The sequence below is a fragment of the Arvicola amphibius genome, chromosome 11 (assembly GCF_903992535.2).
Source record: "Arvicola amphibius chromosome 11, mArvAmp1.2, whole genome shotgun sequence".
Classification (NCBI taxonomy): domain Eukaryota; kingdom Metazoa; phylum Chordata; class Mammalia; order Rodentia; family Cricetidae; genus Arvicola; species Arvicola amphibius.
In genome coordinates, this window is record NC_052057.2 from 109,267,202 (window position 1) to 109,411,380 (window position 144,179).

Here is a 144,179-nt window from a genome sequence, read left to right on the forward strand (position 1 = left end):
AGAGAGAGAGAGAGAGAGAGAGAGAGAGAGAGAGAGAGAGAATTAGCTGTGTGTCTTTGTTCTGATGCTGTGAAGAGACACCATGACCAAGGCAACTCATTTTTAAAAAGGCATTTAATTGGGGCCTGGCTTACAGTTTTAGAGGGTTAGTTCCTTACTATCACGGCAGCAGGCATGGCGGGCATGGTGCCGGAGAATTTGAGCACTACATCCTGATCCACAGGCTGAAGGAAGAGAGAGGGGGAGATACCAGGCCGAGCGTGGGCTTTTGAAAACTTCAAAGTCCGCTTCCAGGGACAGACTTCTTCCAACAAGGCCACCTCTTAATCCTTCTAATCTTACCAAAGAATCGCATTCCCCCAGCAACTAAGCGTTCAAAGATATGAACCTATGGGAGCCATTCTTATTCCAACTACCACAGTGTGAGCATACTTCAAATCTGAAAACGCGACTATTAATAGACACTTCCCACCTTGGGACAAAAATACTTGTATTTGGCTCATTTGGAATTGATTTGAAATGACATAATTGAAGTTTATAGAGAGCTAAAATCCACGTTGACACTAAAAATTTTAATGGCGTTCCCTCTGAGTATTTAACACTGTCTATCAAATATTAACAGAGTACAGACCAATCCCTAATTGCTAGATTCCAAATATAGTTGCTAACAAGTTGCCAATCATAACTGTTGCTATAGAGTCAGTCACATGGGATATACTTGTCACGGTAAATCTTCACCATCAACTTGACTGGATTTAGACTCACCATGGAAACACACCTCTGACTGAGTGCATGAGGCTGTTTTCCAGAAGGGTTTAACTGAGGTGAGAATATGGACAGCGCCGTTGGCTCAAATAAAGAGAAAACAAATTTGGCAACACGTTCCTTTCTCTATGCTGATTGCGGATACAGAGTGGCTAGCGCTTTTTTCACCAAGCCTCCCCAACCGTGCAGGCTGTATGCCCTAGAACTGTAAGCCCAGATAAACCCTTGCTCTCACGTTGCTGCCTGCAGGTATTTGGCCACAGCAACAAATAAATTAATGCATTTAGAAATTGTTATCTGAATTTCAAATTTAATGGAGCATCTGCTCCCCCAATCCCATCTCCCCTTCCCCTGGAGGCATTTGCAAGATCTTGAGCTGTTTTTTTGATTGTCACAGTTTGCTACCAACACCTATTGTGGACAGTACAGGGATACTGCTAAATATTTTACATCCTTCAGGCAAGTAATTATTTTTTCCCAAGATATAAATAAGCTGAGAAACAGGAAACTAAAAGGCCATCGACTTTCAGGGTTCCTGGGAGACAAGCCAGCACACGGAATTGTCTAAGTTCATCTTCAGTTTGGGGAAAGGAGGGCGGCATCCAGGCCTGGAGACGGGATGCCCAGAGCCCGTAATTCCTACTGCCGCGAATGAAGTCCCGAGGCCAAGAAGGTGGCGTGTATTCCTGCGTGTGGGCTGTACCGCATCGCACGAGGCGGCTAGGCGCGACTCCTACAGACTTCTGCCTCCACCTCAGAACAGACCCAGCATCTTGCTGCCAAGGCTCCGCAGCCCACCGGAAGCGGCCCGAAGCGGCTAAGGCGTCCTTCTCACCTAGCAACGTCCGGGGAAAGGAAGTGGCTGCGGCGCCACGCCCCCTGCGCCTGCGCACAAGCGCGGCCTGCTGACGTGGACCGGGCCGCTGGGCTGAGCCCAGCGCTGTGGAGACCGGGGGCCGCTGCGGTGGAAGAGCGGCGAGCGAGGCGGGCGGAGTGGGATGGCGGCGCGGCTGGCTGCGCGCGGGGCACCGGGGACTGCCGGCCGGTGCCCATGGCTGCTGCTGCTGGCGCTGCTGCTGCTGGCGCCGCTGCTGGCGCGGCCCGCCGAGGCCCTGGTGGAGGGGCTGTACTGCGGCACCCGTGACTGCTACGAGGTGCTGGGCGTGAGCCGCTCCGCCAGCAAGGCGGAGATCGCGCGAGCCTACCGCCAGCTGGCCCGGCGCTACCACCCCGACCGCTACCGGCCCGAGCCGGGCGACGGCCCCGGGGGCGCGCCGCCGAGCGCCGAGGCTTTCCTGCTGGTGGCCACCGCCTATGAGACGCTCAAGGTGAGGCTCGCGGGCGCGGATGGGGTGACCGGGAATTTGGGTCTCCTACCTGGGTGGCCAGGTCCTCCACGACCCCGGCACCGGGCGGCCGCCTCCTGGATCTCTCGGAGGTCCGCGTTTCCCCCACGTGGCCGCGAGAAAGAGCCACCTCGGCCCATGGCCACCCCCTCGAGTCTTGGAGGACAGCCAGTTCTCTTTTTGGGCGGTTGTTATGCAAAGCTTTGCACTTACTTTATTTTTGGTGTAGAAGCATTCTGATAATTCGGAGCATGCTTGGAAAGCGAGGATTGTTAGTGCTAGGGTCTGGGATAGGACAGAGGAAAGGAAAGATACGGAATACTGAGCTGATCCGTGCCAATTTGATAGGACAGAAGTTTGGCTTCTAGGATGATGTCGATGATGACATTTAGCTTAGGTCCAAAGAACTAGAAAAAAAACCACAAAAACCAGTGAACTCTCAGTCCAAAGTCTGGACGTTTGACTCTTGGCTCTGACACTCCCGAGTGACCTTGGATAGCTGTTTCTTTATATCCGTTTAATAGACTTGGGGCAGAAGATTGAAAACTATTAGTAGGGATTGATTTTGATGTGTTTAGTGATTTAACAAGGTTTTATTGTGTTCTGCGGGTGTAGGGAGAGTTAGCCTGACACCTTTTTCTTCTGTTACCGTAATATATGTAAGAAATTACCTGTTCGAAGTCATGCTTGATGGAGGTGTTACTGTTTCAAGAGCCCCGTCATCAGAATAAACAGCCATTGTAGTGTATTTCTTAGGGTTTTTTTTTGGGGGGGGGGCAGTCTTTTCTGTCTGCTTTTAATGACTGCTTTCAGTAGCTGTGCTATCATTTAAGGATGGATTCGCCCTCCAGATTAGCTTTACAGAGCTGAAAATACGGTCAGGTTCCTTTTCCTTCAGGCCATTTTGAAATTTGGAGCTATGAAGAGCGTGTGCCTCACTTGCGAAGTTTTCACTGGCCAGTGAGATTACAGTTTTTACTGGCACCTGGCTGAGGTATTATGTGTGAGAAGTTGGCAAAGTGCTGACATACAGGGTTTAGTCCCGGTATTGGAGCAAAGAATGAGAGCAGACTCCAGAGAAACCAGAAAGAACGTGCCCCACGCACAACAGCCCAGCACCTGAAGACCCAAGCTGTTTGCTGAGGAAAAGTGACAGTCAGCCTGTGCAGTGATGTTTTGAAGGCTGCTTGGGTGGGCACAAGGGACCCTGCTGAGAGAGCTTCCTGGAGAGAGCAGTGCTGGCAGCTGTTTCCTCTCCTGGATTTTGTGGGGCTGGAGGTGGGTGGGTAGGCTTGGTGTGGGAATGGTGATCATGTTCTTAGGAACTTTAAAAACAAGTACCAGGACTAACGTGTAGAAGTAGTGACAGCAGATAGCATTCTTACTGGGAGGACCCCAGAACTCAAAATAGTGTTGCCTTTTTCTTGGAGAGACTGTTTCAGAGGCCTTATCTGCTTGTTCCATGTGATTGTTTCTAAACCTTTAGATCCCTAAAGTTTAGAATTGATTTATCAGTAAATAAAAAGCTAGGTAAATAATGTGTCCACTCAATAACAAGGGATTTTAGGCAGTTAAAAACTAGTGTGCTAAGTGGGTGTAGTGGCATGAGCCTTTAACCCCAGCACTCAGGAGGCAAAGACAGAGTTTGAGGCAGCTGGTCGATAAAGCAAGTTCCAGGACAGCTGGAGCTATGTGGGGAAACCCTGTGTCAAAAACACAGACTGACAGACAGACACATACATACATACATACATACATACATACATACATACATACAGTCGGAGCTATATGGGGCAACCCTGTGTCAAAAATACAAATAAACACGGGGAAACCTTGTCTCAAAAACACAGATAGACAGATAGATCGATAGATAGATAGATAGGTAGATAGATAGATAGATAGATAGATAGATAGATAGATAGATAGATAAGATAGATAGATAGATGTAGAGAAATGGATGGATGGATGGATAGATGGATGATAGTAAAATTAAAAGCCAAACAAACAACTTAGTGTGTCTAGAGTAACATTTTACTTGATTCTGAGGTATGTTTATAGTAGCTCCAAACACCTCCCAACAGGGACTAGAAAGAGAGTGGCGCTTGTGGGGAAGGGACCAGGGGAGTTCTGCACCCACTACCAAGCTGCACTGCTGATGAGAACAAGCAGGACTCTGAAAAGTTCTATTTGGAGTTTAGGGGTGAATAAAGGTTTAGCTTCTTAATAGAGCTTGGTAGGATCTGCTCTGCTCATTGTATTGCCTTCACCTGGAAATGGAATTTTAATTGCTGTGCTATTGAAGACAACTAAGTGGCCTGATTTGTTTTTCTCTCATAACGGAGATCTGAGAAAGTTGCCTGAGAATACTTTTTCTGGGTAATGCAAAGATTTAATGAAGGATGCCATCCAATTTTGGAGGGCCAGCTTGAAGCAATGGCGGTATAATCAGTGTTCTGTTTGTATTATAGTCTTAGTCTGGACCAAGGATTTGGGAGGGAGAAGAGATCTGTGAATTTTGCAGAGAACTGATCAGGTTGGGTGGCAGGAGAGCATGAGTTGCAGAGGCTCTGGGATGGAAATGACACCGGAGCCGAGCCCTGAATGTTGATAATAGGTGCATCTTCAGTATGGGGTCGGGATTTGTATAAGGCATCAGTGGATTGTCATTCTGGGGTTGTTTTGCTCATATTAATGTCCTTTTGAGACAAGGTGGGGTGTTTTGGGGGGTATTTTGTTTGCTTATTTTAAGATGGTGGTATTTAAAAAATAAGTATGGTAACAGGATTTAAATACAGCTAATGAGACAAGACGGTAAGACACTTGGTCATTACTAATTTAGCAACAAAAGATTCTGCCTATGCATATAGACTGTGAGAAAACCCAAGAAAAGGATGGGTAGTGGAGGGCAAAGGCTGTGCCCAGGTGCTTATGCAAAGTTATACTTAGTTCTTGCTAGCAAGTAATTTACGATTTGGGTCACACCGTGACTTTAGACTGGTATGATTTCACACGGTGCTGTATGGTTAAGCTAATGCAGAGGTGTTTTGATTATTTAACTATTGGGCCTTGAGGGAAATCATAGGCTTTGGAAGGAAGCAGACTCACTGGCTGAGTCTGCCCAGAATCTCCTGAGGTGGAACACTCTACTCTGACCATGTGGCCTTATGTGGCTATAGCACTTATCACACTACACTGTAAATTTAAGTAGTTCTTCTCTTTGCCACTAAGCCTTGCCCCGTTTTTATTATCTGTGTATCCGTAGGACCTAGCACAATGTCTGGCACATCAGATACTGAATATTAATTAAGCTCACATTTGGAGGCGATTGAGGTAGAATGGAAATTGGAAGTGAGTTTCTGGCATTTGCCGTGGTTCTGTGCAGCCTGCTCTGCTGTCTCACTCCAGCGGTGGTTTTAGAGTGCTGCGTGTGGGTCATTGCAGTGGGACGGCTGTGAATGAAACGCTCCTGCAGGAGAGAGATTGTACTGTCTACTTTAGTGTCTTGATGGTTTTAAAATGAGAGCAAAAATAACTTATGAATGTAGGTAAAAATGAGATGAAATACAGAAAGCACAGAGTAAGCAGATGCAGACACAGCAAGAAAAGATTGAATTAGAAAAATTATGATTGGTAAGAAATGAAAGAGTAGATTTTGACATTTCACAAGATCACAAGAACATAGAAAAGGTCATAGGAATATTGCTGGCATAAAGGTTGTCTGATAAGTTAAAGAGTGTGTAAGGAAATTAGATCTGTCTTGCAAGCAAGGCTTCCCAGAGAAGAACAATGCTTGTTTCTCTTTTTGTCAGTTACTGAGATGGCAGGATCCCTAGTACTTAAAGAGAATTTGGCAAAAAGAGGACTTTGCATTCCCTGGCCTGTGTTATAACTTAACTTGCTGTTGTTTCTTAGCTGTTTTCTTACCCGTTTCGTATACTCTGACATCAGGTGCTAGGGAGGGGATTAGGAGAGGAAGATAATGGAAAGTACAACTTTCTCTCCTTAGTTTTTGTTTTGTTTTTAAACTAAAAATTGAATTTTGTATATGCTAGGCAGGCACTGACCTATATGCCCAACCTACCTTCCTTTTTTTTTTTTTTTTTTTTTTTTGAGACAGGGTCTTACAATGTAGCTCTGACTATCCTGGAACTCACTATGTAGATCAGACTGGCCTTGAACAAACAGTGTCTCCTGAGCACTGGGATTAAAGAGCTATACCACTGTGCTGGTCTAGACCTTTTATTTATTTGTTTATTTTGGTTTGGTTGGTTTTGGACAGGGTCTTAGATAGCCCTGGCTGGCTGGCTTCAAATGCTCTTGGGCTGAGGATGATCTTGAATTCTATTCTTTTACTCTGCCTCCAAGGGTTGGGTATAGGCTTGTTCACCACACATACCCATCTCTGTTTTTCAACCTTAATTCTACTGCAGTTCTCATCTAAGTTACTCAGGTTGACCTTGAACTCACTGTATATCAGCCAGTTCTTGAACTTTATGGTCAGTCCTCATTAGCCTTCCAAGTAGCTGGGATTACAGGTTTGAGCTCACAGGGTCAGGTTGACTTTAAGCTTTTATTAAAACCAGAGAGACAGATACTTATTGTTTGGTCATGAATTACTTAATTTATATACTACAGTTCATATTTCAGTGTGAAAATGAAGCAACTATTCTTGGGGGATTAGCAACAAATAAATGTCCTCTCGGAGCTCGATCTGGAGGAAAGCCGCACGGCTGGCGGTGCAGAGGCATTTCTGATAGAGCAGAAGTTCTAAGCAGTCAGGTACTGTATTTTTTCCAGACACTCTTTGTTTTAAGGAGAAGTTGATGGCACTTTTTAACATTCCAGATCTTTTCAGCCATGAAGATTTTAATCAGCTGTTCTTGGTAAGTGGGTACAATTAACTGTCCGTGCCCATGGTTTCTGCATTCAGGGATTCAGGCAAATTTAGATGGAAAATATCTGGAGGGGGAAAATGTCTGGAGTTGTAGCTCAGTTGGTAGAGAGCCTACTTAGCGTGCATGAGGCCCTGGGTTTGATCGCTAGTCCAGCAAGTACTTTGTGTGGTACAGCAGTTCAAGGTCTTCCTTGGCTACACAAGAACTTTCAAACTAGCCTGTGCTACCTGGGACCCTGCCTCAAAAAAAAAAAAAGTGCTTGTATTGCACGTGCTTTTTCTTTGTTTTCTAGACAGTATAGTGTGATGATTATTGCTTAGCATTTCCATTGTATTAGGTATTACTAAAGGAGGATATAGGTAAAATATAAATGTTGTGTTATTTTATATAAGGGGTTGGACATCCCAGGATTTAAGTATCTACTTTGGTCCTGGAATCACCCCTTCCCCAGTCATACTGAAGTATGACTATCATGAAAATAGGCAAATTATCCATCACAGTTATGATGGTAATAAACAGCCACATTACATAAACCTAGAGATCAGTGGTCCTAACCCTCCTAATGCTTGATCCTTTAATACTGTTCTCATATTATAGTGGCTGCCAACCATAAAATGATTTCATCGTTATTTCATAACTGTAATTTTGCTACTGTTAGCAGTGTAAATATCTGCTAAGTAGGATATCTTACATGCAACCCCAGTGGGGTCTTGACCCCCAAGTTGAAAACTGCTGCTATAGATCATAGACTGAATGTGGTTTTAATTTCATGTCTACTCTGATTGAGCATGACTACCTGCAATACTTGTAAGGATTCTGAGGCCTTTTCTGTGATTAGCTGCAAGGTGTGATGTGGTTGATTTTTCCCATGCGTTCAGAGTGGTATGGTAGCGCTCCTACCTCATTTACTTTCAGTTATGAAACCACAATAAAACTTTTTTTTTCTGATCTCTGAATTTGGGTTGTTATTGCTCATCTAAGGCTGATTTTTATAACATATGCTTAATTCTGATGCTGTGATTACCTAGTATATGATATGTCAGCAGCTAATCAGAGCATTTGATCAACCCCAAACTCCTAATGTGATATAATTTAGTAAAAAACCGACTAGTTGACACACTAACCCCCATTGCTTGGTCTTGAATGCAGGATCTCATACACACTAGATGAGTACTCTACCACTGATCTCCATTCCTAGCCCTAGCAGTTGACACTTTAACTTAGCTCCTGCAGATCTATCATAAGGAAGTTCTGAGAAATCAGAGTGCAGACATCTTTCCTAAGTTGCTTTGTAAACTTTTTGTAGATCTGTTTCTAGTTTGGAAGCGTGTAGAATACGCGGGAAGGAAGCTACTTCAGAGGACTCAGTTTGGGATTAGATGGTTATGAGTGACCTGTTCCCCTTTCCCCATTTGAGATAGTCCTGGCTACTCTCAGACTCATGATGTAGCTGGAGAGGATGGCCTTGAACGCGATCTCCTGCTTCTAGCTCAGAAGTCCTAGTATTCTAGTGCTGCACTACTAAGCCTGTTCTTCAGTGATGTGATGGTTGTGTGCGTGGTGTTTGTGTGTTGCACTTTACCCATTGAGTCACCTCCACAGGCCCCATCCCTAGTTTCTGTGCACTGCTAGGGATCAAACCCTGTGTTTTGAGCATTCTAGGCAAGCACTCTAACAACTGAACCATGCTCTCAACTCAACTCTTAAGTTTTTTTTAAATGTCTGAACTTTATATTTTGAATAGTTAAAACATGTTTTGAGATAGAAAAATAACACAATCTTGTTTGTTGCAGCTCAAGGAAAAGATGAGTTAGGGAGGGCAGAGGGTGTGAAGGAATAGGAGCCTGCAGGCATAGGACTTGTGTGACCAGGACATTTTTTACAGAAGCAGCTCCTCTGATCTGTGACCCACTTACCAGCCTGGAGCCGCTAGCACAGCACACTGTGGGATCAAAGGACTGGGGTTAACTGTCCAGCTTCTCTGTTTCCACTGCACAAGGCTCGGATCTTCTGACCCTTGGCTTGTGACTTTTACTGTTAGGGAAAATATCCTCCAGGAATTGGGCATTATTTAGGTGTCTCTTTGTATGTTTGAAATTAGAAAGTATATTTACAGCAGAGACTAGCTCAGTCTTAAGCTCCTAATTTCTTGTGATGCTAATTAATCTCTTTTGCCTCACTCCCCTTTTAAAGAGAGAGTCTTGCAAAGTTTTCTATGGCTGGCTTCAAATCTGTAATTCTCCAGTCTCAGTCTCCGGAGTAGCTGGGATTGTGGATGCTGCTACTGCTCTGCTCTTTCTAGCTAATTTTTTTCCTGTTGCTGCTTAGTTTTTTAAATTTGTTTTTATTATTATTATTATTATTATTATTATTATTATTATTAATTATTTTGTGGCGCTGGAGAGTAAACTGAAGATTTTGATCATGCTAGGCAAGGACTCTACCTGGAAACTACTTCCTTGTAAGCTTTGAAGTCTTTTCTTCATCCTTATGCTATACTTTTCCTTAGGCTGCTGTCTTTATGCAGTCTTTTCTATTTTCTAAAGTCTTTGATGTGTGTGTGTGTGTGTGTGTGTGTGTGTGAGAGAGAGAGAGAGAGAGAGAGAGAGAGAGAGAGAGAGAGAGAGAGAGAGAGACTTTGGTCTAAATGACTAAGAAAACCAATGTGATAATGACAGTTCATTCAAAGGAGAAAAGTTGTTGCCTGTTCCCAGTCTGATAGGGTTGCTGAAGTGCTGATAAGGTAGTAACAGTTACATTCCACTGGATGCCTTCTGCCTTACTATGAGCACAAATCGTTGGTTTTACTCCTGGGTAACTTTCTCAAGTTACAAAGCACATATCTTGAATAGTAGTGGATAATCCTTGGAGGCTCCAGAGCGTGCAAACATAGCCAGTAATTTTTGTCCTTCCCATTTTCCTCTGCTCACCAGACTTGCTTCCTCATCCTTCATGCTTACATAAGTCACATATTATACATAATTAGTAACTTCAGTATCATGTTCAGTATCTCCTTTGATTCTTTTTGTTTGTTTGGTTTTTTGAGACAGGGTCTCTAGTCAAAGCCCTGGCTGTTCTGAAATTCACTATGTAGTCCAGGCTGGCCTCACACTTACAGAGATCGACCTGCCTCTGCTTCCTGAGTGCTGGGATTACAGATGTATGCCATCACGCCTGAGTGCCTTTGATTGTTGTATATCCTTTTAATTACCAAGTCCTCCATTGTAAGAGTACTTTCTCACCAGGACCGCTAGGCCACAAATAATGACACAGAAACTTATTAATTACGAATGCTCAGCCTTAGCTTAGGCTTGTTTTTAACTAGTTCTGATAACTTAACCCATATTTTTTAATTTACGTTCTGGCACGTGGCTCATTACCTCATCTCTGTACTGCCCATCCTGCTTCCTCTACATCAGGCTGGCAACCCTGCCTTTCTTTTTCCTGGAGTTCTTTCTCTCTGCCTGGAAGTCCCACCTATACTTCCTGCCTAGCTATTGACCATTCAGCTTTTTATTAACCAACTACAAGTACACCAGTACATCTTCACAGTGTCAAATATCCCACAACATTTCCCTATTTTTGTCTAAATAAAAAGGAAAGGTTTTAAGTCTGGTACAGTAAAATTATATACAATAATAACAATATCAAGTAAGAATTGCATTCACAAAGTCCAATATTTGTCAAATACTCCATTATCTACCCTTTCTTGGTGAGTCCAAAGTTTTGTACCTATCTAGTCTTCAACTCTATCAGAGACCCAAGAGGGATATAATATTACCTGAGTAAACAGGAAATACAGAGCAAACAACTTCTAAAACTATAGAACCGACAGAGACATCTGGCTGCCTGGACAGTCACCTGAGATTCCCCTGTAACATTGGGGCATCCATCTTTGGCCTACAGGCTTAGAATATCTGATAAACTTTTCTGTGAAGCCAGAATTTTGAAGGACTGTCCTACCTTGTCTTGGCAAAGTTTAATAGTCGCCCCTTTCTGGGGGTCCTGCTTGTCCAGTTGAACAGCATACTCTCAGCAGTCACGGCAAAGGCAGTTTCTTTGCCCACTGACTTAACTTTGCTACAAAGAAAGCAAACTCCATATGGAGGTTCTTCAATGCCCATCATCCTTTTTTTAAGTAGATTGGTGCCAGGAGCAGATGTGTCTCACTGTCATGAAAAGCTTTAGGTTATTAAAACATCTTATGTGTCATACTCTTTAAGTCTCTGAAGTATTTGAAGACTACTTATCTATCTAAAATATATCACTGTTTAATTTTGAAAACATACCTGACTACAAGTTTGATTACTATAGATGACTACTAACTTGTACTTAATTATATATTACATTTTTAAGTGAGCTGCATAGGTATAATACCTTAAACAGGAATAGAAACATATATGCAGTATAATGAGAATAATCTTAAATTTGTATAAATACAGAAAAAATCCATACCAATATTTTAAAATTTATTTTACATATGAATGCTTTATCTGCATGTACAACTTTTTGCCAGAAGAGGGCACCAGATCTCATTACAGATAGTTGTGAGCCACCATGTGGTTGCTGGGAAATGAACTCAGGATCTCTGGAAGAGCAGCCAGTGCTTCCAACCACTAAGCCATCTCTTCAGTCCCCCAATATAAAATATTTGAGACTAGTAGTTACACTTTTAGTTTGGTTCAGTAATTACCCATTTATCCTATCATTTCTATAATCCCCCCCTTTTTTTTTTCCAGAAATTCCTGAATCCAACCTACCGTGTTTAGTTTTTTTCCTGACCATGACCAGTAACAACCTGCAACCAACCCTAAACATAATGGCAAATATTCATAACCCACTGAGTGACCCAAAACCACCCACCCCAACTCTTGGAAATGTGGACATCGTGTTCTGTAGATTGCTGCCTGTTGTCTGGATCGTGTTCTATAGATTGCTGCCTGTTGTCTGGGGCAGTGGCATATTCAGGGGATCCTGAGAAAATCGTGATGATGATCCAGCCCTAGGAGAGCTAGCTTTATTATTTTTGTTTAGTCACTGTGTGATGGGGAAGTGTAGAACTTAATCTGAAGTTCTGACTGGAGTAGTCTGAGACTGAGCATCTCAGCCAGTAACTGTAAAGTTGTTCTGGGTGTAGATTTTTGAGGAACCTCTAACAGAGGCACCCTGAGAGGCTAGATTGTCCTCATTAGTGTCTGATCCTTTTTTTTCTCTGAAAACACCCAAACATTTAAAGGTAATATACTTATCTGTAAATGCACAAGTATGGAATGTGTGGTGTGCATAAGTCAGCTAAAGATGTTATTTTTTTGTTCTATATGTGAGGAGGTAAGAGGCATCTGTCAACTTTATAAGTCCATTTGTCTGCATATCCAACCTGTAATATAATACATGATGAGGGCTCTGTAATTAACATGATTTATCATATCTCATCCAGTCTCAGCTGTTTCCATGCAGAGGGATCAGCAGCACGTCATTTGTCCTGTAGTCTTTCCTGGCTTCCTTCCCCCGTCTGTAGCCAAGATCCTCAGAGAGTCTCCCCAGGTCAAATCTGATCTCTATTAATTTTGAAGGAATCCATAGGTTTTCATTTCCTGTGGAAACAAAAGCGCAATCTCTCCCCTAACTCAACATACTTCCCAACTTCCGTTCTGAAGCCAAGACATCCCTGAAATATATAGACTGACTTAATTCAGCACTCCCTTCCATAATCCAGTGTCTCTCAACAGCTGTCTTTCTCTGTTCATTAGCATTTTAAAAATTCAAAATTAACCAAACACTATTAAGGTCTAAACTCCCTGTCTTGTAATATTTTCTGCCCTTATGTGGCTAATTATTTTTATTACTTTACTCTTTCTTTAAAAACTGCACTGTTATTTTTAAACTACTTACTTTTTTCTGTGACTTTATACTCATTTCCTTTTATTTCTTTAGCCCCTAAGCACAGTTTTAAATACAATGTAACCTGTTCAGAGGTTCTTTCTCCCTCTTCCTCCCTTCTCCCCCTCCCCATTTCCTTCCTTTCTGTTTCTTTTGTATTTTTTTGCCCATTTGTTGCATTCCCTGACCTTTTGAGCCAAACTACCTATCCTCTACCATGACAGGATAGGCTCCTCCACGGTTGGTTGTGTCCCCCTTGGTTCCATGAAAGCCTAGCTTCATGCTGGCTGGTACCAGCCCTGGAACTGCATTTTCCCGTTGCAGCTCTGGGAATTTGTAGTATCTGCCTGTGGCAGGTATTTACACCCAGTATTACGAGCCTAATCAAGAGACTGTGAGCTCCAGGAAGCAGCTTGCTTGGACCTTTTGTTTTTCTCTTGCTTGCTTACTTGCTTGCTTGCTTTCTCAGCCCTTATGTGGATACATTTAGTTGGACATTAGGCACCAAAAATATCAGTACTTTCTCACTGGGACCACCAGCTCACAAATAATGACATGGAGACTTATTAATTATGAATGCTTGGCCTTCACTTTGGCTTGTTCCTAACTAGTTCTTATAACTTAAATTAACCCATCTGTTTAAATTTGTGTTTTGGCCTGTGGCTCCTTACCTCATCTTCACACTGCCCATCCTGCTTCCTCTGTGTCTGACTGGTGACTCTGCCTTTGTTCTTCCCCGAGTTCTCTCTGCCCAGAAGCCCTGCCTATACCTCCTGTCTAGCTATTGGCCATTCAGCCTTTTATTACATCAATACAGCAATACATTTTTACACAGTGTACACGTATCTCACAACACTCCATATTCCATTTAATCACTAAAAGCTATTACTCATTGATCTTTTTTTATCTTTGCTTTTTTCAAAATAATACAACAAAAATGTCTTCAAAATAAACATTACACTTAATGCAGTTGTCCTCAAACTTTGAAGCTTTTCACTTTTGAACATCAGAGACAGTAATACTAACTGTGACAAAGCATGTAAGATCGCTCTGTAGACCAGGCTGACCTCAGACTCACAGAGAGCCACTGCCTCTGCTCCCGAGAGCTGGGATTAAAAGTGTGCACCACCACGCCTGCCACATATAAGACTCTTCACTCAGTATTACTTTTCTGTACTTTTTCTATTGCTTTCCAATTGTCCCCGTTACTTAAGCTGAGTCTCTTCTGCTATTCAGTGCTTCTGTACCTTAACACTCGGTTCTAATGCTTGTACCAAGGCCCAGCATTTCCTTCTTGCTTTCTAAGACCCAGCCCTCTTTTCACTGCATCTCTTCTGTGAGCCCCATTGCCATGGCCAGGGCAAAGTTAGCACATGAAGTCGTGTTTGTTGTCTGCTCGCTTCTTCTGGAAAGGAGGCTCTTGTTGCTAGGACCTTGTCTTACTGTTCTCACCTCCCCTGTGTTCAACATGGGGCTCATTGCTTGTGTTCTTACTTGATGAATAGAAAAAGAGGAAGATTTAAAAAAAAAAAATAAATAAAAAAAAAAAAGAAAAAGAGGAAGATTTTAAAAACTGAGGTGATAGGTACACATTGATACTGTTAGCTGAGACACAGAAGAGCAAACCTGCTTTTGAACTTATTTCAACAATTCATTGGAGATATTTATGGTTCATTTAAAAAATGTTCAGGACATAGTTGAAAGGAGGAGGAGCCAGGGAAAGTAAACATGTCACAGGGCATAGATAGTTGGATCATGGGCCTTGAGAAGTTAGTTCACATAAGTTGCACTTGTGATTACTATCGGTCAGGGAACAAGAAAGAACAAAGAACTGATAGCAGTTAATTTTCTTTAATGTAATGACCTGGAGAAAAATGTGAAGGAACAGGTTTTATTTTTGAAACATCATCATTTGTGTGTGTGTGTGTGTGTGCGCGCGCGCGTGTGTGTATGTGTGTGTGCGCGTGTGTGTATGTGTGTGTGTGCGTGCGTGTGTGTGTGCGCGTGTGCGTGTGTGTGTGTTAATAAGATTAATACGTATTTTTAAGAATGAGCAAAATATGATTACATTTTCACATAGTCTTGATTTCTGGCCTTTACTGTCAGAAAATGGTTTCCTTATTCTGCATAATAGAACGTTTTGATGTAAAATTGGCTGCAATATTTTATATTGCAATTCATGTTTGTTGAAAGTAAAAAATGCATAGTAATTTTAAGCCAAGGACATAATGTTTTTGTTCGGGGAGGGGGTGGTCATTTTCACAAGAGAAGCAAGGGCTGCTTTGCGTGTGGGTTTCCTTTGTTCACTTTTGATCTAGATATTGGTGGTTGTGTTCCAGTCCTTCTGCATATGCCCAAGAGGATTGGGAATGGATGGACACCAGCAGAAGCGCCATTTACTCCTGTAGGAATTAGAAACAAGGAGTATATTGCCCTGCTTGTCGAGGCTCAGGACAGAGAGGAAGAAACAAGTAAAAAGGTTTTGATTTTGGAAAGAAGTTGGAATCTCCTGACCCTGGGACCTTAAGATGCACAATATTGCTGAAAGGAAAAGTACCTACCTTATTGAAAGGTAAGACATTAAACTATTCAAGCTGATTTAGCCACATTAGCATATTTTCATAAGCTGTAAATTCAAGCAGCCATTTCTGTTGCGCTGAGGTTTTGTGACATAATCACTCATCCAGCCTTGCTGGTGAGCTGCAGACCTGTGTGGCTGGAGAGAGATGTGTAAGGAGAAGAAACTCTTAAGACATTTCACATCATTTTGAAGTGACATACTGACTGCCAGGCACTGAGCTAGGCCCTGGGAGCATAGAGGTTAATGAAAACCCTACTACCCACCGTCTAAGAAATTCTCCTTCAAGGACCAGAAAACAGTGACGGTTATGATGTGATAAGTGCTATAATAAACAGGCACTAAGTGTGGTGTGAGTGTTCCAGGGTAAGGGATCGCAGTGCAGGGGTGGTAGAGTCGCTAGCACACTCAAGGGCCTGCGTTCAGTCCCCATCACCACAAAAAGGTGTTTGAAGCAGTAGGATTCATGACTCATAAGGTTAGAAGAAGGGAATATGCTTCAAATTAGGGTTATATAAGAAAATGGATTGCACTGTCTGTGCGAGGAATGGTGAGGTATTGCTAGGCAGGTAGGTCTGGGCCAGTGTGGGGTCTTGTTGCATGCCCAGGAAATATAAACTGACTGTGGGGAAGCATCCCAGATCAAATGAAAAGCCTGTGAGCTCTGTTCTAAGATGTTTTAGAAGGGAAAACACTATTACAGTAATAATACACCTTAGTTCTCTCATATGGCCCTTAAAAGGAAGATAGCCGTTCTTATTCTGTCTTTGGCTACATATTCTTGGTGTCTGTATGTCTTAAACTTTGTAGATTACTAAAGAATAGGATCTCAGCTGGGCGGTGGTGGCGCACACCTTTAATCCCAGCACCCAGGAGGCAGAGGCAGGCAGATCTCTGTGAGTTTAAGGCCAGTCTGGTCTACAAGAGCTAGTTCTAGGACAGGTTCCAAAGCCACAGAGAAACCCTGTCCTGACAAACCAAAAAAAAAAAAAAAACATAGGATCTTGACCTTAGTCTGTTGAGAGAACTCCTTTTCCACTTTGTACCAACTTTGATTATCTTTTAAATTTCATGAATGCTTCAGCTCAAAAGTTGTTTTCATTTTATAGAGGAAAAAAAGGTTTTACAGTAAAAATTCAGTAAATGAATAAATGCTATAACAAGGAGGTGGCCAACTTTTTTTGCTCTCTAAAAACCAAAATAGGCACATACATTTGTGGTGTCTCTTAGAAAAAGAAACGATCCTAAGAGAAGTCAGATTTGACCCTGTGACCTCGTAGAGTATTGTAGCGTATTAGAAAGCTCTGAACAGCTCTAGGGTTCTCTGAGGAGAGGCAGATAGTAGGGTGGAGCTTTAGCCACCACCCTCTTAGCGCAGTTGAGTACCTGACATCATAGATCCAGAAACTGAGAAGATGGTGACCCTGGGGGAAGGTCTGGACAGATCCTTGAGCAGGAATAGCACCTGTGTTCATAGAACGCGACCTCACTAAGAGAAGGGGAGAGAGAAGACTGAACAGGCACATAAGGTGTCAGTGCCCTCAACTAGGGAGCAGCAGAGAAGCTGGACAAAGGGCTCTGTGGGGGCTGGTGGTAGAGGGTGGTAGGAGTCTGACTTGAGTGTGGCATTTAATTCAGAATTATATACAGTCTGGTTGGAGCAAAAAGAATCTGTTTGAATACATTTCAGTAGGTTGGAAGCTTGGGTTAAAGCTAAGTTTCAGGCCTTATGAGGACATTTCTATAAAACTAGCCACCAGGACCAAAAGCGTGGTGGAAGAAGAGGGAAATTCTAAAAGGATATCTTAAAGTACTGAGACACCCCTGGAAATGTGGGCTGGAGGTGTGGGTGTCAGTGTCCAGAACTGCCTGTGTCTGCTGTAAAGATGGACTTCTAGGTCAGAAGCTCTGGGGTGTGATGGTGGCTTGATAAGGAGTGTGGATTCGTGGCGTCGAGACGCCGTGAGAAAACCCCTTCATGACAAAAGAGAACATAGAAGGAGTGGGTTTGAAGACGGCATCAGCCCGAGCCCACACCTGCTTATAGAACAGTCAGTTCTTCAGCCCTCCACACAGTCTGTCTACAGTGTTTAGAGAGACTTCCAGCTAACTGAATGCTGACTTTCAGATGCTAGTGAGACTTTCACCGAGCATTCTTTCTAAAGTTCAGTTTTTAATGGAAAATACATGACAATTTTAATAAACATAGGAAAGAGTTTATCATTAGCCAGCTTTTTATTTTAACTATAAGAAGGTACAAGTTGAAGGACTCAAGGCAGCAAGCTCTAAACAGACCTTGTAGCATCCACCCACAGTGACAGGCACTGGGTTGGATTTTGAAATGTCTGTTACTCAGAAGGTGCAGCTTGATAAATGTTGATTGGTTTAAATTAGAAGGTCATCCTCTTAGGTTGTTGTTATTTCTGCAATGCTTTCTATTGCACGTCATCTAAAGATCAAAGATTTTGTCTTGGTCTTAGTGTACCATTTTCATAAGATGGAACAAGTTGAAAAATAGATTTCTTTCATCTTTTGAGATAAAAACTATCATATATACTCCAATAGCTCCTAGGTAGCCCAATAAAATATTGGCATTTATCCGTTAGAAGCTGATCACATAAAAAGATGAACGAGACTTTTGAGAAATGCTGATTATGGTGGAGAGATGCTGGGGGAGGGACAGAGAAGTGCCCGCTGGTGTAAGCATGGTGACCTGAGTTAAGATCCTGAGCCCGCGTGCAGAGGGGTGTGGTGCTGTCCCTCCTGGAAGCTTGTAAGCCACCGAGCTGGGTGTGCACAGCAGTGCACAGGGAGAGTCCCCTACTCAAACGAGGTGGACAGTGAAGGCTGGCATCTGACACTGTCCTCTGCCCTCTACACTTGCTCTGTGGCACTGACATGCCTGTATTCACACACACAGATGTGTGTGCATGCACACCCACACATCTAAACAACTGAAATATAGAACATTCCCCAAAACTTTCACAAGTCTTTGGACAGAATTTATATTAATAAGAAAGGTAGGTTTACTCATCCATGAAGTGGGCTCTGTCAGTGTGTACAACAGTAAAGTACTGCCCTTCAGTAGCCTGTGACCGCACAGTGAATGTCATCTGATATTCAGATCAGCCATGGAAAAGACTAGCACAGGTAGTATTTCTTTTTACAAAGAAAGAGAATGAAGCTCAGAGGAGCTTAGTATTTTGCCCAGGTCACAAAGCTAGACTTTGATCTTTGTCTTGAGCTTAGTGATGTCTCAGTGTTCTTCGGTATGATTAGGCTTAGACTGGCTTCATTTGCCTTTTGCTGTCTTAATCATTGCTTTCAACAGCAATTTCAAAACCTTCCTAGACAAAGCTGGATCCTGATTGTGACTATAAAGGAGATAAACCCTGTTTCCTCTCAGTGGTCTTGAGTAGGTATCAGAATGAAGTTCCAGGAACTTCATCAGGAGCAGCATTAGCTAAAGGTTAGCAATTTTCCAAGTGCTGGGTTTTCCAAGAATACTGAAAATACTAAGGAGTTTAGGGAGTGTTTTTATTCTGCCTTTGTACCTAATGTAAAAGTCCTGAGAACAAAGATGTATACATGCCTTTAAGGTATTGGGAAGTTTTTTGATTTGATATTTTATTTGCATCTTTCATAATTCTGAAATTCTCAGTTAACTGATTATAAACTGAAGCTCTTAGTGAAATGTGTCTGAAGTAGAATATCCCTCACTTCACAGGATGAAGAGACACGGAGAGACTATGACTACATGCTGGATCACCCAGAAGAATACTATAGCCATTACTACCACTACTACAGCAGGCGCCTAGCCCCAAAAGTGGATGTTAGGGTGGTGATTTTGGTCACCGTGTGTGCCATTTCAATGTTTCAGGTGTGTATTCATATGTACATATATATTTTATAAATTTTTCTTCCAGTTGTATAATATATATACAAATATATATTATAGGTAGAACATACATACCCTCCTCCCCAGACCCCTAGCATTGGAATCTTTGTCGTCAAGGAGTCTAAGAAACTAGTGGCTATTCTACCAGTCGCCTTTCTACTGCTGTGATAAAGTACCATGACAGAAACAACTCAGAGGAGGAAGAATTAAGCCAGGCGGTGGTGGCACACATCTTTAATCCCATCACTGTGGAGGCAGAGGCAGGTGGATCTCTGTGAGTTTGAGGCCAGCCCGATCTACAGAATGAATTCCAGGACATCCAGGGCTACGCAGAGAAACTATCTCCCAAAACAAAAAACAACAAAAAAAAAATTTTACAGTTCCAGAAAGAGTCCATAATGGCGAGGAAGGGCACAGAGGCAGGTAGCAGGTAGCCTGAGGAGGGAGCCGATCACATTTCATCATGCTGCTGTAAGAAATCCTGCAGCCAGTGGTTACCCACCCACTGGGGCGTGGCCTCATAGTATTTATGCTGCTGTAGAGCATGTGTTCAGCCTCTTTTTCCAACTGCGGGATTCAGTTTCTGTTCTTTGTTCCAGCAGAGTATTCTGATTTGTGAGTCTACCCCTGAATAAATAGTCGTCTATTTCTCAGTTCTGAGCTACTGTGGGATTTCTTTTAAGCGTCCATCTTCATCATGCAGAAAGTAGAGGGAGCAAACTGGAAGTGGAGCAAGGCTGTAAACTCTCAGAGCCCACCCCAGGGCTGCATTTCTTCTAGCAAGGCCACCACACCCCAGACACCTGAGTTACAGGGGACAATTCTCATTCAAACCACATAAATGTCATTGCATAGCTACAAACCCTTTCAACCCTATTTTTTCTCATCTCCCTCTGAATAGTATTTGGTTCCACACAGCCAGACGATATGTATTTTCAAAGGACTTTTCAGTGATTTCCCATAAACTTGGAAAAGTTAAGAACACCCTTCCTGTGACCTAATAAGGCTGGCATTCCATAGGCTGATGCCAGCAGTGCTTGCCTTCTTTGGCAATCCCAAATACCCCACAGAGTTCTGCATGCCCAGAAGGGGCTGCTGCTCAGCTGGAAAACCAGTGGCTCAGATTCAAAGCGCTGCACGAGCTCCATGTGTGGTTTTAAAACACCACAGGGGTCTAAGTTCAGCTTGGAGTGACAGCTTCCCTGTTATTCTTAAACTGTTCTTCTCATGTGCTCATTTAGTAATGATTAGGAAGAAACCGGCAAGTCTGAGAATGACTTCTCTCTTCTTTAAATGTTTTATTTTGTGTATATTGATGTTTGCCTGGTGCTTGCCAAGATCGACATGTGTCCCTAACCCTGAGCCATCTCTCCAGTCCTGAAAATTGCTTCTCTAGCAACGATATTCAGTTTAAATAACAAAACATTCTTATTAAATGCTGAGATGGTATATTTCAGCTTCCTAGCATTTGTAGAAGTGTTGCCCTCCTCCTCTCTTCCGTTTCTGGTGGTTCCAGGATGTTACTAGTGTAGCACCTGAGCATGGGTGTGCTGTACGAGCAGCACAGCCTTTTCTGAGAGTTAAACCCTCTGAGGTTGAGCATATTTATGAACTATGGGAATTTTCTATAACCAAATGAGTAGAATTCAAATACACTTGAGTCTTTGTGTTCTGAATATGGTAAGCATTCCTGTAGGACATGTAGATATTCAGGAAAGAGATAAAAAGCAATAATGTGGCCTGAGGTTACAGCCTGTGAGGGTTGAAAACGAATGTCTTATTAGCTGTTCCTCTGGTGAGCAAAGGGCAGGGGAGGTGTGTTGCTTATAAAGGAAGGTCTTTGAGCTCAGTGTTGTTAACTGTTTTTTTGAGATAGATTCTTTCTATATGGCCCTGGGTGATCTCCAACTTAGATCCTTCAGCCTCCCCCAGCCAAGTGCTATGGCTGCAGGCCTGAGTTGCCACACTTGGCTGAGACCCTTAGTTTTAGTTAGCTGGGTTTTTTGGGGGAAATGACAGTCACAAGGATTACTGCTATTGCTTTCTTTTTGGTGATTTGCTAGTAAAATGACTTATTTTTATTTTATGTTCTAGTATTTCAGCTGGTGGAATAGCTATAATAAAGCAATCAGCTACCTAGCCACAGTACCCAAATACCGCATCCAGGCAACAGAGATTGCCAAGGAGCAGGGGCTGCTCAAAAAAGCCAAAGAAAAGGGGAAAAACAAGAAGTCCAAAGAAGAAATCCGTGACGAGGAGGAGAGCATCATAAAGAACATTATAAAAAGTAAGATAGACATAAAGGGGGGCTACCAGAAACCCCAAGTACGTGACCTCCTCCTGTTCCAAGTCATCCTCGCTCCTTTTCACCTGTGCTCGTACATAGCTTGGTACTGCCGGTGGGTCTATAACTTCAACATCAAAGGCAGAGAGTATGGGGAGGAGGAGAGGCTCTACCTCATACGCAAGTCTATGAAGATGTCCCAGTCTCAGTTCGACAGCCTGGAGGACCACCAGAAAGAGACGTTTCTTAAGCGGGAGCTGTGGATAAAGGAGAATTACGAGGTGAGTGATGGCTGCGGCCAGCGACAGTGGTGTAGGTCCTCGGGGGTGAGGAGTCCAGTGAGGAATGGAGGTCCTGCTTTACTAGAAAGTGTGACTGTACGTTACAGTGGGACGATGGGTTTTCACTTTAGAGTATCTAATCTAATCAGCTAGTCTTAGCAAAAGTTAAGAGTAGTCTAGCTTGTCAAACTGCAGTGGACTGATGTACATAGGCTGTCTAGCTGGCTTTCTGTTGTTTGCACTAATTAAATTTGTTCCTTTCCAAAACAGCAAGACAGAAAAAAAATGTTGGAATAATTGTTTATTTCAAAATTATTGAGCATAGACTCTTCTGAACAGTACTAGTAAATTTTGGACTGTTATTTGCTTTTTATTTAAGTCAGCTTACTGTACTGCCTTTAAAGCTGGGGCATTTTATCAAACGTTAATTTCCACTGTTGTCAGCTCCAGAAATTACTCAAATGTGGTCAGCAGTCTAGTCACAGTGCTGAAGGCTCCAGCAATCGCATTGTTCCAGGTTCTGATACAATTACTTGGCTAATATAATGAAAATAACTATACATTGAGCACAGTGAAACATTCTTCAGAGATTTAAGATATGTTTGATGTTACATTGTTTTGTAGTCAACTTCATTTTGTTCTAAATAGATCTTTATTGAAAGTAAAATTACTAGGAGTTGTCAGATGTTTGACAAGTAAATATATTCCTGTGTGTAAACCCCCTAAAAATAGGAGATAATATACTATTTTTTTAGCTTTCAAAACTCCTTGAGGGAATGGAGAGGCTCCGTGGGTGAAGCCCTTGCCACACATGCGTGACTACTTTCTAGGGTTCCCAGAAACCACATGAAAACCTGAGCTTGCTGGAGACAGGTGGATCCCTGATGCTCACTGGCCAGTGAGCCAACCAAATCTGTGAGCTCTGGTTCAGGGGGAGACGAAAAGACAGTCTCCTTCAGCCCTGAGCCTCTGCATTTTATATACATGTGCACACCCATATTTACAAACACACACAGGTGTGCGCACACACACTAACACCGCCATCCACGCACACATGCACAGATTTTTGAAAGGTTTTTGCTTTAAATCCTGTCTTTTTAGATTCCTGTATTGAGCTGAATTATATTGCGTGAGGTTTTCTTAGTCATTTTATTATTTGGAAACTAAAAATTAATGTGGCTGTAAAACTGACTGTAAGAAATTGCTCATTTAGTTTTGGTTGACTAAAGCTTAAAGAAATACTAGAAATTCTTGTTCATAACCTGTATGATTTATGCAACTTTTTTGTGACTTTAAATAAAATACTAATTATCTTTGAAAAGTAGATGTAAATTCAATTTCGAGGCAAATGTATACATAAAGCCACTTTGTTCCTTGGTTAAGTAAAAAATTTGAAGGGAAAAAAGTACTAATTCAAGCCAGGTCAAGCATGGTGTTGTATACCTCTCTTAATCCTATATGTCAGAAAGACAGAGGCAGGAGGATTGTGAATGCAAAGTTAGTCTGAATTACTTAGCAAGTCACAGGCCACCAGAGCTACATTGCAAGAGTCCATCACAGACACCAAACAGAGAAGCTGTAGTTCTTGTACAGTTCATTGTTCTGACATTGGATGTTAAAGTACTTTAGTATTTGAGTCAGTCTCCAGAAGGCAAATTGGCACATTCACCTAAAGTTATATTGGAAAACTAGACACTCCATCACAGCAACATGGGTTTCTCTCTGACTTTATGATTGATTAAAGTCATTTATATTGTTTATGCTCATAGGTCTACAAGCAGGAACAAGATGAAGAATTAAAGAAAAAATTGGCGAATGACCCTCGATGGAAGCGGTACCGGAGATGGATGAAGAACGAAGGGCCTGGACGGCTGACGTTTGTGGATGACTGAGGATTAATGGGATGCTGCTGTCCCAGACTTAACTGCGACACTGTTCTCATGGCAGTTGTTCGAGAGGTGCCTGCTGCTCTGAGCAGTAACTGCAGTTCACGAGGATATGATCAAACAGAATGATGTAGAAATCTCAACTTTCCCATAAAACTTTATACAGAAGACATTTATGATGGTTCAATTTTTATAATCTATTTGTGGATTTTGTTAAAAAAGATTTGACATGGGGATTTATTAGTTGCCATTTAAAATTTTTATATGTTTAGTTAAATTTGACATGAAATTTATTAGATACCATTTAAAACTTCTGTGTGAAGTGTTTCTTCTTCAAGGGTGTTTCCTTATGTTTTCATAATGCTACATTTTTCTGCTTTCCTGGTCTATACTTTTACAAAACAACAACAAAGAAATTACAACAGCATTTGATGATGTTATTGTGTCTTTCTGGACACACATTTCTTCAGGAGAGCCATTCAGTGTCATCCTGTCGTTACTGTAGTCCTTACAGGTTGAGTATGCTCACAGTAATCTCTAGGAGAGTCTAGAATCTCTGCGGTCCCCCACCAACTCTACTCTCGATAAGATCAGAAACTCTCCAGGAGAGTGACCACCGTCATGTCCTTGTGGGATGTGCTTGATTACAGTCTCATTATTGGACTGTTTTCTCAAACATTTCTGCAGAAGGGACCTTGTGAAAAGGTCTTTTGTACTACCACCTTGCTGCTTGCTTGCTTGCTTCCTTAATTATGAATTACTTGTGTGGTGAAAATGTAATGCACATGGGGTTATTTACATGAAACCAGAAAGAAGATAAGCATGGCTATGTGCCATTCTCTCTGCCGCTAGAGTATAAATGTTTTTATACATGTGGAAGTGAAAGTAAATGACAGAATTGACTGAGTCAAACCTGATACTATATCAAAGTATTGCATATATTTATATGCAGTACTCCTGTTAAAGGTTTACCTTACTGCTTCATATTAATAAAATGGATGTGATATATCATGCTGCCTGGTAGGCTATTTAAAGATTAACATTGCTTTTCCAACATATAATTTTAAAAGATTAATGTAATATAGTAGATATGCAGGATTTATTTCGAAGACAAGTAAATTAGAGTAGCTCAGTTGGTAAATAACAGACAGTGGGGACTGACTTTAGTGTCCCCTGACACCTGCCAATCTTATGTAAAAATGCCAGGCGCAGTGGCATCCTCAAACAAGAACCTGTCTCAAAAGACAAGGTGGACAGCACCTGAAAATGAAAGTCCAGCTTGTCGTCCGCACACTTAGGCATCTGCACACACACATGCACACTAGCACACAAGCTCAGTCCACATAAATGACAAATACAGAGTGCCATTCTTGCCAACAGCGAAAAGACTTGAGACCAGTTACTTTAATGTGAATGAATTTCAGTTGCTAATTGCAAAAAGAATTTGGTCAGGCTGTCAGTAGGGCTCTTTGCAGCTCTGGGATTCTGAAATGATATTATTATTTAGAATTCTGTGAATTTTAGTTGTAAATATTTTATGCATCGATTCTTCTTTAAGGTTGTGGAGAATCATAGCATACACCGCTGGTTATCATCTGTGGACAGATTTGTGTCATAAGGACCAGAAAGACCTACAAGTACTAGTGTACCTCAGCATTGCCCAAGGTCTCTGATTGCCTGTGTTTCTCCAGTTTCATTTCTGTTGCTGTGACAAAAGTATCACAAAGGAGGAAAAGGTTTATCTGGCTTACAATTCCAGGTCAGTCAGTCATTTTGGGGAAAGGCTGAAACACAAACAGCTATTTATTTCATACCCACCTTGTCAAGAGCAAGGAGACAATGGGTATAGCTTTGCCTCTAAATTGTTCAGCATTTCCTTGCTAAGGAATGGTGCTACCTAAGCTGGCTGGGTCTTCTCCATCACTAACCAATCAAGGTAATCCTCCAGACATGTCCACAGGCCAACCTCATTGAGGCTCTGTTTCCAGTTAACTTTAGGTTGTATCACATTGATAATAAAAACTAATGAGCACACCTATTTATAAGGAAAATGGGAAGAAAGATGTTCAGCAAATGAAAACTGTACCCTTGGATGTTCTTTCGTCTGTTTTTTATTTCTGTATTTGTAGAATTGTCCACGGAAGGCTGCTCATATGGGAGTTGGGGCACAGTCGTTTCATGAGTCAAGGTGGACTCTTCAGAAAGATGGAGGGTTTCCCTTTCCTCAGTTCACTGGGCTTTAGCATCTCAGAATGAAGGAAAGGCCATTGCTTGCTGCAGTAACCATACACTTCACTGTACTCTGCCTGTCTTCCACCAAATCTCTCCGTTTTAGAAACATTTAGAGACAACTAGAGGGCCTTACAACTTCATTAGTTTAGGGGTGTGGGTTGCCTGTTGGAGCATAGCTATTTATTGCTGCCTGTCCATCAGTTCATGTAACTGAAGTCTGCAAAATTGCCCTTTGGGTTCTATTCATATAAATATCTTCATAGCAGATCTGCTATTAGCTGTTTCTTCATTGGTGCATTTCTTATGGATTCTTCAAGTTCTATAAATAGATAAATCCTACCATCATGGATCAGTAGGATCAGCATAGTAAAATGGCCGTTCTATCAGCTACAGATTATAAGCAGTCACCTTTGATTCCCCATCAAAATTCTAATGCAATTCTTCACAGACCTTGAAAGAATAATACTCAACTTCATATGGAAAAAAAAACAAACAAACTCAGGATAGCTACAACAATCCTGACAATAAAAACTTCAGAGATATCACCATCCTTGATTTCAAGCTGTACTACAGAACTATAGTCATACAACCTGAGTAGGATCAGCATAAAAACGGACATGTCAATCAATGGAATGGATTGAACACCCAGATATAAATCCACACACCTATGGACACCAGTCTTTGATAAAGAAACCACAAAGGCAAAATGGAAAAAAAGAAAGCATCTTCAACAAATGGTGCTGGTCTAACATGTCTGCATGTAGAAGACTGCAAATAGACCCATGTCTGTGACCTTGTACAAAACTCAAGTCCAAGTGGGCCAAGACCTCAACCTAAATCCAGATACATTGAATCTGATAGGAGAGTGGGGAATAGCCTTGAACACATCGACACAGGAGACAACTCTCTGAACTGAACACTTGATAGTGCAGGCACTAAGATCAACAATACACAGGCCCACTCAATAGGACAAAACGGCAGCCTGTAGAATGGGAAAAGATTTTCACCAACCCTAATATCCAAAATATATGAAGAACTCAAGAAACTAAACATAAATTAATCCAATTAAAAAATGGACAGCTGGGTGCCGTGGTGCACGTATTTAATCCCAGCTCTGTGGAGGCAGAGGCAGGTGGATCTCATGAGTTTGAGGCCAGCCTTTGCGCAGCAAGTTCCAGGACAGCTTGAACTGTTACACAGAGAGACCCTGTCTTTAAAAAGGGGAGGGGGCTACAAAAAAATTGTCTGCGCAGCAAGTTCCAGGACAGCTTGGACTGTTACACAGAGAAACCCTGTCTTTAAAAAGGGGAGGGGGCTACAAATCTAAACAGTTATCAATAGAAGAATCTCAAATGGCTGAGAAATACTGAAAGAAATGTTCAGTATCCATAACAAATCAAAACTACTTAGAGATCCCATCTTATACCTGTCAGAATGGCTATGATCAGAACCACAGGTGACTGCTCATGCTGATGAGATGTGGAGTGATTCTTCAGAAAACGGACTTGATCTCTATTAAGACCCAGCTCTACCACTCTTGGGCACATAACCAAAGGATGCTTCATTATACCTTGCTCAACTATGTTCATAGCAGCTTTATACATAATAGCAAGAAGCTGGAAACAACCTAGATGTCCCTCAACCAACAAACAGATAAAGAAAATGTGGTACATTCACACAATGAAGTATTACTCAGCTTTTAAAAAATATAACATCATGGAATTTATAGGCAAATGGATGGAATCAGAAAGTCTAGTGAAGTAACCCAACCCAGAAGACAAACAGTATGTACTCAGTGTGTACTCATAAGTGGATGTTAGCTGTTATGCAACGGATAACCTTACTACAATCGACAGACCTGGAGAGGCTAGGTAACGAGGAGGGCTCTGCAGGGGACACATGGGTCTCCCAGGGAAGGGGAAATAAAATAGATAATGAAATAGATTTTGCAGGTGGGATAGGAATAGGCGGGATCCCGTTGGGGGCGAGGGAGTGGAGCAAAAGTACAAGAAGAAATTACTGGAACTGTAGGGCGTTGGGGTGTTGTGAAGTGGAAACCTAGTGCAGTAGGAACTCCCAGGATTCTGGTGAGCATGCATAATTTACAGGGGTCTGGAGCAGAGAGGACTTGCGCATGAGACACACTGTGGCTATTTTTAAAGCATCCATAGTTAATCAACTTCAACCAGCACCTTAGTTTGTAAAGGTTTTGGATATCTTCACCAGTTGTATGGTCTCCGGTCAGTTTAATGCGATGTTTCTGTAGATTCCTCCTTGTTTGGCTAGGGAATGGGGAAATGTTATTTGGCACTTATTTTTTTATTGGTAGAACGGTAAAGAACAGCAAAGATGGATGGTCAAAAGACTGTAGATATTGGTAAGTATTTTTGAATCCCCGGTAGTGGGTTTCTCTGCCAGTGAAATAAGTCAATCAGGCTGAGTTAAAAGTCCAGGGTCAATGAGCAAAGCATTTCTGGGTGATCTCAGGAAATGGGGAGAAATTGTTAAGTATTTTTTTTAAAACAAATATCTCCACCAAATGCACATAATCCCAATCAGACCAAATCAGACTGAATTAAAAGATACCCAGGCTTAATGGATGGTAATACTCTTGGGTGGCCCCGGGAAAACATGGAGAGGGGAAGAGGGGAAAGGGGAGACCATGTGTTCATTCTCTGGGGTGCAGTTTAAATAGTCTGTGGGAGTGGTCTTGACCTTCCGTGGGGAGGGGTTACAGTTTGGCGGGCTTTTTTGACCCTCCCTGGGAAGAGGTCACTTTTCGGAGGGCTTTCTTGGAAGTGGAGTTTGGACTGAGGCAAATCCCAGGGGATGAAGCTTATGCCAGGAGCTAGGGTGAAGTCCCCAGCTAAATAAACAAGAATGCAACTTGCATAATAATTGTGGCATAAAAACAGGCGCGCATCTTTCATTAAGAAAATCCTTAGTTCACGTCATAAGACAGAAAAGTTTAAATGTTCACTTTTTTTTTTAACTGAAAGATGATTTCTGAGCGTTGTGGTGCACGCTTTTAATCCCAGCACTCGGAAGGCAGAGGCAGGTGGATCTCTGTGAGTTCGAGACCAGCCTCGTCTACAGAGCAAAGTTCCAGGACAGCCAGGGCCACACAGAGAAACTTTTTCTTGGCAAAAAGAAGAAAAACAGTTTTCTAACCCATATTGTTTTTGAACTCAGTTTTTATCATCATGAAAAATGAAATAAAAGCCCAGGAAGGCCATGACTGATCCTGGGTACGGTGGAGATGGTTTATCGTGCAGGTGCGGAAGAACATAGCCAGAGGCAGGGATATGGGGGAGTCCAGAGTGGACATGACCAGACTGCGCAGGGCCATGCGGGAGAGGGGAAGAGGAAGGGAAAGAGGGGACCCAATCCAGCAGCCAGGGGCCAAAGGTACAAAAAGGGGCGGGTAACCAAATGTCTGGATTATATAGGCAAGAGCCTCTGGGGGAAGGGCAGCCCAGCCCCTGCTGGAGAGTCAGGGTAGCGGACAGGGGAGGGTGTGCCAGTCGTACCCAGGGGTAACAGTTAGGGACTGAGGGGATATTGGGAGAACCTGCAGTCAGGTCAACTTTGATATGTTAAATAGATACCTCAGCCATTTGCCCCAGGTTTGTAACTTAACACTTAGTCACCCAGTAAGCAGTTACTCCTGCCTCAGCCAATAAAGTCACGGGATCACATGCTCGTGCCCCCAGGCTCGGCATAAATATTGATACTCTATAAATATTGATACTCTTTTTTTTTTTTCAGCTTTTATTTTTTTATTTATTTTTTTTTCACATTTAAAAATTTCCATCTCCTTCCCTCCTCCTCCCCCTTCCCTCCCCTCCTCCTCCCCCTTCCCTCCCCCCCTTCTCCCCCTTCCCTCCCCTCCCCTCCACCCACACCTCCCCTCCCTCCCCCTCAAGGCCAAGGAGCCATCAGAGTTCCCCACTCCATGCCAAGACCAAGGTCCTCCCAACTCCCCCCCGAATATTGATACTCTTTATAAATATTGATACTCTTTGACCCCTCAGTTCTTCTTTCAGCATGCTGTGAAGGAAGTAGGGGAGAAGGCACAAGTTGGATACTTAGCGTGGCATGGGACATCAACTATCACTAGGATATTTCATAAGTTATGATCCGGTTGTGCAATGCTAAGAACAATTGCCTTAAGGACTTTAAATTAAAAATTGTTTAGACTATCTTTTATCACTTTTCCTTTTACAATATCTCAATTTTTCTTTGGAAAAACCACTTTCCACTCTGTGGTTATTTAACTGGGTATCTTAGTTTCGGATGCTTCTGGAAAACAGAGCCTAAGATGGAGGTTTGCATGCTGGAGTTTACTGGGACCAGACCTTCCAATTATTCCTTGTTATGGAATCCGATAAATGGGAACTGAACCGAGGGAGAAGCTGACCTGCTATGCGGCAGGCTGTAAAGACCTCGGGTGACCCCAGAAGGAATTCCAGAGTTGGGGTGATTAATCCAGCTGCCTCAATTTGAGGGGGTTGAGAGTGGAGGGGAAATCTCACTGAATGGAGACTGGCTATTGGGTGAGATTTTTGTATGACCTTCTCCTAGATGGCTATTAGGTCCAGTGAGGGAGGACTCAGCAGCCAGGAAATTAAATACTTCAGAAACAAATCCTTTTTAAATAGCAAATGATTTAAGGCAGTGGTTCTCAACCTGTGGGTCGCGACCCCATGGCAACCATTTATCTCCAAAACTACTTACATTACGTTCATAACAGTAGCAAAATGGCAGTTATGAAGGAGCAACAAAAACAATTTCATGATTGGTGGGGTCACCATATGAAGAACTGTATGAAAGGGCCGCAGCATTAGAAAGGCAGAGAAGCACCAGTTCAAAGGAAGGCTGAGGCTCTCTCTATACAAGTCAGGGAGACCCATTTGGGGAATTCTACCCACCTCCCCCGTTATCCAGAAGAAAAGAGGGGTTTTGGTTCTGAGTTGTCTAGGAAGGGTTAAAAGACAACATGGATGTTCTTCACTGTAGAGCTGAGTCTAGTCACAGTGAAGCTCATGAGCCCAACACGCAGCAGAGCCAGGAGACGAGGAATTGAGCCTTGAAGGTATTTTAAGGTAATTAGACCCACTGCTTTAAAAGTCTCTGGGCTTTTAAGGTTAGCAAGACCATGGATAATTGCCTCCCCCCGCCCTCCGCCCCCCGCCGTTAGTTTAGTGTGTACTGACAGATACCATGGTGTACAAGAATGGCGGTATAGACATAAATAAGTGTAAAAAGACAAGACGAAACCAAAACCTCAGGTTAACCCCAGTTTTGTAAAACAAATGTGCACACTAAAAAAAGAAACTCAGGACAAGACTGGAAGCAACGTCACCGTTGGGGATGAGAGGGCTGGTGTAATTTTATTCGGTCTGTTTCAAAGATGCCAGGCTGGGATTTTCTGCCCTAACTAGCAGGACTTCCTTGAACTTGCGTTCTCAGGGAAACCCTACCGTGCCCATCCCTGCGCAACGCAGGCGCCACTAGGGTTTGCTCTGAGGCTGCGGCGACTCAGCTCGCGACCCCAGCGCCGAGGACAGCGGGGCGGGCACGGCGGTTTCCCCGCCCCGGGGCGACACCCAGCTCGGCCGCGGTTCCGCCCAGCCGGGCCCGCCGCGCGCAGCCTTCGTCGCCATGTCCGCCGGGGCTAGCGTGAGCGCCCTGCAGCGCTTGGTGGAGCAGCTCAAGCTGGAGGCCGGTGTGGAGAGGATCAAGGTGAGCGTGGCAGCCGGAGCCCGGTGCCAGCCCCGCCGCCCGGGGAGCGGCTCGCAGGACGCCGCAGCCCGGCCCAAGTGGCGGCTGCCGGGCCGGGCGCGCGCCGGGGCCTCGGGGTCTCGCGAGCCGCGCGTGGATGCGGGGTGGCTCCGGGCGCGACCCCCGGGGCAGCGCCGGAGGCCCAGGGGTGCTCCCTGCCATGCAGCCAGTCTGAGGGCCCCGTGGGCGTGTCCACACCGGGCCGGTGACACGCTGGCGGCCTGGGCTCTGCCTGATCCGCGGCCTCCGGAGGATGCTGTTTAGGGATAGGGAGGGAGGTCCCTAAAAGGGCGAATGAGAGTGAGAGGGAAGAAGGATGCTCAAACTGGGGAGGTCGGGAGGGAGAGTTTGCGGAAATGAGTTCCATTTTGGATCTGTGGATTTTTATGGAGCTATCCAGGAGAGATTTAGCCGCGTGGACAGAAGCCCACAGCACAAGGCCCAAAGAAGTCATTAAGATATATGAGTATGAAATAGACAAAGAACAGAATTTGTAGCGTGCCACCAGAAACAATTCAAAAGATTGCCCAGAGAAGACGAGGGAAGGATTAAAAAAAAAAAAAAAAAAAAAGCCAGAGGCATGGTTCAGTGGTTGTGCACTGGCTGCTGTTCTGGAGTGCCCGGGCTCAGTTCCCAGCACGCACACAGCAGCTCATAACCATCTAGAAATACAGTTTCAGGGGGCCTGATGCCCTCTTCTGGCCTCCTCAGGCGCCAGGCACATGCGTGATGCACAGATAGACAGACATGCAGTCAAAACATCTGTAAGACTAGGGGTTGAGGGTAAGTGGAGGGGATGGGAGGAGGGAAGGGAGTGGGAACTGGGATTGGTATGTAAAATGAAAAAAAAATAGTTTCATTTCTTTAAAAAAAATAAAAGGAATTTAAAGAATCCATAAGATAAAATAGAAATGGAGGCTCCTGAACACAGCAGTGTTTCCTCAGGTGGCTGGGAGTGTGATTGGCAGCTGATGTGATGTGTAGTGTGGATAGGAACGGAAGAACCGGCTTGGTAGTCAGTTTCTGCGGTAGCGTAGCAACTCAGCTTGGTGCTACACCTGGGAATAGGGGATTTGGGTGGATACAGTAAACAAACTAACTAGCCAAAATGATTTCACATAACCAGGTTTACAAGGTAAGGGACAAGCTTGAACTTTACAAGAGGCCAAGCAGGTTAAAAAAAATCTAGTTTTAAAGAGGAAATATATACATTATTTCAAAACTAGAAGGGGCTTAGGAGTTGATAGGAAAGATTCGTTTATTTAGTCACTGTTTGTTTTGCCAAGGAACGCAAGGTAACTGTAGAGGGTTTGGGGTGGCGTCTTCCAGGACAGGAGGGAAGGGAAGCTGTGTGTAGAGTGCCTCTGATTATGGTTTACAGCATGCAAGACTGCTGGCAGTCTTGTGAAACAGGAAGCTGAGTTTCCTTCTAGGCCGGTGGAACGGGAACTAGCCAAGGGTAGTGGAAGTGCTGGCCACAGTGGCTCACTGACCTGAGAATAGCAGGTCTGTAACTTGTGGTTCCGTTTCCATCACTGGCATCTGACGACCAAGGATTCTGAGAGCAGAAAGCAAATGGAGGTTGATTCAGAAGGTGGGTTTAGTAAGAGGTATGCCGGAAAGTAGGGGTGGGGTCAGAAGCCAAGGAACTTGAGGGTCTGGCTGGAAAAGGCTGAACCCAGACTGCAGAGGGGGCGAGCGGAGCCCGCCTTCTAGTGATGGTGACGACACAAGGAGCAGCGACACCTAGTGGTCATTGTGCAGTCAATGCTAGAGGAAGCAAAGGCACCTTAGATGGTTGAAGTTGTGATCCCTCACCTCCCAAAGCCGAGCAGTTACTGGTGTTGGGTGGGGCTGCTATCGGCAGAGAAGGTTGTTTGGGGAGAGAACATAGGGGGCTAAAACTAGAGTTGTTCAGAGTGTTCGGTATCATTGGGCCTCGGACCTGGAAGGAAAACTGAACCAAATGCCCACTTTGCTTGTGGACATTCTCGGGGGAAAGAGACTTTGATCTACTCTTGTGTTCTTCGCACGCGTAGACACACTGTAAGGCAGACGTCAGTCTTCTAGCGTCTGGAAAGCCTGCTGTCTCAAGGGCTCCTCTGGAGCGGCCTCTGAGAAGTCGCTGAGTCAGATAACCCAGGTAGGACAACCCAACCTCCATGGCAGGGGACAGCTTACAGGGCTTGGGGTTTGTCTTCTGTCCCTTTACCCTACTGAGAGGTGTTCTCTTCTCTTAGCTTGTTTTCTCTGAGCATCCCTTTTATGTGAGGGTCTGGTTAGTCCCTTTTCTCCAGGGATCTTGGGAGAGAGTCTCCTACCTACCACATACATACACAGTTCACCTGTTTCCCTGAAACACAGTAAGCAGGACATGATTTGTTCTGCATTTCTTTGAAAATCAATAACTTACATAAAGCCATTAGTTCCAGTTATAATTAATGTAAAAACATCGGAGCTTCTGTTGATGAAAAAATTAGCTTAAATGTTAGTCTGGTTACATTGTATTTTATATACTAACAATTAAAATTTTTAGCACTAAGACCAAATCCCTAAGGCAGGTCAGAAGCGTGGTAGCAACTGTAAGCATAGGGCAAACAGCTGTAACAGAGTGTATTAGTCTGCTTCCTGTGGCCAGACGCCAAGCACCACATACAGAGTAACATAACGAAACACTTTTATTTCAACTTACGGTTCTAGAGGGTCCGAGGTCTAAAGGGGTTGACCTGGCTGGTGGCTTTTAGCTGGTCACTTCCCAAGGCAGCACAGGGTTTTTCATGATGGGAGGCAGGGGACATGCATGCCTATGTCTGCCCCTCGGTCCTCTGTCAGATAGAGCCTCCAGTTTTTAGTCACGGGGGTTCCACCCTGATGACTTTATCTTATCCCAGTTTCCTCCCAAAGATGAGCCTTGAGGCGAACGCAATACGTAATGGTTTAAGTTTCTATCCTCTTGTAGATGGAGAGATGGCTCAGTGGGTAAGAACACTGGCTGTTCTTCCAGAGGTCCTGAGTTCAATTCCCAGCACCCACATGGTGGCTCACAACCATCTATTACTGTAGTCTCCTGGGATCTGATGTCCTCCTCTGGTGTGCAGCTGTACGTGCGAGCAAAACACCCATGCGCGTAAAATACATAAACAAGCCTCCACCCTTCATAGTGAAAATTACATTTCAACATATAAGCTCTTGGAGGACATACTCAAACCATGGCTAAAACGTAACAGCCCGTTTATTTATTTATTATTATAATTATCATCAGTAGTACTATTATTAATCTTATGCATTGTGCTAGGGGCCAACTCCAGAGCCTCGCTTGTGCTAGGCGAGCGTCCCATCACTGAGACCCACCCTCAGCCCCAGAGACCTCATTCTTAACCAGGAGGCTGTATTTTCTGAAAAGCACAGTACAAACTGGACACAGCTCCAGCCTTGCTCACACGGCCAACTCCGATTGTCAGCACAGGTTGTAAGTCGTCGACATCTGTACAGGGAGCTTGGGAATGAGCCATTTCCTTACCAGTCCAGACTTGAACCCGGAATTCTAACTGCATCGGAGTTGCAGCTTTTCCTTTGTTAAAGCAAAACACATGTGCCTAGGACTCCACATAGACTGCAGTCTTTCCCAGGATTGAGGGACTGAAACCAGCAGAGCCGTGGATGATGATGATGGCGTCCCGCCGCCTCGGGCTGCCTGGTGCCCGCCACTGGGCCTGGTGTGAGCATGGTGTTCCCTGTGTTTTGTCGCAGGTCTCGCAGGCAGCCGCGGAGCTCCAGCAGTACTGCATGCAGAATGCCTGCAAGGATGCCCTGCTGCTCGGCGTGCCAGCTGGGAGCAATCCCTTCCGGGAGCCCAGGTCCTGTGCTTTACTCTGAAGACTGGTGAGTTACCGTGTGCTGTGCCAAATCGGGGCCATAACATTGTCAGGGAGCTTCCCAAAGTATTTGGGCGACAGGAGTTAAACAAACAAACCAACCAACCTGTTAAAATGCTAGACTTTGTCTGATGGGTGATTCTGGTCTGTAGTTTCCCTGCACATGGAGGAGGTCTAGCTAAGAGAAGCCCTGTTCTCCTTGGCACCATTTGTGACATGCTGTTGCCTTATAGACATGAGCTCTTTAACTGAGCTGATGTAGTATTTATTGACTTTCATTCCCTCTTTGCCCTTACAGCATCCCAGAGTTGTGATTTACTATCTGGTGTTTCCAACTCACTTGCATCTCCTGGGACTAAGTGATTAAACAGAGGGGCTGACTTTGTCTGCCTTGGGCTGTGGTTTCCTCCTTTGATTTTCGTAACTGTGCGTTCGTGCATGCGTGCATGTCTGTATGTGTATGGGGCTAAAGGAGTTTTAACAGGTTTATTCATTAGAGTGGCATGTTATAAGTTTGACTGTTTTGCATTGAGGTCTTATATTTCCACATTTTTAAAAACATTTTATTGATTTGCGGTATTAGAAGCTTACCAAGAGCCACCTGCGTAAGAAATCAGCACTTTCCCCACTAGAACTGGTGATACTAAGTGGGGAAAAGGAAAAAAGTGAGAGAAGGGGGCTGGTGGGTCCAGAGACTGAAACAGGAACAGGAGCCCTCAAAGGCATTTTTAGAAACAGGAATTCACAGTAAGAAACAGACACAAACCTGACCAAGAATGAGACCCGGGGTGCAACAGGAAACAACTCAGAGTTGGAATAAAAAACCAAAACTATCTACAACCCAAACCTCTAGATTTTAACCCCGATATTTCCCCCTGACGCACCCCCATCAGATTCAGAATAAAATGTGGGTCAAACAGTTTCAGAACTGCTCACCCTGGAGGCCAGCGGTGGGGAAATACTACTTTGTTTAGGTCCTGTCGACATGGATAGGGGGCATGTCAAAGGAGGGCTTATGCAAGGTCCGTTTTCAAATGATTGCAGAATCCCGGGCTTTCTCAGTGAGTGGATCTTGAAATGACCGACCTCAGCCTCTGGTGCTCCGAGGAAGGGCAGTTCTACCCATGGTCCTCAACAAACCCAGTGGTTCCCTTATTACCCGCTGCAGACCGTAGTGCTGCTTCAATATAAGACTTGAATTTAAAACCGTTTTAAGAGTGCAGAACCTGTCCGTTCTCGAGAACATGCAGGACCGACGGGGCACTGCTAATGTGCGCATGCTCAGGTAGTGTCCTCCGTACTTCTTCACCTTAGCTGCTTCCTATCAAGAGGAAGCTCTTGCCAAAGCGCGTGCCTTTATATTTCCTGGTATGCCTCGCAGTCTCCGACTTTTCCTGCCTACCAACCTAAAAACTTTCTAAAGAAATGAAAGCTGGGCAAGTTGAAGGCCAACCTGGCTAACTCAGCAAGACTGTCCCAAAATAAATAAATGGTTGGGAGTGCAGCTCAGCTGCTTGGCGTGCGCAAGGCCCGCCATCTCCCTACATTTCCTTTTTTTTTTTTTTTTTAAAGATGATCTTCCTACATTTCCCCCCTTTTTTTAAGATGACACGAACATAGATTATTAGTCTTGTATTTAGATTTTGTATTTAGACAACAAATGATCATCTTTTTCACATACTTGTAAAAGGAAATTGTTTATATTGAATCAGGAACTGATTCTGCGGTCAGGCACAATTTCCGTAGTAAAGGGGGCGAGCGGTGCGTGGGACTGCTGAGTTTACTCTCTTGCACCGACACCGTGCGCCTTCTTTCACAAAGCACCGCCGGGCGTGCTGTTTGTCCAAGAATGTGGTTTGCATGTTTTGTTGTATTCATGTATTATTTTCTACCTTGTGAATATTAGGTGTCCTCTGAAATGATGGTGAGCCTCACTAACGTGAAAACTGACCACTCTCTCCTACAGGCAAGGAGTTCTGGGAAGCACACGGGGAAGGATGACCACCCACGTCCCAAGAAGACAGTTTCCACAGCCAAATCCCATTCTCTGTTGCCTGGTCCTAGAGCCAAACTCTACAGAAATCCATTTTTGTAACCCTCACCTCCAAATTTACTGAGCTGCATCTTTCCTTCATAGAACCCGCGCAGCTCTGCCTGGGATATGGGCATGTTTTACTTGCTGGGGGTTTACATTTTAGGAGGGAGACATTTTGTTTTCAAAAACTGAGATTTGTAATTTTCCTAACATTTTTATACTCTAATAAAATTTGTTCATAAGAATTTACTGTTACTAAATGAAGACAAAGTATAAAATTGGGAATAATTGATATATTGATTTTTTTTAAAAAAAAGGAGAACATTTTCATTTCTCAAATATGGTCTTACTTTGACAGTAAACTTGGGAGATGCTCTTTAGCTAACTGAAAGAATTGATATAGCATTAGGTTGCCCATCCTGGGTGAGGCTGGTTAGGTCTTTCCTTACTTCCTTTAGTTTACAATTTATAATTGTTTTTGTAGCTCTTAAAAATGTGCTTATGCCTTTAAAAACACTTAAATGTGGCCTACATTCAGAACACTGAAACTGGTTAAAAACAAAATGTGAAAATATTATAACCTACAAGAATTAATGTCACAAGTACTTTGTTTGGGTGATGTGCCTTTGGTTTAATTGGGGACACTTTCGAAGGAAAGTCTGTGTTTGTAATAATCTTTGAAGAACTTGGAAATAAAGTTTTTGCCGAATTCATCGTTTTCCATGAGAACTGTATTCTGTGTTTGCTTTTGTCTTTCGGGATTCCATGGATTTCTGTTCGCTGCTGAGAGGGAGTGCTGCATGCAGGGGGTGGAATGTGGCTTTGAAATCCTCTAGAATATCTCCAGAAGTAGATGTTAGCATAACATGGAAAACAAGCCTCAATTACGAGCCACAGCTGCTCCCTGGACTAGCTCTGCCTGGCACTCACCCATGAATAAGTAAGTGGAAAAACAAGAACCCTGGTTGGATTGCAGTCAAGAGGATGGAAGCCGTTAGCTGAGCCTCCCTTAATTCGCAGATATCAGCGAATTGGATTATGTAGTAATCATAATTTGGGTATCTTTTTGATGCTTCTATTATCTGCTTAGTCTTGTCTGAAATTTTATACTATTTCTTTCTTCAATCTCTTCTTTCCTAATAGCATTATAAATATTCCACTCTCCATCTCGATTAATAAGAATTTTAATAAGTCTTCCAAATTTCCCATTAAAAACAAAATTCTCTTTGGACCCACTTTTCCCTTCTTCAACACTCCATGAGATAGTTGAGAGAAACTACAGACACTGTACAGGTACAAATGTCCCGAATGTAGGCAAATCAGATCCAGCAGTATATTAAGAGAGGATGCCCCGCAGAAGGAGCTGGTTTAGCATAAGGGAATCTGCAGTGGGTAAGTCATTACGAGAGTGTAGAGAAGGGACCCTGGGCCAGGAAGTTAACCCGAGGAAATCCAGCCCTTGCTCTCAATTTCTCTCAGACATGGAGGATGACAGCCGCCTTAATGGGTTAGTGAGACCGCCGGGGAAGCTGCTGAATTAAACAATACGATTTTTAAAAATTGAAAATGAATTATGAAAACTGAAACCGATTTGTATGTAAACTAAAAAACAAATGAATGCTGAACTCCACTAAATATCTTAGGGGGGAATTAGATATACTCATATTAATTTTAACTTAAATATCAGTTATATTAATGAGGAATTATATTAATACACACCCTGCCGTGGAACTATCTGCACTCTAGGAACTGTACTCAGATGGATTTTGATTTTATTGTTGTTATGGTAATCTTCCATTAGGATGTTTGCATCGATCAAAACGGTTCTGTAATTTTCTTTTTTGCAGTGTTAGATTTTGATTATTTTTGATTATTTTGATAATATTTGAATATTATATTGATTACAAAACAATGTAGAAATGTTTTTCTAATGTTATAGAAAAGTTTACGTAACATTATTTGCTCATTAAAAATAAGCTCTAGAGGGGCTGGAGAGATGGCTCAGGGGTTAAGAGCATTGCCTGCTCTTCCAAAGGTCCTGAGTTCAATTCCCAGCAACCACATGGTGGCTCACAACCATCTGTAATGATGTCTGGTGCCCTCTTCTGGCCTTCAGGCGTACACACAGACAGAATATTGTATACATAATAAATAAATATAAAAAAAATAAGCTCTAGAGCCGGACAGTGGTGGCACACGCCTTTAATCCCAGCACTCGGGAGGCAGAAGCAGGCAGATCTATGAGTTTAAGGCCAGTCTGATCTACAGAGCGAGTTCCAGGACAGCCAGGGCCACACAGAGAAACCCGGTCTTTAAAAACAAACAAAAAGCTACAGAAAAATGGGTTAGGAGTTTAACACTAAAAGATTTAATCAGTGACCAAAATACAGGAGTCTAGATCTAAGCAAAGTGAAAACACTTTTATATACCTAAGCTGGGTAAGGAGAATACATTATTACATAAGGCTTCATCTTGAAAAAAAAAAAAAAAGACTGATATCAGCTCTGGCCTTGCGGGCCCTTGGGCAGCCCATGCTGATTCTAACGCTTTCTGTGTGAGGAAAAGAACAGGAAAGAGACAGGAAAGCAAAAAAATAAAAAATTGGAGGTTACAGACAGAAACGGTAGGAAAGTGGGAGGAAAAGGCGAGGACGCAGGGCTGCTCACCAAAGAACCTCTGTGAGTTCACTGCGCCTTTGGGACCGTGGGTCAAGCCTCAGCCCAGGCTTCGTGCCTTCCTACCAAGCACGGTTTAGTGGGTGCAACGCTCCTCAGCCTTTCTCCCCCTTTGAGACAAGCTTTTTCCTGTATGCCAGGGTTGGTATCAAACTAGCTCTGTCGACAAGGATCATAATCTCTTTTTGGCTTTGGCGTGCTCAGTTTATGAACCGCTGGGAACCGAACCCAGAGCGTAGTGAACACCAGCCAGTTACCGTACCCACGGAGCCACTTCCTGGAACCTCACGATAGTTTCTTGTTAACAAAATCATGCATCAGAAGATGTGGAGCTCATGCTTGCTCAAGTCTTCCCCTTCTGTATAAAATCATTTTGAGCAAACTGGAATTGTCCGTTTTCATTGTCATGGACCACTCTGTCAGAGCACACTTAATCCTTCATAATCACTTCAAGGTCTTTTATACTCTGAATTGTTTGCTTTGCCTTTTCTCTTGGTAGCAAACTGTCTATAATTCTTACCTACTACAAGTTGTACTTACAATAGATTTCATGTTATATTTATATTTATTTAATATGAATTCTTAGTAATGTAATTCCTGAGTCAAATATAGTCATTTTACAGCTTACTAGCAGGTGCCTAAACTGGGCTCTAAAAGGTTGAACAGACAATGTAGGAGAGTAGTCTCCTCTGACATGCTGACCCTGGGTATCGGGTAGGAGAGTAGTCTCCTCTGACGAGCTGACCCTGGGTGTCGGATTCTCAACATTCTGTCACTATAAATAAAGGTAAATACAGTGGTTTCTGTAATAGACAACACATTCTGTATGGCACACGATGAAACTGCTTATCCTACATGTTTACAAGTTAGTCTTGTTCTGAGAATTGGCTGTTCAGATATTTTACTTATCCTCTTAGGTGTCTTTTCTTCCCGTTTGAAGGGACGCTTTGTACACTAAGAACGGGAACGTTTCCACAGTTTAGGCTGCAAACATCTCCTTTAACTCCTCTGTCTCTAATGTGTTCGGGGAAATGACATGGGGCTCCTCTGGCTTCGGTTTTGCCCTTGTCTGTGGTGTGATCCTCACTTCTTGCCTCAAACTGTAGCTCATTGGGAAGAGCACTGGAGTGTGGTCCTAGCACCACTACTAGGTGGCTCACAAACACTGGCAACTAAGGCTCCGGGGCTCTGATGCCCTCTTGGATTCTGCAGGCACTGCACTCAGTATGCACATAACAATACTCAGATATACACAATTTAAATAATAAGACAAAATAAATCTTAACAAAGACCGTGTTGGGAACTTAGGATAGCTCTGGCCTCCACACATATGTGCATATTAGTGAAAAACCAAATCTGAAAAGACAAAATGCTTGTGAAGTACAAATACATCTGAATAGTTTTGGGGTCTTATGTTTATTAAGCTAATTGATAAATCAGACAATCAGATTTAGATGCAAGTTACAGGACAAAATATATATTATGAAAATTGAATATATGATAGAACACTGCAGACATATAAAATGATGGCTTTTTATGCATAATCAAACCTAAATAATTCTGTTCCTGGATTATCATAAAGTGGACTCTAGTGTGTGGCACTGTCCTTTCTGTTCTTCATAAAAACCTCAGCCGAGTTTGCCCGTCCATTCTTCCAGGGACTTTTTCGTACATGAGACGTCGTTTTTTGGGTTGTGGTACTTGTGAGTACATTAAGCCTGTCAAAAGAAGGAAAAAGGAAACCACTTTATTGGGATAAGTAACTATGAAAAATGGTTGTTCTTTTGATAATAAACCATGAATGCCCTGTCGCTAATAGCTCTGTGTTTAAGATCAGTACACACATAGATCATGCGAGTTATTCATTATCCCCAGATTCCATTATCCTTTTCTGTGACGCTATACAATCTCTAAAGTCTTTCCTGGTTCTGATATTTTGAAATAAAACCATTGGAAATAGCTCAGGAAGCAACTCAGCAGGATTTCTAATTTCGGGAAGTTTCTAACACATCTTCATAGATTAGAGTAAGTTCGAGGATTACTCAGATTGACTTTGAACTCACACAATGCTCTGTTCTCCCGCTCTGTACACCATAGAAACTATTCATATCGCAATCAATATGCTCACATTAGCTGTTCAGCTTTCATTTCAACATCTTTATTTAAAAATTTAATTTCTGCATGTGAACTGTGTGTGTGTGTGTGTGTGTGCGCGCGCGCACACTGAGGTCAGAGGACGACTTACTGGCATCAGCACCCTATCACCATTTAGGACCCAGGGCTGAACTGAGACCAGCAGCCTTGGTGGCAGGTGCTTCCATCTGCTGAGCCTTCTCTCCAGCGCCACAGTATTACAGAAATTAATTAATAATTACAGTATTACAGAAATAAAAGCACAATCACTGAGAAAATAAAAGTGTCCTTTCTAAAAGTGTTCAGACAAGTCGAAAACATCCATCAGAGTGAAGCTGATGGGGCTCCTACGTAGTAGAATTAAACAATTCATAGAAAATGGCTCTAGCATCATGTGTGTGGGTGTGCGTGTGTTACACATGTGTGCATGTGGAGGCTAGAGGGCAAACTCCGGTCTTCCTCCTCCTCAGGTACCATCCATCCTTATATACAGAATTTCTTCCTGGCTTACAGCTTGCCAAATAGGCTGGCTAGCAGCAAGCCCATGGGTCCACCTGTCTCTGCCTCCCACGCCATGGCCTCAGTGCCGGGTTTTTGAGTGTGGGTTCTGGGTGCTGAACGTAGGTCCTCATGCTTGCACAGTAGGCACCTGAGTGACTGAGCTGTCACCACCCCTGATAGTAGCCAAGTCAATATTTGTACCTGACAGTCTGATTCCTGTTTAATCCTGACATCTGCTTTACTTAGATTTACTATTTTTATTTTAGATTTCCCTTTTCCTCCTTATTTTGTTTGTCTGTTTTGCAGCAGGGTCTCTCTATTAGTCCTGCTTGTCCCAGACCTCAAATTCAGAGATCTTCCTGAGTGAGTGCTGTTTTAAACTTAAATTGAAGGTATGGTTCATTTGACACTGTGAGAATTTGAAATATTTTGTTAGACCACTACATTTGATTTTCTCTTAAACCCAAAGTTAATGGAGAACTTTAAGTGTGGCAACACTTAAACATTTAACATTTAAATTTAATTCTAGCACTATTGTTTTAAATATTATTTTTAGTTCTCTCTCTCTCTCTCTCTCTCTCTCTCTCTCTCTCTCTCTCTCTCTCTCTCTCGTGTGTGTGTCTGTGTGTGTGTGTCTCCATGTGGGCATGTGCATGTGCATGCAGGTGTCTAGGAGGCCAGAGGTGTCAGATCCCTGGGAACTGGGGTTTTAGGTGATATCAACCCAAGGTGGGTGCTGGGACCTGAATGTGGGTCCTCTGCAACAGCTGTAAGCATTGGTAGCCACGGAGCCATCTCTCAGACCCTGGCTTTAGCTTACAAACCAGAAGTTGTATCAACTATTAGTGTTACCTGTTGGTGTTTCAGAATCTTCCCAGTTAGATGAAGATACAGGGAGCTTTCTCTGTCCTAAGTAGTTCCCAGCTCTTTGGTAGAAATTAAGGCCATTGAATCCTCTTTGGTTTACATTAGAATCAGAAGCATAGAATGAATCCCAGCTGGGAACAGATGGCCGTTCTCTCCAGAAAGTCTGGTCAGTCCCAGCATTTGAATGTCTGTATGTGAAATCTTCCAATTCAGCCGACAGACACTCTGGCCAATCACTGGTGAAGTCATCTTCTTGAGGGCACCATTTGTTGTAGGTGGTCTGCTCTGCTCTACAGCTTGACCTGGATGAATACATCTGTTTTTGATCAGTATTTTTCTTAAAGTCCCAACAAGGGTGGGATGGAGAGCCCTCTGGTAAAAAGATGGGGCTGGACACTTGCATACTTCTGCTTCCTTTGGCTCTAGGATAATTCACAAAACTATGAGTCACTCTCCTCTGAGTATCAGTTGGTAACATTTCAGGTTCACAATTTATGTGTGTTAGGCCCAGAGAAAAGACACCTGATTCCGAATCACCCTGGCTTGGAAAGGAGCGCCAAGATGCTTTCTGTGGTTCCTTATGACGTGGAAAAGGGTTATTCCGCACTGTGTTAGGGCCACTCAGGAAGTCGTTCCAGGAGCTGGCCTGGCCGTGAGATGTTGCAGATGTCGGCCTGCAGATGCTTTCTCTTAGCTCCATCAGAGAAGCGCTGGTGCCTTCCTGCACCGTCTCTTCCGGGTCTTCGTAGGAATAATATTCATCGTGTTCTTGAATGACAGGAGCTGAACTCTGAGAAATAAAGGGATGAGTTTGATTCATATCTTCCTGAAGTGATGAAATTCGAGGTGACTCTGTCATGGAGGAAGAACTAATCTTGAACAAGGAAGTGATGCTACAAAAATGCTGAAAATTAAAAATAATAGTTTAATACAACAGTTTGGAAAGTAAAATGATGCCTAGCTAAATTCATAGATACTACACTGACACATATTAACATAAAAATAATTAAATACCATTAAAAGAGATCATTGTAATTCACATCTATTTTCTAGTAGCTTGCAATGGAATTTTAATAAACTGTTTTTAGAGATGTTTTAGGTTTGCAACAAATACAGTGGATTTTATTTTAGTTATACAAATTATATGCAAATTCCTTGATAAGAATTTAAAAATATCAATAAAGCTAAAACTCTCTTCTCTGCTGTGGTAAAAGACATCAGGAATTTTGGAAGGGATAATGTAAATACATATTAATTGAATATTTATGATTACAATGATTTTTTAAAATGTGCTAACCTGTACTGGATTATCTTTGATAGCTTTAAAATGTACAGCTGATGGCAATTCCATATGTAAGTTAGTTCAAGGAAATGATTTCTTTCCTATGTGATGCTCAAAACAAAGCTGGACACCATCCCTGGAAATGCCTGTGGTACAAACGCTAACTGAGATGGGAAGGGGAATTACAGATTACAGCCTGTGCCCTCCTAACCCACCTTCAGGACTTTGACTGGAACCTCGGGCAGGAGTTCCTGAAGCTCAGAGGGTGATGCTCTCAATAGCCAGTGCAGCGAAGGCGTTCGGTGCAGCATGAGCTGAGCCACCAGGGGGTTAATGCACGGAAAATCAAGCAGATGCATTTCTTCCTGGAAGACAGTGTGGTGTTTCCTCGGGAAGTGGGCTTGTGAGAGGGGCCTACTTTAGTCTATAGACAAAAATTTTGTCATTGAATTTATAACAATTTGGGAAGCATGGAAAAAATATGCTATCAGGAAGGGAATTCAGGTATTATGTCTGTTCCCCTCACACATGTTTAACTTAGAAAGAATAACCTTAGACACAGATGTCTAATACATTTAGAAAGAGTAACCTTAGATGGTGAAACTTCAATCCAGGATTTATCCAACCACTCGTGAGGATCTCTCTTCGACGTCATTAAATTGTGGTCTGCGATTTGTCGAATTGTTAAGGCAGTCTCTTCTACTCCTGGGGCAATTATAAGCTAAAAAATATTTCACATGTTAGATTGTAGGAAACTATTAGAAACAGTTTGAGATAAAGGAAAAAATCTGAGTAATGAATTTTTCATCATCATCTTGTATATAATTTATTAGTGTGTGTATTGGAACCTAGGAGCTTTCATTTGTGAGGATAACCAAATCAATTTCTCTCTCTCTCTCTGAGACAGGTCTTTTTATGTAGCCCTGGCTATCCTGAAACTTGCTATGTAGACCAGGTTGGCTTTAAACCTATGATGATCTCCCTGTCTCTGCCTCCTGAATTTTAAGATTAAAGGCATGCATCACCACACCTAGCTCCTTCTTTCTTTCAATATTGTGCCCTATTTTCTAATTTTTGGAATCAATTTTTCTTCACTTTAATTTGGCATTTGCTTATAAAGTTCTAAAGTTTATTTAGTGTTATATTTTGCTTATAGAAGAACAATTTGAAAATCACTGGTAATATTTAATATTTTGCTTTTTCTAGTAGTTGTCAACTGAAAATAAGAATAAGAAATGCAATAGTTTTCAAAAACAAACAAACATGAAGGATACTTATAAATTAATTTGATATTGTGCTAAAAAATAAGACATAAGCCCTGCTTACAGGAGCATACCTGGTACTGTAAATCTGGACAAGGGTTCATGGCTGGGGAAATCACAGGCTCCAGGGAACCTACTACTGGTATTTTGCTAAATGGATGTAGTATCAACTGCCCTCTGTAATCACGTCTCTCCACCCATAGATTAGCACAGCTCTCACGCCTCATCAGGGAAGTTTCTTTGTATTAGCAGACAGTGGTTAATGAAGAAACTCACAACTGTCTGTGGAGTGTGCAATCACAAACGGGACAGCTCTACCCCACCCCTGCTCCAGGGTATGGGTTTCATAGCAGAAGAGAGGGCGAAAAGACCCGTAAGGCCAGAGGCACCACAGCCTCCCCTGGACACAACAGGCCTGCTGCACTCAACACAGCAGCTGATGCCGCCTGAGCATCCAGTCAGTCCACATTCCAGCCTGGGCAGAGAGGGCTCACAAGCCCACCCTAGCTGAGCTGCTACTGATGATAACCCATGCTTCTCAGGGAGGGAGAATTGTTTTTTTAAAGAATGTAGTCCCCACTAGGTCAACCACACTGCCAGTGGATGGCCACACACGAATATGTGTGCAACACAAATTAGACATGATGTTTGGAGGGATGAGGAAGTGGACTTAGGGAGTTAGGGGGAAGAATGAAGACAAGTATAATCGAAATATGCTCTGTGCATACACACAATTCTCAAAAAGGAATCACTAAATGCATTTTAAATGTTTTGATTTTAAGTAGTCATTCTAGTTGGTAAATGTTCATTTAATTTTAGTTTATTTGATTCTAGGATACTCTTGCCAAAATTGTGTGTCTCTGTGTGTGTATATGCACACCCGTGCACACACAGTAACTTCTGAGCAGGAGGGATGGCTAAGTGGTTTAGAACATTTGTTCTTGCAGAGGACAGGTATAGTTCCCAGCATTCACACGGCAGCTTATAACCAACTGTAATTTCATTTCCTGCATTTGTAATCTTGGGAGTAACCTAGCAACAGAGCCAAAGTGTTGTGGGTACTTGCACACTGTGTGAAAATGTATTGCTGGGACTGTGTAATAAAAAGCTGAATGGCCAATAGCTAGAAAGAGGTTAGGCAGGATTTCTGGGGACAGAGAGGACTCTGGGAAGAAGAAGAAGGGCAGAGACATAAGAGGAAACAGGAGTAAGAAGATGGAGAGAGGTAATACCACATGACAGAACATAAATTAAATAAATAGGTTAATTTAAGTTGTAAGAGCTAGTTAGGAACAAGTCTAAGCTAAGGCCGAACTTTCATAATTAGTAAGTCTCTGTGTCATTATTTGGAAGCTGGATGGAGAAACAGAAAAAGACTCATCACAGTCAGAGCCCACACAGGGAAATAAAATAAGAATCTATGTATAATGGGGAGTCAAGAGACAGCACAATGGCTGGAGATACAGCTTAGGTGAAGAGCCTGTACCTGGGATACCTAATTTCTTAGGGTTGAATCTTATACACGATAAAAGCGTACAAATTTCACAAAATAACTATGAGCTAGTTTCAGGATAGTAAGTATAAAACGTCAGCACATACTGTTTTTTGGAGGGCATATATTGTAAAAGAGAACTTTTTAAAGTTTACACAAATATATACACAATGTATAGAGATATCCTGCTTAATCACAACTTTATTTCATTGTTAGTTTTAGATGATTTGGGGAAGATAAAATCACCTTCATTTAAACAAAAATCTATTCTAAAAGACAAAATTTTATGATGATAATGAGTATTGCAGTATTTGATCAGAATGAGAATTCTGGGGTTCATACCCAGACTAAGAATTCAAAAGGATTCAAAAAGCTTTATTTAGCCGGGCGGTGGTGGCGCACGCCTTTAATCCCAGCACTCGGGAGGCAGAGGCAGGCGGATCTCTGTGAGTTCGAGACCAGCCTGGTCTACAAGAGCTAGCTCCAGGACAGGCTCTAAAGCTGCAGAGAAACCCTGTCTCGAAAAACCAAAAAAAAAAAAAAGCTTTATTTCTTTGTATATGTGTATATATCATCTGCTAGGAGAGTTCATAAAAAAAACTCATAGAAATCTTTTAAAATTAGGTTAGGAATATAACTAAGTGCTATATGCTTGTTTGTCTACTACATACAAGGCTTTGAATTGGATCACTAGTACCACAAGAAAAAAAAAGATTAACAAATGAAATATATCTAAAAATTAGATAGCACTACCAATACCTTCTTTTAAGTTAAGAGAATGTCCTTAGACTTCCAGGTAATTCTTTTATGGCTAAGATGGCTGGAAACAAAAGAGAGCTAATAATATACTGATGTTCTCTAAGAGACAAAAGCCATGGTAACTAAATAAAGTAGCAATACATTCTAATACACACATAGTAATATGGGTTCAGGAGCCCCTGGCTATTTCTAGTTTTGAGTCAGGGTCTCATGTAGTCCAGGTTATCTTTGAATTCCTTATGTAGCCAAAGGCAACCTTGAACTTCTGATCCTCCTGCCTCAACCTCCCAAGTGCCGTGGCGTGGCAGGCATGTGGTACTGGAGACTGAACCCTCGGTTTTGTGAATGCTCTACAGACCCTACTCTCCAAGCTACACCCCTTCCTCAGACCTAGTATAATAACCACATCAAGTCAGATCAGCCAAACCTATGCGTATTAACGATGCCAACATTGTAAGAACAAAACACCTAGAAGACTTTTTAGGATGGACCTGAAAAGCACCTGCAGTGTTTTTATCAGAAGCAGACTTTGTTCAGAGTGGATTGCCTGCGCACTCCTGTTTTATCCTCAGATGCCGTCCTCGGGGCACACTGTCTCTGGACCGACTGTGTCCCTGTATCTGAACAGTGCCACTTTACTGATAGCATATTTTACATATATGTCTTTACCACATGCTTGGAAAAGGTTAACCAAGCAGGGAATCCTCATTTGAATAAACAAGACACATTTGCACCTGTCATTCACTTATTTAAAGGTAACTTTTCTTAGAATTTTACTTTTGTGGGTAATATGTATCATGAAATTTAAATTTTCAAAAGAATCATTTCTTCATATTCTTAACAGGTTGTGATTTGACTTAACTCTATTTAGCAGGTGTTTGTTAAATATATTTGCTCGGTATGAAGCACTGTGCTAGCTGCCCCAGGTTTACAAAGGACTTAGTTCTTACCTTTCAGAGTGGAGAGTACTTAAATAAACCTGTACCAGGGATGGTGTGCACCTTTAATCCCAGTACTTGGATCTCTGTGAGTTCAAGGCCAGCCAAGGCAACACTGTACAGTGACTCTGTTTCCAAACAAAACCAAACCACCACCAATGAACACCTTACACCATAATAGAGGTAAAGGGTGTAATGGGGAGGGCCATGTTTACTCTGAGAGGGCATGCCTGGGCAGGGTCCCTTACAGAAGCAGTGTTTGAAACCTGGCTCCAAGAGATGGCCAGCAGCATCCTGGGGGAAGAAAGACTGGATAGTGCCTCTTCATTGGCGGAGTGTGACTGTAGGGCCTTATGGAGGACATGATTACCCAGGGACTGAATTCTGAATCCACCTGAATTTGACTCTATTCCGAATGAAGCAGGGAATATATAGGAGGTCTCTAAGCAAGAAAACTTGACAGTATTTATCAGTAACCGTCTATCTGGCATCATGCTGGGTGCCCAGAGTACAGACGTGATCAGACAAGCCCCTCACCTCCAGAAGCACACTTCTGTGAGCGATTCTCACAGCGGCATCCTAGCAGTGGAATGGGTCTCAGCAAATGATGGAGGAGGGAACAGGTAGGGAAAAGCTGGCCAGTTAGGAAGGCATTTTAAAGATCTTCAGAAGTGATGGATGCCTGAACTCATAGAGCAGAGGTGGGTGTAGCAGGAAACTGAGTCCAGAGATACTGCAGCTGTACAAAGAGGCCCACGCCAGTGAACAGAAATGTCCCAAATCAAGCTTGGTGGAGGCCGGGAAGTTTCATATGGAAACGCAGAGTCTGAGGTATCCGCAGGATATTCGGGTGGAGATTGTCAACTGGTTGCTAGAATACAGGTGCAGACCTTACACGTCAAGAGGATTTTAAGATCTGCTCAGAAACTACAGCAAGGATGTGGGAACGTCTGAGTTCTTAAAGAGCATGAAATAATAACAGAAAAATTCAGACAAACGATTTAGTTTTAGAGTGGGACCCTAAAAAGGGGACCAAGTAAGGAGATTATACATCATCAGTACACATTACCTTATCAAAATGTCTTGAGATTTCCACTCTGTAGCAGAGAAAATCTCAGTACCTCTTGCATAAAGAACATGTTTTGATCAAGGGACACTTATTTTTCTTCATATCCTGACATGTTTTTTAAAAGTTCTTAAAAAAACCTTTTAAAAAACAAAACTAAGTTCTAACTATGCTTGATTTTAAATTAACTAGTAACATTCATTATTGTTTGGTTTTTGAGGTAGTCTCACTGTATAGCTCCCTAACTGGCTTTGAACTCATGATCTTTCTCAGCCTCTCGAGTGCCAAGCTAACAGTCGTGTGCACCATACCAGGCTTAAAGTTCTTGCCACGTATTTATTTTGTGTGAATTTATATGTGTGTGTATGTTCATGTAACACACATAAAAGCTTTTAAAACAAAAGTGTAGTGATAAATATATTTAATAATTTGACCTTGCTTTTTATCGGCTCTTAAGGAATTGTGTCTGTTTAATGTTTCTTCTCACTGGGCACTTGAGTTCAAGTCTAATTTTAGTTTATGAACAGTATTTATGAATACGTAGGAAAACAATACCTTTACATCCAGTTCTTCAGATTTAAGACCAGAGGAAACCAAGGCCGCATAAATCTGCGCGAGGTGATGGAGTGTCTTTGGTGTGAGATGGTACCTAAGAACGAGATTATTACATGTTTCTGCATCAGACATTTTGCTGCAGGCACGTCCCACCTCCTTGCACTTCCTTTCCCGTCTGGAAAGGGCATTTCCACTTCCTGTCCTTGAGCACACTATTAAATCTAGGGATGCTGAGGGTGTGTGCGGAGGGAGGTGATGGCTGAGGAGAGGAGCTGACCCACTCCATTCTTATCTCCAGGGACGACTGAATGACCTAAAGTTAGACACATAGAATACTCCATCTCTGGGTCAAAGTGATAGGTTCAGATAAAACATGGCCAGAGCCAGGTACCGGCATCTTTCATGAGCTGCTCCATTAGAAGAAGCACTCTGCCCCTTTCTATGGTTATTGACAGGTCAGATGTGAACGATGACCCAGGAGAGGGTGTTTCTACGGTTACCTACTCATATGATATATTCTCAGCAGCAATGAGGAGAGTACCAGTCTATTACTGAGAACTTCAAGCTAGTAGTCTTCTATCTAGACATCTCTTGGCTCTTTTTGTCCTGTGTGCTGGTGTCTTCCTCCGTGGTGTTTAACACTGTCCCTGGGGGATGTGAATAGGCGTTTGTTCGCCTCAGATAGGGAATCAATGACAGAACAAAGTAAGGAAACTACTGAAACCCAACGTGGTGAACCATGTGTCTTATTGTGATTACTTCCAGGAATATGGGTGAGGAGTTACTTACAGGAGCAGAAATGACTCAGACAGCTGTACCACCAAAGCCCGCCCAGCATGGGTGACAGCTCATAGAGCCTGGAAACCTGGAGCTCGCTGCACCATTGGCAGACAGCTCATATGGCTGGAGCACTTTTTTCCCCAGACAGTTTAGCTGGTCTGAGCCTCTCCAAACAGCTCCCCTGGTCTCTGCTCTTTTCAGACAGCTTGGCTGATTTACCTCCTCCAGGCAGCTTGGGTGGTCCGAGTCTCTTCCAACAGCAGCCTGCCAAGCTGCCTGTAATTGCGCAGTGAGTTACAGGCTTGTAGCTTGGGTGACTCGTCACCCAAAATGGGGTGGGCTTTTGGTCATGCTCTTTCTCAGAGTCATTTCTCCTAGTTAACCCTTCACCCCCACCCCTGTAAGTAACCCCAATAACCTCATTAGCTCACGGAAATGGACTGCTGAGGTGTCCTCGCTGTGACATAGGCCCCTGTTTATGATGAGCAGTCTTTGTCTGCATCTCCCCATGAACAGTGTCACACATGCCCAGACAGACTTTCTCCACGGAGGGAAAGGTCGGTAGAGCAACTTGCTGTGCCTGAGCTGTTTGTACGACACCATGAGTTCTCATGAGCCCTCCCTGCCTTCTGAGCCCCAGAAGCTCTGACTTGTGCTAACCCTGCTCACTGTGTCTCTAATAAGATCCCGGATGGCTGAAGTTTGGAATGTTGTCATAACTTGTTGCTGAGAAAATCAAGCACCTCTGTGTGTGAACCAGAAGACTCTTAGAAGTTTCCTCGGGGCTTTGTCCCATGAGCGCAGCTATATGATGGCTCTTTCTGGCAAGCCCCAAACATGGGCTATTCTCAAAGGTTGCTGATGCTCATCCTTGAAATGATCTGCCTGGATAACTAAGATAATTCAAAGCATTTCTTCTTCATTTTCCATTTCTCTCATTTGGTCATCTTGCTGAGACACTACTAAAGGTTACCATTAGATGGGTGGGGTGGTGCAGTGTTTAATCCCAGCCCTTGGGAGGCAGAGACAGGCGGATCTCTGTGAGTTCAAGGTCAGCCTGGTCTACAAAGAGTTCCAGGGCTATACAGAGAAACCCTGTCTCAAAAAAACCAAACCAAAAAAAAAAAAAAAAGAAAAAAAGAAAGAAAAAAGAAAGAAAAAGGTTACAATTATCTAATAAAATAGAACTATGAAACTTGGAATTCTGGAAATAATTATATTCATGATAATATCACAAATAAATTATCACAATGTATATTCTGATAAAAATAAAGCTATCTCATGATAGGGAAAAATAGGTCGGTATCTTTTGCTGTTCTCCCCCTGCATTTCAACTGAATCACAAAACTATACATGAACAGCAATCTGAAAACAGACTTAGAAAACTTCCAAATAAATAATTTATCTAAATAATTGGCAAGCTTCGGATAAAGCTTAAAATGATTTATAAGCAGGCACCAAACGAACTGTTTCATAGGCCTTATTAATCTTCAAAGTGAGGGCATTAAAGCACAAACCACAGGTTTTATTTTGTAGCCAGGTGGAAAAGGCTCACTATGTTAAATGACCTGCTGGGGCTGCTTGCTAATAGAAGAGGAATTAAGAGCCAAGGTGCTCAGAATCTTAGACTCCAGTTCGTTTCTGTCCTCACAAGATAATAACTACATGGGAAGAGTTCAGTAAACTAGCAAGCAAGAATGGTGTCAAGAAAGTGGACAAAAATCACAGGCAATGCCAAGTGTATCGATTCCTTCTTTAACAACCAATTTACAGAATATATACCTGTATTGAGTTAGGTGGGATGTGGTACTAGAGGAATAAAAATGAGTCACACCGGTTAGCAATTTGGTAGGAAAGGCTGACTCATTCAGTGAACAACTACTGAGCACCTATCACCCGAAAGCAGAAGAAGAGAGCTAAGCGGTTCTCAGGAAGGAAAGTGTAAAGGGGGAGCTCTGAGAAAGATGAAGTAGAAAACAGTACCTGGGACAGGTCCGAAAAATAAAACAAACCGAGTGCAGTTCACCAGAGGAAAGAGTTGAAGAAGCAGAAAAGAAGTGGGTGACAGCAGAAAGCACCTGGCTGAACTGGAGGGCAGGGAAGAAGCAGCCTGGAAATGCAGGCGCGTCATATCCCAACACCTCACACATATGGGTCACAGTTTGTATTGTGTTGAGTACGTAGCTAGGAACTCAGTAAAAACTGTGTGTGTGTATGTATGTACGCACATGGGATGTTTGTGTGTATTCACATGCATACAGAGTCAGAAGTTAACAACCTTTCCTCCTCCTCCTCCTCCTCCTCCTCCTCCTCCTCCTCCTCCACTTCCTCCTCCGTCTTCATCTTCTGGAGACAGGGCTTGCTATGTAGTGGGCTGGGATTAAAGGTCTTCAGTACCGTGCCCTGCTTAGAGTCAGAAGTGAACATCTCAAGTGTCATTTCTCTGGTGCTGTCGCATTGCTGCTATAGACAGGGTCTATAATTGGCCTGGAACTGGCAAGCAGTCTAGGCTGAACGGTCAGGGAGCAACAGGGACCCACTTGCTTTCCTCCCCAGCACTGGGATTAAAATGCTCGCCACCATGCCTGTTTGTTATTGTTGTTTTCTTTAACATGGGTTCTGGATTCTGAACTCAGGTCCTTGGATTCAAACTCAGTTCCTTGTGCCTAGCACTTTACTGACTGAGTTATTTTTCTAGTCTCTCAGTAAAGGCTTTTCATAAGAATGGGATTATCAGAGTTTGGTTTTAGGGTCATCAACCAAGTATCTGACACACCACTTAAAGGAACAGGGAGAGACAGGTAGAGCTACAAAAACAACAGGCAGTGTAACAATCACACGAACAGTGAGAACCTGAGCTCACACAAATGCAGGACAAACAGAGAGGAGGTAAAACTGCTAAGGGGCGAGGAAGAGGAAACACAGGCTCGGAGGGGACGGAGACTGCAGTCACTTCATATCTGAGCATGTTAACTTTGAGAGTTGTGGGATATAAGGGTGGAAATGTTTAGTAAAGATTTAGAAATTTGTTCCAGAAATTCCCAAGAAAGGCTGCAGAAAGAAACGTAGTAATTGTATACCGACAGATCCTGACATAAGTTATAGTAGATACGAAGGACAATGAGAGAACCCAAGGGTTCAGACACTGACACAAAGAAGCTGTACCGGCAGGGAAAGGGCTTAGAAAGGTGGACGATCAAAGGAGCTGGGGTTCTGTCACAGAACAGGGGCGTCTGGACCAACAGACCACGGCAACAGTCCTAAGTGGCTCAGAGCAGCGAAAGATGAACGCACTGCTGACGGTCCTGAGACAGGACCCCCAGAGACAAAGACTGGTACAGACGCAGGGAGAAAAGCCAGCTGGCAGTGAATAAAGAAGAAATGATTATTATGCTTATCAGTAAAGGAAAGGATAAATACAATGATGACTCAAGCCACTGTCTGGCCATGGTATTTTCTAACGCTTTGGTTAAGCCCACCAATGACATAAGTATAGGAAGGAGTTATGTATTCAGTGTATTAACATGATTTTAGAAGTGGTTTAAGGACAATGGCACTGGGTTTTGATTCTACTGCATGTACTGGCTTTGTGGGAGCCTAGCCTGTTTGGATGCTCACCTTCCTAGACCTGGATGGAGGGGGGAGGACCCTGGACTCCTAACAGGGCAGGGAATCCTGACTGCTCTTGGAACTGTAGAGGGAGAGGGAGGGGAGTGGGGGGGAGGGAGAGGGAAATGGGAGGCAGGGAGGAGGCGGAAATTTTTTAATAAAAAAATAAAAAAATAAAATTATTTCTTTTATCAAACAAGCCCAGGATTGCAAAGAAATAAAACACTTAAAATGATAATTCTCAGTGAGACTGGGTCTGAGGGGATGATTTGAACAGAGTGTCCAGGACAGCGCGCTAGATGACGAAGCGGACTTGGCATGAACAGTTGTGTGCAGAGGACTGTCGAGACCATGAACCTGACTTTGGAGGAAGAAGTGTTCACCTACTCTGAATCTAATGTCTCCTTGGGGTACAGTATTATCCAACAACAGCTATACTGGAATGACAGCGCCATTAATCGCATAATGATATTGTCTGATGCCTTCTCATAATGTAATTCTTCTAGGTCCTATAAAAATAAAGAAAATGAAAAGATACATTAGGTTGACTACTGTTTAAAACTTGCAACAGTCTGTGGTATAAAATGGAACTTAAGACTCATGGGTATGGTTTAATGTAAAAATTAAAGCTGCAGTAGACATAAAAATGGTAACTAGTGACAGCATCAACCAGGAACTCTTACGAGTCTTCCGCAGTCCAAGATGGGAATAAAATGGCCAATTCAATGTTCCTGTGCTGAAAAGGTGCTTTGTGGACTGGGATCTGGCTACCCCAGGGCAACAGGAAGTACATTTAAAAGTCCATGGAATAATCTGTTGATGGTGCAACTGGTAAAAGCACTTGCCCTGCGAGCACTGCGGCCAGAGCTGGAGTACGGGAGCCCTGCACAGCAAGCTTAAAAGGGTGGGCTTGGTAGACTTTCTGGGTCCCTCGACAGTCTGGACCTTCTTTTCATTTAATTATTAAAGTTTAATAAGATATTTGATAAAATGTGCCGTTCAAGACATGTCCTTCTTCTAACAGAAATTCTATAACTGTGGATTAAGAGTTTTTCCAGGTCAACAAATAATTAAGAACTTTAAATATTCAAGAAACACTGTCTCTTTAAAGCTCCAGGACTTGACTTTTCCATTATATGATTCTTATAGTGCAATTTTCCTCATTAAATCAGACCTTACCACATTTATCAATAATTTATACTCAAACCTGATTTCCAATCTCCATTTCTTTACAACTGGTACATCAATCAAGCAAACATAAAAGACTCTTCCAAGAATGTATACATCTTAAGTTCCAAATTGTATTTTAGCAAATTTGTGACTCTCTGTCATAAAGTTAGTGTGTCAGCAGCTGGGGTTTGAGTACCCAGCTGGGTGGCAGCATTGCAGGTGAGGAGACAGGTCTAAATTCCATGTAGTTTTGGGGACTCTCTCTCTCTTTGAGAAACAACAATTTGAAGTAATCCCTATTTGCCTTAGAGGAAATTGTACATTTCTTTTTTTTCTTTTTTCTTTTTTTGGTTTTTCGAGACAGGGTTTCTCTGCAGCTTTTTTAGAGCCTGTCCTGGAAGTAGCTCTTGTAGACCAGGCTGGCCTCGAAATCACAGAGATCCGCCTGCCTCTGCCTCCCGAGTGCTGGGATTAAAGGTGTGCGTCACCACCGCCCGGCGAAATTGTACATTTTTAACCATCAATTAATATTATACTTTTTGGGGGCTAGAAAGATGGCTCAGCAGTTAAGACACTTATTACTCTAACACAGAGTCCAGACTCATTCAATGTCCAGCACCCAGATCAAAGTTTACAATTACCTATAATTCCAGTTCAAGGGGATCCAATGCTCTCTGGATCCTTGAGCACCTGAATACACATGGTGCACATAAACTCACAGTCACACACAAAAAAGAAGTAAAGAATGGACTACCTGGTCATGTAAGATTATACTGTACTTTCTTACATGAAAGAAGTTCCTGGTTTCCTTTATCTTGCTCTGTCTGCACAGCTGGGCTCACACTCTCTGTTTGCACAGCTGGTGCACACACTCAGGGCTGTGTGCATGCTAGCCAGCACTCTGTTATTCCCAGCCTTTGGAATGTATTGCTTTTGAAACTTCCTACACTAATTTTTCTACAAATAACTTTAAAATACACAAATATACACTGCTAAAAATGCTTTTATTAAAGATTTATTTATTATGTATACAGTGTTCTGTCAGCACAATAGAAGAGGGCACCAGATCTTGGTATAGGTGGCTGTGAGCCACCATGTGGTGGCTGGGAATTGAACTCAGAACCTCTGGAAAAGCAGCCAATGCCATTAACCCCTGTGCCATCTCTCCAGCCCCAGATTCTTTACTCATTTTGTTTGTTTTTAGTTAGGGTTTTGCTGTACATAACTCAGGTTGGTCTCAAACTTGCAATCCTGTCTCAATATCCTACATGCCAAGATTGCAGATATTACTATGCTTGTCTTTATCTTCCTTAATTTTGTTAAAATTTATATGACATCAGGAAGACTGGTAGTCTATCACTATGCCCATCTGCAAAATTTAGAAGAGATCACAGATTACAGATAAGCTCCATATAGAAAAAATAACATAGATGTATTATTTTAACATGCTTGACTTTCTATTTTAATATTTTATTAGTAAGTGATAATTTTCATACCTTTGAACGTATTTTGTCCATGTTTGTTCCCTGCTCCTCATGCTAATCCCCCAGATTTACTTCCCACTGGAGTTTCTGCCCTGTGTGACATAGTTTACCTGCACGACTACAGCAGTGTGCTCGTCAACTGTGAGTACCACGTAGCGCTCTGTGCTTCCAAAGAGTTTCAGAGACTCGCAGTAGCTTCTCTCCACTAGTGTGATATTATAGCTGCGGGAGACAACAGTCTTCAGTGGAGATAATGCACGGCTGAGAACACACCTCAGAGGACTGTGCTGTCCTTTGGAATAGTCAATTATGGGGATTACTGTTTTTCTCATAAATCAGCTTTTTAAATTTAGGGAATAAAATTGTGATTTACTTATAAAAGAAACCAGACACTTCTCCTCTAATCTGTACCTGCTCAGCTTGGAAGGCCTCTGGTGCGTTCTCTATTGGTTTCACCTTGAATTGTGTTACTCTCTTTTCAAATTTTTATTTATTTATTTAAAGACTTAGTTTTAATTTTTGTGCATGTGTGGGTGGGTGCATGTGCATTCTGGTGCCCATGGAGACAAGAACAGGGTACCAGATCCGCTGGGTCACCGCTAGAATTACAGGTGGTTAGGAGCTGCCCAACCTGGGCACCAGGAACCAAACGCTGGTCCTCTGCAGATACTGTTAATGGCTGAGCCCTCTGTCCAGTCCGTGCTTTCTCTCTCTCTCTCTCTCTCTCTCTACAATGACAATCTTTTAAAAAAGTATATGCCGTCTCAGTAATTGTGCTGAATATTAGTATATATACTGCCATACAAATGTTTTCACCCATCTACCCTAGTTCTTTAGCAGGAACTCATAAATTAAACTATCATGTCAAAAGACTGTAAGATTCCCCATTTATCAGAATTTTCTCTTTTTTCACACTGACTCACTTTTCGGGGTCAAGATGTTTCTGGGCCTCACGAATACTCAGTGACCTCACAACACATACTAAGTACACGTGACTGAGCTATAACCCAAGTCTCTGCCTACACTTGAACTACTTTCATGAGCTAATATTTTTTATGAGTACTCTATAGCCTTTCAATACAAAAACAAAAGCATAGAATGTTGATTTGGATTTTATCTGAAGTAATAATTCAATTTTTCTTCATTGATGTGCACATCAACATTTCTGTGTACTATGACACAGTATTTCTTAATTTAAAACATTCAATGATGGCATAACCTTAAACTGCTAACCTGAAGACCCAACCACTCACTTAGAACTTCATAGTCCTGTTTTCCACGTTCCTTTTTTATTTTTAGAAAAAGTTTTCTTTTTGAATATTGCAAATGACTCAAATGTTTGAATATGTAATTCACAGAAAAAGAACATACAAGATGAATGTATGTTCTGGTAACAAGAGAAATTTAAATAAAATGCAAATTAAGGAAAAATTACATTTCATTTTGTATATAAAATTAGTAATTATCATAAAATATTATTCAATAGTTATAGTTTAGGAATTAGAAATATAAACTGACATGCTCTTTGGAAAGATGATCTTGTAATATCTAGTCTTGGATCAGGAAGATAAGGTAGAGCATGTACAGCTCGATTAACTAATCAGAACACACGCACACATGCTGAAGTTGCTGAGACCAACAACTAAAAACCATGGCTTACCCAGATTCCAACAGCCGGAGTATTTCTGGAATGTTAAGCAGTCCTTCGGATGCAAAAAATACGTATGGGACCTGAATTTCCAAGAGAAACCCACCAAATCTATCCAGCAAGGTGACTCCTAAATAAGAGAATTATAAATGTTTACATTTTCTTCTACCTCAGCTTTCTCCTTTTATTAAACAGTAGTAATGCAGGTGTATGTTAAGGAAACTATATAAACTGTATTATATAGTTTCCAAACTATACATAAGCTGTATATTATAAACTACTTTATAAATAGCAAAGTATTTCTTCAAACAGAGCAACCCTACTCTGACAGAGACCAGGACCCCGGCTTCTCTCCTTACTTTTCAGCGCTGAGTCTGGAAGGACGACTCTAAAGGCCAGGAAGGGTATATTCAACTGCTGGCAGTGCCTGGCCCAGCAAGAGTGTTCCACGTGATTGTACTCCAGCACAAGGGAGAAGCTGCTCCAGGGGAAATCTGCTCCGATATGGTGGTTATGCACAACCACACAGGAACTCGTGCTGAAAACAAAAGCAGGTGAAAACAATGGAATCACATGTGTCATTCTTTAGCTGGGGCTGGATGGACGGGTACAGATACAGATGTTTATGGTTTTCTTCTCTCTCTCTCTCTCTCTCTCTCTCTCTCTCTCTCTCTCTCTCTCTCTCTGTGTGTGTGTGTGTGTGTGTGTGTGTGTGTGTGAGCCTAGTCTAACGGCTAAGCCATCCCTCCAGCTCTGTTTATGCTTTTTGAGTTTCTCTATGTAGCCATGACTATTTGGAACCAGGCTGGCCTCAAATTCACAGAGATCCAACCTCCCCTGCCTCCTGTGCAGGGACTAAAGGAGTGCACCACCATGCCATGCCTGGCTTTCATTTTATTTTTCTCTCAGATAATCATACTTAGAAAAATACCAGAATGTAAATTTTGTATGGTCATATCCCAAATGTAACTCTGATTTTATTACCTGAGTATCATCAATAGTGGATATCACCTCAACAAGTCTTTATTCTAAGAATCTATGTAGTAGGATGGAGCTGTCTCTTCTCCATGGGCTTCCTAAGTGTTTAATGAACACAACAAACGACGGGCCCAGCAGTGCCAGTGTGGTCCTCTCCCGTCCTCCTGTGCTCCAGCGCCCACCATAACCAACCCTCTACTGCTCCTTTCCATCCAGATCAGTCCGGAAGGTTAAAGTGTTCATTCCTAGTGCTTATGGGCTTCTATTGTATTTATATTTTTTTCATTATTTGGATTCCAATATCAGAAATAATTTCTATGTAAAACAAGACAAAATAAAGGCACTCAAGAACCCAATGCTGGTCTATATAAGCAGGCCTTCCCCAGGAAGAAAGAAAATGGAGAAACTGAAGAAAACAAGGTTGTTTTAAAGGGTATTTCTTTTTTCTTTCTTCCTTTTTTATTTATATTTTTGAGACAGGATTTCTCTGGGTAACCCTGGCTGTCCTGGAACTCACTCTGTAGACCAGGTGGCCTCCAACTCAGAGATCCGCCTGCCTCTGCCTTCTGAGTGCTGGGATTAAAGGTGTGCGCCACCAACGCCTATTTCTAGTCCAACAACAATGATGATGCTAATTCTGCAATATTAAAATAAGACTGAACTAAATTCTTGGATGCTAGTTTTATTAAACAGACATGGCTATGCTGTGAGTTAGTGTTCTATGGCACTTTTCATGAGAGTAAAGCCGTGGACTTCAGCCTTTCTTAAACAGAACTCTGGGAGGATCATCTTCAAGGCCACTCCTGGGCCGAGGGCTACAGCACAGCCCAAACTAGCTCTCCCTTTCCTGTGGAACTATGTCGTAGATTGAAACACATAATCTTACCCTTTGACAACACCGGTAGTTTCTAGAAATTTTTTTCTCTCATTTGAACGTAAAACAGTCACTGTTAAACCTGTTAGGAAAAAAGGGAGTTTTCTTTAAAAAAATTTTTTTTTTAGTTTTGTTTAAATTTATTTTTTCAGTGTCACAACCTTTGCTCCCATAAAAATGAACTGAAATTCTGCAGGCATGAACATTACTTAAGATACAACTTTGCATTTCTAAGTCTAGTTTATTAGAAAGCTTGTAACGTAACGATATTTCTGATATGTATACACAAAGAGCATGGCAATTTAATTTTTTATGCCAACAGAAACAGCCAAACATTTAATTTTAAAACAGCCATATTAAACACTCATTAGTTGTGTATTTAATCTTATTTTGCCCCAAATCATAGTAGATTCTTATTCTTTCTCTAGCCAAAAATGTAAATACATAACAAAATCAGCAAGGGAATCTATTTCATTGTGAAATATATTCAGCTAGCTCCTGGCTGAGGATAGCTGTCTCTGAAAGATTCAAACATTTCCAGCTGTGTAATAAGATTTTTGTGTCAGCAGACGACGCTGAAATAAGACAGCAAGTGTCAAAGGCTGGGTCAGCCTGAGCTGCTCACCTGCACACCGCGTGCTAATACTGTGTAGCCCTTCCTGACTTATGTATAGTGTGTGTGTTTGTGTGCGTAGGTCAGGGAAGGTAATGTGAAGGTGCTGGTTCTCTCCTTCCGTCATGTAGGTGGAGTTCACATGCATACACACAAGTAAAAAAGTGTTAAAGGAAAACGATCAGCTTCCATAAGAGAGGGCTACAGAGGAGGCAACAGCGTGTGGAGAAAGTCACGTTTCAGCTCTAGTGACAGAATCTGCATGTAGGCAGCAGGCTCCAAAGCTCCGAGTAGGAAGGGCTGACGGAGCGGGTATCAGAGAGCAGAGATGAAGTACACACTGGAATGAGAAAACTGGGTAGATACTACCTCCTTAACTATCATCCATATCATCTAGTATGCTACACAATCTTAGGAACTTTTTCTTTGTTTATAAAACTGAGTATCAGTGTAGCAACTAGGAAGTAATCTACAAAACAGGTCAATTCTTAATAAAATTGTAAGTACACTATAGATATATTGCAAACTTAGAGTCTACATTTATTTAAAAATTGTTAGTTCAAGAACTGATGAACGTTTGAGCAACTGGAGAATTGAACTATTCGTAAGACTCCAGAGTCCTAGATTTTGAGAACATAAATTTATGGTATTGCACTGTCAATAGCAGTTAGATAAATACATCTGTATAACTTAAAACACTAAATGAAGCATAAGTGAAACGTGCCTACCTTCTATTTTCTTAAGGGTTTTAAAAAGCAAATGCTTTTCTCCATTTGAGTCCATTCTTATTATAATCAGTACCTAGACAAAAACAGGAATTCCACATGTACTGCTGAATTATTCTTCTCTCTCTCTCTCTCTCTCTCTCTTTTTTTGTGGTACTGGAGGTCAAACCTAGGGCCTCACCCATGCTAGCAAGTGCTCGACTCTGAGGTATCCCTGCTGTTTTGCTACAGTGATAAACTAGCAAATTTAACTGGTCAGATAAAAGTCATGACGACGCTGTGAACCCAGCACTAGGGAGGCCTGGGCAGGAGAGCCCGGAGGTCAAGGCCAGACTCTGAGGCACAGAAAACCCTGTCTCACAAACAAAAAGGGAACATACGGGTTACAAAGAAAACACTCTTGTTCTAAATTCTGGTAGCATCAGACATCAATGAGGAAAGTGTCTGGGGCAGGGCCTTCGCATTCCTGTCTCTCACGTGGATACACAATTGTCCCAGCCTGCTGTTCACTGTTGATTTCAGCCCCACAAGTCTGAAATTACTGGAGAAAAGGAGGAGCTGCTGCACCCTCCTCCTCAGCATGCGGCTTCTCTTCTGCAAGGGAGCAGTGCCTGGGATTCAAATGTAAATTTCTCATTTATTGAGTTAATTGAACAACTTATGAAAGTCATTCAAGAATCTATAAAGTCAGGGGTAAAGGAGTGAGGAAGCGGAAGGGGAAACCATATAAATTTGTATTCGGACTCACTGTGACCACTTGTGATGCCTTTTTGCCTTAAACCTTCATTAATCCAGTTCTCATATAAATGATTTGGCGGGGGTGAGAAAATAAATACATAAAACACTTTTTTTTTTTTTTGGTTTGTCAAGACAGGGTTTCTCTATAGCTTTGGAGTCTGTCCTGGAACTAGCTCTTGTAGACCAGGCTGGCCTCTAACTCATAGAGATCCACCTGCCTCTGCCTCCCGAGTGCTGGGATTAAAGGAGTGTGCCACCACTGCCCGGGCATAAGGTATTTTTTATAATATCATGTCAGATGAAATTCTAGATCACTACCCCAAAATAAATGATTGTAATTATGTTATGTTGTGGATTTAAATGATCTTATTACAAATACCAGGCAGGGAGAACCAATCCCTTGGAGAAGCAATCCATGACAACACTTTATATCAGAAATTAAAGCATTTTAAATTGGAAGGCAATGAATAATGACATGAATTCCCCTTTCTCCGCATTTGAGACCACTGTTATCTTACTTAAGGAGAGAACTGTCAAGGGCCAGACATAGCCTATTTATAACTTCAAAGTTAAATGCATAAAATCATGTCACACCCCCCCTTATTTATACTAATTACTTTATCTGCTTTAGCTCAGTACCCAACCTTAATCTGTTGTTGACTTTGCAACCTGCTTAGGATCTGACATTGCAATTCTTGGATCTTATAGTTGGTTTTAGGCCTTTTTTCCTTAATAAACTGTAAAATTTTCAGCTGTCTCCAAATGTTATCCAAGCAGGAGTCTAACATGCTTTTGTAGATATCCTTTGCATTTGACAAATAGCCTGTTAAGGAAAAATTGGGGGACAATATTAAGTTGTTTAATGTTTTGAGTATAACTCCATGACAAATAACACTGAAAGAAAATAAATCTTTTTGTTTTTTGTTTTCTTAAAGACAGGATCTCTCTATGTAGCCATGGTCGTCCTGGAACTCACTATGTAGACCAGGCTGTCCTGGAATGCACAACCATCCTCCTGCCTCTGCCTCTGCCTGAGTGCTGGGATTAAAGGTGTGCACCACCATGCCTGGCTAAGCAATATACTTAAGTGAACAGTTAATAGATCTGGAGAAAAGTCTCAGTGCTTAAGAGCACGGGCTGTTTTTCCAGACAATGGAGGCTCAGTTCTCAGCACCTGCATGACAGACAACAATTATCTGTAACTCTAGCTTAGTTTAGAGGATCTGATGTCTCTTCTGGTTTCCACAAGCAATGCAAAACACCCAAACACAGAAAACGAAAACAAAATAAACAAAATGAAAACAAAACAGTGACATAATATTTTTCATTTAGTCCTATTCTTATTTTAATAAAATATGTTGGTGTTTTAATTTAAATTTATACTCCATACATAAATTCTATTAAAACTGTACATGCTTATGGAATACTGTTATATTTTGATACATACACATGCTGGGTAATACTGTTTTCTTTTTCTTTTCTGACATGGGAGTCCCCTCTGTATGCTGTGAATACCATTGGTTAATAAAGAAACTACTTTGGGCTTATTGCAGTGCAGAATAGGGCAAGGCGGGAATTCTAAGCAGACAGAGGAGAAGAGTGTAGGCCAAGTCAACAAGATACCATGTAGCCACCAGAGGAAAAAGACGCCTGCATCTGGTATCAGTAAACCACGAGCCTTGTGGTAAAATATAAAAATAACAGGAATGGGTTAATTTAAGATATAAGAGCTAGCCAATAAGAAGTGTGAGCTAATAGGCCAGGCAGTATTGTAATAATACAGTTTCTGTGTGATTATTTCAGATCTCGGTGGCCAGAAAACGAACGAACAGTCTCTGCCAACACTCTTTTCTTTTCTTTTCTTTTTTTTTTTTTTTTGAGTTAAGGTCTCATTGTATATCCTTGGCTGGCTTGCAATTTGTTATGTGGACCAGGCTGGCCTCGCTTTGCCTCCCAAGTTCTGGAATTAACCAGTATTATGCTGAAATAAGATAAACATGTTTCTCCTCAAATATATAATGTCTTTAAAATTGGGTGAAGCTGAAAAAAAAAAAAAACAATACCACAAGTCTCTTTTTAAGTTGTATAACATTAATTTACTTGTACATATCTCCATACTTTGAATATATCTTATTCTTTCTTGTTTCCTGCTTACTGAGTATGAATTCACTCTTCCTGGAAACCTCAGAATTTACACTTACATGGAAATCCTTTCTAAATATTTATTCATTGGAATTTATAAGTTGGTATTTAATTTATGCAAACTTTGTACCTGATTTTTGTTGTTGTTGTTTTTTTAATGCACATGACAACCTCATTAGAATATAAAACCTCAGGGTAAAGTAAATGGTGTTTATTCATAATTAGTTATGCATTTGCTAAAACATTGAGGTATAAATCATGCATACAGGGCAGGGTCTTAATATATTCTGCAGGATGGTCTCAAATTCCAGGGCTCAAGGGATTCTTTTAGCCTTCCCAAAAGCTGGCATTACAAGCATATATAATCATACCTGTCCATAAAGGGTAACTTAAACATGAAGGAGCCTAAATCTTGTCCTTGAAGGTTCATATTTAGTAAATCTAGATTTGTATGCCATAAATTTCCTTTTGACAAGCTCTCCATGAGATTTTGGGGGCCCATTGAGTTTTGTGGATTTTTGCAGCAGAACACCTGGTTACTTCTGATGTTGATATCAGATGTTGAAAAGATATTTTGGGGGGCTGGAGAGCTGGTTCAGCAGTTAAGAGCTCCAGCAGTTCTTCCAGAAGTCCCGAGTTCAATTCCCAGCACCCACATGGTGGCTCACAACCGTCTCTAGTAGATGCTGATGTCCTCTTCTGGCATAAAGTTGTACATGCAGATAGAGTACTCATATACATAAAATTAGAAAAGATATTTGGGTAATTAATGAAACAATAACTTAAAACGTTGAATTCTCATTCGGTATGTTTCATATGCACATGAATGTCAATTCTTAGTACTGCTAGGCTGACAGGTAACTTTTAGCTTGACTTATTATTTTTTGTGTTTGTTTTTAATGATTCCTTTTTATTTATTTTTATGTGCATTGGGGTTTGCCTGCATGTACATCTGTGTGAGGGTGTTGGATCCCCTGGAACTAGAGTTATAGACAGTTGTGAGCTCTGGTACTCTGGAAGTGAGCCAGTGTTAACCTGTAAGCCATCTCTCCAGCCTCAAGACACTGACTTATGTTTTACCTCCTTTTTTCAATTTTTTCAAATCTGATTCTCATTACTGATTCATTGTTTTTGTTTTGTTTTTTGAGACAGGATTTTTCTGTGTACTCTTGGCTGTCCTAGAACTAGCTCTGTAGACCAAGCTAGCCTTGAATTCACAGAGATCCCCCTGCCTCTGCCTCCTGAGTGCTGGGACTAAAGGCGTGCGCTGTCACCACCCAGCTTCATTACTGATTTCTTAATATTGCTGTCAGTCTTAATTTTTCTAAAAGATTTGTTGTAGGCCATGCATGGTGTGCACATCTTTAATCCCAGCACTCAGGAGGTGAGGCAGGCAGATTTCTGAGTTTGAGGCTAACCTGGTCTACAGAGCAAGTTTCAGGACAGCCAGGGTTACACAGAGACACCCTGCCTCCCCCAAGTCCATTTTTAGTTATCTGTATTGTATGTTTGGGGTAAGCGCACATGAGTGCAGGTGCTGTGCAGGGAAGAGGCAAGGAGCCCACTGGAGCTGCTCAACACAGCTGCTGGAAACTGAACTGGGCTCTACTGCAGAGCGTACGTACACTCAACCACTGAGCCATCTCTCCAGGCCCAGAATTATCCTTAAAATAAAATCTAATCCAGTGGAATCTCTTTTCAATGGCTCCTTATCATTGTACAGTAAGGGCTAAATCATTTGTATAGCAATAGCTAGTTCTTATTTTTTAAGGCAAAGTTCCAAACATGCACAAAGGACCTAAAATGTATACGGCAAAATGTCAAATATCACACTAAAAACCAGTGCATAATAGTGATTATACATTCAGATCTGTGTAAGGCCATCAGAACTCCACAATTCAGCCCTAGACTAACAGTATAAACAGACTATACATATATTTTCCAGTTTGGGTTGAGAGTCTTGCTAGTGGTAGACTTATTTAGTATTAAAGTGTTAAGGGGCCCTGAGTTTAATCCTTAGCACTGAAATGTATATAATATACACCATATATGTGTATATATCCCATTAATAATTATGACAAAATGTTGATCAGTGTGATAGGTGAGAAGGTGACATAATTTTTTCAAGAAGTATATCTTTTTCAGAAAAGTAAATTATTTCAGATGGACTATCCAACAAGAAGAAAGTAAAAATAAAAAATTCTCTACCAACCTAATGCTGTATCCAAGCTGCATGTTAAAAGGACATCTCTCATTGTCACCAGGAGATGTAAGAGAGCAGCATGCCTGAATGTTATTTCTCTGTCAGCATGCTCACCTATATAAGCAAAAGCATAGATAACATATTAGAGTTTTAGAATATGTATCAATCTGCTTAATAATAACAGCTATTATCTATTAGCAAGTGCTTACTGTTGTTAGGCTGTGCATAAGCAGATTAGTTCATCGACTCTCTAATAATCCTGTCAGGATTACTGCGAACGTCATTTCGGATGAGGGCACAGATTTAGAGAGGATAAGTGATGCTCAAGACAGCACTGAGCCCAGACAGATAACCACCCAGCCCATCCCCCACTGGCAAACAATTTTCATTATATAAAATATATATTTATACATTTCATATATAAATATTTGTTTCATTATGGGACGCAGTTAAAATCACTGGAAATAACTTTATCCTTTGGATTTTTGTTTTTGCAATTTTCTTTGGGCATGGTCTGAGCAGGTCCATGTACTAGTTCCAATGTGAATGTTTACAGTGTTAACTTCCCTTTTTGCAATTGAGATCTATTAAGTAATACATATCAACTAGGAGATTCACTGAGAATCTTGTACTACATGCTAAATTACAGTCACGGTCTCGTCCAGGTCTGAAGTCTGCAGCTACAGTTGTCTATAAATTCATCTGGGTGGTCTGAATCTGATTTGTGCTCACCTTGGTGAACAGCATCATTTACTAGTTTTTCTTGTTCCTTTAAGAAGAATCTTGTTTGGTCAAAAACGACAGTGGCAAATTTCCAATTAGCAGCAGGGTAAGTGCAGAGGCAAACAAGCTTCTTTAGGACGGGAGTCGCTGCGGCTTCTAGGAGGCAGTACGCTTGGCACTGGGTGTCTGGAAAACAGCAGCACCGAAGTCGGTGTCTGTGAAAAGGACACGGTGCTGTTTTTGAAAACCACCTGCATCCCTGACAGTGGGTGAGGAAATGGATCGTTAGTAGCTCGTTTCCCGAACACGGAGGAAGACGGTGAGGACGCCTGCAGCTCGGTCTTCTTACAGGACCGCAGGAAGCGGTCCAGTCTCAGTGAAGGAAGAGACAGCAGTTAGTGGGCTGGAGCGCGATGACGGGAGGACGACGGGCAGTGGTCAGGCATCCGTGTGTGGAGGTAACTTGGAAGCAGAAACAGAATTAGATTTCTGAAACAAATAAAGACAATTACATGGAGGATAAGGAACATTCTACAAATCTTGTTTGGGAGGACTTCCAAAGCTAGCGAAATAGAACAATCTTGAAATCAGGCTGCCTACCTGATGCTTGAATCTCAATGACATCATCTGCTCTTTCTCGACTTCTTTCCTCTGCAGTTCTGTTATTAGAAACAATGGGACTTTCTTCCTGAAGAGTTACAGAACACTTTTCTTTATCTTGAAATTCTAGCAAAAACATTAAATTGTTCAGGATAAATTATGTTGCCTTACTTTAACGCAGTGTTCAGTATCATAGTTGCTAAATCTCCTCATGGAGTCTAAGTTAAACGAATTACCCAGAGAGTGACCCTACCACCGTGCTGAGCAGTGAGGTGGATGACGGAAGTGGGAAAGCTCTGGCGTCTGGCCAGAGCTCAGCCCAGTCCTGACAGCAGCCTGGTGTCCTCATATGTAAGTACGGGCTAGAATGCCTAACTTCGCCACAGGGGCCAAACACTGTCCAGTGCCTGACAGACAGGACGGCAGCACTCCAGCTCACTGTCTGCCCAGAGATGTCTCTCTACTTTAGCCGTCTCCTTTGTTTCAAGCCTAACATCTCTCTCCTCTCTCATGCACACCAGTTTTCCACTGCTGACCTTTCAGCTCTGCCATCGTCCACACCAAGTCTTCCAGTCTACCTTACTTCCAGGCCAAAAAACCACCCTCCTTTAATATGCAGCTCAGTACCTGATCCAGTGTTTAATAAATGCTAGGATTTTTCTTTTTTTAGGTATTACAGAGGATTCATATATGCACATACAACTATTTTAACTAAATACTAATGTCACCCACAAATAATATAATTATAGGATATTTTTTAAACTGCATTACCAACCTTATGTACTTGAATATGTAAGGTTAAAAGTATGATAATTAAATTGGACATGGTGACTATGCCTATAATTCCTGCACTTGGAGGGCTAAGGCAGGAGGATTACAAATTTGAGGCCAGACATGGCTACACAGAAAGATCCTGCCTTAAATAAAAATAAAGAACCCCAAGTGTAATTTAGAGAATATTCAAACTAGATTATGTCATCTTGAAGTAATACTGCCAGTTAATTTTAAGTGATCTAAATAGATACAGTCAAGCAATATTAATTATTGAAATTTTTGAGAATGCTAATAAGTAATAACATTTCTTGTCCCTGGTCAACTGTAAAATAAAGCAAGAATATTATATTACCTTTATTGTTAATAAAAGCTAAGTTGGAGAATAGGGCTTTATTTGAGAGACAAGTGGGCTTGGTAGGTAAATACCTGAATGAGGCAACTACCCACCCAGTCCTCACCTAAGCTGGGCAAGAGAAACTCATCAGGAGAAAGAGTCATGACATAAGAGAAGCTGAGAATACTTCATTCTTTGGGGAAGTTCATTCCCTTACTGTAAACCCAGGAACGAGCTTCAGCGCATTTATCCATGGCTGTCACACTTTTGGGAACTACACATAACTGCCATGACACCGAGAACCAAACCTTGTCCCCACAGATAAGAACATAGGACAGCAAGACCCAATCATGCTCTAAGCAACATAAACACTTTTTTAAAATCAATTTCATCAAGGTAAAGTCTATCAAAATTATTCTAGAAAGCATGAGGTGTAGCGGTGCACACCTTTAATCAAAGCACTTGGGAGGCAGAGGTTGGAGGATCTTCGTGTGTTTGAGGTCAGTCTGGCCTACATAGTGAGTTCTGGGATACCCAGAGCTACATAGTGAGACCCTGTCTGGAATAAGAAAAATTATTCTAGAGTTTCATTTTTTTAAAAACAACTGGAAGTGAAATGATATGATATACTATACACTTTTGATGTGGTTAGAAGCAGGACATAAATGACAATAAACTCAAAATAAACTCAAATAGAAACTCTGATAATATTAAAATGTGTTAAAATACGTAGCTAAACTCCTAGCTAAAGAGCTGATAGCTGCTGGAAGACTGCAGCCCGTGGCAGGTCTAACACGCTCCAGTGGACGGCCACTACTTGACAGTAAACAGGTAGCACTAATGGGATTCGATGGGTCTGGAGAGGTGGCTCAGAGACTAAGAGCACTTACTGCTCTTGCAGAGCTGACCTAGGTTCAGTTGCCAGCATGCAAATGGCAGCTCGAAACTGTTAACTCCAGTTCCTGGGGATCCAACATCCTCTTCCAGCTCCCATGGGCACCACACACACATGCAGTGCAATGTATACTTGCAAGCAAAACACCCACATACATAAAATAAAATAAAATAAAATAAAGAAACCTTTTCAAAATGAGGACAGAAAGTTGGATGGGTATGAAACGGAGGGTGGATATGGCTGGAGATGGGGATGGAAGAAATGATAATGTTAAAAAGAAAACGTTTGAAATTCTCAAAGAATTAATAAAACTATCTTTAAAAATACTGACAAAGGATTGTAAGTTAATAGAAAAAAGCATGAGAGCATGATCAAGTTAGGAATACTAAGATTATATACCCAAGTTATACAAAGCAAGTTTTAATTCATAGCTTTTTGGCAAATTAAAACATGCTTTTAATCTTTGAAAGCATATTTATAGCCATATCTAAGTCTATATTTACATATCAATCTCTATTTATAAGGAGTGTCAATGGCATTTTTTCTCTAGAAGAGTTTTTATTTTCTTGCACTGTATAACAGACAGTGCCCAGTCCTATGTGTCTATGCCAAAATTTACTGAGTTACCCACCACTGTTTTGGTCATGGTCTGGGACTTCAGCATCCGAAGTGAAAGGCTTATATTTACTTCTCAGAGTAATGAACTCGCTCAAAAGATCCAAGTCATGCTGCTTTTTATAGTACGATGCCTTGATCTGTGAAGAGGAAGCTGACTCAACAGAGGGCGCGGAGTCAGCAAGTCCAGCACAACTGTTGTCTGTCTTCTGCACTGTTCCAGCCGCTAGCTCTTGGTCACTCTTGGGATTTTCTTCCTTTTTTGTTTTTTTAGCAGAGACGCATTCCTCAGACTGCATCTGATGCAGCACTTTGTTCTCAGGAGATGGTCTCTTCTGAGGATGTAATCTGTAGACACTGGCAGACTTCTCACTCACAGGCATGACGGGCAAGGGGCAACTCTGCTGTTCCAGCCAAGCTGGAAACGAGAAGATGAAAGACACCAAAATGATTTCTATGCTTAAATAAACTTTAGTTACAGTTTCCTATTAACATAATTTGACCTTTAGGGATTACTTGTTTATTCTTTGGAAAATCATCTTTGCTTCTAAATAAAAAGCATAAAAGCTTATTTTTTTTTTCTCTTTTGAGACAGGATTTCTTTGAGTTGCCCTGTCTGACTGTCCTGGAACTCACTGTATAGACCAGGCTGTCCTCAAACTCACAGAGATCCACCTGTCTCTGCCTCCTGAGTCTGGGATTAAAAGCGTGCCCCACCACTGCCTGGCAGCCATCTCTTCATATTAGGAGTTTAATTGTTAGGCAAAGAAGGAACTCCAGTCAAGTTGTTTCTAATAGGTTATAATGAGTCACAGCCTTGGACAAAGGCTGAATCCAAAATACATTTTTTAATTCTTTGAATGAACATTTTAAAAGAAACCTAAGTAAAAAGTTGGCAAAAAATTTGAGCATTACACACACCCTACAATATAGATGAATCATGATGTTAAATAAACTATGCCAGCCACAACAGACCAGTATTTGACAGTTTTATTTATACGGACTGTCTCAGAGAGGCATGTCTCCACAGACAGAGCTCAGCAGTCCCGCCACAGCAGGCTGAAATAGAGAGGAAGTGCGAATGGCTATGGACTTGGGGGTGTTGATGCGTGACCTGAAAACAGTCTGTGGCGGTGACTGTGCAATCTGACTTTATGAAGACCATATGGTAAATTCTGTTACAGTAAATCTGGTCACTGAGCGTGTGAAGATACTCATCACTATTAGGCATTAGGGAAACAGAATAAAGCCACAATGGCACATTACACATGTCCATTAGAAAAGCTGCTTCCATAAAACTGAAATTCACACATTATCGGTAGGCATGTACAGTGGTGAAATCACTTTAAAAAACAATTTAATAGTCCTTGTAAAGTTAAACAAACGCCTCTAACACCTACAATAACAATAACCAATTTTATTTCTGTCTATTCTTTCATGACAAACAGCACGGCGCCCATAGGAAGTGCTGCACAAAACACACGTTTCATTCTCAACACTAGAAGACTGGGAATAATCCTGGGGAGATGATCGCACTCTGGTTCAGTACATATAATAAGAAAATTGTTTATCAATAAAATAAATGAATTAGTGCTACACATAGCACGGGCAAATCTCACAGTGCTATGTTGAGTTGAAGAATCTAGGCACAAAGCCAGGAGTGGTGGTGCACACCTTCAGTCCCAGCACTCAGGAGGCAGAGGCAGGCGGATCTCTGAGTTCAAGGCCAGTCTGGTCTCCAGAGTAAATTCCAGGACAGTCAGGGACACACAGAAAAACTTTGTCAAAAAAAAAAAAAAGGGAGAGAGAAAGAAAGAAAGAAAGAGAGAAATGGCTAGAAAGCATTTAGGCAGAATAGGATTTTAGGATTAGCTAGTTAAACTGCCATATTTTTCAGAGCAGACATCAGGGCCCAGGAAGGCCAAAACTCATCAGCTGGCAGAACTGAAGCATATCCAAAACCATCGTCTCATAAATGGTCACAGTGTATGTGCTATTCTGTGCTTACGCTCCATCTGAAGCACTTTTGTGGGCAGAAAGATCTCCAGCTTAGCCTCCTTAGAAGACAGACCACTGTGACACAAATATGCCTTCAGATGCTCCAAAGTTTCGGCCATTATTGGATTTCGTCTTGCTTGTCTCCAACCCTTTGCTTTTGCAGGGTTAATCACAAGGCTGTCTCCTTTGATAGAAAAGATATTCCTCATATCTGCAAGAGAATATTGACTGCTGGGCTCTTCAAATCTTGGAACTTGAAAACAAACACAGGGAAAAATAAATAAAAAACAATAAACAGATTCATATTGGACATTCCCAATGAAATACATTTTCACACATTGGGAAATGGTGAAATTTGAGGCTATATTTGTACTTTGTTTTCAAAATGATAATATTTGTATAAGTCCAAGTTAGTTTAACAATAGAAATCATACAGTTTCTTCTTCTTCCTCCTTAAACTTACTATGTAGACCAGGCTGGCCTTGAACTCAGAGAGATCTGCCTGTCTCTGCCTTAAAGTTGCTGGAATTAAAGGTATGTGCCACCACACCTGGCTATTTTAACTTCTTGCTATTTGCAAAGATTGAATAAAATGTTTTAGGGATGGGGATGCGCCCCAGTGGTTAGAGTGTTTGCCTCGCACGTGTGAATCCCTGAACTCAGCCCTCCAGCATTTTCTCGTGTCACCTTTAAAACCTCTCCACTCCAGCCCACTGCTCTGTTTCCAGCCACTGCATTTTTCCAGAAGTTTATGTAAATGAACCGATACTGGATGACTTCTTTTTGGTCTGGTTTCTTTAATTCTGCATAATTACTTTGAGAATCGTGTATATTGTGTGAACAGTTTATCTTTTTTAAAAGATAAAAATGATTATAGATCCAATGGAACTGTAATAAATAATACAGAGATGTTTACTCTATTTCCTACAATTACACACTATACTTGCATACAATTGCACAACTAGGAGAATGGCACTTTAGCAACCCATCAATTTTGTTCATATTATCTTAGTTTTTTCTATTACTTCCCCTTCCCCCGTGTGTGTGTGTGTGTGTGTGTGTGTGTGTGTGTGTGTGTGTGCACACGCGCGCGCGCATGTGCGTGTGCATGTCTCTGTGCAACCAGTTCTATGCAGTTTTTCCCACCTATGTGGATTTGTGCATCTATCATCACACTCAATACATGGAACAGTTCAACAGCACAGGATCCTCCTACCTGCCTTTATGTACCCACATCCTCCTCTCTCCTGCATTACCCTCTGTCATTGCTAGTCCCTGGCACTCACTGGTCATTTCTTTTGATTAGTTGGTAATATTTCATTTTATATGTATGCCACAATTTGCTGATCCATTCATTTATTCAATGGACATGTGAAATGTTTCCTGGTGGGGAATTTTTCAGTTCTGAGGATTAAACCCAGAGCCTTGGGTATTACTACCTGTGCATGGATCACTGAGCTATAGCCCAGCCCCGTTTCCAGGTTTCTACTTTTCTAAAGCTGCAGTGAACATCTGCATTCGTCTTTATGTAACACCATGGTTTAGGAAACAGACCCCACCAGCACTGCTGTTCTCACTGGAGACAGAGAGAGCCTTGGAAGGAGTTATTCAACTCAAAATTATTTTATTTCATTACAAATTTTTGTTAAAGGTTTTAAACCATCCTTCTTGGAATGCTTGAAAAATGGAAAACTTGAACATTACTTTTAACATTAGCTATTTAGAATATCTTTTGCAACCAATTTACAGACTCAAAAACACAAATTCTTTACATATACACATAAATATGTGTTAGACTATTTGGTGTCTTTTATTTCATAAATAAGGATCATAAGAAAGTCAGCCAGATTGAGGCCTTGTTTTTCTAATGGCTGTCTAAAAGATAACTGACTTTCATGTTACGAAACAGTCAAAGAAAACTATGTCACATTTGTACTATTTGCATGCCTTTGCCTATGCATTCTAGCTACCATTCAGTAGCAAGCGTTCTGTACCTGTAAGCATGAATGAGACCCAAGAGTTTCTGCAGCTTCCCAAGTGCCACAGCATACAGTATTTATTAGCCGATTCTCCAGCACTAAGCAAATTACTGTAAAAAAGAGTCAAAGTTTAATTCATCAATAGTGTTAGCTGTTTTGTATAACAATTTTAAAAGGAGTATTTTTCTAAGTTTTTTACATGTAAATGCAAATAAAAAGGAACTCTATTTTGTAAATGTATAAAACTAAAGTACAACCAAATTTCTAATACTTTTTCTTTCCCTGTTGGTTAGCAGGAAGAGTAACCATTGTGATCACTTTTATCTCCTTCCGTGTTGATTGTAAGATGACTGTGTTTAATACTCACCTAGCAATTATAGCACACATGTATGTATATATATTTGGATTTTTGAGACAGGGTTTCTCTATGTAGCCTGGTTGTCCTGGTACTCACTCTGTAGACCAGGTTGGCCTCAAACTCACAGAGATCTGCTTGCCTTTGCCTCTTGAGTGCCGGGATTAAAGATGTGCACAACCACCACCTGGCTAATATTTTTATGTAAATTTCTATTCTCGAGTCCATTATATATAGAAATTCTAGGCTCTCTGTTGCTAAGAATCGGAACTACACAAAAATTCTATTGGCCCTACTTTCTCTAGAAGTGACAAGCCCCTACATTTTGGTAGGTATTGGGGGAGATGTGTAAAATCTGTGTGATAGTTTTGGAGTGCAGAGGGAAAAGGAGGAAATGTGTCTGAGAGTTAATGTCAACCACAGCTCATTAGTAGCTATGAAGCCTGGGCCCTGGTAGGGGAGGACTACTGAGCTACAAGCCCTCAGTCCCAAACCTCCAATCTTCACCGAAATGGAGAATTGATTAGGTTGTTTCTCAGTTCATATGGAACATAAATGAGGATGGCAATGGCTAGTATTTCTAGACACTGAATTGACAATATGGGATAGCTGAAAGTAATATTTTTAGATCTAAACCACACGATTCACCCACACAATCCAAAAATATATGTGTTATTTGATAGAAAATGAGAATTGGGACAATTCTTGAAATTTACCAAGGCTTTGTTTTGATAATACACTTCAGATTATAGGTGCTTATCTGAAGTGGAAACATGAAGAAATGCTTCAGACAGCCATGCCCAACAAAACCAAGTATTTTTGCCTTTAATGAAGCATTTTGAAGATGTGTTTCCCATGTCAGTTAGTAAGGAAATACAACCTTCTTTCACCCCAACTTTGCTTTTTCTCTCTCTAAAATCTAAGTGGGTCTTACATGTAGTTGGTACTACAAGTAAGCCAAAGGTACAACAGCATTACTCAGTATCTCATTTAAAATTATTTTAACATTTTTTAGCTTTATAATTGAGGTACTTTTTAAAATACAGGTAATTAGCACATAGCCTAGACTGGTCTGAAATCAATGACCTTACTGTTCAGGCCCCCAAACGCTGGGATTATAGGAATAATCCCAATAACTGGATTTATGCCATTTAAATGGAAATTTAAAAGGTTTAAGCCAGAAGGAAGTAACCTCTCTTGCTGTGATGAGTAATTGTCAATTGTTTCAAATAACTCTAAAATAATCAACTGTTTTTTAAATTAATTATTTATTTATTATGTATACAATGTTCTGCCTGCATGTATTATGCCTGCCAGAAGAGGGCACCAGATCTCATAGATGGTTGTGAGCCACCATGTGGGTGCTGGGAATTGAACTCAGGAACCTCTGGAAGAGCAGCCAGTCTCTTAACCTCTGAGCCATCTCTCCAGCCCCTCATTAACTGTTTTAAAAGCCATTTTTGTTCTAACTTTGCCAAATCATAATTCATCAGGCAAGACTTGTCTCATACATCTCACTAGATATTCGAGTTCTAACAATATATAGAAAACAGCCTGTGTAATGAAAGATTTATTATAGCTATTATATAAATTAGAACGCTAACTGAAATTTAAGATTATACTAATATATACTGGTTTCTGTTTCTGACTGCCAACCTGCCTCCTCAGACAGATTGGAATATACAGAATAAATAAGACAAAGAACTTAATAAAGATTAACTGTGTCCTGCAAATAAACACCTTTCACCTTGGCAGAGGGACTAATGTATTAAACAAATAGTTTTATATTTGTTTATATATGTGATTGCACGATGATGCCATGCTGTTCCAGAGCTCACTCAGGCTACAGACAAGCCGAGCTCATGGCAGAGGTCCGTACAGCACAGTTGCACCACAAGTGCAAATAACCCCTAGACAGAATGTGAAGACGTACGTAGGGCACTCAAGGCTGGCTCCTCCATGTCTCAGTTAGGCACCGTACAGACCAGTAAAGAAGCGTACAGAACTTGTGATGAGTTCTAGGAACTTTGCTGCAACTGCTTCCGGCTATCCTAGGAATCATTCCCAAGGAACCTGCAGTGTTCCTGTAATTCTCCTGGAGGGGCTGGATTTATGGTACATTAAGTTCCAGTTTACAACAGGGATGAAGATGACTGTCCTGTTTATATTCCTGGTTCTGTGACTTGAATAAGAAGTGGAGTGGCTTTATTCCAAGATAAAAACTAACTTATCTTAGAGAACACTAAATTTATGTATGCCACAAAATAAAAGATAGCATTCAAAGCTATCTCAGACTCTGTCAGAGTCATGTTTGCTGGGATGCGGAGATAAACAATTTGGGGTCCAAGTAGAATATGATGATTTAACTTTGCAGTATCAATTCTTTAAGACCACAGACCATGATGCGCAATTACAATGGGGTGCTGAACAGGTTTCTCGATCAACCCGGGGTTCTACGTATCTGGTATTCTCAATACTGACGTCATAATAGCAGAGGTAAGCAGGGCAAAAGACAGATGCTGATGGAAATGGGATAGGATTCCCTGGTACTCCGCTGGGAAATAAGCTTACAGACACCATTCTATAACCTTACGTACTCCTGGCCACAGATCAGATGTATCATCTTTTAGAAGACTATAACAAGTCTACAGAGAAAGAGACTGAGGCAAAGAGCCATTAAGAGCAAGTGACGAGTCAGGCAATTTAACTATAATGCAGAGCTTTAAACCACTTATTCTACGGTTCACTGTGATTCTCCAAAGTCATACGGTGAAACCTTAATCCTCAGAATATCAGACTATGACTGTGTTTGGAGATGAGGTCTTTTAATAAAGAGGTAACTAGGTAAATGAAGACATTACCACATGACCAAAACCAACCCAGAAAACAGTAGCCTCTGGGACTATGAGGGAATAAGACATGTGGTATTTGTTATGAAATACCTTTCATGTACCTTTCATGGCAGTGTGTGTCACTGGCAAGTGTTCAGAGGCAATTTCTTAGTCGTTCTATTTCCATGGTAGGATTTAAACTTTCAAGTTATTTACTTTTAGTAGTAATACATTAACATTCAAAATCCTAAAAAATTATTATAAAAGATTATACTGTGAAAATCTCCTATCATATTGTCATATTACCTAGTTTCCTGCTAGGCAAAGTCAGTCTCATGTGTTTCTTAGGTCATTATCTAACAATATTCTGTGGGAAAAAACAGATGTGTGCCTTCCCCCAGCTGCTTATAATTCACATACAGTGTCATATCTTTTCATAACAGCATCTTGGAAGTGGCTTTAAATGGAGAGATTCCATTAAAAACTGCTCATCTTGAGCTGGGCAGTGGTGGTCACACTTTTAATTCCAGAACTTGGGAGGCAAAGACAGGCAGATCTCTGTAAGCTGAGACCAGTCTGGTCTACAGATTGAGTTCCACGACAGCCTGGATTACACGGAGAAACCCTGTCTAGAGAAACAAAAAACAAAATAAAATAAAATAGCAATTGCTTGTCTTGAACTGCGGCTTGGGCTCTGGATAAAATCTTTACTTACATTTTACACACAGCAGAAAATGGAAATGTCTGAAATTCTGCACATGGTGAACTCACTGGAGAATGTTGCCTTGGTAAAGTTAGACTGCTTAGTGGCATTTCCAATTCTCCTGAAATACATGAAAATTAAAGTTATATAATACTGTATAAAATAAAATTTAGAACTCCTGTAAATAATTATTTGGGTAAAGCCTCAGAGCCTCAGTTCAATCCCAGCACCCACGCATGCCAACAGCTGGGCATGACGGCATGTACTGGAATCCCAGCCTATCCCTCTCAGTGAGGCCAAATCAGTGGCAGAGCCTATCCCAAAAGACAAAGTGGATGGTTCCTGAGGAATGATGCCTGAGGCTGACCTCTGGCTTCCACTCACATATACATGCACACACGCGCGCGCGCGCGCGCACACACACACACACACACACACACACACGCACGCAATACAAGAAACTTAGATTCCTAGAGATACAAAATAACAGCCCTAAATTTATTGTCTATATAAAGAACTGCAGATTTATCACCTGGTATCTCAATTACGACTATGGTGACTTTAGAAAGCCACAATGAGAGCTGAGCTTTACTGAGTTTTCTGTGTAAGTTAAATCCTAGGAGCTTGTGTATAAGAAGAATTTTCATTCTGATAGCTTATGTTGTCAGCACATAGGCGATAGTATTATTTTATTTCCACAGTAAATTTTGGTGATGTTACAGAAATATAGGAGTAATTCTTTATAAATAATAGAACTGGCCTAAAAAATTGACCTGCCTTTATTAAAAAGTAGTATAGTATAAAGCAGTAAATGCCCAAACAGATATTCATGTGCTCCAAGTGTAAATGTAACTAACAGTCTCATCAAAATAGCTTCAAAAGAACACAATTTGGCTTTATCTAGAACAAAACATGATGCAGAGTTCCCAAATTTGATAAAATAGTGACAGCAGAGAATGATGTGACTGCTCTAAGGGATTAAAAAGTCCACCTTTTGGGGCTGGAGAGATGGCTCGGAGATTAAGAGCACTGGCTGCTCTTCCAGAGGTCATGAGTTCAATTCCCAGCTACCACATGGTGGCTCACAACCATCTGTAATGAGATCTGGTGCCCTCTTCTGGCATGTGGGCATACATGGAGGCAGAATGGTGTATACACAATAAATAAATAAATCTTTTTTAAAAAAAAGTCCACCTTTTACGTGTCACAGGTGAGCAGACGGCTTAGCCCGTACAGGTGCTTGCCACCAAGCCTGAGGACCCAGTTGGAGCCCAGAAGTCCACATGGTGGGAGGAGAGAACTGACTCCACAAACTCCTTCTGACCACTGCACGCACCATGGCACCACCCCACTCCACTAAACAGTATGTAATTTAAAGGGTGTTTTTTAAAAGGATAACAAAATCAACAAGATTTCTAATATTGAAGCAAAATATAAAGTTTTGGGGCTGAAGTGATGGCTCAGTAGTTAAGAGCATTTGCCACACTTCCCTAGAGCCCAGGTTTGAGGCTCAGCATCCACACTGGGTGGCTTAGAATCACCAATGACTACAGATGGCGCCTGCATGCACATGGCACACATATATGCACTCAGGTACATACATAAAATAATAAAGTAACATTTAGTCAGGTGTAATTTACGATTATGTGTGGGTGGGAGTACATATGCATGCACTGTGTGGAGGCCGGAAGTCAGTGCTGGGTGTCTCGCTCAGTCGCTCTCCGCCACATTGTTTTGGCATGGGTCTCTCACTGAACTGGTGGTGTGCCAATTCAGCTAGCCTGGCTGCTGGGGACTGCACTTGGGTACTCACGCTTGTGTGGCAAACTCTTTTCTGACTAAGCCATTTCCCAAGCCCCAAGATTTGCATTTTAATTTTAGTCATATTTCCTCTGTTCGTCTTCCCCAATACTTGTGACTCTGCTGTGTATGCGACCCATCTTTGCTGGTGACGAGACCCTGAAAGGAGCAGGGAAAGGGAAAGATGACAGGCAGGAGCACAACGACCAAGCTTCTGAACAGGAAAAGCAATCCACAGCAGACTACAAGTGTGAGCTTAGCGCACTTCCGTGTCACAGAGCAAACTCTTGGTAAGTCAGTGACTTAGGCAAAACCTCTACCTGCTTCGCTGCCCTCTGGTTCAGATGGGCTTTCGGTAGGTAAGATCTCTGTGGAGTTGCAGTCCACATCCTCAGCATCAGACTCATATTTGGTAGAAAGATCTGAAATAGAAGAAACTTATCAACAAAACTACCTACCATTAAAGTCATGTCTTGTAACGCTATTCTCTGGCTTCTTCCTTAGCCTTACCGCTTTACTGTAGACTTTTTTCTTTTAGAAAGAACTGGATCCTCTGAAGGAAATGCTGACATAATAGATAAACTCCAGTTCTCCAATGCACGCTCCCCCTCACTCCTCAAATATCAATTAAAACCACCAAAGGAGTATAAAAACGCAAAAATCAGCACGATGATTGGAAGCTAAAATAGGATAGGTAATCCCGTATGTCATGGACATCAAAGAAAACAAACACTTTGAAAAACCTAATCTTTACCCATAAATGGTGACTTTCTAAGCTCTATTTAGCCTGAATTCTACTTGTGGTTCTGGAGATTAAAGCCAAGCCTTGGGTATGCTGGGCACTCTGCCACTGAACCAGACCTACCAGCACTGGTCTGCGTTACTGACTAGTTTGTCCCAGCTGCCTGGCATACTGTGCCTATTACTTTATTATTGTTATTATGTTATATGTTGTGTGTGTGTGTGTGTGTGTGTGTGTGTATGTACACACGCATGCGCACCTGTACTACGTGCATGTGGAAGCTAGAGGTTGATGTTGGGTATCTTCCTCAGTCACTTTCCACAGTTTTTTGAGACACAGTCTCTCACTGAACCCGGAGCTCACTGGTTGGATTTGCTACACTGGCCAGCAAGTTCCAGGGCTCCTCCTGTTCAGTCTCTCGGTCCTGGAGTCACAGGCATGTATGAGCATGCTTGGCTTTGAGTAGGTGCTGAGGATCAAACTCAGGTCTCCGTGTTTGCGTGTCAAGCACCTTACTGACGTAGCCCTCTTCCAGCCCTGTTACTCATTTTTAATGTCATCCTTCCTTTCTTTGTAACACACAACTCTTGTAAACACTATACACATTAATTCCTTGAATGCAACACAGATTTTCCTGCTTTGTTTATGAAATTATTAGTCATCTTATATTAGTATGTCCATTTAGGCTTTTCACACTAAGAGACCAGTCATCCTTCAACAGAGGCAGTACAGTCACCACAGTCACCACCTTGGTGGAGAACAAGAAGGCTCGGCTGGTGGTGATTGCCCATGACGTAGATCCCCACTGTGTCATCAGGGGGAAGGCAAGGCTGGGGTGGCTGGTCCCAGGAAGACATGCACCACTGTTACCTTCACACAGGTTAATGTCGAATACTAAGGCACTCTAGCTAAGCTTATGGAAGTTGTAAGGACCAATTATAATGACATGTACAATGAGATCCACTGCCACTGGAGAGATGACGTCTTGGGCCAACATCTGTGGCTTGTGTTGTTGCCAAGCTGGAAAAGGCAAAGGTTAAAGAACTCGCCACTCAACTGGGTTAAATGTACACTGCTAAGTTTTCTGTACATAAATATAATTAAAAGATTGCCCTTCAAAATCATATACATGTATCTATATTGTATACATATATTGGATATATATATGTATATGTTTTATGTGTATATATGTATATAAATGTTATATATATACTATATATATATATATAAAACTGGAAATTATGAAATGGTTAGAAGAAAACAAAGAAAAAGCACTTCAAGATCTAGGCATAGGAAAGAACTGAAAGGACTCCAATATATATACATATACATATATATATATATATATATACATACATACATACAAATATACTGAAATATATTCCACTAGCCCAAGAACTGACAAACTAAATCCTGTGAAATTAAGACACTTCTGCATACAGATGGAAACTACTAGCAGAGCTAAGAGACATGCTACAAAATGAGAGAAAATCATTGTCAGCCATGCCTCAAGTAGGACCAATATCTAGACTATATAAGGAATAGCAAAAACTGAGCAACAACAAAACCCTCACAAACCTTCCAGGCAATAAATGGGCCAATTAACTGGATAGGTTTCAAAAGAAGAAATACAAATGGCCAAAAAACACCTAGAAAAATGCATATACCCTTGGCTACATATCATAGAAATGCAAATCACAACTCCTTTGAGATTCTACTTTACCCCAGTTAGAATGGTTATCAGCAGGAAAACAAACAACAGATGCCCTGAGGATGTGGGAGAGAACTTTCTGCTGGTGGGCAGACCTGGGCATTCACTAAGGAACTTAGTATGATGGTTTCTCAGTGAGCTAAAAACAGAACTACAGCAGGTCACAGTTAGACAGCTCCTGGGTACATACCAAAATATTTAAGTCCTACTAAAGAGACTCTAGGACTACGCTTACTGCTGAACTATTCATAAGAGCTGTAGAATGGAAACAGCATAGATACCCATCAATAAATCAGTAGGTAATGTAGAACACACACCTATAGAATTCTATTCAGTCATAAAGAAAAATCTCTACACTTGCAGAAATATGGGAGGAACCAGAAATAATTATAGAAAATATCATAGACTCAGAAAGACAAATACCACATTTTCCTCTGTAATGCAAATCCTAAACTTTAATTTTGATATATGTATATATGTGTGCTGGGGGAGATACAGGCAGGTGGATCTCTGTGAGTTCGAGGCCAGCTTGGTCTACAAGAGCTAGTTCCAGGACAGGCTCCAAAGCCACAGAGAAACCCTGTCTCAACCCCCCCCCCCAAAAAAAAAGAACAAAAGTAGAATGGAGCTAAATCATGTATTCAAGGAGATAAACAGATTAAGAAATGGAATAAAGGGAGTAGTAACCTCCACCCAGCTAAATTTCCAATTTGTGAAAAGGAATTAAAGAAAATCTTAGAACTAGGTGTGGTGGTGCATGCCTTTAATCAGAAGGTAGAGGCTGGTGGATCTCTGAATTTGAGGCTAACCTGGTCTACAGATCTAGTTTCAGGACAGCCAAGCTTAGGCAGTGAAGGAAATCAATTAAACAGAAAGTTGGTAACGGATGTAATTGATTAAGGGGGGGCATGTTCTAGTGCCAGTGTACAACAGGACTTGGCAGTTTTGGCCACGTGATTCTAGTTAAGGATAGAAGGGGCCATAGAATTTGCCTCTGTGACTAAGGAAAGCTGTTGAGGCCAAGAGCATGTCAGGAGTGTCCCTGAATGAAGAACTAGAGAGGCCACTGCATGAAGTTGTGAGGGTGAAGCCTGGATTGCCTTGGAGACACCAAGATGTTGGAGATGGCAGAGCCGTGGGATACCTGCCAAGGAGAGCTACTAACAAGGAATGGAACCAGCCCAAGAGAAAGAAGTGTGTTACAGTCAACAAAGCTGAAAGCAATTGGATATCTGAAGAGTGCTCTGACATCAGACATAGAGATGCAGAGTCTGGAGTTTGCACAGCTGGTTTCTGTCTTGCTTTGGTATTTCCTCACTATGCTCCTTTCCCTAAATTTTAGAATGGTAATGTATACCTTGTGCCATTTTCGGTTGGATGTATGTGATCTGCTTTTTAATTTTATTTTACAGATTAGAGTTAAGAGATTGTGTGACTCTCAGAAGAGACTTTAAACAATTGAACTTTAGACTTCATTAAGTTTAAGGATGTTATAGACTATGGGGACTTTTGAAGTTAGACTGAATACATTGTTGCATTATGGTATGGATACAAGTCTTTGGGGGCCAGGAATGGAATGTGGTGGTTTGAAAATAATAATAAAAAAGTAGTGGCACTAGTGGAAGGTGTGGCCTTATTGGAAGAAGCGTGTCATTGTGGAGGTGGGCTTTGAGGTCTCCTATGCTCAAGCTATTTTCAATGAGATAGACTACTTCCTGTTGCCTGTGAGTCAAGATGTAGGACTCTCAGGTGCCATCATGTTGCACCATGAATAATGGACTAAACCTCTGAAAATATAAGTCATCTCAATGAAATGGTTTTCCTTTGTAAGAGTTGCCATGGTCATGGTGTCTCTTCATAGCAATAGAAACCCTAAAACAATATTTGTATACAGAAAAAACACGTACATAATATTCATAGTAAGTTTATTTATAATAAATAGCTAAAGAATATAAACAATTCAAATGTCTATCAAAAGATGTATAGGTAAATAAATTGTGAGAAAATATCTCTACAATGGGATATTATTTGGCTATAAAAACCAATGAAGCACTGATACATTCTATAATATAAGTTTGAAAAATTATGGTTCATGAAAGAGGCCAGACACAGGAAGACCATACATTGCTTGGCTGTATTTTCACTGAATGTCTAGAATAAACAAATCTAAATTGGGTGCTCAGTGTTGGGAATGTAACTCAATGGCAGAATTCTTGTCTAGCACATGAAGGCCCTGATCCAAACTCCAACACCAGAAAAATAGCAATAAAGTGATCAATATGTAAAGAGTCTAACAGTAATGATCCTGATACGTCAACATGTAACTTACAGAACATCTCTATAAAGTATTTTAATAAATAAGAACTCAATAACAAGTAGTTTTTACACGAAACACTTTTCTAAATGAATTCTCACCTCTTTTGAAAGGTTTTTTATTTTCATCTTCATGATCCATTATTTCAGGTATTGAGTTTAATGATTCCTTCAGTTCTGATAGCAATAGAGTGGGAATTTCTTGTTTGGGGATTGTAGATATTAAGAATTCAAACTCAGAAGGAAAAACTGATGGCTGAAATAATATAACATTAAAAAAACTTAAGGGATATTTCCACATAAATATATTTGATTCTTAAATGGATGTGTTTGTTTAAACAGGGTCACACAAAATTTAAACTTAAGTACTATTCTATTTTAAATGTTATACAGATGTTTAGCAGTCAAAAATAAATATATCTTACATGCAACTCTTTCCTTGAGTAATGTCTTCTATAATCCCAACACCTTATGAATACATAGTATCTCTAACTATGTGTATTATATTTTTGGTTAACAAAAATATTTAGAAATTCTAAATTAAAAAGAATTACTACAGAAAATAATAGAAAAATGGCATAAGCTGAATAGCTGATATAATGGAGTTCATATCTATTAAACCCATGAAATATATTTTTTGGGCACCCCACAGACAATATTCTCCAGCAAGCGAGATTGCACCACTAGAATCAACAAGTGAGGGGGCTGGAGTCAGTAAGGCAATGAACAAACTAATGTCCTCAGCAACCTGTCCCATTTTATCTGTAATGAAGCCCTTCAAGTGCCTTACTGCATTGTGTGTGTGTCTTCTGAATGGATTAAGAAAAGGCCCAATGTATAAAATTCATCTGTTTTCCACAAAACATGATACGTGTGTTTAAATTAGAATGCCCATAGAGTTAAGTTTATAACTTTTAAATTTAACGACTTAAATCTCTATGCCAAGTATAGTAACTAAAATTACTAAAAGAGGCTTGCAAATTCTCTGTACCTGCACTGCCCACCAGACCAATTAAATCAGGATATAATTGGGTAGATCCAACTTCAACCTCAAGCTAAGGCTGAGAATCATTACTTGGAAGTTAATTTGGCTCCATAATTGACACATATTCAACCTAGTATCAAAAAATTTTAGTATAACAGTTGTAAACACACAAAATAAATTCCTAAAAATTATAAAGGTGTATTCTATTCCCTTACTTCTACAAATACATTACAGAAAACAGATGTTACAATTCTATTGAAACATACTAGTTTCTTCTTACAAAAGGTCTCCTCAGCCATATGGAAATCTCTCACAGAAGGTTCCAATCGTTCTTGAACAGAGAAACACTCCCTTAAATCAAAAATAAAACAAGATTAATTAAAGCTTACTAAAATCATTTAACAAATATTGCCAATCAAAACACACCAAGATTAACATGTGAGATGAGTTGAAGTGATAGAACCCTTACCAACAGCATCTAAACCTGTGGCCGTACAAAGAATGACCTCATGTATAAAAGCAGTTACAATATCAGGTAGTTACATACGTGAAATTATCCTTTCCGCAGAGCTGTTCTTTGAAATCTAAAAGCGGATCCTTAACCCGATAGAGCTTTAGTCTGCTCAAGATAGTATCCACAGTTGGTAGATAATCGTCCACTGCCTTATTTATAAATATCAATTCCTCATCAATAAGTAATCCTGAGAAGAAATAAGGAATTAAAAATCTAATAGTTATGCAAGAGATCTAGATATTAAATATTAATGGATTTTTTCAAACACATTGAAATCATTTAGTTCTCCTATATATTATGAATATAAAACACAGAATATAGGACCCAGACAAAAGGAAAACTCAATAAAGTATCGTATTTAGTGTGTGAAGATGGATCCAGTGTTCCGAAAGAGTAGCAGTGTAATGACAATACTCATCAACAAAGACCGGCTTAACTAATGGAGGGAATATTTTCTACTTCAAACTAGTACCAAAAGTGTAAAGAAATTAAAGTGTTGGACTCTGGCTGGGTCTTCTGTTTTCTGGATCATCTAATCTGTGAGGACATACAATGAATGAATATGGTCTAGAGAGCCTACACATGAAATCACTGAGTCCATCATTTCTATAAAGTTATCCATACCAGGTATAATGAAAACTATATCCTGAAGCATCTACTTGGAAATGATGACATACTTTACATATTTAAAACACCACTGATAATAGTTAACCGATGAGCTGAAATTCCTTTTTTTATCCCAACCTGTTATGCTTGTGCTACTTTAGAATCTTGGTTGGTTGTGTGAGCGTTTCTGAGCTATGGAAGGGAACAGTAAACTGGCCCCTTCTTCAATAAGTTTCTTAGCAGAAAGGGAAAGAAAAATTTATGTGCAGAGAAGGAAGCACTCAGAAAGTTAAAGTCTCCACCATGAAGGACGCCTTGAGTGTGTAGAATGGATAATTCTTTTGTTCTGGGCAGTAATCTTCCAGTTAAGTGGTGGCAGCAGGTCTCAGGAGAGGAATAGCATGTAGTTTTCAGGTAGTGATGTCTCTCATGACCAACTACATAAGTGATATGTATGTACCTAGTTGATACGTGACAGAAGACAAGCAGCCAGGGAGCATCCCTTGCCCGTGCTGAATGTAAGAATCGATGAACTTGTGATAAACTAGCCTCCTCAGAGACCACCCAAATCATTTAAGTTCCTGCCAATCTCATAATGTGATACTGCTAAGAGATCCTCAACCAAGTCCACATTAATGCAGGGATTATCTGAGAAAATGGGGGCTGATTGTTCATATAATCCACCCATTCTGCAAAGTACTGATAAAGTCATGTTGAGGGTGAAAACAGCATTATTCATATGCCCCATATCATCTTTATTCTCCAATCACAAGCTGTCACACCAGATAAAGCCACATCCTGATATTTTACTGCATGGGGCCATCTCTTGTTTTCCAAGCACCCTCCTCTACCCTTTCAGTCCCCGAGATTCAACTACCATTTCTGATGTAGCCACTAGATGTCAGCATCTCACCACAGCCAACACTTAGACAAAGGCTGTTTTCACCAAGGCATGGTCACTTCCTTATACAACTAAGGCTGCACTGTATTCCCAGAGTTCTTACTTCACAGCAACTGTGTGCTCCACACTGCTTTACTCTGCAGTAGAAAATGACGTGCAGGAAATGCAAATCTGGCCAATTATGAAAGAAGCAGAAAAAAAGGCTCAGTGCCAAGAAGGAAGACAGGACGATTTTTTGCAAAAATTACTTCTGTCCGTTTAGAAAAGCCAAGCTAGCTAGATTAAAACAGTAAGAATTTCATGCTTGTGTAGAAATTACTAAAATAATGATTTCCTAATGGGTAAGCATTGAGAATCTTTTTTAAAAATTGAATAAAAGGCAACACAAATAATTCCCCACTCCCAACCCACCCCCAGTTAGGAAAGCTAACGAAAATATCCTAAATGACGTGATATTAATTTTCCAGAGGTGTGACTGGGAACATTTGGGGAAAGTGACTCCAAAGTAAATCCAGACAAATAAACACATGAAGTTGGGAAAAAAACAAGAGACTGCTAACACACATCATAGGGTCTGTCTATAAGAGCCCAAACTATGTGACACTAACACACCAGACAGAACAATACAAAACCCAGAATAAAGCTTGAAATGGGTAAAAACTTAACACTTAATATCAGCAGAATTTCTGGTGGTGGGAAAGACTCTTAGCTAAATGATATTGGGAAAAATGCCAAAATATTTTTAAAATATCCCCATTTTAAACACAAAAATATTTGAAATAAAATTATATAAAACATTTAAAAATTAGTGGGTGCTGTGGTACACACCTAAAATCCCAGTACTCAGGAGGCAGTGGCAGGTAGGTTTTTGTGAGTTTATAGCCAGTCTGGTCTATTAAGGGAGTTCTAGACCAGCCAGGACTATATAGCAAGACACTGCCTCAAAGCAAACACCTTAAACAAAAGAAAAGCTATATAATAGATAAAAATAAAGGAAAATTTTTCCAAGACAAATGCAATACAAAAATCTATACAACAAAACACCAGCAGAATCGATCAGATTAAAGTTAAATGCATTAGGAAACACTGGAATCTTTACATATAAAAACATATGCAAGAAGACAAGGAGAAATCATTTCACAAAAGAAAAAGACACAAATAGCCAATACATACTAATAACTTTTAAAGATGCAAATAAACTATACATTTTCCCATCACACTGGTTTATGTGCGTTACCATGGTAACAGCGGTACCATACCCAGTGATGATAAGGGTGGCGTGAATGAGGTCTGTACTCTCATGTTATACTAGTGGTGCTAAAGCTGGAACAAAATCATGGGAAACACCTCCACCGCCAAGATTAACCCCAGTGAAATGATGGTTATCTATGCACGTGTGTGAAGCGAGCAACATATGTAAGTACAGAGAAAATAGATTATGAAGATAATAAATAATGTTATGACAGGACACCAAAGGAAAACAAGTTAAACATTATTTCCCCTTAGCTAATTGATTTTATCCAACAATAGCTTATAGTTTGCCACAAGAATAATAACAGCTCCGTGTGTTTAGCCTGCTAGTTTTTATAAATAATCTCTCTACATATATAATTTAATATAAATATATTTTCATCTCCACAAAATTTTACAAGAACTATTTTAATAAATCAAGAAAAATTATAGGAAAAATAAACCATAATTTACCCCTAAGCCTCAATAACGGCTTTCCCCGAACTGCATCTCTTCAAAACATCAGCAAAACATCCTAGCTATTTTTTTTATGCTCAAAATACCCCCCACCCCCACCACACACATTTTTCAAAACAGGATTTCTCTATGTAGCCCTGGCTGCTCTGGAGCTCCCTCTATAGTGTGTGCCGCCACTCCTAGGTATAGCATTTCTTAAATAACAGGAGTGATTAGATAAAAGACCTTCAAGTTTTGTCATTAAACACAGGATAGGCCATTATAATACAAGAAAGCCAGTTCTTGCCAAGCTCTAAAGAACTCGGCTTGCTAGAGAGTAGATTAGAAAATAGTTTGGATAAAGCATAATTTTAGTTGGTACTGACAACAACCTTTTAAAAACTGGTGCATTTCTTGGCTTAGTCTGAGCACAACTCCATCTATGATTTGAACTTGGCTTTCACATATATTAGATGTTTTGAGAAATAACAAACAGGCATAACTTCAGAATCCAAAACTTAATGTCCCACTACACTTCCATATCACGAGATCTGGACTCAAAGCCAAAGACATTCCAGAACATGCTGGAACACACCATGTTCAGATCTGTACATTTTGAGTTTCATCAAACTTAAACTACAAGAAATCCATTTGCGCAGCCGGGTGGTGGTGGCGCACGCCTTTAATCCCAGCACTCGGGAGGCAGAGGCAGGCGGATCTCTGTGAGTTCGAGACCAGCCTGGTCTACAAGAGCTAGTTCCAGGACAAGGCTCCAAAGCCACAGAGAAACCCTGTCTCAAAAAACCAAAAAAAAAAAAAAAAAAAAAAAAAAAAAAATCCATTTGCGAAAAGTATATTAATATGAAAGAGAAAATACTGTTACATGGCAAAACTCAGACTTGTAACCATGTAGGTAGATTTAAAATACAACGAGCAACGGCACACAGAAATGAAGCCATGTACGTTAGTAGGAAACGTCTTACCACTTCCTACCTTGGTGCTCAGCTTTCACTCCTGGGTAGTGTGGGGAGCACTTGATAGGGGTAAAGTCTTCTCTGTGGTCCTTACTGAGGGATGAGTGGACATCGTCTATTCTGGTTGGAGAGTTTGGATTGGAACTGGGAACAATTTCCTCAAACGTACCATTAATTATCATTCCTGTAACCGTCTTTCTGTGACATAAAATTATTGATTGTATATGTATTATCTGAAAACATTTTTATTAGTAATTTGCCAAATTCCAATGGATACTAAGAAAAATTACCTGTAGCTCCACTTGAAAGGAATGCAAAATTATACAAACTTCTAATTACACAGTATTTACATATATAGTAATCCATAACCTTTTTATCCCTACCCAGCTGTGAATAGTGAGCTCATTCACATGTTAACCACTCTTCTTCTATTTGACTGACTCTCTATTTGAGTGAAGAGCAGAAATCCATTTATATTACTGTATTTTGGATCTTGTATAACTTCCTGAAGGCCCATGTGTTAAAGGCCTGGTGTGCTGAGTGGCATTATTGGGAGGCAGGAGAGCTTATAAAGATAGAACCAGCTGGGAAGTGTTTGGAGCCCTAGAGGTATGTCCTTAAACAAGACAGTGGGACTCTGACCCTTTTTTTTTCTCTTCCGCTTCTGGTCCATGAGCTGAGAGAGCACTCTTGCTCTGCCATAGTCTCCTGCCACTGTGCTGGCTGACCACAGGCCCAGATCAATGGAGCATGCTCAAAAACTCTAAAACTGCAAACCAAAATAAATCCTCTCTAAGTTTATTGTTTCAAGTACTCTGTTCAAGTGACTGAAAGCTACCACACTTAATAGTAACTGTCATTTACTTAATCAGCTCTCCCTTACTGGAAGTTGAAGGTTCTTGTGACTGTTATTAGAAGCAATAATACAAAGACCATTTTTGTATGCTTAGCCAATCATTTCCCCAAAATGCACTTCCTAAAAACAGAAGAAGTTTTGGAGAAGTTACATAGATTCATTTTTATTTATTTATTTGCAACCTCTGCCCCTCATTGCCAGACTTCCATTCTATTTTATATTCAGTATCACTCAGATATTTCCCTCCTAACCCCCACCTCATTGTTTCATCCCAGCCCCCAACCCAAGCCAGCATTCCCTGGGAACCCTCAAGCCACTTCAGCCCAGGAAACTCATAGGCTAACTGCAGATCTTCACCCTCCCTCGGTTCCTCCAAATCCAAATCCTCCCTCTCCCCAGTCTTATCCCTGGCTCTGTAGCAGAGCACGTGCCCCTTCCAGCCTCCAACTCCAGCAGATACTCCCTGGAGCCCTTAGGTTGCTCAGGCCAAAGACACAAGTAGGCTAACTAAATATCGTTACCCCTCCCCCAGCTCCAACAGGTCCAGTCCCCTAATTTCACCTCATCTCAGTTTCATCTCTAGCTCATCTGCTGACTTCCTGCTGTAGCCTCTCCTCACTCTTTGCCCTTATTCCCGGGGCAAAGCAGGTTCTGGTGGAACACTCTGCTTTCCTCCCTCCTGTAGACTCACTCCTAGCCCGTCCGCATTCCTAAATGTCAGCTCCCAATACCTAGAAACACATTTTACCTGGAACCCCCAGTGACCTCACCTATCAGGATCCCAGAAGAACTTCCTATCAGGCAACACACAGCCAACATACTCTCCTAGTAACAAGAGAGGGCATCAGAAGCCCAGGAACAAAACATCTACCCAACACAGACAAGACCAGATGTCAGCACCAAGAATTAAAATTTTCCCAAATCCAGATGTCTAGGCACCAGAATAAAAACACAATCAATAACAGCCAGGACAGTATGTTTCCATTAGAGCCTAACAACTACCACAGCCCTGAGTATGGCAATATAGCTGAAGCGTAAGAGGAATCACAAAACAGTTATGACTATGACAGAGTTCCTTAAAGAGGAAATGAGTGAGTCCTTAAAGAAATCATCTACAAATCCATCCATGCAGAAGGAGCTACAAAGAAAAAACCCCAACCTAAAGAGGTTAACCACACCTAAGAAAACACAAGAAATAAATAATCCCAGACAAGAAAATCAAAAGGCAAAAACCACATACACACACACCCCACTGTCTGAACATGGCCACAAGGATGAGCCATGGTGAACCATGCCTTGAGGAACTGGGGGAGAGGCTCCAGGGAAAAGGCCTTTTACCTCAGGGGCATTTTGTTCCCTGGACTGTTCTTGGATATGAGTTCATGCTTTCTGTGACAAACATTTACATTTAATTCATAAGGTATGTTTCTTCTTGTTGGATGTTAGAACACAGCTATAGAACCCAATCTGGTCAATGTGCCCTGAATCTGGATACGGCCTTCTGCCTTGTGTTCATGCTTTCCCAGATATAATCTATAGTCTGTGTCAGGCAATAGTGTTTAAATTGGTCTGAGAACATTCTGTGAAAGGGTGGCTCTGTCAGAATTTAGTATGTGCTTACTGGCGTTTATTTACATAAACCTTCCTCAGAACATTGCTTCCTTTGCTTCATCCGTGTATAAAGCAGACTGGAAATGAAGGAAGGCTGTCTGCAGCATGAGACTGCAGTCTGCCTACTCTCTCGGGTCCTCAGATCTCAGGCTCTGCAGACAAGCTCTGCAGAGGTTGGCTGAAGAGTCCACACACCACAGCAGCAAAGTCACAGGACTCCACGGACACTGCTCATCGACATCTCTCGACATCACTGGCCTCAATTCTTCAATAAAAAGACAAGACTCACAGTATGGATGCAAACATCAGAATCCATCATTCTGCTGAATCAAGAAACATACCTTAATATAAAAAGTAGACATCACCCCAGGGTAAAAGGATAGAAAAGGTTATTCCTAGCAAATGGACCTAAAAAGCAAGCTGGTATAGTCGTGTTAGTATCTGATAAAACAAACTTCAAATCAAAATTAATCAGAAGAAATAGGGAAGAACACTACATATTCATCAAAGGACATTGAAGTTTTTAACATCTAAGCTCCGAACACAAGGGCCCCCAAGTTCATGAAAGAAACACTACTACAATTGAAACCACATATTGACCCTCACACGCTGAGAGTGGGAGACTTCGATACCCCAATCTCACCAACAGACACTAAACAGAGAAATGCTGGAGCAGGCAATGTCATAAACCAAATGGACCTAGCCGATATTTACAAAACATTTCACCCAAACACAAAAGAATATACATAACATACCAAAACTTAAAGGACACCATGAAGGCAAGTTTAAGAGACAAGAACTAAGCCCCTAATTATAAAAAAAATGGAGAGATTTCATACTAGTAACTTAACAGCACGCCTGGAAGTTCTAGGACAAAGTCCTACCCCAAAGGAGTAGACAGCAAGGAATAGTCAAACTCTGGGTATAAAACAAGGAAAGAAAAACAAACAAGAAAAAGAAAATACAAAGAATCAATGAAACAAAGAGTTGGTGCTTTGAGAAATTCATTAATATTGACAAACCCTTATCCAAATTAATTAAAAGGCAAAGAGAGAATATCCAAATTAACAAAATTGGAAATGAAAAGGGGGCATAACAACAGACACCAAGGAGATTTAAAGACCCATAAGGACATACTTGCAATGTAAATCAAAACTACCTGGAGATTTCATCTTAGAATGGCTAAGGTCAACAAAACAAGTGACAGCTCATGGTGGCGAGGATGTGGAGCAAAGGGAACGCTCATCCATTGCTGGTAGGAGTGCAAACTTGTACAGTCACTTTGGAAATCAGTGTAGCAGTTTCCTCGGGAAATTGAATTGATCTACCTCAGGATCCAGCTATACCACTCTTGAGCATATACCCAAAGGACACTTCATCCTCCAACAGAAACACTTGCTCAATCATGTTTTTGCTGCTCTATTCATGATAGCCAGAAACTGGAAACCACCTAGATTTCCCTCAACAGACGAATGGATAAATAAAATGCAGTCCATTTACACAATGGAGTACTATCACTCAGTTGTTTATAAAAAAATGAAATTCACGGGTAAATGGGTGGAAAAAGTCATTCTGTGTGAGGTAACCCAGACCTAGAAAGACAAATATGGTGGAGGTATTTGCATATATATGCATGTTAGATATTAAGTCAATGACAACTAAGCTACAATCTGTAGAACCACAAAGGTTAGGTTTAGAGTAAAGGACTAGGAGGATAGATAGATCTCCCTAGAAAACGGAAAAGAATGGACAATTGTGGTTGGGTAGGGTGGGAGCTGGAATGGGAGGACTGAGTGGGAAGGGGAAGGGGAAAGAGAGGGACGAGGGAGGGAATACAAGGAGAGACAGCTAAAATTAAGGGCCATTTGAGGGGTAGTTTGGAAACAATACAATAGAAGCTTCCTAAAATATATACATATATTAAGACAATATAAATGAAGTCACCAATAAAAGGAGGATACAGAGCCCCAGCTACCTGTCTCTTGTCACCAAATGAAGCTTTCAGTTCCAGGATTGGGGTTACTTATAATTGAGTTATTAGCCAAAGGGGTCTCATGTGAATCCCCAAACAAGCCAGGTTGTTTTCAAGACTATAGGTTGCTCTCCACAGATAGCAAGGCCCCATTTTTGAAGACATCAAATCCCTCCCCTCAAGGCTCAGGGAACCCTGTGGAAGAGAAGGCAGAAAGAGGAGCCAGAGAGGATGGAGGACACCAAGAAAACAAGGTCCTAAATCAAATGCATGGATGCAGAGACTGAGGCAGCATTCACACGGTCTGCATCATTGTGGAACAGATGGGGTCCTAGAGCTGAGGGAAGTAGACACCATGCCCTCATCCCTAACCCAGAAGTAATCTCCAATCGATAACCACTTCCAAACGAAAATTTAGTTTGCTTCAAGGGAATCTCACTAGGGAAACGAACTACTCTCAAGGGTAGGCTGTGTGCCCAGCAGTAGATGGGCAATAGAAAACAAAGTCAATGGCATCTTTGGAAGTTCATTGTCTTACAGTGTCATGTCAGAGCTTCTTCTTTAAAAAAGGATTTTTAATCTTATTTTCATTATATATAATATATATATATATTCCATCTCTCCCTTTACCCTACATATATATTTACCATACATATGGATAAATATATATATATATTTATATATATCACACACACACACATATATATAAAATGGCTCCCCATTTGGTGCTTTTTTTTATTAAGATTTATTTATTTGGGGTTGGAGAGATGGCTCAGAGGTTAAGAGAACTGACTGGTCTTCCAGAGGTCCTGAGTTCAATTCCCAGCAACCACATAGTGGCTCACAACCATTTGCAATGAGATTTGGTGCCCTCTTCTGGCCTGCAGACATACACGCACACAGAACACTGTATATAATAAAAAATTATTTGTTATGTATACACTGTTCTGCCTGCGTGCATCCCAGTAGATCAGAAAAGGGTACCAGATCTCATTACAGGTGGTAATGAGCCCACCATATGGTTGGTGGGACCTCTGGAAGAACAGTCAGTGCTCTTAACCTCTGAGTCATCAGTCCAGTGCCCCCTTTACTGTTTTAATGGGATTCTTAAGTGTATGAAGAAGTGAGTCTCTGTTTCTGTGCCTTCTCTCAAACTTGTACCCTTCTGTTTCTTTTGTCCAATTCCAACATGTTAGTTTATGTTCTGCCTTATCTTATTATCATCCTTAGAAGCCTGCTTGTTTTCTACTGAGAGACAGAGCAGGTGGACATGGGTGGGAGGGGAGAGTGAGTGGAATGCGGAAGAGTAGGGGAAAGGAAAACTATAATCAGAATATATTATGTGAAAAAAATCCATTTTCAATAAAAGGGAAAATCATAGAAAAACCTCTCTAAAATTTCTCCCTTATTCTTGAAGAAAATACAAGATACAGGAAGAACCAGTTTAACACTCCCAGATCTGCATGTATTACTCGTTGAGAGTATTTGCTTGTATGTGGATCTTCATAGACTTCTGAAGCTAGGCCTTTAGCTAGTGTGTTTAAAGAAAAAAGTATCAGTCACACAACTGGTGCTTGGTAAAACACCCAGCCAACCCTCTTGACACAAATGACATGAAGATCAGCTTTTCCTGGTCCTCCTCGTTCTCCTTTCCCAGCATTATCATTTTCTTTCCTTGGCCTGACCCTTGAACAGTGGGGTTTGAGACGTCCCATCAGCACTGCTTCTGCTTTCTTTCATTATCATTCATGGGGGGGTATCGCTCTATCCACTGCGAATCACTAATTCCTTAAAAATGCTGGATGAGTCTCTACAATGTGCTGACTCTACCCTTGAACTAGCACTGCACTAGGAAGCAGAGTCTTGTTCTCACAAGTTCATCTCAAGGACAGATGAGCAGCTAAGTAAACATCAGCGGTGAAAAGTGAAGTATACTTAATATCACAAGCCATCAGGCTTCGAGTAACAGCCATGACGCTGGTGCGCTTAGAGAAAGCAGCCAGTGTAAGGCCCACTGAGGAGCTATTTTGGGAGCTACCTGCATAATGATGGGAAGTGAGCCATAAAAGCTAAAGCAGGAAACAAGCTTGGTGGATTCTAGGAAAAAGAGGAAGGTCAGAGTAACTGGAATAGAGGCGGCAGACAGGCAGAGAACAAACCATTAAAGACTTTGTAAGACATGGCAAGTACTCAGGATTGTATTCTGTTGCTTGGGACACCATTTGTGGGTTATAGTTAGGTTATGTCTTTTTAAAAATATTTTTAATTGAAATAGAAGTACATCACTTCCCCTCCTTTTCCTTCCACCAGTTCCTCTCATGTTCCCAACTCTTAGGTTAATAGTCTCCTTTTCTTTCTTTCCCTTTTCTTTTTTTTTTTCAAGACAAGATTTCTCTATATAACAGTCCACTTCTTTCTCTTTGAATATATTTGTTAGACACACACATGTAACATGCTGGGTCCATTTTTGTGTTTCTGTGTCTCTGCACAGGAAAGTCAGTAAGAGGGACTAAGAGTAGGGCAAATTCGTAGAAGAAAATAAAGGAGGAAATTCTTATGACATTACAGCATATAAACTTTTCTTACATATAATATTAAGTGCGCTCATGACAACAAAAGCTACCCAAGTTGAACAATATCCAAGTTAGAAAGTGTGCGGCACAGGACAGCATCAGGGAAGTGAAAAGACAAGCCAGAGGACAAGAGTGTGTGTAAACCACACACCTGAAGGAGGTTTGTATCTGGAACATACACCAAACACTCAACAGCGAGCTTCTGTCCCTCTGGTTTCTAGTGAGAAGCCAAAGGTAGGAGAGTGACAGCTTGGAACCCTTCCCTGCTGGACCAGTTTGGAAGTGACAGGATACATCCGCCAAAGGTTTTGTTTCTTTAAGCTGGGGAGGCAATGACTTCCTGCTGATCCCAACCCTCTAGTTATTTTTGTGTTGTCCTCTAACCCGCTAGTACAGCTACAATACAAAGGACAGATGAGAAAGCACTTTGTAGGAGTATAAATAATACAGCTGATTGGATCACATCTGGCAGTTCCTCAGTTAAACATGAGTTACTGTATGACCCAGTAATTCCAATCCTAGGTAACTGTTTACACAAAAACAAGTATACGAGTGTTAACAGTAGAATTACTCATAATTGCAAAAAGCGAAAACAACCTTCATGTCCTTTCTAATGAACGGGGTAAGTGAAATGGGATCTATCCATACAGCAGACTATTATTTAGAATAAAAATTAATGAAATCTGGATATAAGCCACACACTGCCAAATTGCCCTTGTACTTTATATTCAATGTCTGCTTCTCAATATCATTATCCAAACTACTATATTCTGTTCTGCAACCAAGACCCAGTTTTTTAAAAAATAAACTAAAAACTCAACTAGACATTTCTAAAAGGTAGATCAATGGCGAACTACATGAAAATATGCCTAATATAATTATGTAAATCAAAACTACAGCTATGTCTCTTCTTAGACAGCCCTTTTCCTATAGCTGCAGCTCTCGCTAGGTTGGTGACTGTTCCATCCCCATTACGCCGTCAGACATGTTTTATTCTCTGACTCAAATATTTTGTGTCAAGGAGGCATCGCCTCAATGCCAAGCCCAAGCTCAGTTCCTGTCTTTTTGAGAAGCTGATCTCTCCTACTTATACACACACAGGCTTACCATGTTAACTGAACAAAGATCTCAGAGAGCCTTAGACCAGCAGTAGGACATCTAGGAACAGATTTTAAAATGGAGACTCTCAGGCCCAATTCATACTGGCTGAATCAGAAGTTGCATTTTACTGAGATTCTCAGGAGATTCACATATGCAGGGAAGACGAGTCCCTTGTCATCACACCAATGATGGCAGCGAGTGAGGGTAAAGTGAAGTCAAGCTGTTAGCACTTGAGTCTTCCATCTTCGAATTCACAGTGCAGGGAACTGGATACATGCATCTTTCAGCTTCCTCGCTGCTCAGGGGCTACTCATGTGGCCTATATCATATTCATCATAGTCTTAACTTGACTAGTAAAGTCCTAGGTGATACAAATAGAACATCTGGGCTCACTTAATCAAGAGTCTAGACACAATTGAATGTGGTGGGGTTTTTGTTTCTTCTTTTAATTGCAATTAAGAAATATTTAAATTATAAAATGTGAAAATATGAGTAATAACAAAAGTCTGATGCACATTCCGCATGAACTAAGCCATTAATGATTTGGATTAGAACTGAGAAGTGTGGTTTCTATGCTGACACTGTGCAGGCATCTTCCCTTTGTGATTGCTCCACGTCCTGCTTCTGCCGTGTGCTTTGCACAGGGCTTGTGACGATTCACTTCTAAGTCTCTGCTCCGTTTTGTTTCTTGAAGGAATAACTACACCTTTTTTTTGTTTTGTATCCTGTACATACACATGAATATGCAAATATATGAAGGATGGCTGAACCAATAAGCAATATTGATAAATATACTAGAAAATAGTCTTAAGTCTTCATTTTTAATAAAGAAAATTTAATAATAAAGAGTTTCGCTCAAAAGATTGACATATTGACTAAAAGTATAATACCACTGGTTAATTTCTGTTTGTCTTTTGAAACATCAATGAAGAGACTAATAAAGTATGGTAAATGAGGGAAGGACACAAGAGGCTATAAATAATTTCCAACTAGACTCATCTTTGTGTTTGCAATGAGGGCTTTTTTTCAGACTAAAGTAGAAAATGTGTGAGAAGGTAAACGGGTTTTTCCCGGTGTCTGAGAACTTACTGTTTGTCTTCTACAGATAAAGGGATTAGGGACACATACTTCTCAGGAAAATCCTCCACACAGAACCTTGTTGTCCACTGTTCCAAGACTGAATTATCTGTCACCTCCGGAAATGAAGCAGCTGAGGCCAAAATGAACAGGCAACATTAGTTTCTAAAACATCCTTTTACTCTTAACATAAGAAAGCCAAACATCCATCATTTTCATTATGGAGTTACCTTTACTTGTTCAAACATACACTTACTTTTCCAAAGTGATATCTGGTTCTCATCATTATAATCTGCTTCTCCCAAAATCACAGTCAAGAAAGTATCGTCTGAATATACTAATAACTCCCTCCTTTTCATAGCTTCTCTTTGCTTAGACACCACTATGCCCAGATCACCCTGTTCAACAGTTCATGCTTTGCCTCATAAGGCCTTCATTAAGCATTCCAGTTCATTTTGATATTCTTTCCTCGAAGGTCCATAATATGGCAAGTATAGCTTTGGTATTTAATCACATACAGCTATATATTGAAATTTTATGCATCTATAGGTTACTTCTTAGATTAGATCCTTGATTCCTTAAGAAGAGGGACCACATTATATTCTTGCTCCAGAATATGCAACTATGCACCTGCACATTCTACCATGAGTAGTATCCCAGTCCGAGTGTCTTCTCCCCAGCATTGTTACTTTGAAGATGTTACATCTTCATTCATGCCTCATAGAAACACAGTGGCCTTAGGTGGGAGCACTAGCCACAGACACCAACATGGCCTCTGGGGGGAGCACAGGCCACAGACATCCACATGGCCTCTGGCAGCAACACAGACCACAGTAGCAAAGCCAGGGACACTAGCAGGGTCTCCTGCAGCACTGACCACAGACACCAGCTTGCCCTCCCGTGTCAGCATGGACGATGGAGGTCTTTTGTAGAGGCTTAATCCAAACCCCGAACTATTCTTCCTCTCTGATATTTTGTTGTTGTTCAGAGCCAGCTGTTCTTGCAGCTGGGCAGCACATTGGGGGCAGAGCTTGCATGGGCTCCAAGCCGCTGCACACCACCCTATGAGCTCCACTTCCCATACCTGTCACTGCCGCAGCTGCTACATCTCTAGTTCTGCCTCTCGTCGTGCACGCTACTCATTCTACCCTTTCCCGCCTCTTCACTGCACGCCACTCATTCTACCCTTTCCCGCTTTTCCGCTGCACATTCATCCATCAAAGTGGCACACAAACTGTTGTGTGTCACACAGTAAAATTTTTTTGCCCAGTTTTACATGCAAATACTTATTGCAAGGGGTCACTGGTCTGGTTCAAGGTTTGGGGTAAACACAGCTATCACTGAGACCTGTCTCTGACTTCCTGCTGTTACCCAGAGGCAGGGAGACCTTGAAGTTGAGCAGCACTTCTGGAGGTGCCCCCACTCTAGCCCCAGGCCGTTGCACACCTCTCTGTCCTCTCCCAGCTTCCTGCTCCCCTCCAGGGCAAACAGTGTGAGTGGCAGCAGTGGTGGCTCCCTGGGCCTGAGCCTCCCTGTGGACCTAGGACTGACCCCACTAAGCAAGACGTGCTCCCCCATCCTCCCCAGCTGCTGCCTCTAATTTAGCTTCTCTCCACCACAATGTGGCCACACTCCACCAATTTTTTTTTTTTTTTTGCCAATTTCATGAGACCACTTTTTGAAAGCATCTTCCCTTGAGACCTGCTCTGCTTTAGTTGTCCTGGAGACACTGCACGCTCTACAGACTCATCTTCCTCTGCCTCTGTGGGTCTGTGGTCCCTCCAGTGCTGGTGGCCACCATCATCTTGAATTGAGGACTGATTCATTGTTAAACTTTACTTCAAACAGGCAGCACTTTTATTACTGGAAATTCTATTGCTCTTTTCATGGTACTCAACAGACTTCGTTCCAAAAAAAAAAAAAAAAAGGTTTTACATCATACAAGCATTTCTTTTTTTTTTATTCTTTCATTCATTCATTCATTCATTTATTATGTATATAATATTCTGTCTGTGTGTCTGCCTGCAGGCCAGAAGAGGGCACCAGACCCCATTACAGATGGTTGTGAGCCACCACGTGGTTGCTGGGAATTGAACTCAGGACCTTTGGAAGAGCAGGCAATGCTCTTAACCTCTGAGCCATCTCTCCAGCCCCCCAAACAAGCATTTCTTAAGTGTTGCCAAATCCATTCTCTTCTTACTATACTCCAAGGATACAATGTGTGTATGGAGGTCAGAGTCAGTTCTCATATCCCATCACATGGGTTCCAAGGTTCAAATTCAGGCTGTGAGGTTTGGCAGCAAGCATCCTTACCCACTGAGTAGTCTTGCTAGGCCCGAAGTCTCTACTTTTGACTCCAAGCCCCCAACCCTTCCCATTTTTTTTTTTTAGAAAACCAGAATTGTCTTTCTGAAATATAATTTGGCTTCTCTTATTCCTTTTCTTAAAACTGTCCAAGGGTTTCTCATATTTGCAATTTTTTTTAGCCAGTGTGAGCTGCTACAGCACATATCCTAGAGACTAGGTGACACAAGCTGAGACCATTCACTCTTCACAGCATGGTATGGTAGGACACAAGACTCCAGCAGACTCAGTATCTGAAGGACATTCTCTTCTACTTCCTCTTGCTATGTCCTCAAGACAAAAAGGAGAAGTAGATCCTTTGGGATATCTTATACAAGAGCACTCAAGCTTCATGACCCTTCCTCTGATACAATCACAATGGGGATTAAATTTAGAGGTATGGTCTCAAGGGCACACAAACGTTCAGGCTATTGTTCTACAGGGTCTTAGACCACATAAAATTTGCTCACATCGATCTCCTCCTTTTCCTTCTTCAGTCATATGACCTAATTTTCTTAATTTACTACTCTGAAGTAACTTGTATGATATAAAAACATACCTCTTGTCCATGGACTCCTATATTTATCATCAATAAAGTTTTTATCTTGATATAAACACGGAGGAATCGGAAGCAATAAAGCATCTCTGCAAATCCTTTCTTTAATTGTGTTCTGCATGAAAATGTAAAATAATTTTAACATACACTATTTACTAATATTCAGAATATTATTGTTATAAGCTGATATAATTTTTCTTTAAAACTGATACATTTGTCATAAAATGTCCAATTAAAGAACCATGTAACTGAGTATAATATAAGCAAGTTGTATTACAAATATTTTTCTATGATACACTAAAATATATGTGTGCTTGACCAAAAAAAGTATTACATCACTTAGCAATGTGGTTTTTCTTCCATTAACCAGTATAATGCCACTGTCTAAACTTTTATTTTCTATGCTAAATCATGAAAATTAGCTTTTAATTTCAAAAGTAAACCTAAGGAAGAAAACTCTTCCGTTAAATGGATGTTAAAGACGGTACAGTGATACAGCTTGTAATCTCAGCCCTTGGGAGGCTAAGGCAGGAGGATTATTAGTTTGAGGTCATTGTGGGCTACATACTGAGTATCAGGTCAGTTAAGACTACACAACAAGATCCTGTCTCAAACAAGCAACACAGAGAGGATGTTATCAGTTGGTAAACCTGGAGATTAGCTCAAGTTCTACCCGGACTCTTCCTTGACTTCCCAACTGTAACTCCCATGACTTTGTGGCAAAAAGACTGGTCCCTCCTCCGGCCGTCCCACCTCCCACCTTAACACTCAGTGGTCACAGCACTGCAGTCTACTCTGCGACAGAAGCCTAATGTTCTATAGCTGTCCTTCTCAGCTGAAGCCGCATCTCCTCCGTGGAGTCTTCTCCAGGGACTCCGACTGCCCTTAGAATTCATTATTCCATGGACCTTGAAAAGTGACCACTTTCTTGTTGTCGCTGTTTGTTTTATGTTGCTGAAGGTGTTATGATAAATAAGAGATTTTCACTATCTCTGAATAAGTGGTATAAAAGATCACTTAAACTGAACTATATAAAATGAGGATCAAAGAAACACGGTAACAGGAAAAAACCCTTGATTAGTACTTCATTTAAAAAAGAAAGTTATAAGAAATAATTTACATCTAATAAATTTTGTTTACGATTACTTCTGAGGTAAGTTTTTCATAATCTATATTTGACGACACAGAAGGCATTACTTTAGTTCGTGGGTCAGAAAGGAGCTAATTTGTGAAAACGTGAATTAGGAAGACATCTCTGACTCCTTGGATATTCAGATCATTTTCTTTCTATTGTCTGCTAAGCAATTTCACTTTGCCAGATCTTCATATTGTTATTTGAGCAGCTCTTAATACACCTTAATTAGCTTTATAAGTCTCACACCTTCTGCAAGAGCATTTCTCAGCCTCACACCATGGAGCGCAACACACCAGCATTAATAAGTAACCATGAGTTAAGAAAGTATCTTTGAGGACTCTTGAGTATCTGCATATTTGCAAGTAATCCAAGCATGTTTTATCTACATATTTGTGTCTCTCAGTTATGAGAGAAATAAAACCTGAATGACTATATATATATGTACATATACATACATACACACGTGTGTATACATACACACACACACACACACACACACACATATATATATATATTTCTTAATCTCATAAAGTGTAACCGAGTTTTAGTTTACTGCAATATTTTTGTACTGGTCGATGGGGCAGGTTAATGTAATAATGGAAATGAAATTTTAACTTGTCATTTAAGGTCATAAGAACAATGAACTATTACATGATCTCTGTCTCCTGCAATACATTTATTAACAATATACCTGGACTTGAAATTTCTCTCTGACATCTTTTCAAGATACTTAGCTTCTCTTGACATTATTTTGCTATTGGTGAAGCTGTAAACCTGTATTTGATTTGTGGGTACTTACACTGATCAAAGGACAAAACCCACTAGATGGATAAAGTATCTGATTCATCAAGACACACTGTTATTGTCACAATAACAATTACTCGGATTACTTTTGTACCCATTCTTTCTTTTTATGTGTGTATTCTTTTCTTTTTTTGAGATGGGGAACCACTATACAGCCCCAGGTGGCTTGAAACTTATCTTGCAGTTTTAGCTTTCCAAGTACTGGGATTACAGGCATGTGCCACCATTTCCCATGTCTCTTAAAGGAAGACCACTTCAGAATGTTAGTAAACACCATCAAAACTTGTAAAAGTCCCTAATCTCTCCAAGACCTTTATCATAAAGGGGTGTTGAATTTTGTCAAATGCTTTTTCAGCATCTAATGAAATGATCATATGGTTTTTTTTCCTTCAGTTTATTTATATGATGGATTACATTGATAGATTTTCATATGTTGAACCAGCCCTGCCTCTCTGGGATGAAGCCTACTTGGTCATAATGTATAATTTTTTTGATGTGTTCTTGGATTTGGTTTGCCAGTATTTTATTGAGAATTTTTGCTTCGATGTTCATGAGTGAGATTGGTCTGTAATTCTCTTTCTTGGTTAAGTCTTTGTGTGGTTTTGGTATCAGGGTGACTGTAGCTTCATAAAAGGAGTTTGGCAATGACTCTTCTGTTTCTATTTTTTTGCTATAAAAACTTAAAGTAATTTTAATGACTCTGAAAGCAACTAAAGATTAACCTATGGATTAGTGGAAATTATCATATACTAGATACACATAACATGTTTTCAAGAATAATTCTTAGTAAATGGGTAGAAGGCAGTAACATCATACCTCATGTAAATAGTCTATTGCATAATATTTGAATGCCGAAAACATAGCTCTTCCCTTCAAAGACACACAGAGTTCACTATCTAGAAATAAAAAAATTAAATGTTAGAAAAATAGCAAAGCTGAGAAGAAAAGAAATCTCTCTTAACCACAAATCTTTGGTTCATTTATTTTTCAAAAGGCCCTAAATTATAAAAGTGTAAAGTAACATTTATTTTTGTGGTTGAAAATCTAATATGAAAATAATGTCTGTTATTATATACATTTTTCTATATTTTCTCTTGTAATTTAATTTATACAAGCTGGTGAGTTCAAGTATGTTTAATATGATAATTTAGTTGAAAGGAAGCTGGAGCAAGTGGCAAAGACTGACACGATATTTTATCTAGGGTTATTATGCTTCGCAAATGATTTTGAAATTAAATAACCAAGGCCAAAACTCTGTAATGAAGAAGTAGAGGGCTGGAAAGATGACTCAGCAGTTAAGGGCACTGACTGCTCTTGCCCAGGACCCAGGTTTGAGTACCAGCACCCACCTGTCAATACTGTCTGTTACTCCAATTCCAAAGAACCTGAAGCCCTCGTTTGACCTCCAAAGGTGCTGGTGCACAGACAGGCACTTGGGCAAAACACCTATAAGCATAAAAAGAAAATAAATAAATCTTTAAAAAGTAGTAATATAGTGGAAGGCACTAAAAGTTTTCTTAAAACCTATTAAAAAAAAGAAATAGAGTAAGATTTGGGAAGTTATATTGTTTTCTTACTTAGAAAATAAAAGGCCTGAAGTTAAAATTCTCTAACTGCTAGTTCATCCTGAATAAAGCAACTATGGTATGATAAAGCTATCAGGACCACAGACTAGTGGAAATTCAACAAATCTACCGAATAAGACAATAAGCAATTAGAACAGTTAATTAGGCCAGGATGGTTCCCACATGAGAATTCAAGGAATTATACCTCAGAAGGTACTCAGTGTACCAAATAGTTAATATTTTTGCCATCTAAAACATCTGGAAGGAGTGGGATGTTGTGATGCATGCCTCTAATCTAAGCACCAAGGAGGAAGAAGGTGGATTTAGAGTATGGGCTACACAGTGAGGCCCTCTCTGAATAAAGTATGTGGGATGCTGAGATAGCTCAGTGGTCAAGGACTTGACTAGCATGCTCAAGGCTCTGGGCTCAAGCCCTACCCTTGCAAAAAGCAATAAAATAGTCTCAAGAAATCCAGATGTCAATCAGATGTTTCACATAATAGTTTATTAATAACGTTGAATTAAGTACATATTATAATACAAATGCTTTTGACCTAGTGTGGTAGCTTGCATGTTTCTGGCCCCCATAAACTCATAGGGAGTTGCACTATTAGGAGGTGTGGTCTTGTCGGAGGAGGCTGGATGACACACACCTTTAATTCAGACCTTGAGGCTGGAGGGCACACTTTAATGCAGGGTCCCACCTTCTGCTGGAAGTGTGTCATTATGGGGGCGGGCTTTGAGGTCTCTTCCTCAAGCTTCACTCAGTGTGACAGTCAGTCAACTTCCTGCTGCCTGCAAGATGTAGGCTGTCTGGCTATTTCTCTAGCACCATGCTTGCCTGCATGCCACCATGCTCCCTGCCACAATGGACTGAACCTCTGAACTGTGAGCCACCACAATTAAATGTTTCCTTTATAAGAGCTGCTGTGGCCACGGTGTCTCTTCACAGCAATAAAAACCTAACTAAGACACCTAGTATAATTATTATTTCATTTTTTGTGGTTTACCTGTTGTCTTATATAAGGTGAAGTTCTGAAGTCTGAAGAGCTGAAGATATAGCCTGGGCAGTAGTGGCACATGCCTTTAATCCCAGCACTTGGGAGGCAGAGGCAGACTGACCTCTGAGTTTTAAGCTTGGTCTATAGAGTGAGTTCCAGGACAACCAGGGCTACAGAGAGAAACCCTGCCTCAAAAAACCGAGAGAGAGAGAGAGAGAGAGAGAGAGAGAGAGAGAGAGAGAGAGAGAGAGAGAGAGAGAGAGAGAGGGGAAGATACCATCTATAGGAGAGGGCTATAATATATCCCTGTTTTTAGTTATCATCAGGTGAATATTCTTCTTGTAAACTTATTGTTACATTTTTATTATTGTATGTGTGTGCATGCACAACTGTGCGGAAGTCAAGGGACAACTTGTGGGATTCTATTCTTTCCTTCTACCATGGAACTCAGATCCTCAGGCCTGCTGGCAGGCCTTTACCTATCTCACTGCCCCAAAGAGAACATCCTTAACTATTCAACTTGCTGAAAAACTTAAAAACAAACTTCTAACATAACCCACAACAGCATTATTTTAATTAATAACAGAGAGGTTTTTAGATATTACAGTCTTTCAATTAAACTGAGCAGATGCACAATCTGACATATTGACAGAATCTTAAATATCAGTAAGTATGGTACCAGTTAGGTGCTACACCCACTCTTAATGCCAACATTTTTTAAACTGCTGATTATCTCTGAGAATATTTATAATCATTACAACTCTATGCCTTTCCATACATTATAGTCTTTGAAGCAAACATTGATTCTAGAATTTTCATTTCTTTTTTTAAAGTTTGATTTATGTGTATGAGTGTTTTGTCTGCATGTGTGTCTGTACACCACAATGTGTGTGCCTGGTGCCCTTGGATGTCCTGGGACAGGGGCTACTGATGCTGAAAGCTGCCACTTAAGGACTGGGAATCAAACAAACCCAGTTCCTCTGAAAGAGCAGCCAGGGCTCTTAGCCACTGAATCACAGCTCTACTCCCAAATTTTCATGTCTTAAAGTTATGTTTTCTCAGGAAATCATGACTGTGTATCATTATATAAGTGAACTGAAAGACTTAAAACAAAAAAGGAAAGAAAAAGAAAAGAAAAAAACCCCACAACTCTTCGTTTGCCCACTCAATCTGTGGTTCGCATTTATTTTCAGTTTTTTGTCCTTACTTGTAACACCTAACATCTCTATCGGCTTTAGAGCCATCATTCTCATCAACTATTTTGGAGAAAGTGGTTTTTTTGTATTGACACCAATCATTGACATCCACACTCTGAAGTACTTATGATACGGCACGTGACATTCACGATCAGAATTGCATATGCCAAGTCTACTGCGCTGAATAACAGCTCTCGAACCCACCTTAGTTTTTAGGTGGATGGGAAGAAAAGATAAGTTGGCTTTATATTTAAAGGCCAATCAAACACATACACAAGCACAACCACAGTGAAGATTAATTTTTTTCTGGTTTGTTTCGTTGATTTTCGAGACAAGGTCACACTTCGGTGGGCCTCAAATTCACAAAGAATCTGCCTGAGAGCTGGGATTAAAGCTGTGTGTCATCACACTGGCCAGAAGTAATTTTTTTTAAAAGATTCACTTGTAAACTGTAGTAATTTCCAAGGTTTATTTTTAAATCTACTCCTAAAGATTCCACTTCCTCTCAGAATGGTTCAAAATGGAAATATACACAATAATTAGGTCAGGATTTTGAACACAAAGCTGGGATAGTTTTACCAATATTGCATCCAAGATAAGAAGAGTGTGAATCTTTGAGACACATCTCCCATTACATGAAGGCATTCTCGAATTTTCTCCCCTTTCCATTCCTTTCCATATATAAACCTCGTAAGAACCTCCCCCCAACCCTGGGGTGGGGAGGGCTGTAAAATTTGTAAAAGAGGCTCATCTGTTTACTTTCTCATAACCTATGCAACTAGCTGAGTGGAAACCCACCGGCCTGTCAGGCGCAGGAATCCCTGAGGCCCCAATGAGGCGGGGCAGAAGCTGGGTTCGGACCTCGTCCCTGCTCTGCTACATTCACCACGCCTCAGAAATGGGCTTCCTGGAGAACTTTGAGCTGCCATACTTCAGCCTCGTGGAAACGTTCCTTACCCTCAGCTGGAGCGGGCTCTTCCTTCTCTCACACGAGGTAACATCTCCCGCTTTGGAGTCCACCGGAGACAATGTCCCCGCCCATAGGCCACGTTCAGCGGATGAATGGCGGCTGAACGCAACACTCCTATTGGTCAGGCCAGACTCCGCCCTCTGGCTCGGTTCATCAGTTGCCCGGATGTGAGAGCCTAAGGCGTTCTCCAAGTCGGTCCCAGAGCCGAAGTCTGTTCCCACCTTGGTAGCCTGGGTGAGGTGTGACAGAGGCCGTGGCCGCCGGAAGTCAGGAAGAGCGGAGTCTGGACTTATTCTTAGCCCGGCTACCATGTTATTAGCTAAAGTCTCCAGAAGCAACGCATGTCCAGTAGCTTTTTCCACAGGTAACTTTTAAGAGCATTTAGCAATCAAACGGCCACAGGGAAAGACAGAAGGCAAACGGGAGGAGGCAAGCATAGGTGTGAGGCCAGGTGGTTGTGCAGAGCCGGAGGAAGACCATCTGAGGTGGGGCGGAAAATATGCTTTGAATGGGAATGTGTGGATTTTGTATCTTGATGGATGGCCACTCCCTCGCACATTCTAACGTAGAATGACTAGGCCTCCCCTGACAACGAACAGACCATTCTTTTGTGTTTCTTAACTTCTGCTCTCTTTTTCGTGGCACAGCTTGGCACTGAGCTTCTTCCCAGGAGATTGCACGAAGTAATGTATATTTAGTTGTTTTACTAATTTATCTCTTTCTTTCTAGTTAATATTTGAAATGCTTATTGTGAAATATCAGTAAGATAAGCCATTTCCTTAAGTCCCTGACATCATTCTATTTTGTACACGTTTGTGTAGTATGTTTCAATCGTATGGGTTATCATTTAGCAACAGTTTTATAGGTGTCCCCCTACCAGGGGGATACATTACTTTGCATACTTCTACACATTTCATTAAAACCAAAATTATGTAACTTTGCTAATTATAAAAGTAAACAGACTCAACTAGAACCAGTAAAATCATTCAAAGACATGTGTGTGCAGAAGTCACCATCATTTCTGTCCGACTCCCAGGTTAAGGTAATAATTATTAAAATCTGGCCCAGTGAAATGGCTTAGCAAGTTAAGGTGCTTGCCACCAAGGCTGACGACCCGAGTTCAATCCCTGAAACCCACAGAGTGGAAGGAGAGACCAGACTTCCACAAGCTGTCCGTCCTCTGACCTCTACACACTGGCTGGGGCATGCATGCTGCTCCCCATAGGCACAAAATAACTAAGAAAATCTAGGTTCTGTCTTTTGATACTTTGCACGTCATTACATATCTAAGCCGGTGGGCACATACAAAGTTGGTTGGCCAGAATTATAAAAAACGGACAGCTCACGTTTGTCACTAAATAATTCATAAACAGCCTTCCAGATCATCTAGCTCATCTTTAAAACAAAAATAGCTAAATAACGAGATATCTCATGATAGCTTTGTGTCATCATTTATTCAGATATCCCAAAACTAACGATTGCTTCCAGGATTTCACCTGAACAAATAATGTCACAGTGAAATTCTTAGCTATCTGCCCTTGAGTAATTTCTATGGATTTTTTTTAATTTGTTGTCTCAAGCCATGAGAGTGTTTTAACTGTGATAGCTACTTCTTGTTTATCTCCCAAAAATTTATAGCAATTTATATGAGCAATGCCAAGAGGGATCATTTTCCTGAATACGCAGCAGTACTGAATATATTGCTCTTGAGAAAAGTTTGACAATATAACATAGCAAGTACTTTATATCTATTTGATCATTGAACACTGTTTAGGTGTTTATGAGTCCTTTGGCCTTCTTCTTATACAAATTGCCTATTATATGTGTGTATGTATGTATGTATTATGTGATTTTTCTGTTGGGTAGGTTGTCTTTTTAAAGATCTGGGGCCTGTAGTGAGTCAGACTACCACAGCAGGAGTGTGTGGCCATAGCAAAGATTTTCATTTCACTGAAACTGGGAGAGGAAGGACTGGACTGGAGAACCAACATCCCTACTAAGGTTATATCTAGATAAGTATACTGGTTAAAATAAGATCTTGTGGTATAAATAACAGGACGTTTAAAATAATATTAAAAGTCTAGAGATAGGAGTTTTGGATTGATAGGACAGTTCTGCCCACCTCAGCTCCTGGTGACATCGTTCTGTCTCATTACTCTGATAGATCTTTTGTGGTCTTTATCCTCGTGGCCTCAGCCAGTATTTAGGAGTTAGCACGACAGAGGAAAGAATGAAGTAGAGACTAAAGGATCCCTGTTTCTTTGTGTGTCTGCAGTTTAGGTTGTGAAATACGATATTCATATACAAAAGTACGTAAGACAATGTGTAATTTGAAAAATACGTTAAGAAACATCCATGAAACCTCTGCACCAGTCACGGCACAGAACACGGTAAGACGTTCACAAGCCCTGTGTTTCCCTGTGTAATCACAGCTCTTCCCTAGAGGATGCCTCTCTCTACCTAGAAATTACTGTAATCCTGACTTGATACTAATCATTGCCTTGGTTTTCTTCAGAATGTTCTTCCCAAGTCTAAATGACAGCTTGCCTGTTTTTAAACCTTGCTTTGTGTTATTTTGGTTCTTCATTCTCCTCTGCAGTGGGTATTGTTGAATGTACCCGTGTTGATTTACTTTCACTGCTGAATAATGTTCTACAAATATACCTCATTTTCTTTACCCATTCCACTGCCGATGGATATTGTGGTTGGGATCCAAAACGTCCTTCAGAAGCCCATGTGTTGGTCCCTAACACTTGGACTTCTGGAAGGTGATAGGTATAATCTTTTAGAAATGGGGCCTAACGGATGAAAATTAGAGTCATAATCTTAGTAGCAATGTTGGGACCCTCGTCAATCTCTTCCTCTTCCAGCAGTGACATGGAAAACTTTAACCACACACTCCCTGCTGTGATACGCGGCTTCACCACAGGCTTAAGTTACACTGTGCAGCTGACCACAGCAAAATCAAGACAAAAGCCAAAACTGACAGACCAACCTCCCTTTTCTTATCCTTCTCCCTTATCCCTCCCCCCTTTCTTCATCTTTCTTCTGCCACTACCCTCACCTCTGAGATAAAGTTCTACTATGTAGCCCAGGCGTGCCTCAGCTCATGACTCCCCTGCCTCAGTCTTCACATTTATTGTAAGCCAGGACTATTACAGATTACATTCCCATTGATATCCTTGTGCGTGTATCCTAGTATACTTGTACTTTTCTCTAGACTATGTATTTAGGAGATTTTTCTGAATTTGTTCATAAATGTCAGCATGTTTTCAGAAGTGACAGTTCTTGTTACTCTGTACCTGCACTAACTTTAATAATTTCATGCTTACAAAACTTTGAGAAGTTGGTAAGCATCCAGTTGTCTTTTGAGGAAGGTTTCTGTCAGCTACCACATGGTACTAATGCCTGCATCTCACTGGTTAACTCCTAGACACATGGCCACATGTGTCTGTAATAAAAAACTAGAATATATAGTGTTTATGCCAGACAGCTACATGCATAGTTACAACTTAGTGATTCTATTACTATAAGAGAGACCAGGTGTTGGGAAATTATATAGTAATCTCTGCCACACTAATGATAAAAAGCTTTTAAATGCTGAGCTTTATTTAGGACAAGTTATATTATAAATTCTATTCTAATCACTTGGCCACACTTCAGTACTAGATAAGATATGAAATGCCCCAGTTCATAAATAAGAAAACTGGGGCATTGAATACTTAAGTATCTTACTCAAGACTAGCTAGAAAGTGTGATACCGAGTTTTAAACCCAAGTAGTCTGGCTCTAGCATTGTCTTAATCAAGCCACACATTAAAAAAAAAGGAATGTTTGCCTTCAATCTGTTGTGTGTCCAACAGATACTTTCTCTCTATACTTCATAAATTACTGTGGATGATTTTCTTAATCTATCTCCAGGAAAATTTATCTTACCTAAATCACCTTTTCCTTCTACTGTAAATGATATAACTCAATCATTATTTTTAAAAGTTTGCAACGCTACAGCAATTAATTTTCTTTCACTTTGTGTGTTTGTATGTACATTATGTGACTGCAGGTGCCTCTCGATGTTAGAGGCCTGATGTAGGTTCTGGAAATTGAATCATGTCTTCTGGAAGAACAGTACACATCTTAACCACGGCACTGTCTCTCTAACCCGAACAATTATGGTTCTCTGTAAATGCTAGTTCATCATTTTTATACCATTATTATTCCATAAAACAAGTTGAAATACATACTTGAAATAAACTAAGCTGAAGAGTCATCCTGGAAAGGGGAAGGAAGAAAATCAATTGTGATGATACAAGGTTCACTGACCCATTCACACACTCTGGTACTGTGGCCATGATGGAAATGTTTAACGTTTATTAAAAACATTTGGCATCAGGCCCTGATGATGCCGAGAAAGAAAGAAGTGACAAATCCTTGACTGAAGTGGCCTTTTTAACATCCCTTCAGATAAGTCTAAGCATTGCTGCCAGGATACTATTTCAATATAACTAATGCAGGATTCCTCCACTACACTCAAGCTCTCAGATCTCAGTCACCTACCGCATATAGTCCAAAATCCTGAGTCCAGAACCTCCCTATTTACTATGGAACTTTAAAGCACTGGCCATTCTCAGAACATTTCTCAGATTCTCCCCCTCTCCAGTCTATAGGGAAGTGCTTTTCTTTTCACAATAATAATTGTTTTGCTCATGTCTGCCTCACCCACAGACCACAATCTTCCTTAGATCATGGTTCATGGGCCATGCCTTAATTATCTTTATAATCACCCAGTGCAATCCTGAGATGAAAATTTATTTATTCTGGAAACCCTTTTGAAATAGCAAGTAAATCATGTATGCATTTCTGTTAAGTGCAAGTTCTCAGTGTTCTTGCAGGGATGTTAATATGCACAGAACACTCCACAGGCATGAGCACATGCTAGCTAAGTGAGCATGGCATGAATGTAGCAATTAGTCATCTGGAGACAGAATTGCCTATCAACTCAAACCAGATCATGCAGAAAATCTGGATATATGGAATGAAAAGAGTGTTTCATAAATGTGTTACATAACTTATTGTCCTGTGAGAACTAATTTATAGGTGTGGCCTCTCGTACTATCTTTTGATCATCCTGAAGGAACTGTTTTGCATCCGTAGACCGAGAAGAAACACTTCAGCACAACATAGCGTAGATAATTACTGCTGAAAGAGAGCTGGGACTGTAGCAATATTAGCATAAAGGAAACTGCAGGTGCGGAAGAGAAACCAACATTCCACATGGGGGTACTTACCTTTTCATCAAATGCAAGAAAGCATGCATTTCTTAGCCCATTCTGCAGCATTCACCTTTGCATAAATGAATGCCTTCTCTCATATGTTCAACTCCTCAATTTATGGATTATGAGCCATCCCACATAATGTGGACCTTTTATGTACATTGAAGAATCCATGAAAGCTTAGATTCTGATGGGGATAAAATCTTTACCCGTATATTGGACTTGAATGTGTAACTCCAGAGAATATTGGCTGCAATAAATAAAAAATCGCTATTTCCTTGGGACCAATGGGAAGGCTGTGATTTAACATTTCCTTCCTTGATTAACATTCCCCTAAAATGCCTCATACTTTGTTGCCTAACAAAATTAAGGATTTCCCCAAACTTCCATAGATACAGTACTCAAGTCTTCTCTCCATTAAGTTATCATCATTCTCTCACAGATTCATTCATCGATTATTTTTATTACATTTATTTATTCATTTGGTGTATGGGCGTGGGGGCACTTGTATGGAGGTCAGCAGACAACTTGAGGAGAGTCGTTCTTTCCTTACACTCTCTGTGTCCCAGGTATTGAACGAAGGTCCTCAGGCTTGGCAGCAAGTGCCTTTACTCACAGAGCCATCTTCCTGGCCCTTGTACGTTATTTTAAGCAAGAAACTATGCTAATTGGCAAGAGTTGCCAAGTGTCTAGGGAACTAGCAGCTTTACATAAAGACCTATCATTCCCTAAGGAAATTAGTGTCATAAGAGTATGGAAGTATAGCAAGGAAATAATGCCTTATTGTCTCAACAGATAAGCCATAAAGACTCAAACGAATAATTGATTAAATGATGAATATTGCATAAGATTAACCATACCTCTGGGAATTCTAGCCATTTCGAACACAAAACTATAACAGTACCACTGTGTACCTAATAAAAAGTGAATCAGCTATAAATAAAACAAATTGCTAGACTTATACATCTATCTGTCTGTCTATCTATCTATCTATCTACCTACCTACCTATCTATCTATCATCTATATATTTTGAGACAAGTCTGTAGCTTGGCTCTCCTGGAACTTGGTATATTGAAATGAACTATATTGCCTGCCTCTGCCTCCCTAGTGCTGGGTTTAAAGTCATGCACCACCACCAGTTAGACTTCTAAATTTAACTGAGTGTGACGAGACATACCTGTAATCCCAGCATTCAGGAAGCTGAGACAGAAAGACGGCAAGTACAAGGTTAGCCCAGAGTATGCAGAGAAGAGCCTGTCTCAAAGATGATCAAGGGACTGGAGAGATGGTTCAGTGGTTATTATTGCAGAGGACCCGAGTTCTGTTCTCAGCAGCCACACGGTGACTACAGTCCTCTGTAACTCCATTTTCAGGAATCCAACAGGCAACAAGTATGGAGGTCTCTGACCCCCACAATCAACAAGCATACATGTGACATACATACTTACATGTAAGTAAAACACTCATATGTATCAAAAATAATAAATTGAAAATGTTTTTAAAATAGCAAGAGTTATCTCTAGTTAAACTTGGAATCCTGAAAACATTATTTATTTTTATTTTATGTGAATGGCTGTTTTGCCTGCAGGTATGTCTGCACCACGTGCATGCAGAGGAGGCCAGCTGTCCAATTCCCTGGAACTGGTGTTACAGACAGCGGTGAGCTGCCATGTATGTGATGGGAACTGAATCTTAGTTCTCTTCAAGAGTAGCAAGTGCTAAGCCATCTCTTTAGCTACGAACTTGGAAGTTTAAGCTAGAATAAATTATAGCAAATGCCTCCAATATCCAGAGTAGCCTATATATATCTGTAAAATATGGGAAACCTATCATATTTCTTTTTCTCTCCTCCCCTAAGTCTTAGTTTTGTGTGAGGTATCTTTGACTGCTTGTTATGTTTTAAAATGGAGGTGATGAGACACTGTGCCACATTTGGAAAGATGATGTTGCATTAATAATTCCATATGCAGGAGAAATAATTTTGTGAAAAGCTGAGTATAGTCCTTTCTCTATGAACAAAAAGATCTTATAAAGAAATTTTTATCCCTTTACATAATTGTTTGTTTTTGTGGTATTAGCTCATGTCGGAGCCTAGGCCAGCCTAGAAATCATAGTGTGGCTGATTTGGTTCCAAATTCATGGCAAACTTCCTGCCTTGGCCATGTGAATGCTGGGATTTCAAGTGTTAAGTCACCAAGCTTGGCTTTTATCCCATTATATTTTTAGTTTAGGACCAGCCTTGTACTTAAGAATAAAAATTAACAAATAGTTGTTGGACACCCACTGTATATTCCTTATGTACAAACTTAATAGGAAGTTAGGCAACTGGTAGTGCAGGAAAATAGTAAATTCATATAATCAGGCTTATTCGCTCCACTACCAGTATATATGCTTTAGCCAGGCCTTCCCTGTCAAGTATCAGAGTTCATCAATTCATCTAATATAGAGGAAAAAGTAGTGTTAATATATACCAGTATTGTTGTGGGTCAGAAATACTCTCAAATAAGACACTGCATATCTGCACTTCTAAATGTTCCCCTTACACACCAAATAATTGACACCAGTGGTTCTCAATTGGAAGTAATTTTGTCCCCTAAGAAAACATTTGGAGCTGGGTGGTGGTGGCGCACACCTTTAATCCCAGCACTCGGGAGGCAGAGGCAGGCGAATCTCCATGAGTTCGAGGCCAGCCTGGTCTACAGAGCAAGTTCTAGGACAGGCTCCAAAGCTACAGAGAAACCCTGTCTCAACACCCACCCCCAAAATAAAAACATTTGGAGACAATACTTTCTTGTTAAATTTGGGGCTCTGAAAAAAAAAAAAAAATTTGGGGCTCTGACTGGCATCTAATATGTAAATGACAGAAATGCTGCTAAAATGAGCAGCTCTGTTCTCACCTCACTGCTCCCACAAAGCATTGTCTGTCCCATATCAGTAGTGCCAACACTCAAATCTGGATCTGAATGTCTCCCCAACCCTTCTACTCATAGATACATGACACCTACCTCCTTCTCTGCATGGCCTTTACATTCTACTTAAGGGAAAAATGGAAATGTATTTCTTCACTTTCCTCAAAATATTTACCTAGACTCATTGGACATTATCTTTCTGTGGCTGAGTACCTCTTTCCCTGTTCTAAGTTAATTCCCCTTTCATATTTAAATTATGTATACCACAAACAAAAACACATTCTGTATCATAAGACAAAGATAAAATATTAGGCAAAGAGCTCATTCCCCTTGGTTTTGTTATCATCCCCTCTCATCTGCACAATGGTTTGACAGGCTTTTCTTTCCATGTACATTTTTATTCTGTCCCACATATAGTAATGTCTAAAAGCGCTTCATTATATTCTATCCTAAAATGCTCTCTAAAACTTACCTTATTTTTGTTCTTTTAAAAATTTCCAGTACCTCCTATGATGTCCCCACCTGTTTCCTAGATCAGTTCTTTCAGTCTTTTGTCTCCATGTGCTAGAGAATTTGGGTTATGTCCACCACCGCTATCCAAAGCGTCCAGTAGTGAGCCAGTGCCTATACATAATAACTATTGATAGTTACGTGCCATCAAGTTACAAAGTCTAAGCTTGGCATATCGTTGAGGAATATTATTTTAAGGCATGTTGCTTGTTTACGCTGTATTTGTTAGACTCTGAAGCTGTGGTTCCTTGCCTGTCTAAAACACCTGATGGTCTAATAAAGAGCTGAACAGTAAATAGCAGGGCAGGATCAAGGACAGGCAGAGCTGGCAGGCAGAGAGGATAAACAGAAGGAGAAATGAGAAGAGGAGGCACAAGAGACAGTGGGGGAACCAGCATAGGACCAAACTGAACCCTATGAATGTGGGTGATAGTGTATGGCTGGGTGGACTGTGCTTGTACTGGCCTTTTGGAACCCGTTCTCTTTGGATGGATACCTTGCTCAGCCTAGATATAGTGGGGAGGGCCTTGGTCCTGCCTCAGAGTGATAAGCTAGACTTTGGTGATTTCCCATGGGAAGCCTTACCTCTCTGAGGAACAGATGGAGGGTGAGGGGGAAGGTAAATGGAGCAAGAGGAGGGAGGGGAGTGGGAACTGGGATTGGTATGCAAAATGAGAAAAGATAGTTCTTTTTTAAAAATTAATTAATTAATTAAAAAAAAGAGAACAAGGAGAGGAGGATGTCAGGGACCAGCCACCCAGCCACATAGCTAGCTACAGAGTAAGAAGGAAAGTAAGATATATAAAAGTAAGAAAAAAAACCCAGAGGCAAAAGGTAATTGTGATAATACAAATTAAGAAAAGCTGGCAAGAAACAAGTCAAGCTAAGGCCAGGCATTTATAACTAAGGATAAACCTCCATGTGTGATTTATTTGGGAGCTGGATGGTGGCCCTCCCCCAAAAAAGCAAAAAAAAAAAAAAAAAAAAAAAAAAAAAACCCCACAACAGCATATGATGTAAGTTAGTTAGTGAGAAGAAAATATGAAGTTAAAGGGGTTAAGTGATGGATTCAAAATTATGCATCCAGGAACTGAGGAGCCACAATTCAAGTCTGTCACATGCCAACATCTATACATTTTATACAACACTTGATTCCTTAAGATGTTAGTCAATTTCCTTAGTTTGGTCTTCGAACTCTGTGTTCTGGCTCTAAACTTTTTTCAGCTCCGTCTGGCCTTCATCCAGATCACACCATTCTTTACTATATACCATCTTTGCTCGTTTTTCTTCCATCAGTGCCCCATATTATAACCTCTGTCTACGTGAGCCGACTCACACAGCTCCATAGGCCCAGATACCTACCGATCTTCTAAGGCCTGACTCAGCTCTCTCAGCTTTACTTGGTCTCCTCTGACCCCAGCCCCCCCTTACAGGTTCCCTCAATTTCAAGCATAGGTATGTGTGGTTGTTTTCTTTACTCCTTCCTGTTTGAGAGCAGCATATCTGTTACCTCATTCTAATGTCTATATGTAGCTCTTTGCAAATACTCTTTCATATATGGTGTGTGTTTGTTTGTGTGTGCGTGTGCATGTGTGTGCGTGTATGTGTGTGTGCTAGAGAGATGACTCAGCAGTTAGGAACAATGAACACTGGTTGCTCTTCTAGAGGATCCGAGTTCAATTTCCAGTACCCATATGGTAGCTAATAACCATCTGTAACTTGAGTCCTAGGACATCTGATGGCATCTTCAGGCACACTTGTATGTAGTAAATGACATTCATGCAGGTAAAACACTCACATACATAAAATAAATCCTTAAAAAAGAATTTAGAAAAGAGCAGAAGCTCAATAAATTTGGTTGCTTCCAATATTCACAACAATTCTCCAAGATATTGATATCCTTTACTAACAAATAAGGAAACTGAGGTTCATAGACGTTAAGTGACCTGCCCAGTTGTACGGGTGCTCCAGGATGACTCAGGCTTGACACTACCTGTGACTTCAGGGTTTGGCCCCTCCTACACCGTATGTCCTAGCACACACCTTCCTCTTAGTAGCTATGAGCACACGTTGAACCAATGAGTAAATGTGTGTTAAGAACATATTATTGCAGATAGAGAATCATGAAAGAGTCATGGTCATAAAAAGAAGAGTGACTCACTTCCGTGTGTGTAGTATTTATCATTCATTTAAGCAAAAGGAAACAATCCCTTCCATTCTGATAAAATATCTTAGGCAGCAATGTGCTGAAGTCTTCATTATACACTTGAGAATATACCTTTAACAAATGCTTTGCTGTTATTTAAAATCAGTAGGTAGTTAGAAAATTGGGGGTTAATTTTTCATTTCCTATCAGTTTCATGTAGTAAAATTTATCATTTTCTTCCTTGCTGTTTCTCCTTTAAAAGCCATGTTTAGAAAAGTCACTGCAATCCAAAAGATTGTTTCATCAGTCAGTATATTTTCTCCTGTTTACTACATCGTCCTTTACATTTAGGGGTTCTAGCTTGTGTGCAGCACATGTGTGTAAGATGTGAAAAATATTTATAATTAATTTTTTGTTGTTTTTTTCAGACAGGGTCTGGCTTCAAATTCACAGAGATTCACTTGCCTCTACCTCCTAAGTGCTGGAATTAAAGGTGTGCACCACCACCATCCAGCATAATTTAATGGTTTTACACATTAAGTTATCTAACTATTAATTTAGCCTTCCGATAGTTGGATAATTTAATGTTATTCAGCTATTTATTGCCCTTTTAATTTTTAAGTTATGCCATTATCATATACTTACATATGCTAAATTGGTGTGTGTGTGTGTGTCTAGGTTTTTTAATTATTCTACTGATGGTTTAATTCTGAAATAAAACAATTGTTGGGACTGTGAAAGTTTTAGTATCTCATGTGATAATCTAATATGTTACTCTCCTGTTTAAGAAAATGTCCTGGCTACTAACTAATAGTTAGCCTTAAAAACAAATGTAAAAAATATTTTATTGTTAGCATGATGGCAAATGCCTCTGGATCCCCCACATTCCACTCTGCTCACACACACACACATACGCACACGCACACACACACACACACACACGGTCACACACCTTATTTAGAGTAATTATTACAGCTTTGGCTTTCTTTTCTCAAAATCAATTATGTTAAGCCCTTTGTATTCCATATAAATATTAAAATCAGCATGTGAAATTTACACTAAAATAAAAGACCCACATCAATAGAGTTGCAGAACTTATGGTAAATGAAATGAGCCAGGTTCAGAAAGACAAATATTACATGTTTCACTCATATATGAAGTTTAAAACATTGATCTCACAAAAGTAAACAGTAGAACAGTAACTGCCAGAGGTTTGGGTGGCAATGGGGAGGAAAGCTGTCGGATACAGAAGTGAGTTAGAAGGAATAAGTTATAAGATAGCACAGTGGCATGGCTGTAGTTAATTTATTGTAGATCTTAAAATAGCTAGAAGAAAGCATTTTGAATATTCACAACACACAAAAAAATGGTAAGTGGTTGAGATAGTCTAGTTACCCCAACTTAGCCATTATGCTTGGAATACTAGTATTGAAATGACTTGGTCATTCATAAATGGTCACAATAATTGTACCATTTTGAAGCCAGTAGAACCTTAACTGGGGTTGTATTGAATCTGTAGATCAACTGAGTAATATTTTCACTTAATAGTTTTGAATATTTTACTCTATAAATAACTCTAATAACACTTTCAGTCCTACAGTTGATCTTTCTGGTGTTAGCCGTTAGTCTTCTGGTACCCACTACTTGTTTCCTCATTCATTTACTTTCATCCCGTCTGTGTTGTTTTTAAAATGTCTCTCGTATGTGGAGACATAGTAGGGCTTTGCTGTGTGCGCGTGCGAAGATGCCCTGCCCTTGTGCGTGTGCACACATGCCAGAAAGGCGCTCTTTGTCTCCCTTCATCGTTCTTGGCCTCACTGCCTTGAGACAGAGTCTCATCATTTCAGGTCGGCTGGTTGGCCAGCCGGCTCCTGGGATGCACCTGTCTCTGCCCCTCCATGGTAGGGTTACAGGTGTGCATAGCCTTTTGTTAGTGCCGGGGATTAAAACTCAGTTCCTCACACTTGCAAAGCAAACACTCTTATGTTGACCTGCCCCCGACCAGCAAGGCTAAACTCCAAAGATGGAAGACTATTGCAAAGACCTGCATGCAGGAGAACTAGGGACTCTAGGCACCGGAGCTCAAGAGCAGTGCAAACAAAGGACTTTTCATTGTCATCATTAAAGCAAGCAAAACATAAGGTGATGTTTACCATTAGCTTAAGCAAATATAAACACAGCAGTGAATACACCATGTGAGAAGAGCTGAGAATATTCCTCCCAGGCCTTTGCCTTTCCCACAGAACATTCTCTTTATGTCCTTGCCTTCAAGTGCACTCAGTCATCATAGTTTATGCAATTCTTTGTAGAAGGCCACCTTGTGGGAACAATATTCTGCACACTGCCCTAGCCATAGTTTACAGTAAGGTCACAGCTTTCTTACAACATAGGCTTCCACACTCCTACACCAGACCAACTCCCCAGCTTCCCATTCTGTTCTATTTAAATGAATTTAATTTATTTTTTAAATATTTAATTAAATATAGATTTAAATATCCACTTTGTCAATCTTATCTTTTAATTAGAATTATTGGGGTATTAACATTTATTATAATTACTGGTAAGGTTAAGTTTAAGTCTATTGCTTTATTGTATTTTTCATTTATGCTTTTTTGTTCCTTTCTTATTATGTCCTGCCTTCTATGGGACTATTTTTAATGCTTCTATTGCTGTTGATTTGTTTTTTTGTGTTTTTTTGTTTTGCTTTCTTTTTTAGATAGGGTTTCGCTGGGTAGCCTTAGCTGTCTTGGAATTCACTCTGTAGACCAGGCTGGCCCCAAATTCACAGAGATCTGCCTGCCTCTGCCTCCTGAGTGCGAGGATTAAAGGTGTGAGCCACCACTGCACAGCTATTTTTTTTAACATTTTAATTAGCTTTGGCTATTTCTTTTCATAATATTTTTTTAGTTTTTAGTGGGTGTGATATATATAACTAACTTTTCACAGCCTATTTAGAATTTTATGAATCCAAGCAAAATGCAGAATATAACAGCTTTATAAACTTTACCATCCCATTAATTATATGGTAATTATATATTTTACTTTCCTTGGGAATATGACCAAGCAGTGTTATAATTTTACTTGAAACACTATATAGAAATTTTAAGAAATAAGGGGGAAAATGATGTATAGAATCGCTCGTCTCCGCCATTTTCTTTGTGATTGCTTTGGGTTTTATTTATTTACTTATTTATTTATTTGAGACAGAGTCTCATTTGTTTATGCTGGTCTCAAACTCACTAGGTAGCCAAAGCTAGCTATGAACTCCTGATACTCCTGCCTCTGCGCCCAGCGTCTCTACCATGTCTCCTGCTCTTCCCTCATCCCTGAAGGTGTAGTTCTCCCCGTGTTGGTTGTTTCTCTTCATCCTTTAGAGGTCCCATTAATATTTCTTATAGAGAGTAAATCTGCTTGTAGCAGATTTTTGATATTACTCTTTCCATCTTTTTGTGTTGTGAATCCATTAAGACATTCTGTTTTATTGTTTGCTACAGTTAGTTTTAGTATTTTTGCCTTTAATCTTTATTCTAAAATTAAAAGTGATTTATATGCTACCATTATAACAGCAGAATCAGCCGGGCATTCTTTTTAATCCTTTTATGGCCTCCCCCACCAAGAGCATCCTTAAGCTTGAACTTCCCATACTCTGTTTCAAAATGAGTTTCTCTGATGAGAGTTTAGTGTTTTATTCTTTGTTCTCTTCTTGGGAAAAATGTCTGAGCTGCTGGACTAGACAGTCTGGAGAGCCCCTCTTCTTTATGGACCAGGACACTGGGAGCGGCAGAAGCTCTGATCTTCTCTTCTTTCATTTTCCCGAATGGAACTTCTGCCCTAGGAAGAAAGTAGGGCGAGAATGACCAGCGTCCCTGTGTTCTTGGCTTGTCACATGTGGCTAGTCTTTAGGAAGAAGGGAGAGGTCAACACAGTGGCACCATCTGCCAGGTTTAACCACTTGTAATTCAAAGCTGGGGTGTGGGCTGCCAACAGCTGGCTGCTGTCTTCTCATAACGAGACTCTGATGATGAGATATGGGGAGAAGCAGCCCCATTTGTGTGGGGAGCTGTTGTAAAGTTTGGTGAAAAGAGCCAGGAGGAAGCAGGTCATGGTTTATATACCACAGACTCTTGCTCCCCTTTTCTAATTCTTGTTTTTTTTAAAAAAATATTTCATAGATTTTTGCACAAAAATGTTTTTTTTTTTTTACTTTTTGTAATTCTTATCACAGTTTCCATATATTTAAAAGCAGCTTATTTAAAGATAATATTCCGCAGTCATGGGAATCGCTGGAGAGAGGTGCTCCACCCTACTCACTCTGCCAGTCTGGAAGTGGGCACTACTTTTAATAAAATAAAAAAAGGTGCCGCAGAAGAAAAACAGATTTGGACCATAGTCATAAGTTACCATCCCCTGCTATAGATCAGAGCATAACATAGGATATTAACAATGATCTATTTTTCTCATAGAAAACAAGATGAGTAAATATTACATAATTTTCTCCTATATGAGTCTTCATGTTAGTGTTCATAAAAATGTCACATGTCCATCATCAGAATAGACATGTACACTAATTAAATTCAGTCATCTTGTTATCTTTTGTCAACTAGATAAAATCCACAATTTCACCTGCTTTTCTTTGTCCTGTCAAAGATATATTTATAAAGATAGAAAGCCAGAACACATTATATTTAATAGTCTGTTAGCTTAACTTGATTTCTGAGCCTCCATTGGTGTCTTAAGCCATGCAATGTTAGGAACAGGACTGCAGTTAATAACAATAACAAACAGAAGATCACATGCCACCTTTTATTACCTTACACTACGATGGGTAAAGTGAGCCTGAAACCATGCAGGCTACAAGAAAAATGATCAGCATTAAAGAAGGGCAGCAACAAATGTAAAAGCTTTATATGCCTTAAGTTTTAATGTTATTGGCCTAAAATAGGCTGTTAAAATGTTATGTATAAGCCTACGATAACCACAAATTAAAAGTATCAAGAAACTGCCCAAGAGACGGAAATTAAAGCATCCAACTACAAAATTTAGCAGATCATCAAGGATGAGAGCAAATGACAACCAAATAAGAATTGGTGTCTATTCTATCAGAAAAAAATAAACCCACCTCTCAAAATCTGACAGGTGAAAGAGTCAATATGGAGTGCTAAAGGGAAAAGATCATCCAGAAAATATAACAATAATAAATATATATGCACCCAGCACTGAGGTACCTAAAATACTTATATATTCACAGAACTTAAAGGAGAAATAGACAACTGTATTATGATGCAGTCATAGTAGGGCGCTCAGTACCTTACTTTTAACAATGAATTCAGACAGAAAAATCAACAAAGAAACAGCAGTCTTTAATGACAACATTTTAATGAGCAAAGCAAACATATACTAAACATTGTGTCAGCAACAGGATGTCTTAACTAGGGTTTCTTTTGTGATAAAGCACAGTGACCAAAACCAAGTGTTTATTTCAGCTTCCAGTTCACATGACAATCTATATAGTCAAAGGAAGTTAGGGCAGGAACCTGGTGGCAGAAACTGACACACAGGCCAGGGAGGAAGAATTTACTGGCTTGCTTACCATGGCTTGCTCAGACTGCTTTCTTATACTGTTCAGGACCACGTGCCCAGGGGTGGCACCATCCACAGTGAGCTGGGATCACTAACATCAATCCTGAATCAGGAAAAGACTCAGCAGCTTTGCTTACAGGCCAGTTTTATGGAGTCCCCTCTTGTGTGACTTTAGATTGTACCAAATTGACAAAACACTAGCCAGCACAATACAGACTCATCTCAAATATCAAGGAACATGCCTAAGAATAGATAAGTCACAGAACAAGCCTTAGCAATTTAAGAAAACTGAAATCCTGTGCCATTTTCTCCCTGCAATCATATCAAACTAGAAATCATTAACAAGAGGAAATTAGGAAAATTCAGAAATCTGTGCAAATCAAGCAGTCTGATTCTAAACAGCCAAGTGGATCAAAGAAGAGACCAAAAGGGGAAACAATGGCATGAGACAAGCAATAGTGGGAATATAATATACCAAGCCTAAAAACTAAAAGTTCTGTGGTGAGTTGAGTTACCAGCAGATGAGTCATTCAGGAACACAGAATTAATTAATGTTGTATTCTTATCTTGGTGATAGTATCTTTAGGTATCCTGACAGCATATGTGAACCAAGAACCCAACAATCTCTAGTCCTAGCTCCATTGTATGCAATCCTTGTCTTTGGAGATGTTTGAGAGCATAATCTAGCTAGTGTGTATTCTATAGACACATGCCAAGGCAAAAAACCTCCTGCAAAGGTTTTAAATGATATTAAAAAAAACAAAAAACAAAAAACAAGTAGTGTTGTTGTGATTTGAATGTCAAATGTTTCCCACAGGCTTGTGTATTTGAATATTTAGTCCCCAGATGTTTGTGCTGTTTGGGGAAGCTGTGGAACCTTTGGGACTGTGGTTTAGCTAGCAGAATTGGGTCACTGGAGGAACCCATTAAAGGCCATATCTACTTCTGATTATGACCTGAGCACTCTTTTTCCTGATCTGCCAAGATGTGAACGAGCCACACTGCATACCCTTTCTACTCCAGTCCCCACCATAATGGACTGTCCCTTCTGAGACTGAGTCAGACTAAATCCTCCCGTGAGTGCTTCAGTCAGGTGTCATGTCACAGCAATGTGGAGAGCTGTCGTAAAAGCAGTGGACTAACGCCGATAAGCCCGGGGTGCTTCAAAGGTCACCAAATCTAAAAAACTAGGCAAGGATTGATTTTCCAAAAGCCACCCAATGCACAGCAGTTTAAAAGCCTGCCCACAGACGCTTTGTTGTTCCTCACACGGGGTAGTGTCTGCTCCTCATCTCATCCCTGTTTATTGCTGTTACTACTGGTTTGGGGACAGGTCTTCAGTATCTCTCAACCAGGCAGACTTTGAACTCACCACCCTTTTGCCTCTGTCTCCTGAGTCCTGGGATTATAGGTACACACCACCACTCTGGGAAACTGTCCATTCCTTTTTTTGTTTTTGTTTTTTTTTTTTGTTTGTTTTTGAGACAAGGATTTTCTGTAGCTTTGGAGCCTGTCTTAGAACTAGCTCTTGTAGACCAGGCTGGCCTCAAACTCACAGAGCTCTGCCTGCCTCTGCCTCCCAAGTGCTGCGATTAAAGGCGTGTGCCACCACCGCCTAGCTCAGCTGTCTATTCCTTATGGGTGTAGGCAAATGTACTATTTCTCTAACCAATAAAAGTATCCTAGAAAATGATGCCGTGGAGTGTCTGGGGCATGCTGGCAGCTCTGAACCACTATCTCAAAGCCACCAGGCCATGAGAAGGCAAGTTATATTACATGTCTTGGGATTCAGGAGCTCTGCTGGTAACTCTCTTCAGGTCACCATTGGTCAAGTATCTGACATTAGTCTTTGGATATTTTCCAAATGGGTTAGTTTTGTTGAGTGCAAGGGGTCTCTTAGTAACTAACATAAATGTCCCAGATTGGATCTTTTCTTTTAATAGCAATCTAATCAAGGTGTCAGTCAGCTGTGGTTTATAGACTACATCTATCTGCCACCTTTAAAAATTTTTATTTTATTTGTTTGTTTGTTTGTTTGTTTTCTTGTGGCCCACAGATTAAGAATGGATTTTAAAAGCTGGCGGTGGTGGCGCACGCCTTTAATCCCAGCACTCAGGAGGCAGAGGCAGGCGGATCTCTGTGAGTTTGAAGCTGGTCTGGTTTACAGAGCAAGTTCCAGGACTGTTTCACAGAGAAACCCTGTCTCAAAAAAACAAAAATAAGATAAAACAATCCATTTAAGGGGTTATCTTTCTGGTATTGCTCATTGGAAATTGAATGGGATTTCATGAAGAGAGGCTTGAAAACCAACAAGGCTATTCTGATTCTCTCTATGTGGCAGTCACATGGCTTCTCACATCTGCCCCCAGCAAATAAAAGAACAAGTTTGCCTTATGTATTAATTAGTGTATCTGTTCTGAATGCCCGAGATGCAGGCACCATGCATGTCACAAGGCATAGTCATGTCTTCCCAAGGTTAAAGAAAGAGGCACTCATAACTGATGATCCAGTGCCCTTCATAGATCTCAAAAAAATGTCAACACAGAAAGGTCAGGGAGGGGGCAAGTGTGGGAGAAAGATGTGACTTTAAATGTTTGAAAAGTGGTTTTGACAGTGAGATAGAGCATGCCTTTACTTACCATTTGGACAAACAACTTCTGTGGAAGTGGTATAAACCAAGTCATCCTTTTTTGTTTGTTGGTTTTGTTTTGTTTTGTTTTCTGAGACAGGGTTTCTCTGTGGCTTTGGAGCCTGTCCTGGAACGAGTTCTTGTAAACCAGGTTGGCCTCGAACTCACAGAGATCCGCCTGCCTCTGCCTCCCAAGTGCTGGGATTAAAGGTGTGCGCCACCACCGCCTGGCTCCAAGTCATCCTTAAATAGTATTGCCAAATTTGTTTAGGTCATACAGGAGTCACTGTTGGGGAAAAGTACACAGGAGTAGTAATGATTTAAAGGAGAAGCAACATTATGAAAACCACTGTGGATTTATTGGTGCTACTATGCCAGCTCTTAAAGGTCTGAGTCAGCACTGCTTCCATCACTCTATGACTTTGTAGTAACAAGGAAGAAGCAACTTAATTTCTTAAAGTCCTTCTATTGTAAAATACTTATAAATCTTATAATACTTATAAAGAAACAAATTGGACCAGGTGTACACAGATACTAGTAGGCTATGGGCACACAACTGTCCTTTCCCTCTGTGTACATTACCAGGTACTTGATAGAGATGGTCTGAGGGTCACTGTGAATGCAGTCATTCTGACATTAAATGATATGAGACATTTCCAAGGATTCCACTTTAAGAAGATTGTGAGGACCTGGCGGTGGTGTCGCACACCTTTAATCCCAGCACTCAGGAGGCAGAGGCAGGCGGAACTCTGTGAGTTCAAGGTCAGTCTGACCTACAGAGCAAGTTGCAGGGCAGCCAAACCTACACAGAAATACCCTGTCTCGAAAAAAGGAAGAGGAGGAGGAGAAGAGGATGAAGATGATTATTGTGAGAACCAGGTGGTGGTGCACCCCTTTAATCCCAGTACTAGGGAGGCAGAAACTGGTGGATCTCTGTGGGTTTGAGGCCGTTCTGCTCTAAATAGCGAAGTTCAACGTATTCAAGGCTATATAGTAAAGAGCCCATCTCAAGAAAGAGGAGAAGGGAGAGAGGAAGAGGAGAAGAAGATGATGATGATTGTATATCTCTGGGCCGTTGAGATGGCTTTGAATAGGGACACTTGTTACTGATGGCTTGATTTCATCTCCAGCACCTATATGGTGTAGGGAGAAAACTGATTTCAGCACATCGTTCTTGACCTTCACAAGCATGCTGTGTCACATTTCACAAGAATGCACACACAACAAAATAAACCTATAAGCATAGTGGCAAATGCCTTTAATCCCAACACTTGGGAGACAGAAGAAGTTGGATTTCTGAGTCTGAGGTCAGACTGGTCTTCAAGCAATTTCTAGGGCCACTGGGACTACACAGAGAAACTGTCTTGAAAAAAAAAAAAAAGAGGAAGAGAGAGGGGGGAGGAAGAGGGAGAAGTACTATGAAAAAACCAACATGAGCTAATTTGCCTTTCATTTATGGGCCCCGGGAATTAAGATTTCATTTTTTTAAGAAGGGCATTCATGGAGGGGATCTAAACACTTGTGTGCACTATCAGAAGTCTTTGTTTCTTATGAAATAGGACTGATTAAAGTGCTTCTTTTGCCAAAAACTTCAGATATGCAAATGTGTAGATCAACCCATCACAAATGGAGTATATGTGGATTATGATAAAAAAAAAAAGTCCTGGAAAGCAAATTAGTGAACAACCAGGAAACTGATTTGAAAGTGAATGTGGTCTTTGGGAGCCTGATTTTGCTAGGGAAGGAGAAAGCACCCAGTGAAAGCCAGAGCTAACAACTAGAACCAATAGTAAGTCACAATACATTGGTCAATAAACTTTTGACAATCTTTAGTAATTTTAAGATTCTTTTCTGTGATTGTAAGGTTCAGAAGTGGGTTTTTGTTACTCTTTTCCCTTGATATTATATGATTAACAAAAGCAAATTGTATTACACACATTCTCATGTACACACACACACACACACACACACACACACACACACACCCCTATTGAGAAATTTCTTATTAAACAGTGATCTACTGTGAAAATAAAAAGAAAACCATTGTTGGCAAAAGCTGCTTGTTCATTTCCCAGCCGCCCTGACCCAAAATAATCACAGAGAAACTCTATTAATTACAGTACTGTTTGGTCAATAGGTTAAGCATATTGCTAGCTAGGTCTTATAACTTAAATTAGCCCATTTCTATTAATCTATGTATTGCCATGTGGTTGTGGCCTACTGGTAAGGTTCTGTCTGGTGTCTTTCTTCTGTGTCTGTTTCCTGCAGTGACTCCATGGCTTCTCATTGACTCTGCCTTCTTTCTCCCAGCATTCAGTTTAGTTTTCCTGCCTAGCTCTATTCTGCCATGTCATAGACCCAAGAAACTTCTTTATTCATTAATAAATAAAAACAACACATATACAGAAAGACTTCCCACACCAATTCACAATGTATGCAACATTGAAAGAGCTTCTTAAATTAGAGCCAGGGAGCTGTTTTGGGAGCCAGACTTACAATTCCAGCTGTTACCTAGAAATATGAACCTTTGGACTTAAGGCATGTAATACAATCAGAATACAGGACAGTTATACTCAGAGACTCAAGATGTATGTCAAGAGATTATCAGACTCTTGGCTGATTGATATTTTGATTCTGCTTATGTATTTCTTAACAGACTTGTAAGCCTTGTTCTTTCTTATATATAAAAGTTCATATATATGCTCATTTTTCCTACTGTCTTCAGTATACTGACCCAGTTATGTCTCCTGCAAACTCTGTTCATTTTTCCTACCTTTTCATTTTCTGAGTCTGGGGTAATGGATGTTAGCAAGTGTTCTCTTGTGGGATCCAAAGTCATGTCTACTTTTTGTCCTGTTGTAGATCCTACAGGAACACTTTTGTGTGCCCTTATCTCCCCCTGTCCTCATCTACCCCACGTTCTGGGTCAGAGATAGTTTCAGTTTCTAAATCGCTTATCTCTTTGATCCAGGTTCTGAACCTTTGGTCAAGCATCCTTTTGTTATTGGCTGCAGAGAAGACTCCCTCACTTCAATGAGTACTTAAGTACAACTTTGGAGATTTCTTTCTCTACAGTGTGATTGGCAGGCAGTTACCATCTACAAGTCTGACTTTTCTTATAGTTAAAACCTTTGAGTACTCGTGTAACTTTCTGTCATGCTGAACTGAAATTACTAATAATTTCAAATGATACTGGCCCATTTGAATAGCTCTGGATACTTTAAAACTGTCTTATTTGCAGTTCAATTAGAGAAAAAGCTCACAAAATTAAACAACTCAACTGAAAAGCATACTTTAAATTGGTTTTGTTAGGCCACTAACTGTAAAAATCCCACTGTTATGGAAAACTAGCAGTTAGTTATCCCATGGCATTTCCACATTGTAAAATCTTGTGAAGTCTTAGAGATCTTTTCCTCATCACTCTCTAGTTCTTGCTCATTGAACTGCCCCTTCCCACTTTGTTCTCCTTCCCTAGGTTTCTTTCTTTATAATACTAAAATTCTGCTCCCTCAAGAACCTAATTATGGCACCCCGTCTGTGTTAATGGCCCCTTCAAAACAAATCTAATGAGGATAATGTTAAAACTTACTTCTTTGGACAAAGACTAAATTGTACGCTAATGCTAAAATGTTAAAGAACTTAAATTTCCCCAACAACCCTCTCCCCTTCCTCCCCTCCTCCCCTCCTCCTCTCTTTCTCCCTTTCTCTCCTGCCTCCATCTCCTAAGTGCCAGGATTGCAGGTGTGTATCATCACACCCTGCTAAGCAATTTGATCTCTGAACTAAAATCCATCAGACTAACTTCAGATTAGTAGAAATTAATCTGTTTGTTGGAGATGTTTTGGGCAGAGAATGGATCACAGAGTCTACTTATAAAATGGACCTCAAAAATTACCCCAAATTTTATAAACAAATCCATATTCTAATATCTTATATATTTTGACTAGCGCATTATTGAATACTGCATTCAACAGCTAGATGAATAAATGCCTTCATTACTATTATGTCTGACTTGAGATAACTTTCACACATCTAATAGGTGAACTTAATAATCTATTCCATCCCAGCTTTTGAGCACTGTTTAAACATTTTTCCCTGACCTTATCTGAAAAAGGTTGTATGAGTTACCTACTCTGGCTGAACAACTAACCCAAGTGCTTGCTCAAACACTGGAATAGAAGTTACAGCCTATAAAAACTAGGTTACTTAACCTATGAACCTTCTTAAAATGTAATTATCTATTAAACCAAATTCTTAAAAAGCACTTGTAATCATTACAACAACAACAACAACAACAAAATACTGTGCACTTTAAAAGGACTCCAAAGTGTGTCATCAGTGCCAACAGTAGTCAGGGCTTTAATAAACAACTCCACTCAATTGCATCTTTTAAGGTAAACTTCCAATATACTTACTTGAGATACTTGGGGACTTTTCTGATCTTTGTGAAAACTCTCTAGGGAGACAACTTTGATAATTTCTATTAAGGTTACTAGTATTCTGAGAAATAAAAATCAACCTTATTTTTTTTTTGTTGTTGTTGTTGGGGTTTTCTTGTTTGTTTGAATGGTTGCTTGGTTGGTTATTTTAAGACAGGGTCTCTCTACAGTACTGACTGTCCTGGAACTCACTATGTGAACCAAGCCATCTTTCAAACCCACAGAGGTCCACCTGCCTCTGCTCCCCAAGTGCTGGAGGTATGTTACCAAGCCCAGCAGCCATATTGTTCTTAACTCCACTAGGACTGGACAAACCCCAAGTATGGTTTTCCCACTTCTCAGGATGAGCTATTCCCAGTTCCAGGATGGACTTTTCCCCTTAAGTTAAGGCTCCCTTGTGTTGAAAGTGAGGTAATTATACTAAAATGGATCAACCAAGCAATTCAACCTTGAGTGTTGCCGATTCTTGGCTCACCTCGATAACTTTAAAAGCTCTGATTGGTTTGAACAAATCAAGAGCCATGATATAACATTTACTAAGCAACATCTAGTGGAAGCCAATGTCTTTGAATTCTGGCTCCCCCCAGGATAGAGAGAATTTTGTACTTTGTGTTTTCCCTAGGCATGGGTACATGTTGAATGCACTTTTATTATAATCCGCACTTTCTGCCGCTTTGTTTACATCACCATTTCTCCTTCCAAAACAAAGGCTGCAAAGATGCCCAAGAGCAGTCATCTTTGTAGGGCGCCCTCCAGTGGAAACATCCAGACAGTGTCCACAGCCTGGTCTCTGACCTCCTTGTTTAAATATTTATTTTCACTTTATGTGTATGAGTGTTTGCCAGCCTGTATGTCTGCACAACATGTGAATATAATCCAGAGGAGGAAGAGGAAGTGGAAGTGGGATCCACTGGAACTAGAGTTACAGATAGGTGTGAGCCACCATGTGGGTACTCGGAACCAAAATGGAACCTCTAGAAAAGCAGCCAGCTCTCTTAACCATGGAACCATCTCTCCTGCCCTCTGACCTCCTTCTTACTCAAATGTAACATTCTCCATCAATAGTCATTTCCTTTTATCTGTAGGACATGAATGAATTCTTGGGAATGACTTTTCTAGTGCCAAGGAACCAGACCTGTAAGAACCAATATACAGTTCAAAGATTGACCATTAATGCTTTTCACGGAAAGAGATCAATATTGAAAGGGAATAGAGGTGTGAAAGTAAAGGAGAAACACTAATAAAAACATTTCTCTAAGTGAAGTTAAAAATCATTATAGAAATAAGACTTACGCATGATTTCAGCATCTATCCAGAAATATGAACTTTGGCCACCTTTACACCTTGTCCTTAGGCACCTAGAATGACTGGGACAATCAGACAATTATATTGTTACCAGAGGTTCAAAATGCATACCTAGAGATCATTCATTGTTTCATGCATATTTCTATTGTTTATAGATTTTTGTCTATCATATAGTTTCTCTTCCTTCTCAATAGTCTGTGATCCATAAAATTTCTGCCTTGCTTGGAACCATTCCATAAGTACCTAAGCTCTCAAATGAAATCATTCTCATTTTTTCAATTTGAATTTGGATTTGAGACTACAAAATAACTACATTTAGATAATCAAAGGATGACTGTGTCACAGTTTGTGGTCCTTATTGGTCCCTTTGGAGTAATTTGAAGCTGGCCTCGAAATCACAGAAATCCACCTGCCTCAGCCTCCCAAATGCTGGGATTAAGGACATGAACCACCATGCTCAGCCCCATTCAGTATATTTTGGAGGTTACTAGTCTTATGAGCAGTTCATCTGGTTCTGTCTAAACAACCTCATAAAAGTGAAAATTATATCCTTTCATTCTATAGCTTCAAAGTATGTAAATTGCCATTCTCCCAGCCTTTCCCGTTGGAAGCTTTGTTGGTCACCTGGTCTAGGGGCTAGCTTCTTATACAGACACCAGGTAACTGTGATCCCCACATTATTTCATGTAGGAGTCAGAGTTAAGGCTTTAAAGATCACATTATATACATGAAGAAGATAAAACAACTAAGATCAACCTAGAAACTTGCCTCTAATTGTACAAGCTTGCCTGGCTTCTTTGTCTCTATCTTACAAATTCTGGGAAGGCAGGCAACTGTGGCCTTATTTACAAACAAGGAAGATGAAAGTAGAAGCCCATCTTTATTCCCTATTATCCCATCCTAAAGGTATCACAGCAACCCTGCCCCATGTGAAGCAGACTAGTTCTGTCTGGGACAGAAGACAATGTAAATATTCTGAACCTGAGTTCCATTATGGCCTCAATCATTTGACCATGGCTCAAGAAAATGCAGAATCTAGGAACGGTTCATTAAATCTAGGCTGGGAACAAATAAACAGTGCATGTCCAAAAGCAACAATAAAGGTGCCAATATTGATGAAAAATAACATACATAGAATGTCCTAGATACAAGGTGATTCACCAATAAGGAGCAAAGGGTACAGTCAGACCTATTAAAAAAATCATGGACTCAGAGAACTATTCCAAACTATATCAAGTTAAAAAAAAGAACACATGCATATTAGAATCTATATGAGGGAACCAGATGGTGGTAGCACATGCCTTTAATTTCAGCACTCAGGAGGCAGAGGCAGGCAGATCTCGGTGAGTTCAAGACCAACTTGGTCTACGTAGTGAGTTCCAGGGCAGCCAGGGCTACACAGAGAAACCCTGTCTCAAAAACAACACCAACAACAAACACAAAAATCAGAAAAAGAAACCATATGAACCAGACATGGTGACGTGCACCTTTAATCCACAAGGGCATTCACTTTTCTCTGTGTGTTCTTTGGTACTTGCAAATTTGAGACACAGGTTTGTTTTTTTTTTTTTTTTGGTTTTGTTTTTTTAATTCACAAAGTCCATGGAGAACTACCTGCTTTAGACCCTGAGTCAGAAATTGATAGGCCACTAGTGTTTAAGGTTCTAAGGTTCTTTAAGGATTTTTTTCAATTGAAGAAAAAAATAGCTTTTATATAGTATATTCCGTTCACACACACCCTTCCCCAACTCTTCCCAGGTCCTCTCCTCCTCCCCATCCAACCAACTCCATGCCCTTTCTCTCTATATATAGAAAACAAACAAAACAGAATGGGGGGGAACCACAAGAAACAAACATAAAAAAATACCCATAAAAATACAAAATCATTACAGAGAAACCCTGTCTCAAAAAACCAAAAAAAAAAAATACAAAATCAGAGACCATAACATATAAGCAAAAGCCCAGTAAGACAAAAAATGCCCAAACAAAGCAATGTGAGACAAAAAGTCTACAAAAACATCATTGAGATAATTTTGTGTTGGTCATCTCCTGTGGGGCTTGGGGCTTGTCCTTAAGTGTGGTCACTATACCCAGTTGTTGTGGAATAATCTTTTTGTACAATGTGAAGATGTGTTCCTCTGTTTGCATATGCAGATTTTGAGGCACACAGGATGCTGGGAAAGAGGAGAGGGGGAGTTGCCACCCAGACAGAGAGGTAGCAGCATGGGCAGAACAGAGTAAAGGTAATAAAGCCACACACAAGTAGTAGATTGGTGAAAATGGCTTAATTTAAGTTGTAAGAGGTAGTTAGTAACAAGCCTAAGCTATCGGCTGAGCTTTTATAATTAATAAGTCTTTGTGTGGCTATTTGGCAGTGGCAGGAGGGACAGAAAAACCACTTACATCCAGTGAGACTATTGGAGAAAATGAATTTTTCATTTGCAAGTGGATGTCATTGCAGAAACAGATTTTTTTGTTTGTTTGGTTTTTGGTTTTTTGAGACAGGGTTTCTCTGTGTAGCCCTGGCTGACCTAGAATTCACTCTGGAGACTTGACTGGTCAAATCACCTACCTGTGCCTAGTGCTGAGATTAAAGGTACGTGCCACCACCACCCTGCTGCAGATAAGGATTTTAAAGACGGGTAGGATTTTCAGAGCCTAACTTAAAGTTCTCGTTGAAAACTATGCAGGGAAAGAATTCAGTACATATTTGCAGATGGCGGTGGTGTTGACAATGGTGAAGGTGATGACGTGAGCAGCAGCCCGTCCTGCCATCCCAGCAGAGCAGTACTGAAGCTTTGTGGAGCCCACACCCTGATTTCCACAACTTTCACGAAGGCTAGGTGCCATCCTTCATGTGACTTCTATGTGCCAGCCTCTTTCAGTCTCCCCAGGGGGTTAGCAGAGACCCCATTTTCAGAGTTAGTGGTCCAATCCAGTTCTCCCACTTGGTCTCAGGTGTTGTGCTTGAATGACCTGTGTATTTGGGAGGAGCCTGCATCTCCGGAAGCTATAAATGCTCAACAGCCAAGCAAAGCATCATGTGCTGAAAACCTATTATTAAATGATGTGGTCTTATCTCTCAGATGCCAAACACGTCCGCTGAAGCGTTTCCTGGTAACTGCAGACCTGTAGTGGAGGACTGACACACGAGAATCGATGGCTCCGAGACACCGTTTAGCTAATTAGTTCTGTGTCACCCTACTTCATGACATAGACATGACCTTTGTCACAAAGGACTCCCTATCCCTGCTCCACCTTCCCGTCCTTCTCTTTCTTCTTCCAATTATCTTCTCTCTGTCAGATACCCTTTAGAGGCTCTGTGGCCAGACACTGCCCCAACATAAGGTCATGAATCCTGTGCCAGTTTTAGACTCAGGGAAGGTTCCAGCACCAGGCAATCAGGTGAGTTTTTGTCAGACTCTGCCACAGGAGCAAGTAGAACAAATACTAATTAAAACTGAGTAATGCCTATCAGAATTGCATCTGCTTGGGTAACTACATCTCCTACACCTGATTTGTTTGGTTGATGGGTTTCTGTGGGGAATTACAGCATGGCAGATGGCTTACCTGTGCTCTTTGACAGAAAATTACTAAGAGTTACCGCTTAGTACAGTTGTACAAAGTGGGCCACATGAAGGGATGAGCCGTGGTGAACACCTAGAACATACGCTGCCGTGAGGCCAGGGCCGGGGGACAGGAACCGTTTCTTATTTCCTCAAAGGTGCTTTCTATTCCAGAAAGCATAACCTTGTTTTCTGACAATGGTTCTTGCGGAACAGATCCGGGAGTTTACAGCATCGTAGAAACACACTGCGAAGAGCTGGAGAAAGGCAGAGGGTATGCATGGCCACCAATGTTAGGTCTTCTCCTTGGGAACAAATTATATCAGGATGGCTGGTGTTTTCTATCACATTTGAAGATTCTGCAACACTTTTTTGCTCGTATTTGAGATAGGGTTTCTCTGTGTAACCCTGGCTGTCCTGGAACTCACTATATAGACTAGGCTGGCCTCGAACACACAGATATGCCTGCCTCTGACTCCCGAGTGCTGGGATTAAAGGCATGCGCCACCACACCTGGCCCTGCAACATTTCTAATGAGGATTCAGACTTCATAATGAGACATCTATGTTTTTTTTTTCTTCTCAAAGTCACTTCTCACATTTGATTTTTATCCTCCAAATATCTCATGTAAATATATGTTCTTCATCCTCATCTGCCATGTGCAAAATGTTTAGAGAATCTCAAGAAAGGTACAGCTGGAGCCAGCCACAAAACACTTGAGGAGGTGAGGCACAGAGATGCTGGCATCCAGCACTTGTCATCTGAAAAACCCCCCGGGGAACAACAGGCCCAGGTGCTAGGCTTGATTTTGGTATCCACATGCCCTGCTCTAAATAAGGCCTCACATCTCTCTGGACTGCATTCCCTTGAGCTGCACAAACAGAGGACTGGGGCTGTCTATAATCTTGACTGGGCAGGATTATACCCACTTGGTTCCAGAGGTGGGAAGCATGCAGTCTGCATCTAGGAGGAAGCTGCAGTTGGAAAGATCATGGCTGAGCTAACCAGGGTGGAGCGCTAAGTGCCACTCTGTTTAGTTATTGCTAAGTTTATCAACAATACTGTTGGCCTTGGCATAGCAGACATTATTGTATTTTGTGATAGCCTCTCCTTTTGTGCTTTGGTCCTTTATGGAAGTTGTCATCCCTCCCACTTATACATGAGTATGCAGGATGCAGCAGTATAAAAACAAAACAGGAGTGCTGAAGTCCTGGTTCCACCGCCTTCATAGTAATTAGGCTGGTCTCGGTTTCCCAATCTGTAAAGAGGTGCTCACAGCATTTAGGGTAGCGCTTATGTCATAGAGCTGGGGATTAATTGAGATTCTGTTGGAAAGACACATAGTGGCAGAGCTGGCTCATCGTGTTGATTCCCTTTCTTTCCTCCTGCCCCCTCCCTGCCTGCTCATGTTGCACACCGGGATGGACGAACTGGCTGATGACAAACTCAGGCATGACAGAAGTATGAATGTAGCTGGATGGCTTGAAACATCTGACATTTTTCATTATGAGTTTCATCTAAAACGATGTCTCATTAGGATGAAAAAAAAGTCTTCCTCCAGTGGTGGGAGCCTCCGGCTATCCTGGATATGATAATCATACATGAGTACACAGGTAAGAGATCTATATCCAGTGGGCCCACCTAAAGAGCATTAGGAGGTTCCCTTCAGTTTCAGCCCCAGTGCTCTCTGACAAGCTGACCATCTCCCCAAGTCCCAACTACATTGTTCCATCTGTGGCAAGCTCTCGTTCACTGTAATACAGTCCGCAGCAAATATAAGCTCCATATCTGAATAAAGCAAGAGTGTGGGCATAATACACCACAAGAATGAGACCTGCACACCCAGGCTGGCTCCGTTGCTCACTAGCCTTGTGATTGTAAGGAAATGAATGTCTCAATTTTCTTATTTTGAAAAGAATGGCACCAACTTGGTGAGCTTGTTGTGAAGATTAAATAACTATTTGTAGTTAACTATAGTAGAAGAGGATCGATAGAGAGGAGCCAGTACCTAGGGCAAGCATCGCTCGTCTCTGCGGTATAGCTAGCTATTGATCCTAAAGGAAACTATAGACAGCAGGTGGAAGATAAAACTAGTTGGGGTTGAAGGGTAGCATTCTGCTTACTAATCTGCCTTATCATATCACAAGGCTCAGGCCTCTCTTCCTGAGTACATTGATTGTGTGCTAAATATGAGTGGCGGTGACTTAATACTTCTTTGTTTTTTTTTTTCTTTCTTTCCTTTTTGGTTTTTTGAGACAGGGTTTCTCTGTGTAACAGCTCTGGTTGTCCTGAAACTCTTTTGTAGATCAGGCCAGTCTGGAACTCACGGAGAAAAGATCTGCCTGCCTTTGCCTCCTGAGTGCTGGGATTCAAGGCATGTGCCACCATGCCCACTGACTTATTACCTTTAAAATAATCTATTTTCTTTGTGTGATATTAAGAAAGCAGGTAGGTGAGATGTTCCTCTGTAATGCTTACATGGGTTTGAGAAGCTCCAAGAACACACTCTTGGCACCTAATGCCTGAGTCCTCAGAGAGGACAGCAGAGACTCTGTTGTCAAGGGTTTCTCTGGATTTTTGGTTACCGTGTCATGCTCAAAGAAGAAGAAATGGGGGAAGCAAGAACCAGGGTGAGTTAGGATTACTGGAGCTTTGTGGCCTCAAAGCATATAGTCACTGCCCAGGCCTGTCTTTCTGACTTGGTGGACCAGCCGAGGTTGTCACAAAGTCTGAAGCCAGGGTATTCTGTAACATTTTCAGAACTTAGGAGGATGTCTGGAGGGCCCAGCACTACAGTGACTCGGACAATGTGAATATCAAGGGATGCCATCCAGTTTTTGCACTTGAAGTTATTAATTTTTACAATTAGAAAAAGAGAGAGAATAAAGGTTAAAGAAAGGCTCGATAGAGTAGGGAAAATTCCCTGACCTACTTGGTCCACACCCTCCTACACCTAAGGACAACTTCCTACTTTCCCTTGACCTTTCTCCTGAGCTAACCAGGCCATGATACCTAGGTCCTTTCCTTCCTGCAAACCCGGCACCCAGTCTTTCCTGAGAACATTCTTCCCTTGTAATCCTTCCATAGTCCACATCCTACAGACGCATTAAAAAGGCATTCATTCTTCCAATATCCCAGTTCCTTCTGCAAACCACTGACCCTATGACTGCTGGTGCTTTCCCTGCTGAATTGCAGGCCACTAGCTCACACTCCAGGCTGTTGCTACCTTTCATGACTGACTACCTGGCCAATCCTCAGCGTCCTTCCAATCCCTGATTCACCTCTAACCTCATTGCCTAGCCAGGAGCTATGACAGTGTCCAGGCGATGGCTCTTAGACCTTCTCAACCATATGGCCTCCACCTCCAGAAGTCGCTCTCCTATTCTCTACCTTCCACCTTCCATGTCTCTCACTCATTTCTCCTTCTAGACCTGATTGTTATCTTAACGTTTTCCAACCTTTGGGTTTTGTTTTGTGGGGTTTTTTTTCTCATTTTTTTCCACTTTACTTGTTTCCCCCTGATCTGACCTGAGCTCCTAGCTCTTTACACCAATTACAGTATTGGCAAAACGCTGTTCATCCCTTTATCTCCTTAGCTTCTTATCTAACCCATTTGGAAACATTTCTGGGATTTCGTAAAGCATCTCACTGACAAGTCTCCCTCCTGATGCCCAATGGTAGCTATGAAAAACGTTTCTACCCTCTTCCAACTTCACCCTCAGTGCCTTATCATAATTCCTATTACAAATGGCTTCAGTTGGTAACTTATAGGGAAAGGAAAAATGTATTAAAGATCTTAAGTCTCTACCCTGCATCTAGAGTGATATACAAAATTATACTAATACATTCAGCTCCTTTCCCCCTTTCTGGTCAAAGACTTGTCTAAAGCCTCCGTTGTCTGAGTTTTGTCCTTGCCTACATCCTTCCTCGTGGGTCTAGTGGCGTTAACTAGTTTATTTTCTCATTGATTTCTCTCTGTCTATTATATCTCAGGAGCTTCTGTGCAGGGTAACTTCCTGCTCACCAGGCCTTTCCCACACCTGGGAAGTATGATCTTGGAGAACTTTTTCAGGAGCACCATTGACAAAAAAAAAAAAAAAACAAAAACAGAAAAGGGGGAAATGATTCTTAGAGATAATAATTAGAAAGTAGTACTTGAACTTTTTTAATGCATGGCTTCCAGGGCTACATGTGTGGAAATGCCAAGAAGGAGGTCCTAGGATATATACTGTTTTAGGAGCATATCAGTCTTGAGTATCCAGACTACATCAGTCTTGAGTATCCAGTTGCCTTCTGATATATCAAAGGCATTTACTTCATAGATATTTCTGTAACACTAACACCAAATGTATTATGACTCTGAACTGAGAATTTAGAAAACAACCTCTAGTCTTATGCTTGACAGTGAGAATTGGTTTCTTATCAGGAGTGTTTGTGTTTTTGCGTCATTGAGTTGTCATTCTAAAGTGTAGCCATAGTTGTATTTTAAAAGGCTCTCTAAACTCTTGTTATGGAATGACTTTACCATTTCTCCACAGTCAAAAGTCACTTGTTCAACAAATGCTTCCTTACCCCCTCTGAGAGGCACCTTCTCACAAAATGCATGCCACTTTTACTAGGAAGTGGAGGCAGGCAGATCTCTGTAAGTTTGAAGCCAGTCTGATATACAAAGGAGATCTAGGACAGTGAAACCCTGTCTTTAAAAATGAGAGAGAGAGAGAGAGAGAGAGAGAGAGAGAGAGAGAGAGAGAGAATATACAAATATACTATGGTTATGAATATTATTGCAAAAT

The 144,179-nt window shown here is 40.9% G+C and overlaps 3 protein-coding genes across 3 annotated transcripts; 2 read left to right on the forward strand and 1 right to left on the reverse strand.

The window, feature by feature from the left end:
• The first annotated feature begins 1,707 nt into the window (after positions 1-1,707).
• Positions 1,708-24,824, forward strand: Dnajc25 (DnaJ heat shock protein family (Hsp40) member C25). Its single transcript, XM_038347031.1, has 4 exons — positions 1,708-2,093; positions 19,192-19,344; positions 21,457-21,927; positions 23,697-24,824. Exons 1-4 carry the CDS (start codon positions 1,764-1,766, stop codon positions 23,817-23,819), a joined length of 1,077 nt encoding a protein of 358 aa, XP_038202959.1. The 5' UTR covers positions 1,708-1,763; the 3' UTR covers positions 23,820-24,824.
• A 6,835-nt stretch (positions 24,825-31,659) lies between these two features.
• Gng10 (G protein subunit gamma 10) lies at positions 31,660-38,465 on the forward strand. Its single transcript, XM_038347032.2, has 3 exons — positions 31,660-31,790; positions 35,580-35,711; positions 37,671-38,465. The coding sequence occupies exons 1-2, from the start codon at positions 31,710-31,712 to the stop codon at positions 35,703-35,705; spliced, it is 207 nt and encodes a 68-aa protein (XP_038202960.1). The 5' UTR covers positions 31,660-31,709; the 3' UTR covers positions 35,706-35,711; positions 37,671-38,465.
• A 3,566-nt stretch (positions 38,466-42,031) lies between these two features.
• Positions 42,032-107,176, reverse strand: Shoc1 (shortage in chiasmata 1). The gene is made up of 27 exons (XM_038348193.1): positions 107,117-107,176; positions 104,365-104,476; positions 101,514-101,595; positions 92,292-92,470; positions 88,139-88,292; positions 87,858-87,942; positions 86,709-86,862; positions 82,161-82,262; positions 80,053-80,161; positions 76,167-76,261; positions 74,183-74,425; positions 72,191-72,592; positions 69,557-69,682; positions 68,966-69,142; positions 68,243-68,347; positions 64,533-64,711; positions 63,154-63,226; positions 61,825-61,894; positions 60,320-60,498; positions 59,973-60,090; positions 58,423-58,534; positions 56,046-56,167; positions 51,270-51,363; positions 45,787-45,918; positions 45,413-45,562; positions 43,901-44,819; positions 42,032-42,132 (listed from the first exon to the last, which is right to left on the reverse strand). The coding sequence occupies exons 1-27, from the start codon at positions 107,159-107,161 to the stop codon at positions 42,032-42,034; spliced, it is 4,419 nt and encodes a 1,472-aa protein (XP_038204121.1). The 5' UTR covers positions 107,162-107,176.
• Between the last annotated feature and the right edge of the window lie 37,003 nt (positions 107,177-144,179).

What these genes read in the sequence shown, in the direction of transcription:
- Dnajc25 (XM_038347031.1), top strand. Translation starts at nt 1,764, where the DNA reads ATGGCGGCGCGGCTGGCTGCGCGCGGGGCACCGGGGACTGCCGGCCGG. An exon ending in CCGCCTATGAGACGCTCAAG is followed by an intron (nt 2,094 to 19,191) that starts GTGAGGCTCGCG and finishes CTCACTTCACAG; the next exon opens with GATGAAGAGACACGGAGAGA. An exon ending in GTGCCATTTCAATGTTTCAG is followed by an intron (nt 19,345 to 21,456) that starts GTGTGTATTCAT and finishes TTTATGTTCTAG; the next exon opens with TATTTCAGCTGGTGGAATAG.
- Gng10 (XM_038347032.2), top strand. Translation starts at nt 31,710, where the DNA reads ATGTCCGCCGGGGCTAGCGTGAGCGCCCTGCAGCGCTTGGTGGAGCAG. An exon ending in CCGGTGTGGAGAGGATCAAG is followed by an intron (nt 31,791 to 35,579) that starts GTGAGCGTGGCA and finishes GTTTTGTCGCAG; the next exon opens with GTCTCGCAGGCAGCCGCGGA.
- Shoc1 (XM_038348193.1), bottom strand. Translation starts at nt 107,161, where the DNA reads ATGTTTTCGGCATTCAAATATTATGCAATAGACTATTTACATGAG. An exon ending in CATTGAGATTCAAGCATCAG is followed by an intron (nt 69,143 to 69,556) that starts GTAGGCAGCCTG and finishes GCTGTTTTCCAG; the next exon opens with ACACCCAGTGCCAAGCGTAC. An exon ending in AAATGATGCTGTTCACCAAG is followed by an intron (nt 68,348 to 68,965) that starts GTGAGCACAAAT and finishes TTGCTTATATAG; the next exon opens with GTGAGCATGCTGACAGAGAA.